This window comes from Panicum virgatum, chromosome 9K (assembly GCF_016808335.1).
Source record: "Panicum virgatum strain AP13 chromosome 9K, P.virgatum_v5, whole genome shotgun sequence".
NCBI lineage: Eukaryota > Viridiplantae > Streptophyta > Magnoliopsida > Poales > Poaceae > Panicum > Panicum virgatum.
Window position 1 is genome coordinate 3,541,832 of NC_053144.1, and position 102,714 is coordinate 3,644,545.

General features: G+C 48.5%; 8 protein-coding genes and 4 long non-coding RNA genes across 14 annotated transcripts; 8 read left to right on the forward strand and 4 right to left on the reverse strand.

Annotated features, from left to right (window-relative positions):
• The first annotated feature begins 37,539 nt into the window (after positions 1-37,539).
• LOC120649407 (probable prolyl 4-hydroxylase 6) lies at positions 37,540-39,869 on the forward strand. Its single transcript, XM_039926199.1, has 7 exons — positions 37,540-37,869; positions 37,980-38,037; positions 38,161-38,265; positions 38,578-38,635; positions 38,714-38,889; positions 39,025-39,085; positions 39,209-39,869. The coding sequence occupies exons 1-7, from the start codon at positions 37,730-37,732 to the stop codon at positions 39,514-39,516; spliced, it is 906 nt and encodes a 301-aa protein (XP_039782133.1). The 5' UTR covers positions 37,540-37,729; the 3' UTR covers positions 39,517-39,869.
• Positions 39,870-42,278: 2,409 nt separating this feature from the next.
• LOC120649408 lies at positions 42,279-45,041 on the reverse strand. Its single transcript, XR_005665250.1, has 2 exons — positions 44,812-45,041; positions 42,279-42,762 (listed from the first exon to the last, which is right to left on the reverse strand). It is a non-coding gene; the product is annotated as an uncharacterized LOC120649408 (long non-coding RNA).
• LOC120649409 lies at positions 42,762-45,234 on the forward strand. The gene is made up of 2 exons (XR_005665251.1): positions 42,762-44,002; positions 44,841-45,234. It is a non-coding gene; the product is annotated as an uncharacterized LOC120649409 (long non-coding RNA).
• A 2,163-nt stretch (positions 45,235-47,397) lies between these two features.
• LOC120649411 (glycine-rich cell wall structural protein-like) lies at positions 47,398-48,456 on the forward strand. Its single transcript, XM_039926200.1, has one exon. It carries the CDS (start codon positions 47,539-47,541, stop codon positions 48,043-48,045), a length of 507 nt encoding a protein of 168 aa, XP_039782134.1. The 5' UTR covers positions 47,398-47,538; the 3' UTR covers positions 48,046-48,456.
• A 13,691-nt stretch (positions 48,457-62,147) lies between these two features.
• On the forward strand, positions 62,148-65,351 carry LOC120649413 (transcription factor BHLH089-like). The gene is made up of 6 exons (XM_039926203.1): positions 62,148-62,562; positions 63,843-64,046; positions 64,203-64,268; positions 64,378-64,446; positions 64,532-64,603; positions 64,916-65,351. The coding sequence occupies exons 1-6, from the start codon at positions 62,341-62,343 to the stop codon at positions 65,048-65,050; spliced, it is 768 nt and encodes a 255-aa protein (XP_039782137.1). The 5' UTR covers positions 62,148-62,340; the 3' UTR covers positions 65,051-65,351.
• Positions 65,352-65,656: 305 nt separating this feature from the next.
• Positions 65,657-72,116, forward strand: LOC120649412 (DDT domain-containing protein DDR4-like). Of its 2 annotated transcripts, none has more exons than XM_039926202.1 (12): positions 65,657-66,196; positions 66,331-66,441; positions 67,207-67,293; positions 67,380-67,417; positions 67,508-67,589; positions 68,413-68,519; positions 68,611-68,782; positions 69,505-69,597; positions 69,691-69,814; positions 70,559-70,601; positions 70,699-70,824; positions 70,911-72,116. In XM_039926202.1, the coding sequence occupies exons 1-12, from the start codon at positions 65,882-65,884 to the stop codon at positions 71,599-71,601; spliced, it is 1,989 nt and encodes a 662-aa protein (XP_039782136.1). In that variant the 5' UTR covers positions 65,657-65,881; the 3' UTR covers positions 71,602-72,116. The 2 variants fall into 2 exon arrangements, with proteins under 2 accessions (XP_039782136.1, XP_039782135.1); XM_039926201.1 differs by having other exon boundaries at positions 65,659-66,196; positions 70,905-72,116.
• Positions 72,117-76,611: 4,495 nt separating this feature from the next.
• On the forward strand, positions 76,612-81,176 carry LOC120649414 (DEAD-box ATP-dependent RNA helicase 27-like). 2 transcript variants are annotated; one of them, XM_039926205.1, is made up of 13 exons: positions 76,612-77,182; positions 77,419-77,604; positions 77,894-78,079; positions 78,895-78,978; positions 79,083-79,124; positions 79,212-79,301; positions 79,380-79,679; positions 79,760-79,798; positions 79,875-79,979; positions 80,067-80,135; positions 80,221-80,346; positions 80,602-80,638; positions 80,745-81,176. In XM_039926205.1, exons 1-13 carry the CDS (start codon positions 76,706-76,708, stop codon positions 80,933-80,935), a joined length of 1,932 nt encoding a protein of 643 aa, XP_039782139.1. In that variant the 5' UTR covers positions 76,612-76,705; the 3' UTR covers positions 80,936-81,176. The 2 variants fall into 2 exon arrangements, with proteins under 2 accessions (XP_039782139.1, XP_039782140.1); XM_039926206.1 differs by lacking the exon at positions 80,602-80,638 and having other exon boundaries at positions 76,614-77,182.
• Positions 81,177-82,115: 939 nt separating this feature from the next.
• On the reverse strand, positions 82,116-84,005 carry LOC120649415 (AAA-ATPase ASD, mitochondrial-like). The gene has a single exon (XM_039926207.1). It carries the CDS (start codon positions 83,890-83,892, stop codon positions 82,390-82,392), a length of 1,503 nt encoding a protein of 500 aa, XP_039782141.1. The 5' UTR covers positions 83,893-84,005; the 3' UTR covers positions 82,116-82,389.
• A 1,545-nt stretch (positions 84,006-85,550) lies between these two features.
• On the forward strand, positions 85,551-91,804 carry LOC120649416. The gene is made up of 6 exons (XM_039926208.1): positions 85,551-86,030; positions 87,022-87,092; positions 87,842-88,623; positions 89,468-89,588; positions 90,775-91,355; positions 91,437-91,804. The coding sequence occupies exons 1-6, from the start codon at positions 85,715-85,717 to the stop codon at positions 91,558-91,560; spliced, it is 1,995 nt and encodes a 664-aa protein (XP_039782142.1). The 5' UTR covers positions 85,551-85,714; the 3' UTR covers positions 91,561-91,804.
• A 1,382-nt stretch (positions 91,805-93,186) lies between these two features.
• Positions 93,187-93,969, reverse strand: LOC120649417. Its single transcript, XR_005665252.1, has 3 exons — positions 93,906-93,969; positions 93,687-93,787; positions 93,187-93,566 (listed from the first exon to the last, which is right to left on the reverse strand). It is a non-coding gene; the product is annotated as an uncharacterized LOC120649417 (long non-coding RNA).
• Positions 93,970-95,088: 1,119 nt separating this feature from the next.
• On the reverse strand, positions 95,089-97,164 carry LOC120649418 (putative nuclease HARBI1). The gene is made up of 2 exons (XM_039926209.1): positions 95,634-97,164; positions 95,089-95,531 (listed from the first exon to the last, which is right to left on the reverse strand). The coding sequence occupies exons 1-2, from the start codon at positions 96,370-96,372 to the stop codon at positions 95,131-95,133; spliced, it is 1,140 nt and encodes a 379-aa protein (XP_039782143.1). The 5' UTR covers positions 96,373-97,164; the 3' UTR covers positions 95,089-95,130.
• A 3,556-nt stretch (positions 97,165-100,720) lies between these two features.
• LOC120648469 lies at positions 100,721-102,509 on the forward strand. Its single transcript, XR_005664959.1, has 2 exons — positions 100,721-100,777; positions 102,392-102,509. It is a non-coding gene; the product is annotated as an uncharacterized LOC120648469 (long non-coding RNA).
• The last annotated feature ends 205 nt before the right edge of the window (positions 102,510-102,714 follow it).

Genomic DNA, 102,714 nt, shown 5'->3' on the forward strand with positions numbered 1-102,714 from the left:
TCTCCAGGGATGGCGAGCAGATCCGACCCATTTCCCATGGGCGCCTCGAATCCGCTCCCAGCGGGATACGTGATTTGGTTCAGGAGTCTTGAGTTCAGGGCAACCGGCAACAGTTACCTCATGGAGCTCCTCTCGCCTAGACACAACCCTGACGCTCCGACTTCACCAGCCCGGTACAACAGGCGTTCGGGCCAGCGCTCGCGACAAGCGCGCATGGAGCGGCGCAGGGCGGCACGCCTCAGCTCCCCCACGTGGGTTGACGTTGGCATGTCGCAGCTCAGCGTCGCGGCCGACGGAGCCACCACTTCGTCATCACGTGCTCCGGCGTCATCTGCGCCGGCACCATCATCGACTGCAGCCCCAGTGCCTCCCAGGGAGGGCGTGACTGCGCCGTCGCCCTTTCCCTTCAGGATGTGCAACGCTGCCACTTATGCTTCTTCATCCAGCACCAACTTCACCAAGTATGAGGATCTGCCGGGTCATCACCTCCTCTCGATCCGCAACCTCATCGTGTCATCTCCTGACAACTCCTACCCCGAGACGGCGGGTTCGATCGCCGACGACATCAGCTTCTTCATGGAAAACTTCACGGCCGAGGAGGCCGAGGACTACTCCGGGGTCCGCGACCCCGACGCTTTCTGCTCGTTTCGGCTCGCAGCGGCTTACTGCCTCACCTACTCCGAGGACTCCAGCGAGGGGGATTACGATCCCACTCGGGAGTGCTTCATGGTCCAGCTCGCGAACGGGCAAAACGACAGCGCTTCGGGCAATGACGGGAACGGCGGGGCAGACGCGCAGGCAAACCAAGTAGTGGTGCTTGTCGCAACCCCTTCTTCTTCGTCAAGCTCGGCGGCGCGGCAGGCACAGCTGGCGCAACTTAAGGAGCTTCAAGCCAGGCTCGACGAACAGCACCGGCAGATGCAGGAGCTGCGCACTGCCCTCGAACAGCAGCGCACCGCGCGGACCCAGGCGGCGGCACGCGTTGCCCGAGAGCGGATCCTAGCCGACAGCAACGTCGACAGACCACCGGAACTGAAAACGACCGGCGAGAAACTCGTCGTTGCGGCCTATCTTACTCCAAGCAATGCCCGAGCCATCAATGACTTCGGGTCGCAACCTGCGCCACGAGGCACAGGTGCTCATCGAGCAGGCTGCTGTGCAGCAGGCCGAGAGCTCTGCGTCTCGCATGCGCTCGATAGTCCCGAAGACCGGAGGTGCAGCACACCAGGGCCGCGAGGCCACGGCACACTCTCCCCCGGAAGGAAAGGGCAAGGCAACCGTAGCAGACGGTGCGAAGGCACCGTCGGTGCACGACCGCATCGGAAGGACTCCCACAAGGGAGCGACTCCACGACACGCGCGGACACGCCGGCGACGGCGACGCCCGCAACATCATCAACAACAGGAAGTACACCCCTCGATGGGGTGGTCGCTTCCACCCCGAGCACGATAGGGGTGAGTCTCCGGAGCCTCTAGGCACCCGGGTGTTCAGCTGGGAGATTCGTACCGCTCCCTTTTCCCCGCGCTTTCGACAGCCCACCACCCTCGTCAAGTACTCGGGAGAGACCGATCCCGCGGTCTGGCTCAACGACTATCGCCTAGCATGCCAGCTGGGCAGTGCGACGGACGGCGCGGTCATCATCCGCAACCTCCCCTTTCACCTCGCTGATGCCATACGAACGTGGCTCGAGCACTTGCCCGCGGACCAGATCCACGACTGGGCCGACCTAGTCAAGATCTTCGTGGGCAACTTCCAGGGAACTTACGTGCGCCCTGGGAACTCCTGGGACCTCAAAGGGTGTCGGCAGAAGCCCAAGGAGTCCCTACGCGACTACGTGCGGCGCTTCTCCAAGCAATGCACCGAGCTCCCCAGCGTCACCCACGTCAAGGTCATCAACGCCTTCCCCGATGGCACGACGTGCAGGAACCTGGTGCACGAGCTTGCGCGAAGCCGTCCCGCCAGCACCAACGAGTTGTTCGATGCTGCCACCAACTACGCCGCAGGCGAGGAGGCAGTTGGTGCCATCTTTGACGACAAGGCGAACAAGCGCAAGAAAGATGCGCCCGCAGAGGGCGGCAGCGCCAAGACCAACGCCCCCGCCAAGAAACAAAAGCGGGGGAAGAAAGGAAAGAAGCTGGCCCCACCGAACTAGCGCGGACAGGGACAGGTGGAGGACTCTGACGAAGCCTTCGACGCTGCCCCGGACCGCAAACGACCTCGAGTAGTGTGAGATGCTCCGGAAGTACTACAATCGCATCGCGCATCGCGACGAGGACTAGAAGAATGATGCTGGCGACAAAGGTGGAGACGACGAGTTCACCCCGGTGGAGAACGCCTTCTTCATCTTCGGGGGGCCGACGACAAACATGACCTCTCGGCAGCGCAAGCATGAGCGCCGGGAAGTCTTCTCCGTCACCAATGCCATGCCATCCTACCTTGACTGGTCGGAGGACACCATTTCCTTCGGCCGCGAGGACCACCCTGACTACGTCCCGCACTCGGGACGGTACCCGCTTGTTGTCGACCCCATCATCGGCAACACCCGCTTCTCCAAGGTGCTCATGGACGGAGGCAGCAACCTCAACATTATGTACGCCCACACCTTGGAGCTCATGGGGATCGGATTGAACAAGCTCCACCGTAGCAATTCGCCATTCCATGGCGTTGCACCGGGGAAGCGAGTCCAACCCCTCGGCCATATCGACCTACCCGTCTGCTTCGGCACGGCAGCCAACTTCCGCAAGAAAGTGCTCATCTTCGAGGTGGTGGGGTTTCGGGGAGCCTGCCACGCCATCCTTGGTCGTCCCTGCTACGCCAAGTTCATGACCATCCCCAACTACACCTACCTCAAGCTGAAGATGCCGGGTCCAAAGGGTGTCATCACCGTCGGCTCCTCGTTCGAGCACGCCTACGAGTGAGACGTCGAGTGCGTCGTGCACGCGGAGGCTCAAGCAGAGGACGAGGCCCTCGCAGCCACCCTCAACAAGATGGCAAGCGAGGCCTTGGACTCCACACACCGGCACGCGGGCAGCTTCGAACCCGCCGAAGGTATCAAGAAGGTGCCCCTCAACCTGAATCACCCCGACAACAAGGTGTTGCAGGTCAGCGCCAGCCTCGACAGCAAATAGGAAGTGGTGCTCATCGACTTTCTCCGCGCCAACACAGACATCTTTGCGTGGAGCCCCTCAGACATGCCTGGCATACCGAGGGAGGTCGCCGAGCACTCCCTTGACATCCGACCCAACTCCAAGCCGGTGAAGCAGCGCCTGCGACGCTTCGACGAGCTCAAGCGCCGGGCGATCAGCGAGGAGCTGCAGAAACTTCTGGTGGCCAGATTCATCAAGGAGGTATTCCATCCCGAGTGGCTAGCTAATCCTGTATTAGTAAAGAAAAAGAATAGAAATTGGAGGATGTGCGTAGACTACACTAGTTTAAATAAAGCAAGTCCGAAGGTTCCCTTTCCTTTGCCGCATATTGATCAAATCGTTGATTCAACTGCGGGATGCGAACTTTTATCCTTTCTTGATGCTTATTCCGGTTACCACCAAATCAAAATGAAAGAGTCCGACCAGCTCGCGACCTCTTTTATCACACCTTTCGGCATGTACTGCTACGTCACGATGACTTTTGGCCTCAGAAACACCGAAGCTACATATCAGCGGTGTATGCTCCACGTATTCGGGGACCATATCGGGCGGAACCTAGAGGCATATGTCGACGACATCATTGTAAAATCCAGGAAGGCGGACGACCTGGTCGCCGATCTCAGGATCGCGTTCGATTGCCTAAGGGCTAAGGGGGTAAAACTCAACCCCGAGAAGTGCGTGTTCGGAGTCCCTCGAGGCATGCTCTTGGGTTTCATTGTCTCCCAGCGGGGCATTGAACCCAACCCTAAGAAAGTCTCAGCCATCACTCGGATGGGACCGATCCAGGACCTAAAGGGGGTACAGAGGGTCATAGGATGCCTAGCGTCCCTTAGCCGATTGATCTCGCACCTCGGCGAGAAAGGCTTCCCTCTGTATCGGCTCCTAAGGAAGTCTGAACGCTTCTCGTGGACCCCCGAGGCTCAAGAAGCCCTCGACAGGCTGAAGGCATCGCTCACTCATGCCCCCATTCTCACACCACCCATAGACGGTGAGCCCCTCTACCTGTACGTAGCTGCGACGACCCAAGTGGTCAGCGCGGTGATCGTTGTCGAAAGACAAGAGGAGGGCCATGCTCTACCTGTCCAACGGCCGGTGTACTACATCAGCGAAGTGTTGTCCGAATCCAAGACATGCTATCTGCAGATCCAGAAGCTGCGATACGCGGTGGTCTTGGCTCGGCGCAAGCTGCGCCACTACTTCGAGGCCCATCTCGTCACCGTGGTCTCGTCTTTCCCTCTAGGAGAGATAGTCCGCAACAAGGAAACCGAGGGTAGGATTGCCAAGTGGTCCGTGGAGCTGATGGGAGAAACTCTCACCTATGCCCCTCGCAAGGCGATCAAGTCCCAAATCTTGGTCGACTTCGTCGCTGAGTAGACGGACACTCAGCTGCCCCCACCACAAATCCAAGCTGAATGCTGGATCATGTACTTCGACGGGTCGGTGATGAAAAACGGCGCCGACGCCGGCCTCCTCTTCATCTCACCCCTCGGAGAGCACATGCGCTACGTAATACGCCTACACTTCCCTGCGTCCAACAACATGGCGGAGTACGAGGCCCTCCTGAGTGGCCTCCGCATCGCCATCGAGCTCGGCGTCAAGCGCCTCGACGTACGGGGTGATTCTCAGCTCGTCATCGACCAAGTGATGAAAGAGTCTAGCTATCATGACCCAAAGATGGAGGCATACTACAGTGCAGTACGCTGCCTCGAAGACAAATTCGACGGCCTAGAACTCAACCACGTCCCGCGCAAGTACAACGATGATGCCAATGAATTAGCCAAGATCGCGTCTGGGCGGACCACCGTCCCCCCGAACATCTTTGCTCGCGACAACGCCAAGCCCTCCGTCGATTTCAAGGATCCGGCGAAACCAGGCCCCTCGAACGCCGAGCCCCCCGGCGGGAACCCTCGGCGGACGAGGCCGATCCCATGGACATTGACTTCGAGACCTCCTCCATGGACGAGGCCAAAGCAATGGATATCGACGAGGCTCCACTTTCGCATGACTGGCGTGACCAGTACCTCGACTGGATTAACCGAGGAGTGCTACCCTCGGACCGAGCACAGGCGTGACGCGTCTCTAGGCGAGCCAAGTCTTTCGTCGTGATCGACAGAGAACTGCACAAGTGCAGTCCCTCGGGCGTCTTGCAACGCTGCATCTCGACCCCCGAGGGCAAGGAGCTGATCTGGGACATCCACGCTAGCATCTGCGGTCACCACGCCGCGCCACGCACCCTCGTGGGTAACGCATTTCGGCAAGGCTTTTACTGGCCCACCGCGGTCGCTGACGCCACCGACGTCGTGCGGACCTGTGAAGGTTGCCAGTTCTACGCTCGAAAGACGCACCTCCCAGCCCACGCTCTACAGACCATCCCCATCATGTGGCCGTTTGCAGTGTGGAGATTGGACCTTGTTGGCCCGCTGCAGAAGGCGCCCGGGGGCTTCACCCACTTGTTGGTGGCAATCGACAAATTCTCCAAGTGGATCGAGGCTCGACCCATCGGCAAGATCAGATCCGAGCAGGTTGTTCTGTTCTTTACTGACATTGTCTTCAGGTTCGGGGTCCCGAACTCGATCATCACCGACAACGGCACCCAGTTCATGGGCAAGAAATGTGGCAGAACCACCTGAATTGTCCTGGCTCAAGTGCGCCGGCCATCACCATAAAGGTAACACCGACTCGAACGCAGTTTAAACGGAACAATTCTTGGTCTGTCGGGTAATGTCCCGATACAACCACCGGATCTCGGATCGAACAAGCATACCCCGCACGAAGGCGAGTCCAGAGATATTAAAACCATATATTTTACAACACAGGCACCGTAGTTATTACAACAAGTTCAAAGTATTATTACGGGTCCAAACTCAGTAAAACGTTATACAAAACATAAGTTTAAAGTTCAGAGTTAAGCAGCGGAAAGAAAACACGACGGCTACAACACGTCGCAAAAGTATACCAAGCTAGCCCAAGCAAGGTATCACTCGTCGAGGTCATTGCCGGCCGGAGGCGAATCCCACTCTACGGACCAGCCAGGGGGCAAACAGCAGGGCTAAGTGTAAGGATCGATGGACCAAGAGGGGGTGAATTGGACCTTTTTCAAATTTCTAAAACAAAATAAAGCAACCTTAACCTATGCAATGTTAGTAAGGCTCAATTCACCAACCGGCTAACTAAGCAACCTACACAAGCTATAAAGGAAACAACAAGATATAAAGCTAAGCAAGGTAGAGCTAAGTTATGATCTCTAGGGTCAAGCACATGAATAAATTGCATGAAAGTAAGTGTTTGAAAGTAAAGAGTTGGCAAGAGACGATCGGATTTTTTCCCGTGCTGTCGATGTGTTGGCACACACCCCTAATCCACGTTGTGACACTCAAAGTCTTGTCACCTCCCATGTCAGCAAGACAAGGGTGCTCACTAAGAGTCTCTGTTCACCATCCCGGCGTGGTGGAGCTCAAGCCACGTACAATCTTCTTCGGGCTCCCACAATCTACTTGGCAAGCTCCGCAAGAAGCACCTCAATCACCAAGATCGCTTAGGTGATGCCAATCACTAAGAGTAACAAGCTAGGGAATCACTTGAGCAAGAACCGATCACAAAGAATGGATGCACACAAGCTTCTCTCTACTCAAGTCCTTAGCCTTGCTTCTTGGATGATTGAATGATCAAATGAGTGGAATGTGAAGCTCAAGGTGGCTCTCAACAAGAGAATGAGTGTATGAGTGTTGCCTGGTGTCAAGAGACTTCAAAATGACCCATCGGAGGGGTATATATAGGCAGCTCACGCGAATAGAGCCGTTGGAGAAAAGCTGCCAGAAAAAGTACTCAACGCCGGTTAATCCGACGGCCCTCCAAAAGTCATCGTCGGTTCAACCGATGAATGTAAACTGCCCATTTGAAATACTAGCCGTTATAGCTCGGACAATTTAACCGACGTATCATCGGTTTAACCGGTGAGTGTAGTTGTCCACTGATCAACTGAAAAACCAACTCTCTGGACAACTGCACCGACGCTAACTCAAATCCTTCGTCGGTTTAACCGGTGAGTGTAAGCCTGAAAACCCCTGAAAAACGACTCTCTGGACAACTGAACCGACGTTAATATTAAACATCGTCGGTTAATCCGGTGAACACTGTGTCCAGACTTCAGCAACTGTGTTTAACCGACGTATAAAAAATTGATGTCGTCGGTTAAACCGGTGATAAGACATTTTCTTGATTTTGCTTTTTCTAATCTGAGTCCTGAATGAAATCCAAATATTCTTGAGATATGAGCTGAATAGCACTTGTTTGAGCTTCCAAGAACCTGAGTGACCAATGTGTGCATCCATTTTTTTTGATTGACCATGTCCATGCTCAAGTTACTTGGCCTTAACCCCTCTTAATAGTGCGACCTCTACAAAACTATAAAACCTATACTAACCTAAGTGTCCTTCTCAACCTTGCGACACTTAGGACTAGAAGGATCCTTAGTCTTGTTATATACTTGAGTTGAATACCGAGATCGTCTTTTTGAATAAAGAAATTTAGGGGCCTATTTAACATATGATCCAATGAGCGATAAGATTTCATTAAGCTGCACAAACTCATTAGTCATAATAATGGTTGTCATTAATCACCGAAACATACCTTGAGGGCCTAGATGCTTTCACCAAGTCAGACTAGCGGTCTGGTCCTCAAAACTCATACCTGAAACAGGATTCAATAGCAAGGCTGAGTATGCTAATACTCAGCAAGACTTAACCGTCAATGGATATACTTAGCCCACTTAGCTAGACTATGCAGGGTTCTGTAAGGCTCTGGTTTTTCTTTTGCTGAAAAGCAATAAAGAGTAGGTCCTTAATTTCACATTTTAGCTTTCAATATTCTAGTTGATTAACCATTCTAAGTAAGCAACTATTTCTAATTAACCATGGTAGAACTTTAGTCAAACATCAAGATTGATCATAATAACATTGCTCTTATTACTCTGTGTGGTAAAGGGATCAAATAGTCTCAATATCCGTGAGAGACAGACGATTCGAATCGGATTTCCAACCTTGCAAGGTAAACCTAACACACACGTTTGGAACATCGTCGGGTCGTTCCCAAACAACCGTTGACCTTTCATTCCGGCTTGTGGATAGGGTCACTCTCCCCGACTACATGGCACCAACTTCCTCCCTGTACCTGTGGTGTTGCGCAACATAAACATAAATAAAACCTATCTCTAAGAGAGAGTGAAAGGTATATCCACTCACCGGTCCGATCAACTACTAGGCTTACCGCGTACCATATTTACGGCATGTGGCTAGTACGTTCAAACACTTAACCACCGCTACCACACACCGCGACCTTAGCAGAATTCATTAATACAGACGGGGTCTCACCCAAGGTCATGATATCGAACATGACCCCATCCGACATCCTTATAGTGATTGCAGAAAGTAAACAAGCAACTCCTATTAAGCTCGCGAATGACAGTCAATCACTCGACTTTTACCGGTCCTATAAGCATAGCAATTACTCGAACTCAAGTCTAGTGTTTAGTACATAGGTTCCTAGGATCATGCATATAGGGTTTCAATTCAAATCCTAAGAACTGTAACTGCACAAGTAAGTAGTATATAAAGTGTATAATTTGAAATACTGGGTTTATGTCCGGGGCTTGCCTTCGCGGTAGTCACTAGCTAACTCAGCCTTGGGCTCTTCCGGACTTTGGTCCGGGTCTTCAATCAGTGTAGTGGCGTTCAACTGGGCTTCTTGATTACCTCCTTCGGACTCCGGGATCAGCTCGTACGTCCCGTCCGCTAGAACAGTCGTATCTATATGTGATGCAAGAAACGATATTACAATCATACACACTTCACAATAAAGGTGCAGTCTACGAATTAGCAAGCATAACTTAGCATATGGGCAATCGTTTATAGAGTAGTTAATTAACATGTCTTACTACACGAAACAACATGACTAACCTCACAAGACAACTTAATTATCTTCCCAAAGTAAGTTTTAGTTAATACACATAGCATGTAAATCATAGTTTGCTAAAAAAATAAGTAACTCAGCACACAAACAACATTTAAACTCAGAAAAATTACTTCAAACAGGAATTACAGAGAGAAATCTATCCTGTAAATTTCATGCCATTTCATGCAGCCAATTATTCAGAATAAAACATTTACTCTGACAACACCTAGAACAAGATTAAATTCTACACAACAAACTATAAACCTTATGAAGCTCAAAATATCTCAGAACAGGATTAATATTATTATGAATGTCCTATAAATTTTTGAAAATTTATCTAGGCATAAAACAGAAGTAATAAGTTTGAAAATAAATTAAACCACATATGGCAAAACTAATTAGTACAGAAAGTTCTATAATATTTCTGGATTCTAAATTTTACAGACATGAACATATGACCAAAATAGAGTTCCACAAAAATTCTCAGATTTTTCTAAACAAAGAAACTATTTATCACAATTAAAGCCTACTTAACAAGCATTAAATCAAATATGAAGCTAAACAGATCTAAAATTTCCCAAACTTACGCAACAGCAAGGTTTTAGTAACCAGTATGTATGGAAAAAATTTCACACTCAGAACTTTAATAATTCTACCAACAACAATATATTAGCAAAACTAGTAGATTTAGGAATCTTGAAACTTTAACCTAGTTAATAATGTCAAAAAGAGTTCAAATTTTTACCATACATTAATAACACTGCAACACACATTCTAGCCAAAAACCACATGAATTTACTAAGTAAAACTCCTAGAACAATTAAAGCCTATTTATTATATTCTTTTTCTTTGATTAACATGCAGACCAAAACTGAAGATGTGTATGTAATAAAACTAGTAGGTCTTGTAACAAGGATTCCAAAACATTTGTATTTGTATTTTTTTGATTTTTCTACAAATTTCTAGGCATTTTTAAAGTTCATCCTAGAAACAAAAGGAAAAGGATTAAAAACTTGCAGATAGGCCCCTAGAAGTTTTTGAATCCTAGCAGATAGGCCCTTGGCCACAGTCAGAGCAGAGGGGGGTGTTGACTGGCCGATTCCGGCGAGGCTCGTCACCGGCGGCGTGGGTGAAGGGTCCAGAGAGGTTCACCAGGTCAGGGTGCACCTGTGAGTGGGCTTGGGAGGCCGCGGGGATGGTCGGAACAGTGTTGTCGGCGGTGGAGCAGTTCGCGGCGGCGAGGGTGCTCCGGCGGTCGAGGGTGGGAGAGGAGTGGCCGGGGAGCTGCGCGAGAGCGATGCGGAGTTAGGGGTGGGGTCTGCGCGGGCGGAGGAGGTCTGGAATGGCGGGTCAACGGTGAGCTCGAGCTCGCCAGCGTTCGGGTGGCCGGTGGCGGCGTTCTGGCGTTCTGGGGTTTTGGGTTGCGGGGCTGCCACTGGTGCTGAAGAGCGCGAGAGATGGGGAGCCTGGTCTCTTCCCCGATCTGGCCACGGCGACGGTGAGGTGGCGGCCGCGAAGCTCGACTGGGGTGGCGTGGCGAGGGGAAGAGGGATCCAGCGCGGGGTGGAGTGGGGCGAGGAGGTTGCGGGGGTGCCGCGTGTGGCGGTGGAGCAGCAGGAGGTGGCCTGCGGCCCTCCTCAGCGGCGGGCGGCGCCGCTCTGCGCCGGCGGCAGAGGAAGCAGAGAGGGAGAGAGGTGGAAGAAGAGAGCTGGACTATTTTGCAATTTCTGAAAAGTTCAGGGGTCCTACTATAAAATAAAAATAACTCCTAAACTAGGGCTCAAATGAAAAAGTGTCCAACACGGAATTTATTCAAATTTTTAGGATCTACAACTTTGGTGTTGTGCAAAAATTGATTTGACCAAAGGTTAAAGAGTTATTTTGAAAACATAAAAAGGATTTTGAATTTAATGGACTTTTGTCTTTTCCAAAGCAAATTCACCTTAAATTCAGACTGAAAAGTAAAATTCCCTGCCAAGCAATGATTATACTAAATTTTACAAATAAACCCTCCACAAAAGTAATATTTGTCCATCCTATTCAAATTAAACTATAGGAAGGTCCTTGCATTAAATCATATTTACACATTTAGCCTTATATTTTTAAAATAAGACCCTTGTTCAAGCAAAGTAAGCACATGATGCATAGAATAATTGCAGTTCTACTGTGCAAACACCTAGGGTGTCATAAGAAATTCTTGGCGTTCTTTGACAGCTACCACATACGCGTGGACTGGTCGGCTGTGGCGCACCCACAAACGAATGGGCAAGTGGAGCGTGCCAATGGCATGATCATCCAAGGCCTTAAGCCAAGGATCTTCAACAAGCTGAACAAGTTTGGCCGGAGGTGGCTCACAGAGCTGCCCTCGGTTATCTGGAGCCTGAGGACGACCCCAAGCAGAGCCACGGGCTTTACCCCATTCTTCCTCGTCTATGGCGCCGAGGCCATGCTCCCCACGGACTTGGAGTACGGGTCACCGAGGCTCAAGGCCTATCAAGAGCAGCAGAACCAGCAAGCCCGCGAGGACTCGCTGGATCAAGTGGACGAGGCTCGAGACGTGGCGCTCCTACACTCTGCGTGTTATCAGCAGTCCCTGCGAAGATACCAAGCGCAAAGAGTTCGACGCCGAGACCTCAACAAGGGCGACCTGGTGCTGAGGTTTCCACAGGACAACAGGGGACGCCACAAACTTTCACCACCGAGGGAAGGCCCATATATCATCGCCGAGGTGCTCAAGCCCGGCACTTACAAGCTGGCGAACGAAAACGGCAAAGTCTTCACCAATGCTTGGAACATATAGCAGCTACGTCGCTTCTATCCTTAGAATTCCAATCTATTTGCACATAGTTTGTACTCGTATTTAAGATTTACCAAAACAATAATGGAGTATGCTTTATTTGTTTATTTTTTGGGAACCTCCCGGACCCTCGGGGGCTCGGATACGCACGAACACTGAGGTACGCCTGGCTTTACCCTCGGCAAAGCCAAGCCTCCCTCGAGGGCTACTACGGGGGAACCCCTGAACGTTCCCAAAAATCGCCAACGTTTTTTCGAAACATTTCCATATCTAAGCTTCTCGTATACTTAGAAAGCTAAACGCAAGGCGTAAATGACTAAGGAATAGGATCGGCCGAGCCGCGGGACCGCCTACGCCTCCGGGATACGGCATCCCCACTCACCTCCCTACGCCTAAGTCATTTGTGAACGCGAACTTCCTCGTTGAAAGCTATCTAAGACGCATACGAGAACACGAAAGTCAAGTAGGAGAAAGCGAAGGCTCGAGCGCACAAGGCCTCGATGGGCCACACTGTCGATTTACGATAACGAATTACTTAATCCAGAAGTACAATTACGACGAGTACTAACTTATTACAAGGGCTCTGAGGCCCAAACTTCTTACAGGTTATCATCCCCCCTTTGCGGGTCTTCAACAGCATCGAATTCGGCTATGGGGGGATGTCAGCTTCAAGCTTCGCGGCCAGGAAGGTGGCAAACCCCGCGACGGTGGCGTCGGCGTCGTTCATGATGGCCGACGCAGTGTCCGGGCTAGTGTCGTTTGGGACCACGTACCCCGACGACACTCTCTGGAGGTCCAGGATGTAGTGCGTCGAGGCCACGGCGAGGGCTCACAGGACACCGAGGCGGAAGGTGCTTTTGGCGTGCTCGGCAATCCGGCCACCTAACGCTCACAGGCGGCTGATCAATGAGCTACCAGACACGGCGCCGTCCCCTCGAGCTCCTGGCACACGATCACAGCGGTCCGCTCCAGTTCAGCGTATTCAGCCAGCGCCGCCATGAGCGCGGTGTTGACAGCCTCCTTCGACGCAGTCTCGTTCGCCACTTTCCGCCTCAGCTCTAAACAGAGGAACCAAGATACGGTGTGATAAATTAGAATCAAACAACAGTGAAAACTCGAGTACTTACCCGTGATTAACCTTTGCACCTCTTCCTGCTGGATCCGTGCGGCTTCCTGGTGCGCGGACAGGGAGTCTCCCTTCTTCGTGAGGGCGGTCTCGGCGTTACGCACTACCGTTTCCTTCTCCTCGAGGGCTTTGTTCTTCTCCTCGAGGGTCCCGGTCAGCGTAGCGACAGTCGCCTTCTTGCGTTGGAGCTCGGCCTCCTTGCCTTGGATCTCGGCCTCCTTGCGCTGGAGTGCGGCCTCCTTCTGCTCGTGCGCCGTCCTAACACGCTGCAGCTCGGTAGTCTGTGCCTCGGCCTCCTGAGCTTTCAGCTCCGTTGCAGCCCTCTGGATTTTGCGCTCGCCGGCGGTCCGCGCCAGCTCCTCCTCTAGCGCCCCCGGCGTGGACGACCTTTGCCCCGTCGTGGGCGTGGACGACCTCCCGCCGGCCGTCGGTGTGGGCGACCTCCGCCCCGCCCCTGCGGGGGGCGGATCCATCAATGACACTGATGTGAGCCTCGCCTCACCCATCATCACCGGCACATCCCTGTCACCAGCCCCTCGATAGACCGACGCGCCTGTCGCCACCTCGTCGGCGTCCGAGGATTCCTCCTCCTCGGTGGACTCGGGCGTCGCAGGCCGCGGCTTTCCCTCCGCTCGTGCGATCTTGCACTCCTTCTCATGCTTTTCCTTCCTCTTCCTCTTCCTGGCGGCGGCCGCCTCCGCCGCATCCTTCTGCTTCTTCATCGCCTCTCCGTGCAGGCAGTTGACTTCGCGTTCCTCTGGGACCGGAGGCTTCGAGGTGTAGCCCTTGCGGCTCACCCCCTGCAAACGCATCCAAGTCAGGATCAAGGGGTGGGGAGAGGAGTAGCACAAATCGACAACGAATTTAATCTTGAACTCACCACAGAAAGGTACCCCGTCTCGGGGCGCATCTTGATCTCCCAGAGATCGTTTGGGTTGTCGGGGAACTCCGCCACCGCATTCTTCGCCCTCCGGGCAGTGACGTCATGGGGGAGCAACACGTACAACGTCCTCGAGCCCGCGCTCGGGGCCTCGGGGGTGAGGTCGAAAATCGGCCGGCTCCACTCCGTGAGAGGGATCACCCTCTGCCGATGAAAGTTTGCGATGATGGCCGCCGCTGTCAACCCCTTCCTCGCCAGATGCCGAATTGCGTTGGTAAGCACCTCGAGCCTGGTCTGATGCGGTGGGGGCGATACCCCCAGTCCCACTTCTCCGGCCTCTCCCGGAGCACCTTGTTGGTGAACGCCGGGAGCCGGTTGCCGAAGTTGCGCAGGTAAAACCACCCTCGGGTCCAACCGGCGTTGTTCGTCGTCATCCTGTTGGGGATGTACAAATTCTTCCGGCTTGGGCGCAAGTGGAGCATCAGACCACCGGCGCGGGTGAACCTCTTCGGCTGGCCCCGCACGTTCTCGATATAGAGCTCGCCGCGGAACAAATGGATCCACAGATCCCAGTGCGCTTCGATCCCTAGATACCCCTCGCAGACGGCGACGAAGACCGCCGCCTGCGAGATGGAGTTGGGGCTGAAGTTGTGCAGCTCTACTCCGTAGTATTCGCACAACGCCCGCATGAATCTACCGACGGGGACGCCAAATCCTCGCTCGTGGAGCCGCACGAGGCTCACGACGTAGCCGTCGGGGGGATTCGGCTCGGTCACCTCCGGCCGCGGGGGAATCCACGCCGGACGCTCCGAGTTGATGTTCACCGGCAGCAGCCTGTCGGCGACCAGCTGCTCCAAGACCGCCGCGGTGGCGGTGGACCTCCCCCACAACAACGGCTCCTGGACATCCGACATCGCTTCGAACTGCCGGGGGACGCGAGGAAGCAAGCTCTACGATGGCTAAGGTGCGCTCTCGCTCTCTCCTTCTTCCTCCTCTCGCTCTCGGCTCTGGGCTCAGGATGCAGGGGAGGCGGAGAAGGCAGGGGAGATGAAGGCAAAGTGGCCAGGTGAGCCCAAACAATCCCCTTTTCCCGCTTTTATCCATCAAGACGGGCGGATTCGCCGCCGCAGCCCGAATCCACTGCATTGAATGCAGTAGATTCTGCTGTCACCGACAACTGGGCCCCACGACCGCGGAGTCTCCCACGTAGCACTATTCCATCCGTCAGTCGTCGCCCACGCCTCTTTGCCTACCCGAGGCAGCCGCCTGAAAAGGCGCGCCCCGCACCGCGCTACGCGTACTGGGCCACATAGCCCACGACTAGTGGGAGACTGGCGCACGCAACCAGCGACTCCACACCGTTTAGACAAACCGTTACAGAATATTCCCCTCGGGGATTCCTTACCGTCGAAGGAAATCAATTTTGAGGCCTTACTGATCAGGGGTTCGAAGCCTGGCCCGTCGAGGGTTCGACAGGTGCCCCAGGTCACCAGAGTCAGGGAATGCATGGATGTGTCGTACAAGCTACCCTCGAACGCAGAGTTCGAGACATCCTATGCAGTGTTCGAGGCCGGTCGAGGGTGCTTAGCAGGGAGATCCCATCGAAGGAGAGCATTGAGCCCTCGGACCCTATCGAACGGGTCCGAGCCCCGCTTAGCGAACCTTTACGAGCGCTTTATGTGACGTGTCCACGGACCACGAGCTGACCCTTATCGAATGGGGCACGGACGTCCACTTGAACCACCCGATAACAGCTCACTGAAGCAATCATAGCTCGCGGCCCTGGCATGGGTAGCATGGTGCGCTTCACCCCTCCTCCCTGCGGAAGGGCGACGAGGGTCGTAATAAAAGTTGAGGGTCCCCTGAACGCCTTCATGCAGGCCAGGGCTCGGGGGCTCCTCGCACACCGCGGCTCAGGCCGCACCCTCGAATGGATCGACAATCGTCGATTGTAAAGCTCCACGTGTTTAGTCAAAACCCCCAATCTTAACGCGCGCCCGCCAGATGGTTCAACAGGACCCCGAGTCGCTGCGCCAGCACGAAAAACGCCGAGGCCGGCTGAAAGGAACGCCGATGCCGGCTGAAAAGGAAGCTGAGCAGCCTCCCAAGTAAAGCAACCACGCAGGACGACGTCTATAGCCCTTGGACGAGTGCAAACACTCCTCCAAGGCATCGAGGGCTACACCCGCGGGTGCGCTGATGCGTCCCCACGGAGAAAACTTCACACATTCGAGGATCAAAATCCTCTGCAGGCCTGCTCGAACGCCCTCAGCAGCACGACGTCGACGTGCCCAGCGGCGGCACCATGGTGCTCGAGGCGACTATGATTTGCATGGGCAACTCGAAAGCAAGATGGGCTTAAAGCAGAAGATTGAGGAAGGCTTGTAAATCGGCTCCTGCGTGAGCATATGTGCCACATTGGCCGTGTATCCTTAGATTTAGTTTAAATTTAGAGATAGAGTCCAATCGGGACAAGATTAGTTTAGATTGTTTCCCAAGTCTCCGGACTATAAATATGTATCCTTTGTTATTCATGAAGGAGAGCGTCATCATGTCTCACAAACAACAACAATTCTCGGCGCATCGCCACCCCTGATCCTAGGGTTTCATCCAAGTAAGTGCCATGCTGCCCTGATCGCTTCCTGCGATCAGGGCAGCGTAGTTCTTGCTCTTACCTTGGTATTACTCGTACTGAAGCGTTTTTGATGGCGAGTAATACTAGTTATCCTGATGTTCGTAGCATGGCTTTTTGTAGATCTTTTATGCCTTATTGCTTATCATCTACGAATATCACGTTGTTTCTGTGCTGTCACGTTCCAATCTCATGCTAGTTGTGGCAGAACCGCTTAAATTATCCCGGCTCAAGTGCGTAAACCATCACCATAAAGGCAACATTAGCTTAAACGCACTTGAAACGGAACAATTTTTGGTCTGTCGGGTAACGTCCCGATACAACCACCGATTCTCGGATCGAACAAGCATATCTCGCACGAAGGCGAGTCCAGAGATATTACAACCACAATTTTACAACACAGGCATATTAAAGATTACAAACCGGTTCAAAAGATTATTACAAAACCAACTTAAGTAAAACAGTTATACAAAACAAAAGTGTAGACTCAGAGTTTAAACAGCGGAAGATAAAACACGATAACTACAACACGTCGCAAAAGTATACCAAGCTAGCCCAAGCATGGTATTACTCGTCACAGTCATTGCCGGCCGAAGACGTATCCCATTCTACGGACCAGCCAGGAGGCAAAGCGCAAGGATAGGTCAAGCTAGCGATCTGATCCTCAAAACTCATACCTGAAAAAGGATTTCAACAGCAAGGCTGAGTATTCTAATACTCAGCAAGACTTAACCGACAACGGGTATAAGTAGCCCACCTTAGCTAGACTATGCAGGGCTTTGTAAGACTCTGGTTTTTCCTTTGCTGAAAAGCAATAAAGAGTAGGTCCTTACTTTCAAGTTTTAGCTTCAAGATTCTAGTTGATTAACCATTCTATGTAAGCATCTACTAACCAAACATGGTGGAACTTCTAAGCAAGCATCAAGATTAATAAGAATATTGTTGCTCTTATTACTCTGTGTGGCAAAGAGATCAAGCAGTCTCATTTCATCGTGAGAGGCGGACGATTCTGAATCGAAATTCAACCTTGCAAGGGTAACCTAGCACACACGTCTGGAATACCGTCGGGTCATTCCCAAACAACCGTTAACCTTTCTTTCCGGCTTGTGGATAGTGCCACTCTCCCCGACTACAGGGCTCCAAGGCCGAACCTTGTCCCTAGAAGTCGTAGTGTTGCGCAACATAAAATAAAACCTATCCCTACTGAGAGAGTGGGAGGTATATCCACTCCCCGGTCCAATCGGCTACTAGGCTTGCCGCGTACCATATTTACGGCATGTGACTAGTACTTTCAAAAACTTAACCAGCACTACCACACACCGCGACCTTAGCAAGTTCATCAACACAGACGGGGTCTCACATAGGACATGATATCGAACACAACCCCGTCCGTCGTCCTTATATTGTTAACAGAAAGTAAACAAGCAATTCCTATAAAGCTCGCGAGTGACAGGCAATCACTCGACTTTTACCGCTCCTATAAGCTTAGCAGATAGTCGAACTCAGGTCTAGTGTTCAGTACATAGGTTCCTAGGATCATGCATCTAGGGTTTCAATTCAAATCCTAAGAACTGTAAATGCACAAGTAAGTAATAACAGTAAATGATAATAATTTGAAATATAGGTTATGTCCGGGGCTTGCCTTCTCGGTAATTGCTAACTATTTCAGCGCTAGGCTCTTCCGAACTTTGGTTCGGGGCTTCAGTTAGTTCCGCAGTGTTCACTTGAGCTTCGAGATCACCTCCGTCAGACTCCGGAATCAACTCGTACGTCCCGTCTGACAAAGTAGTCGTATCTATATGTAATGCAAGAACAACATTATAAACAAACATGGGCAATCGTTTATAGAGTAGTTAAATAACAAATTTAACTACACAAGGCATCATGATCAAAAGCACAAAAGAAGTTAACTAACTTCATAAAAAGAGTGGTGGCGATTTCCTATACAAATAAGTCATAGTTTGTAAATAAATCAACAAATCAAAGTACAAACAGTAATAAAATCTACCAAAATTACTCTAAACAGAACATGAATAAAATAATCTACCCTACAAAAATCATGTCAAGAAATGTAATCATTTAATCACAGTAAATCATTTACTCAGATAACATCTAGAACAAGCAAGAATTACACAGGTCAAACTAAAGAAGATCAGAAGCTCAAAATTTAACATGAGATCTAAACAGGGATGATCTAGCTGCTGTGAATTTTTCATGATTTTATCTGCACGGAATTAATTCAGAAAAATTAAACTAAACAGACATCAGTTTAGCAAGATTTAATTTTTGCTCCTGTTCTAGACATGAACTAAAGCTCAAACTTCCTGGACAAGCTAACATACTCCAGAAGAACACTCATGAATATTTTCATGATTTATTAAGAACAGAAACTATTTACCATGAATAAAGTCTATTAAACAAAGATTAAATCAAATAAATAGCTACAACAAAGAACTGATCATGAAATTTTTATAGCAAAGCTAGTGTAACATGAGTAAACTACCACCAAAATTTCAAAGCAAAACAAGCTTTCAAGCATCAGATAAGAAAAAGATTAAAGAACAAGTAGTTATACACCTAGTAACACAAAACAACATCTACAGCAAAAACTTGCAACTAAGGCCTAACATATTATGGTTCTACTGCATAGAGCTCTTCAAGAGGACTCTAAAACATCCAGATTTGCTATTTTACAAATTTTCTACGAATTTATACTGAATTTCAAAGTTTACAGCAAATCCTAGCAAACAAGTCCCTGAAGGCACTATTCATATGTGTCTTGGGTTTGCAGACAGCCCCCTGGGCTTCTTCGAATTCAAAACCGAAGGCCCTTGGCTGGGTCAGAGAGAAGGGCGACGGTTGACCGGCCAAAACCGGCGAAGGGAGGCGTCGGCGGCGTAAAGGGAGAGGTCAGGGAGCTAGAGGGGACCACGGCGCACCAGTAGATGCCCGAAATCGAGGTCGGGGTGGCCTGGGGTGGCGGCGCGACGCGAGCAGGCGGTCGGCGGCGGAGGAGAACAGCGGAGGCGGCGCTCTGGTGAGGGATTGGCGGGAAGAAAGGGTGGGCGAGCTGCGCGGGGGCGAGGCGGTGCTAGCTAGGGGGTCAGAGAGGGCGGAGGAGCGGCGGTGAGGCGGCTCCGCGGCGGCGTCAAGCTTGCCGGAGTACGGGATGGAGCGGCGGCGGCGTTCTATAGCGTGGTAGCGAGGAGAGAGCAAAAGAAGGAGAGGAATAGGTCGCTGGGGTCTTTAAGGTGCCCGTGCGCGCGCTGGAAAAGGTCCTGGGGCTCGGCGGTGAGCTCGCCACGGCGGCGTCGCGGTGGCGGCCGCGAGGAGGTTCTGGGCGCGTGGCACGGGCTGGAGAGGGCCAGCGCGAAGCCAAAGAGCGGTGGAGAAGGTCCGCGCGACGCGTGGGCGACGGAGCACGACGACTTAATGGCCGGGAAGGCCGGGAAGCCTCTCCACGGCGCCGGCGTCGGCGCCGTCGGTGGGCGGCGGCGAAACAGAGCAGGGGTGGGGAAGAAGGGGATAAGGGCGATTTTGCAATTTCCAAAAGTTCCAGGGACTAAATTGTAAACCAGTGATAACTTTTAAACCAAAGCTCAAATGGAAAAGTGCCCAACATGAAAGTTGTTCAAAATCTCAAGATCTACAACTTTGATGTTGTGCAAAAATTTATTTGACCAAAGATTCAAGAGCTAAAATTAAAATCATTGAAGGGATTTTGAAATCTAGGAAATTTGTCTTTTTCAACGTAAATTCACTTACAAACATAGACTTACAAGCAAAAATTGATGCCATGCAATAAATGCACTGAAATTTTGCACAAACACCCTCCACAAAAGCTATAATCAGAAATAACTATATAAAGGACCTTGCATAAAATCATAATTACACATATACCCTTTCATAATTACAAAAAGATCCTTTTTAAGTAATTCTAGCACATGATGCATAGCAAACCTACCCAATTACTGTGCAGACACTTAATTAATTACTGTGTAAACACCCGGGGTGTTACACGCGAATTGTAACAGATCAGCCCATTGGGCCAGTGGGCCAAAAATGAATAGTGCTGGGCCGAGGTTACTGTAGCAGACGGGGGTACTGTAGCTCGGGCACTGTAGCTGGATTGGGCCGGACCCAACCTCGGGTACTGTAGCTCGGGTACTGTAGCACGCCTGGTACTGTAGCCCCGGGGTACTGTTCATCGCGGAACACTGTAGCTCGGAACGATGATCCCATACTGAAAGTTGAGAACGGAACAGACCAGCTTAAATAGCCGGTCGCGGGAAGCTAATTAATTCTGGATCGATCCTTTTTGCGCGAAGCGAGGACGAAAGCGCAAGTGGATTAATTAGTAGGTGTGGTTTACTCAACTTGAAGAGTAGATCTTAGCCGTTATCCCGGGCCGGGTCGTTACAGTGGTATCAGAGCCGACTCTCGCGGTTTCACGGGTAGGTGTGGGTCACGGGCCCAGCATGTACACGGGCGTGTGCGGGTCAGTGCGCGCGGGCATCGAGGATGCGCCGTTAGCACTGGACGCACAGACGTGTACATGTGTTGATTGGCACTAGGACATACAGTCGTGAGCCAAGAGAGGAGATCCTGTTCCTGTCCCGTATGGGTAAGCTGGTTCGATGATTCGACGAGGACGTCGAATCCTAAAGGGTGGGTGATTGTAACAGATCAGCCCATTGGGCCAGTGGGCCAAAAATGAATAGTGCTGGGCCGAGGTTACTGTAGCAGACGGGGGTACTGTAGCTCGGGCACTGTAGCTGGATTGGGCCGGACCCAACCTCGGGTACTGTAGCTCGGGTACTGTAGCACGCCTGGTACTGTAGCCCCGGGGTACTGTTCATCGCGGAACACTGTAGCTCGGAACGATGATCCCATACTGAAAGTTGAGAACGGAACAGACCAGCTTAAATAGCCGGTCGCGGGAAGCTAATTAATTCCGGATCGATCCTTTTTGCGCGAAGCGAGGACGAAAGCGCAAGTGGATTAATTAGTAGGTGTGGTTTACTCAACTTGAAGAGTAGATCTTAGCCGTTATCCCGGGCCGGGTCGTTACACTAGTTCTTGTCGCATAGAATTAGTCGCACAGAAGCAACACTCTGCTTCTTTTATGTTTAGTGGATCTGATCTGTTATGGTTTGCTCTTATCTTAGGAGTTGGCGTAATACCTGCTAGGTTAGGCCTTGCAAACGGATTGGACGATCCGGTGGTGTAGTAGATGCTTTATCTTGACCTTGATAGGGATTGTTCCGGGAATCGGCTCTTGCTAGTTCTTAGGCCTCTGTTTTGGGTTATGGTCTAGTTGTCTGTTATGTTCATTAGGCCTAGTCACGTGTAGGATGTTCCGATCTAGCAGTGAAGCTTTTACCATCGTGGATTAGATTAGCTAGATTTAACTAAAGCAGCTTTACAATTATTCGCTTTATTCATCGACATCTGGATGGTTACAGATCCAATCTAACACCGGGACTCGATCGGCTCTTTAAAGCCGATGCAAGAGTCGTCCCGGGGAGCCGACCACAGCTCGGACTTACGTTTACACGTGTCTTTGTATGCAGGAAACTGTTCGGAGCACGTCTACACCCTCCTGATCGGGTATAGGTCAGGTGGCACGCCCGGTTTTCCACAAAACCTCCGGGCGCGTGACGGAATTGCGGGCCGTCGGCGAGGGAGCAGTGCCTGCCAGCGCCCCAGCAACCTCCCGGCTCTTCGTGTTGCCCGTCGCTGCTCGCCGGTGGGTTTCGACTGACAACACATTCTGGCACGCCCGGTGGGACAACTCTTCTCGACAACAACGTCCGCTGCAACAATGACCGGAGCTCAAGATCAAGAACCTGCCCCCAAGCCTGTCACGTATGAAGAGCTCTCTCCTGAACACAAGAAGAAGTATGATGAGATCAAAGCTCTGCTGGAAGCCGATCTCATCGGCTCTTTTGAGAGGACCCGCAACCATGGCATCAGGTGGAAGGGGTTCTCGCCTGAAGGCGCTCTCGACAACGTGGACCTGTCTGTGCCATCAGAGGAGCGCACCAGGGCCCTGCGTCAGGAGATGAACTACATGGTGGCCCATGCACTTCATCGGCACTCTCAGAGCTTGATGAACGAGCTTGAGCGCATGGCGCACCGCGTCATCCAGGAGATAATCAAGAACCAGTACTCTCCATCGGGGCCAACCCTGGGGAGTCACACAGAGGAAGCTACGCTGCATTCTAGACCGGTGCTGCCGTTCTCATTCGCAGCTCCCAGACCACAGAGCTCACCGATCTACGTCGTCCACAAGATCGGCGGTGATCCTGGAGAAGGCCAATTCCTCACCGAGCCACCCAAGGAGATCCCGCACGGCTACACGTGCGCCTACATCCCAGACTGTGTCAGTCCAGCACGCTCGGTGCAGATGGTGAACCCAGGAGCTTCTGGAGCAGACGTAGAGAAACAAGCGTGGCTGGCAAAGTACGCTACTGGGCCGAGTGCTGAGCCATCGGCCCCAGGAGTTCTTAGTGTGGAGCAGGTCAGTGCAATACTGAGAGACCAGTTCGGCATCCTGCCCAAGAGGAAAGCGATCGGCTATTCCAAGCCGTATCCAAGCGACTATGACTTGATCCCACTGCCACCCAAATATCGGCTTCCTGAGTTCACCAAGTTCAACGGGTCAGAAGGAGCCAGCTCCATCGATCATGTGAGCCGATACTTAACGCAGCTTGGGATGATTTCAGTGTCGGATCCATTGAGGGTCCGGTTCTTCGGCCAATCCCTTACAGGCCCAGCTTTTGGATGGTATGCATCACTGGCTCCAGATTCGATCCGAACTTGGAGGCAGCTCGAAGATCAATTTCATACCCAGTACCACTCGGAGGCTGCTGAAGCTGGAATTGCCGACCTCGCTCAAGTCAGGCAGAAGTGAGGAAAGACTGTGTCAGAATACATACAGCGCTTCAGGGAGGTCAAGAACCGATGCTATTCGTCGCGCATCACAGAAAAGGAGGCAGTCGATCTGGCTGTCCTGGGACTCGCTAAACCGATCAAGGATGCGGCTTTTCAGTTGGAGTTCACGTCTCTGACGCACCTGGTGCAGAAGCTTACAGCATACGAGCATTACCATCCTGAGCTGTACCAGGACAAGTTCAAGCGCCATGTAAACATGGCACAAGCTGAAGAATCTGACGACTCTGGCGAGGAGCAAGAAGTAGCCGTGGCAGAGTGGACCCGGGGGGCAAACCCTGTCCCGTGTAAGTGGGTCAAACAGCAGGGACTTGTGAAGGGCTTCGACTTCGATGTGACGAAAGCAGAGCAGATATTTGATTTGCTCCTCAAGGAAAAGCAGCTGAAGCTCCCAGAGAACCACAAGCTACTGACGCCACAAGAGTTGCAGGGGAGGCTGTACTGCAAATGGCACCACTCGTTCACTCATGCCACGGGTGAATGCAAGGAGCTGCGTCGACAGATCCAATCGGCTATCGAACAAGGCCGATTAATCCTGGCTCAACACACAATGAAGGTTGACATGAAGCCCTTCCCACAGGTTAATGTTGTGGAGCTATCAGACTTTGGATCCGAGGGCCATGATCTAGCATTCCAGATCAACATGGTGGGACCTGTGCGCCGCCATGACAAGCAGAAGAGAGAGGCCGCTTCTGGCAAACGGCCGCAGGATGAACGCGAGTTGGAGCAGCAACATGTGACTGAAGAGCAAATATGTCATATCCGCAACCAGCTCCCAGCTTCTAATCGGCTCCTGGAGAAATACCAGTACCAGTACACGCTGCGCCGCCGACGCGAATCGGAAGAAGACGAGTACGAGCACCGCACGGGAAGGACGTTGGGAAGGCGCCAGGCTATAAGCGACCATTGGCATTGCCCGTTCTTCAGGTATTGCTGGAACTCCGGCATGAGCCGATTGCCTACTATAGATGATTGCTTGGAGTTCAGGCCTCGAGGGCGCCACCAGGATGAGACATCGGTGTTCTGGCGCTTGGGACCCAGAACACCTCAAGACAATCATGTGAGGTGACCATCCAGGGGTGATTCTGAGCCAGAAGAAGAAGACAGGTGCCATCGCCCATGGTGGTGTCCTGACGGGCTGAATCGCGCGCAGAAACGCAGAGTACAGCGTTTGCGCAACCTGGAAGAGGCAGAAGCCAAGTACCTCGACGTGCTGAGGAAGGCGCGTCCGGATCTCGCGGAGCAAATCAGGCGACCGCGAAGGGAGGAGAGGCGCTCTCCAAGGAAGGAGTGGCGCCCCAAGCAGGCAAAAGCCGATGAGAGGCCATCGGCTGACGTGAATATGGTGTTCGTGCTCCCATCGGAGTTTCGGGCACCCCAACCGGAAGAATTGGCTATCGCGCAGCTGGATCTCGGCCCACGGCCAATCATCTTCGAGAAGCCCAAGGAGAAAAGCTACAAGCACCTGAAGGGATTGTATCTCAAGGGCCTCATCAACGGCAAGCCTATGAACAGGATGTTGGTCGACACTGGCGCTGCAGTTAACTTGATGTCGTACTCTGTGCTGCGCCGATTGGGTCGTTCTTCTGCAGATCTGATCAAGACCAACGTGATGCTCAATGACTTCAACGGACAACCATCAGAAGCAATGGGGGTTCTTAACATGGAGCTGACAGTTGGCCGCAAGACGATCCCGACTTCGTTCTTCATCGTCAACAGCAAGAGTACATATACGGTATTGCTTGGGAGGGATTGGATCCACGCCAACTGCTGTATCCCTTCCACAATGCATCAGTATCTCGTTCAATGGGATGGCGATGAAGAGGAGGTAGTCCAGGTAGATGATTCCAGCGAGGTTTCCCTCGCAGACATGAACGCGTGGGATGCGGAAGGACAAGAGCCGATCTCAGGGATCGCCCTGGAAGACTGTGATCGGATCGAGGCGACAAAAAATGGACTGAGGCTGGTCTTATCCACTGGCCTCACAGAGTAAATGCATTCTGGCATGCCACGGGATGTAATAGAAATAGAGAGGCCGGTCCCGGCGACCGGCCCCAAAAAATAGGAAAATCCTGTTTAGGTTCGGAATTGGTACATCATGTACACACAATGGCCTGCTCTGGCAGTTGGCCACTCATCGACTATTTGATTTCGAATGATAATGGAAGTGTAGAAGCGGCCAGCCCACGCGGTTGGCCAAATAATTTTTCTTGTCATCTCCCTGTGTTTGCCGCTGATCTTGTAGACAATGAAGACTCACCTGCGTTCGCAGCTGGTTTTTCAGACGACGGTAAACTAGGATACGGGTTCACGTCAGCTGACGATTTGGAAGAAGTTGACATTGGTCCTGGGGATAAGCCACGGCCGACATTTATCAGTAAGAAGTTGGATCCGGTCTTGCGTGAGGAGATGATTGCATTACTGAAAGAGTATCGGGACTGTTTTGCATGGGACTACACTAAAATGCCCGGTCTGGATAGAAGCATCGTCGAGAATCGGCTCCCGCTCAAGAAGGGATTTCGGACATTTCAGCAACCAGCACGTCAGATGAAGGCCGAAGTCCTAGAGGAAGTCAAGAAAGAAATAGAGAAGATGTTGGATGCTGGGTTCATCAGGCCGTGCTGGTATGCAGAATGGATCTCCAGTGTGGTGCCGGTGCAAAAGAAGGATGACCGATGGCGTGTCTGCGTCGATTTTAGAGATCTCAACAGAGCAACTCCGAAGGATGAATACCCGATGCCTGTTGTAGAGACATTGATCAACGCCGCTGCTGGCCACAAAATGATGAGTTTCATGGACGGTAATGCCGGTTACAACCAGATCTTCATGGCCCCGGAAGACGTGAACAAGACCGCGTTTAGAGTGCCAGGCGCAGTTGGCTTGTTCAAGTACTTGGTTATGACCTTTGGACTGAAGAATGCCGGTGCAACGTACCAACGTGCCATGAATTATATTTTTCATGATCTCATCGGCAGATTGGTAGAAATCTACATTGACGATGTTGTGGTCAAGTCCAAATCGGCTGGGGGGCATCTAGAAGATCTGCGCCAAGTTTTAGAATGGACTCAAAGGTTTGGGCTCAAAATGAACCCAAAGAAGTGTGCCTTCGGCGTATCGGCCGGTCAATTTTTGGGATTCCTGGTGTATGAACGGGGAATCGAGATCGGCCTAAAGAGTCAAGAAGCTGTGAAGATGATGAAACCACCTACTACGAAGAAAGAATTGCAGAAGCTCATCGGTAAAATTATCTTTGTCAGACGGTTTATCTCCAATCTTTCTGGGCGTATCGAGCCGTTCATGGGTTTGGTGAAAATCAAATCCGATGATGAGTTTTGCTGGGGGGCAGAACAGCAGCAAGCTTTTGACGAAATCAAAGAGTATTTGTCAAAGCCTCCAGTGTTGGTTCCTCCTCAGCATGATAGGTCGTTTTATGCGTACCTATCCGTGGGTGACACTTCTATTGCTTCGGTGTTGGTTCAGAAGCATGACGACCAGGAGAGGGTGGTTTTCTACCTCAGCAGACGCAGGTTAGACGCCGAGACCAGGTACCCTGAAATCGAGAAGCTTTGCCTTTGCTTATATTTTACATGTACAAAGTTTCGTCATATTTTGCTCTCGGCGAAAACAATTGTTATATGCAAATCGGATGTCATAAAGCACATGTTGTCGGCTCCTGTCCTGAAAGGCCGACTTGGAAAATGGATATTTGCATTGTCAGAATTCGATATCCGATATCAGCCTGCAAAATCAGTCAAGGGACAAGCACTGGTGGATCTTGTTGCGGACAGGATCAGCACTGATATTGCTGCGGTATTTATTTGTGCTTGGGCTATGTTCTTTGATGGATCTGCTTGTGATGATGGGTGCAGTGTGGGAATTCTGTTGGTCTCGCCTCGTGGGGCGACATATTCCTTTTCCATCAGAATGACTGCCCCATGCATCAATAATTTGGTGGAATATGAAGCCGTTCGCAAAGGGATGGAACTACTCCTTGAAGCTGGAGCAGAAGCGGTGGAAATTTTTGGGGATTCAAAGTTGGTGATTTCTCAGCTCACGGAGGAATATAGATGTGAGAGCGAGGCTCTTTTCCCAATATGGGTGCAATGCCGTGAGTTGATGCCACGATTTAGGTACATCAATTTCCACTGGATATGCAGGACTCTGAACAATGAAGTCAATGATTTGGCACAGATGGCTTCCGGGTACAGAGAAGCAGCCGATGGAGTCGACGTGGAGGTTCAGTTTCTTGAACCCGGAGACTGGAGAGTCGATATCTTCAATTACTTGAAGGATTCGGCACGGGGGGCACTTAGAAGGATAAGACTCAAGGCCATGAAGTATGTTCTGATAGGGGATGACATGTTCTATAGGACCTTGGAAGGACTACTGCTCAAATGTCTGGGGCCTTCAGAGTCAAATCGGCTCTTGCATGAGGTTCATGAGGGAGCCTGCGGTACACACCAATCGGCTCATAAGATGAAATGGCTGATTAGGCGATCGGGTTATTACTGGCCCACTATGCTTGAAGATTGTTTCAAATATTACAAGGGATGTCAAGCATGTCAGAGGTTTGGCAAAATTCAGATAGTGCCAGCATGAATGATGAATCATATCATCAAACCCTGGCCATTCAGAGGTTGAGGCATGGACATGATTGGACAGATCAACCCGTCGTCTAGCAAGGGTCACCAATGGGTCTTAGCTGCCATAGATTATTTCACAAAGTGGGTTGAAGCAGTGCCCATGAGATCAGTAACATCGAGAGATGTGATCAGCTTTGTCAAAGAACACATCATCCACAGATTTGGGATCCCTCAGACCATTACGACCGATGGAGGATCGGTCTTTATATCAGAGGAGTTCAGAAAGTTTGCCGATGACATGGGGATTAAGCTGATCAGATTATCCCCATATTATGCCCAAGCCAATGGACAGGCTGAAGCATCCAACCAGAGCCTTATCAAGCTCATAAAGAAAAAGATCGATGAATATCCTAGGCGTTGGCATGAGGTGTTATCAGAAGCTTTGTGGGCATATCGTATTTCGTGTCATGGGTCCACCAAGACGTCGCCGTACCATCTAGTCTACGGCCAGGACGCTGTGCTACCATGGGAAATCACGGCTGGATCAAGGCGTGTTGAGTTTCATAATGATCTATCTGCCGAACAGTATGCAGCCTTGATGAACGATAATGTGGAGGACCTGACAGAGCTAAGGCTTTGGTCGCTGGAAAAAATCAAAGAGAACAAAGCTAAAGTTGCCCGTGCATACAACAAGAAGGTCAAGCCTAAGGATTTCCGAGTTGGAGATTTGGTTTGGGAGGCAGTATTGCCATTGGGAACTAAAGACAAAAAGTTTGGTAAATGGTCTCCAACTTGGCATGGGCCGTACAAGGTTGATCAGGTTTTGCCTGGGAACGCATACATGCTCGAGGAGTTGGACGGTGTCAAGTTTCCTGTTGCTGTCAATGGTCAGCATCTCAAGAGGTATTTCCCGAGCATGTGGGAAGGCGAGTAATGAAAGCCGATGACATCCATCTGGCTATATCACGATAGGCCAACACGTTGAGTTGGCCGCACAAAAAAAAAGAATCATGAAAGGCCAACACGTTGAGTTGGCCAGGAATAAAAAATCATGACAGGCCAACACTTTGAGTTGGCTAGTGAAATATATGAAAAGCGAACAGCCGATGTGTGACCATCGACTTAAGATGTTTTTAAAGAACAGTTACAAGTCTCAAGTTAACAGGCAGTACTAATTCTCTCTTGAGCCTATCTACTAGTTCAGGAGCTCTTCTATGGCATGGATGGCTTCAGTTCGGACAGTGTCTGCTCGTGCTATAATTGCTTTGTCATCCTTGTCATCGCCTGTGACTATCTGCCGACTCAAGGTGCTGATTTCTGCAAACTCTGCTTGTATCTGCTTGGCTATTTCCTGGGTTTCTTGCTTGGAGTTTGCGATGGAGGTTTCCTCGGCCTGGATGAGTTCTTTGGTGGTGCGGACCTTTTCTTCGAGTTCCGCCAGTTCTTTCTTCAGGAGGTCGAGTCGGTTCATGTTGGCAGACACGTCAGCTTTGATATCTAGAGTTGCCTTCTTCTGGTTGAGGGCCTTTCACTTTTGGGTAATGTCAGCTTTCAGAGAAGCTTGAGAGCGACGTGCTTCCATCCTTTGTTGTGCTTTACTGACTTCTATCCGAAAGAATGGGAGGTTGCTGGCTGACCAGAGCTTGATTTGCAACGGTTCTGGAAGTTGAGGTTCTATTTGCTCAAAGATGTTCTTTATTTTGCTGGAATCGTCAACCAGAGCGGTGATTGGAGCAGATAGGAGATCCCTGATGAGTCGAAGCTGATGTGTCAAGTTAGCCGATTGCTGTAGAGATGATGTTTCTGCTCCAGGGACAATCAGACCTATTGATGCTGGGTCGAAGGAAAGCAAACCTGAAATGTCAAAGCTCTACGGACATCTCTGGAATTAGTACAATATGCATTTATGAAGTTATCGGCTGGTTCAGAATTGGTTTTGTAATGTCACCTGTTCTGGAGAAGAAGTGTTGGTCGGTTCGGGAGCAATCGTCCTATCAGAGCTGGTGTTAGCGTCAAGAGCATCGACTGTATCTGCTTGTTCTTCGTTTGTATCCATCAGTGCATCAGGAGTTGTAGCCGTCTCATGTTGATTCAGGCCTTCTGCATTGGAGGTTTCTTCAGCTGCATCCTGGAAATAGAATTATAATCAACCAAGGTACATATGTATGATATAAGTTCTTGAATGATGAGTTACCTGGTTGGTGTTGGACTCTGATGGACTTGGAGGGGATAGTACTGGTTTCTTGATGACACGCCTTGTGATCATCTTCCTTTTCTTGGTCAAGACTCGGGGGGCAATGTTTGCAGAAGTTTGTCTTCGCTTGGAAGCCGACTGGAGTAAGTCTGGCTGAACAGTCATTATCACTTTCTTCATTGGTGGTGATCCTTTGCAAAAGAGTACATTAGGAGCAGTTGGAAGGAAGTGAAATGGCTCCCCAGTGCTGGTCATGGGTTCTGGACCATCTTGTTGCTGCTGACAGGATGAGCAGGTTCAGCCAAGAAAAGGGAATAGAGGACTTAGGAGAAATGAAGTGCATAAATTCAGTACCTCTTCCTCGAGGATTACATATTCAGGATCGATTTGCTGCAGTCGAGGACTTAGAGCCTTTCTGAAGACATGAGTTTTCCACATGTTCCACCAAGTATCAAAGCCGATTGATGAGGAGGTGAAAGACAAATCGGCTGGTATTGGAATGTGGAGATTGTCAAACATGCTGTAGCATCTCGAGCTGGTGAGACCATCAGGCAGATCGGCTCTGCTCTCCACCAAGTGGTGAATATGGAAGTGGGGAGGGACCTGTCCTAGGCCAAACTGCCAAGCTGCTATGACTGGTTGGTAAAATTCATAGCCTGGCTTGATAGTTCTGTTAGAAGTGCTGATGCCAACAGGAAGGAGGCTAGGTCGGATCATCAAAGAATATAGATGCCGAGTGCTGTCGTCATCGGCAAAGCTATCTAATCTGAAGGCAGTTGGGTTTTCGAAGGATTCAGATTCAGTAAATGGGAAATATAGGGGATTATCTAGTCCTTTGTAGAAGACTTTTAACCAGTTTGCTGCATCTGCTGAATTTAGTTTACTGCCAGGAAGACTGAATAAAGCTTGGCCATAACTAGTACATCTAATTGGTTTGCCATTCTCATCGGGAAAGGAGTTCTTGGTCAGGTGTTGGAAGTTGGGAATATGATGTTGAAAGTACAGTTGTGCCCACAATTGAATAAACCACCAAGGGCCTCCGGTTCTCAGTTTCTTATGGTTGAGCAAGTTAGATGTCATCAGATGGAGATATCTGTATGTTTCTCCGAGGAAGAGTTTGCCTAGGCCAGTGTGATTACCATGGGCCAAGTGATAGGCCAAAGGGAGATAGTTCTTAGTTGGAGCTAAAGAAGGGCCACAGAAGATGAAGTGCTCTAGCCAAAGATTTAAGAAGGCTGTGTGTTCCTTCTCAGTCACTGGACCTTTTATTTTCATGTGCTGAATCATATAAGTACCCCAGTTTGTGCAGTTAACCTTGGAAGAAAGCTTGAAGGGGACTTCTGCCATTTTGTGAGCAGCAGGATTAGGAGAGCTAATGTCTAGTCCAGTGATCATGGTAACATCCAGCAAAGTAGGGGTCATGGGTCCATGACCAAAGAGGAAACAATTCAGAGCATCAGACCAGAAATAGCCGATGGTTTTCAGAAGATTTTCATCTTTGTCAAGGGGTGACAGTGATAGACTAAGTGCATCGGCTATGTTCAAATCCTGCCATAAGGGCATGTGAGCTTTTGCTACTCTGCTGTACCATGTAATCCAGCTCTCAGGTGAATTATGCCAGGCTCTTAAGCAGTCGGCCCAGAGGTTCAGATCGATGTTTTGACTCACAAAAGGAATCCTATTTGCTTCACAAGAGATCAAATCTATGGGGTTTTCATGGGTTTGTGGGCCAAGACAGAAAGATTTTGGATTTGAGGGATGCGGCAAAAGGATGTCTGACACCTGAAGTTCAGAAGTTCAGAAATATGCGTATGGTGTCATGTTTCAGAGTTTCAGTTTCAGAAACTTGGTAAGCTAAAGAAAACTAAAGGATTAGGCCGAATATTACCTTCAGGCCGTGGATTGCCGCATCATTGATTGCAGAGTTTGTCGTCCGAGCTGCAGAATCTGCCATAATACAGATATGTCGACTTAGGATTTGCTTGCTGTGGGTTCTGATTCGAATTCTGGCTACTTGAAGAGTTCTTGCTCGGATTTGTAGAGCTTGGTTTTCGGATTGCACTCGAATTTGAGGGTTCGTCGAGTTCGGTTCAGACTGGAAGTATTATTCTTCCGCAGATTGCTTCTAGTTTGAATTTCGTCGGCTCTTGGATATTTATGGAAGCCTAATGCGTTGCCATCGGCTTTTTTGGAAGGTAAACAAAGACGCGAAATCAGGGAAACTCGATTTCATTAAAGGAAAGTTCATTACAAGGAAAGCCGATTTTACAAAGGAATCAATCCTTCGGCTTTGGGATCCTACTCCTACGATACTACTACTACTGTTCGTAGGTACCTAGTACCTACGACGCTTGGGGCTTCGGGCGCATCGCCACCCCTGATCCTAGGGTTTCATCCAAGTAAGTGCCATGCTGCCCTGATCGCTTCCTGCGATCAGGGCAGCGTAGTTCTTGCTCTTACCTTGGTATTACTCGTACTGAAGCGTTTTTTATGGCGAGTAATACTAGTTATCCTGATGTTTGTAGCATGGCTTTTTGTAGATCTTTTATGCCTTATTGCTTGTCATCTACGAATATCACGTTGTTTCTGTGCTGTCTCGTTCCAATCTCATGCTAGTTCTTGTCGCATAGAATTAGTCGCACAGAAGCAACACTCTGCTTCTTTTATGTTTAGTGGATCTGATCTGTTATGGTTTGCTCTTATCTTAGGAGTTAGCGTAATATCTGCTAGGTTAGGCCTTGCAAACGGATTGGATGATCCGGTGGTGTAGTAGATGCTTTATCTTGACCTTGATAGGGATTGTTCCGGGAATCGGCTCTTGCTAGTTCTTAGGCCTCTGTTTTGGGTTATGGTCTAGTTGTTTGTTATGTTCATTAGGCCTAGTCACGTGTAGGATGTTCCGATCTAGCAGTGAAGCTTTTACCATCGTGGATTAGATTAGCTAGATTTAACTGAAGCAGCTTTACAATTATTTGCTTTATTCATCGACATCTGGATGGTTACAGATCCAATCTGACACCGGGACTCGATCGGCTCTTTAAAGCCGATGCAAGAGTCGTCCCGGGGAGCCGACCACGGGTCGGACTTATGTTTACACGTGTCTTTGTATGCAGGAAACTGTTCGGAGCACGTCTACACCCTCCTGATCGGGTATAGGTCAGGTGGCACACCCGGTTTTCCACAAAACCTCCGGGCGCGTGACGGAATTGCGGGCTGTCGACGAGGGAGCAGTGCCTGCCAGCGCCCCAGCAACCTCCCGGCTCTTCGTGTTGCCCGTCGCTGCTCGCTGGTGGGTTTCGACTGACAACACCACCTCACTGCTTCTCCAGCGACAAACCCCGACCCTGGATCAGGCTCCTCCAACAATGCTCCCCGGAGCACCGTTGCGCCCCCGCCGGGCAAACCGAGACCACGCGGTCAGTACCCGAGTCACACCCTCGGAGGGTTAAGCCTCTGCAGGGCTGATGCTCACCTTTACACCCTCGGTCATCCTCTCCGCAAAGAAGAGGGAGACTTCATTGCTCTTTACAAACAAAGATTACAAAGGGTTACCGGCTCGAAGCCGTCGAAAAGTACAAACGCATTGCCACCTATGTGGCAATTTTCCCTGTCTTGGGGAGGAGCGAGCGCCGATGAAAAGCACCAAGTCCTTGGCCGACATTACGACCAGGCTGCTCAGGATTGCGAGGAACAGCCCCTAGACCGCATGAGTCCGAAGGGATGCCCTTCTCGCAAACTTTATTCTAGCTTCTCCTCCACCGAAAACCTTGAGGGGGGCCAAGCTGGTGGACAACACCCTCTGCACCACCTCCCCGAGAGCGACATTGTCGCCAAGGGGCACGATGTGAAGAACTGCCACCAAACCTGGCGCCGACGCCATGGTCAGGCGTCTCAACGACCCTTCAGGCTGAGGGACATCGCAGAAGCAGGGCCCCACAGGCCCAATGTTCTTCCGCTAATCCCACTGAAGCCGAGGAACGGTGAGCACGCCCTCTCCAGCTTTCCCCTACCGCTCGCAAACATTCTTCTAGCATCAAATGCTAAAGAAGCCAGGCCACCCCGCCCGAGGAACGGCCGTGAAAGGCAAAGTGACACATTACGAGACTTAGACGAAGCCAGAAGTAAGAGCAGGGAAGTTGGAGAGGAAATGGAGTCCCACGACCCCTATTTATAGCTGCGTCGGGCGTCAAGCCTTAAGCCTGTCGCAGGGGGAAGGCTTGGACCGCTCATGATGGTGCGGCACCCCACGAGCGAAAGATGTCCTCGGTTACCGTGCCGAGATGTGACCAGACAGGGCAAAGCCGAGCCCCTGGACGCTGAGCAGCGCAGCATCGGCGCTGGCCGACTGCCCTCGACCAACGTGTCGCAAGGCAACCAGGGAAAGCAGGGCTGAGGCCCTGAACGCGGGACAGCGCGGCATTAGCACCGGCCGCAGAGCAGCAGGCGCCATCATGACCCTGGCCTGCTCAGCACACTGACGCGTCTCATCACCAAAACAAGACAAGAAGGGGCATGCGCCTCGGAGTACTTTTTCTACAGGCGCACTACCCCGACCGACGAGTTGTCATGTCCACCAGGCAAGCGACCGGACGTGCCCGGCGGGAACGCGACAAGGGGAAAATTGCCAAATACCCTTTGGCCGAATCCCCTGACTCGACCAAAAGCTCGGGGGCTATTATCGGGTACCATGATTAGGGGCACTCTAATCAGGGGACTAAAATTACACTAAAAACGCAAACACATGTTAGGCAACCGGGCCCACAAAGGCCTACAGCCTCCTTCCAATCTGGAAGAAAGGAAAGGACTCAAAGAAGCCCAATATGCGGCCCACATACATAGTACGGCCCATCCGCACCCCCCTCGAACCCGCGGGGCAATCTCTGTCTCGCTCGAGGACTCCCCGTCGAGGCCCTCGACCGCGCCCCGCGTCTCCGCCTCGCTCGAGGGTAGCGAGCCTACCCTCGGGGGAGCAGAGCGTCTCCGCCTCGCTCGAGGGTAGCGAGCCTGCCCTCGAGAGAGCAGATCGACTCCGGCTCTCTCGAGGCCACCCCTCGACGGGAAGGACAAACGGCCCTTCCGATCACCCGCCCGCCGTACGGAGGCATTAAATGCCAATCACTCCTCCACAGCGCCCGGGTCAGACGGTGTCAGGCCGCCATTCCCCACAGTGGCTGTGACCGGAGTCCCGTCCGCCAACTCCGGTCACTGCTCCGCCATTCCGGACGCTGTGGCGATACTGTGGGAACCTGCGACGCAGTGCAAGACATGCTCGGCACTGCTCCAACCACTGTGCTGCCAACTCCCCATACCTCTTTCAAACTTTCCCCTCCGTGGAGCCCTCGAACGGCATGGGCACAACCCTCGGAAGCGGCTCCGGCCTTGATCAGGACAAGACCCTGGCCTGCAGGACCCTCGGAACGTCGCCACACCACGCCTGGAGGACGTTACCCTCTACAGCAACGACCACGCCGCCCGCTGGAGCTACAAGGAAGCCAGCGTGATCTCCGCAAGGCCAATAACGACGCCCAGGACGACTGCCACGTCAGACGCCATACCCCACAGTATAATTTCCACAGTGCTCGACCACTGCGCCCCCGCGATTTGGGGAGAAGATGACGACTTTCACGATCTCCTGTGCATGTACACCGCCGCTCCTTGTGTTTATAAAAGAAGGAGGCAGGCTTTACCTTGGGGGTCGGTCCATCCGGTAGAAAACAACACTCAGCACTGCTCACAGAACCCAAACGCTCTTCTCAGCCCCGATATCGGCACTCGCCTCAATCAACTCCTCCTCTAGCAGAGACCTAGGAGCTTCCCTCCCTCTCTCGCCTCGCTTGTACCCCCTACTACAGACACCCCCGGTGTAAGACACTACAGTGCCCCCGCACACCCCTTTGCTGGATGTACGGCCCCACGGCCGGAACCAGGATAAACCCGTGCGTGACTGTGTTGCATCTTGCATCAACATTTGGGACGAGGAACACACAGCATCATCACTAGTCGGGTCCGGACCGCCGGGTCAGGATGCCGACACTCCCTATGAAACTATTCAAGAAGATGTGCTAAAAGGGTTTAAGAAAACTCTATTGTAAGCCCATTGCGAAGAAACTGGGGATGTTTGGTTTTCTATGGCTTATTTTAAGCTCTATCACATTAAATATTTCGATGATAATTGAAAAGATTAAACATAAGCTAATTGTAAAACTAATTGTATGAGTCTAGAGCAGGTTATTCACGAGACGAATATATTAAACCTAACTAATCTATAATTACCGAAAAGGTCTTTTTAGATTCGCAAAAAAAATCTAGAGATTATGGAATTTATTTTATCATTAGTTTCTATTTAGTACTTCTAGTTAGCATCAAATATTCGATATAAGTGACTGAGCTTAAAATAAATCTTAGGGAACCAAACACCCCCAAATCACATGCGGGCCTGCTTTGCGCCTTGCCTTTGGAACGAGATGGGACAAGCTTAGTTTTTTATTTTTTGAAATGGGGACAAGCTTGGTTTTCAAGCTCGAAACGTTGGTTCGAGAAGAATCGCATTCCGCTCCGTACCCTATTCTGTATGTCTGTCGTGTGCCGATCCGTGTCACCTTGTACTCAGTGGCTCGGCACGGCACCCTCCACGCGACGCGGCCCCCGCAGGTGGAGTCCACCACCCCCAAGTCGGTCAGCACGTGCCGCGCGCCTGCTCGCACGCACTCCGGCTCCGGCGCGGCGCGGCGCGGCGCGGGGTCGGCACGCGGCCCTCGTGACGCGCCGGGCCAGAGGCGAAATCCGAACCCAACCGGACCCCAACAGACGAGGCAGCCGCGAGGACCGACCGAAACCACCACCCGCTCCTTTCCACGCGTCACGAGCTCAGGGCCGCAGCCACCGTGGCAGGGGGCCCGCGGCGGCGCGCGCCCACAGAAACCTCCCCTCCGTCTCCACGGCAGGCCTGGGTTTCCACCCTCAAATTCTTTAAAAAAAATAAATATATGCATGGAGTACAAATCAAATTTATTTGCGAAATTTTTTAATGAATATGTGTAATTTTTTGAGACGAATTTAATGAGACAAGTTCCATCATGATTGGCTACAGTGATGCTACAGCAACCACCTCTAATCATCTTCTAATCATCCGGTCAAATGACTTATTAGCTACAGCACATGCCATAGTACAATGATTGTGAAAATTATTTTATAATTAAACTTTATTTAATACCTCTAATTAGTGTTTAAAGAAATAAAAAAATAAAATTTTAACCCCTAACCAAACAAGGGCGCAGCAGCGGTTGAATTCCACTCCACTCTCGGCCCAGGCCCCCGCGCGCGTCCACGCCATTCCCGTGGGCGCCGCGGGCGTCCCGGCGCCGCCCGAATCCCGCGCAGACCGTGCCCGCTGTCGCCGGCTGTTAAAATACTACCGGGAAACTGACAACGCGGCCGCGTCCGCCGTGCTCCTCCCGCTCCCGTCCCCATGGCGCCGCCGCCCGCCCTGCTCCTGCTCCTTGTCGCCCTCGCGCTCTGCCCGAGCCCGGCCCTCTCCGACGCCCACGGCATCGGCGGCGGCGGCTTCTACGACCCGGCGCGCGTCACCCAGCTCTCCTGGCGGCCCAGGTGAGGCGCCTTTTTTTTTTCTTCCTTCCTCTGCGCTGCTTGGCTGCGGCGGCCAGTGGTTTTGCGATCCCCGCGTCTGACTGGCAGGCGGGGCTTGTCCGATCTCGCAGGGCGTTCCTCTACAGCGGCTTCCTCTCCGACGGCGAGTGCGACCACCTCGTCAATCTGGTGAGTTGCCCGCACCCTGCCACTTCGTGGATTCTCTTCTAGGTAGCGCCATTTGTTCGGAGGCGAGGCGCTCACGGAGTTTTTCAACTTTTTTCCCCCTCATGTTGCGTTGTGGGGGTTTAGGCGAAGGGGAACATGGAGAAGTCGATGGTGGCGGACAACGACTCCGGGAAGAGCGTCATGAGCCAGGTGCGCACCAGCTCCGGCACCTTCTTGGTCAAGCACGAGGTAAAAGCTTGTGACTACTCCTTTTACTCTGAGAAGAACAGAGTAACTATATCTGAATGAAAAGATTATTCTGGCATCCGTATGGTCATATGTCTTTCTAGTTTCTAATGCGATCTATGGAATGGCCATTTAAACATCGTGTGTACGGCTAGAACTGCAGTTTGGCTCTATTCCCTTCTGTCTAGTACTCCTTTTCTCGAATGCCTTCTGACTATTCCCTTGATGGGTGATTCATGCCATTTTGCATACTGTTTGAGCCAAACAGCTTGTAATGAGAATGCTGATGCACTTCTTTTCTTTGACCCATTGAAGGATGAAATTGTATCTGCAATTGAGAAGCGTGTAGCTGCTTGGACATTTCTTCCTGAAGGTGATTCCGCATTGGCTTCATTGGCCTGTCAGAACTAGATGGACATTCTCTTAACATCTACTTTGTTTCTGATTTCAGAAAATGCTGAATCAATTCAAGTTCTGCGTTACGAAATTGGCCAAAAGTATGATGCCCACTTCGATTATTTTCATGACAAAAACAACCTGAAGCGTGGTGGTCATCGAATTGCCACTGTACTTATGTACCTGACAGATGTCAAGAAGGGTGGAGAGACTGTATTTCCAAATGCTGAGGTATGCACTTAGTTATGAGATCACTCCTGTCTTTTGAAAATAGAGTTCTGACTTCTGCGATTGCTTCAATTAGTTATTTTTGCAATTAGAGCGTCTTCAACAGGAACTTATAATCATCTGGCACGTTGCTTTCAGGGAGGCCATTTACAGTACAAGGATGAAACTTGGTCAGATTGTGCAAGATCTGGTCTGGCAGGTATCCTTCAGACTCTTACACGCCATAAGTGGTGTTTTTCCTTGCTGGCCTGATTTTGAAGTAGCCACAAACACGTTTTGCATCTGCATTGTCCTAAAACAAGATTGTGCTCTGCTCCTGCAGTGAAGCCGAAAAAAGGAGACGCGCTACTGTTCTTCAGTCTTCATGTCAATGCAACAACTGATACAAGTAGTCTTCATGGGAGCTGTCCAGTAATTGAGGGTGAGAAATGGTCTGCCACGAAATGGATTCACGTCCGATCATTCGATAATCCTCCAGATGTAAGGACAGATGTGCCATGTTCCGATGACAACGAGCTCTGCCGTAAATGGGCTGCTATTGGGGAGTGTTACAAGAACCCAACATACATGGTGGGCACCAAGGATACTCTCGGATTTTGCCGCAAAAGCTGTGGACTCTGTGATGCTTGAACCGCCAACAATCTGAACGTGCTGTGGGGTGTTAGATCGGCCGCTATTGTTTGCATCCCTACTCGGTTTTTTCTGGTACTGACTTGTAAATAACAAGTGAAGCAGGTCGGTTGAGTAGTATAAGAGTTACGTTTACACCTTTGCATGGTACCTGCAAATTGACCTCACAAATCACAACATCTTGACATAGAAGCAACGGAATTTTTTGTTTTTGTCAGGTTTAAGGCTGCGTGATCTCGTTGTGCTACTTAGTAAGTGTTGTGTTAACGGTATTACTGGCCATATGGCCTGATGGATCCTCCAAATGCTACTTGATCAATGTTCTGTATGAGTTGGTCTGAATTCTTCTTCTACTTCTTCTTCTTTTGAACTAGGCGTATGGCGATGCGCGGGTTAGTATTGAAAATTCAAAAATTTGCATGTCGTTGTATCCTTACTTAAAGGTTATACTATTTTGTTTACCATACATCATCCTATTCATTATCGTAAATTGTGTCTTATTGTTGATTAAAACAATTCAACTATGATCTACCTATAATAATAATTTGATTTGTTGAGCTTTAATAATATTATGCAGATAATTATTCTTATTTTCATTTTATTTTGATTGATTGTTGTTAGCTTTAGTTTTTATTAATAGTATATATTTGTAATTGATACATAGCTAAATGATATTTTATATTTAATTTTTCATAATGGCATTGGTGGGTGATTTTTAATTAGCCATATGGGTATTTTAGGCTAATTTTTATCGTAATGGCAGTGATGGGTAATTTTTATTTTTCTATTTTCTGTGATTAATGTGGAAATTTTTAGGTCTTAAGAGCGAACGTGGAGACTATTTATTGATCAAATAATAAGATAATAGATCGCTGAATTCTAAACTTTTGGCTCTCCAAAGTTCAGGCACCAGATGAAGATTCTCTCATTGCACTGAACTGCGTCCCGGCGCAGTAGAGCTCGCCGGCCATGGGCCGAGCCGCATTCTCGGCCACGGGGCCGGCGGCGAAGCCGAGCCACGAGTCCCACAAAGTAATTCGAGGCCACCTCGATCTCGGCCGCCTAATCTGGACCGTACAGTCATTCGTGGCGTGGCCTAAAATTGGATATCGAGTTAAACGACAATAATTATTGGACTTGTTTGATGCGCGCTAGAATCCTAATGCTAGAAGAGAATTTTTCCCGCATGAAGGACTGAATGAAGTCTATTTGCAAAAAAATTTTAGGGATGGGTGTAACTTTTCGCGACGAATCTAATGACGGTAATTAATCGATGATTTGCTACAGTGATGCTATAGTAACCATCCTCTAATCGCGCGGTCAAAGTCCTCATTAGATTCTTCAGGGTCACTAGCGCGGGGGTTCTGGAGTTGGTTTTTTAAACTGACTTTGTTTGACACCGTAATAAGCGGTCAAAATGTTACTATTCACTAGCGCGCTACAAAAACAAATGGGGCCATTACTTCAGGACCCCGGGCCGTGTTTAGTTAAAAAATCAAAATTCCAAAAAAAAATTCCGGCACCTGCATGGAGACTTAAATCTATACGAAATAAAAAACACATTGCGACTGTTGTCTGTAAATGGTGAGACGAATCTAATGAACCTAATTATACTGTAATTAGATGCTAAATTGCTACAGAAATATTACAGTAAATAACCTCTAATGCCGGATTAATTATGCTCATTAGATTCGTCTCGTGATTTACAGACGAGTTTTGTAATTATTTTTGTGATTAATTTATATTTAATACTTCAAATGTAGAACTCGCAACACGGCACCGAACGCAAATATACATCGCAGCGACGTAGCCCACGGAGCGTGGGCCCTACCTTTAGGAGTGCAGGCCCAATGGCAGGACCGCAGGAAACGGCTCTGCCGGTCCGCCCCTCCGCCTCGCCGCCGCCGCCGTCGTTCGCGGGAGCTCTCTCGCGGAGGCGACGCGTCGGCCGCTACGCCACTCCAACCTAGTACGAATGCCCCTCCTGATCGAACGCATTGACCCTAATCACATTTCTGTTTGATTTCCTGATCGTGGGAGGGCTGCATCAGGAGGGGGCTAGGGGCTTTTCTGTTTGATTTCCTGATCGAACGCATTGACCCTAATCACATTCGTTCCCTTTTTTTCTGCAGAATCTAGGCGCCGCCGGTGCGGTCCTCCGGATTCCGGCGTCACGGAGCAGAGGAGCTCAGTGTGACGCCGTGGGAGGCCGAACTGCTCATCATTTCAACCGTTTTGTGTAATTGTGAACAAACGATGCTTGAGGGATGGCTGCGAAATCAAAATGAAAAGTATTATCTTGGAGGCGCCAGTTACTTCACGAGTTCGCAGCAATGGAGACCCCTGTCCTGCTTGCCATCTGTTCTCATATCCGCCACCACTGACATGTGACATCCGGGTTGCTCATGCTCTCCTCCAAGGACAAGGATATATATCCAATTCTGCATACTAACCTGCGACCCAAATTGGATGCTAGAGCGGTGTCTGAAGACAAGGACCATTCTTTTTTTCTGAATGTTCAAACGCAGCTGGACAATGGAATCCATGTCTCTTTGCTTGCAGTGAAAGCAATGTAGGGTTGCAGACCTACAGAGCGTGAAAGAAATGGTCTGCGCCGAAGTGGGTTCATGTGGCAATGCATCAAGCACGATGCAAAGCGAAGGATGTTCTGACAAGAGCGCGATTTGCGTGTCCTGGGCTGCATCAGGCGTATGCGAGAATAGCCCGGTCTGCATGGTTTGGAAGAATACTAGCCAGGTCAGTACAGGAAGGGCTGTAACCTTTGTATATTGCAGCTCGTAGAACATTCCAATCAGGTAGATGCTAACAATGCAGTTTCACCTTCTTGGACATTGACATTGACCTTTAGTTGTATATACAGATTTGATTAATATGGGATGGAATGAAGTGATAACCATAATGTTCAGAGAATTTGGATCCACTTCATGTTTTTCCCTGTGGCATCTAGGTGGTTACATCCTGACTTCACTGCAATCGGGGATGCTGTAATTTGTGATTTACTGCTACAGTAGGATCTAGTGACATTGTGGCATGCGAGTATGCGACTCCCTGTTCCAGTGTTCCTGCTTTACTATTTTGTTGTCTAGCTTCACAGTGGATTTAAGGACAGCGACTGTGTCAGCCTGTCTCAAAAATAACCAACTTCTTTGGCCCTTTCCACAATATAGAAGCTCTTTGGTCTCAGTCTCCTGCCTCAAGCTTGCTCCGCCAAAGAAACCCTGCCTCCTACACAAGAGTAAGGAGAGAGAGAAATAATTATATACAACTCTTTGGCCAGTCACTTGATTCCATGTGTAGGGGTGCCACCGCGCTAGCATGAAGCAACAATCCAACAAAATCTGGTTACACTGATACAGATGATATTCCAAATGAATGGGCTTCGCTGAGTATTCTCAGAATATGATTTCAAAAGGAATTCAGCAGAGAATCAGAATATTATTTTGGTTTAAGAATGAGCATTTCAATGCAACATCACACCAACACCAGATCAAAAGGACAAATAAAAGGATTGTGACAGATCACATGAAAGTGAAGTTTATTTCTTCAGGGTGCTGCTCACTTTGGAGCTGCTGCTTTTGAACCTCACTTTGCCGGTGCAATGTCTCATGCGTCATGCAGTTCTCTCCTAGAATCACTCGAAGATGAATTCTTTCTATTTCTTTTTCACATATGACCTGAATTATCTTCCGAGAGGAATGTACTTGAGGGGAGAACAGGGGCAGCCTTAAGAATCAGATGGCAGTGCCTCTCAAAACTTTTCTTTTTTTCACTGTCTTTTACCCCTCTCTTCACAGGAACAAACAAGGGATTAAAAGGGAAAGGTAGGAAAACAACATAACTCAAAAAGCAAAGTGCAAAAGCAAGCATGGCTCAGCTTGCTTTGATTCTACTCTCCCCCTCCATTAGGTCCTTCAAAAGCACAGCAGAATCAGCCAAAGCAAAAGAAGCGCCAGAACAGAACAAGAAGCAAGAATACCGCAACAGCGACTGACACAAATCCTGCTGCTACTTCCCCACATTATAATATGCGGTCACGTTGCCCAGCCGCAGCGTGGCATCGCATTTGCGCCACCCCATCCCCATGAGAAGAAGCTCTTAGAAGATCAGCAGCAGTGCAAGTGTTGTGAAGTGAGGCGGCAGGAGAGAGGAAGGAGGAGGAGGCCGCGGAAGACGACGACGCTGCGCGGCGGCGGCCAGCGGTTGTCATGAGAAGGCCGGCGGGGTCCGTGAGGCGGGCGGCGGCGGCGGCATTGGCCATCTTGTTTGGAGCGCTTGTGTTGATGGCGTTGGTCATGGACGACGGCGAGAAAGCGACTCTGCCGGCGAGCGACGCGGCAATCGGCGGGAGGAGGATGATGCTCAGAGCCGATGGAGAGCAGAGGACTCTACAGGATTTCAGAGCTGACGATCCCTTCCAGGACAGCAAGAGGAGGGTGCCTAATGGCCCTGATCCCATCCACAACAGGTACTTTGATTTACTGATTACTGCACAGCAAGCTTGATTTGGTGTTTCGGTTGTTGTTGTTTTCTTGCCATGAGCATTTGCTATCTTTGAGCAATGCACAGGTTTCTTGAAATTTGACATTAGGCTTAAAAATGGCAGTTCAGGGCTTCTTTTACTATATAGAGTGGCAACATGTACTGTGACCCTTCATCCAACTTGAAATAGTAGAAATCCAGCACTCACTTTATCAGTATTTCTTTGTTTAAGCTACATCTTGGGAAGGAAACGTTCTTGTTTGGCCTGCTTCTGCTACTTGTAGTCCAAGGTCTATGTTTATACAGTGTGTTCAATATGTCGTGTGATAGCCACAAAGTGCCATTTTTTTGCACTCCATTTGCCTCGGTGTATGCTACCATTTACCGTGATTTCTTCAAGATTTTTATGTACAATAGGGAAGGAAAGAAAGACAAAGCTACTACTTCACATAAAAAATGCATGAGCCCTACACTGGTGGGGAAACAAAAAGAGGTGCAATTCTGCATATGAGCAAAAGATGCAAAGCACTCCTTTTCCTCATCCCTCCCACATTCCCCTATGATGATATGCTAATCTTTCAGCAAAAGCAGGTAGATAAGTCCTATTCCCCTAATGAGTAACATAGATGCGCATATCATTCCTGAAATGATTAGTCTACATGCATGAAAGCAGTCAAACAAAGTGCACCACCGTGGTTCATCATGATAAACAACAGAAAGTCTTAACGGTTTCAGTGCATCACCTGCTGAAACACGAACTCCCACATTCCTGCTCCAAGTTTCTCCCCAACTAACCTGATTATTTGTCCTTCTGCGTTCTCTAGGGGAACCGGCAAGTCCGGGCGATCGCCAGGCCGAGCATGACGGTGATGGCACGCATGTCGAGGCACGGAAGCTTCCAAAGAGGCAGACATGTGTGGAGCATCAAACAGATGGTGCATTGCATTGCAAGGAGGAAGAGGAACAGACAAGAGGTGCATTGTGGTGGGTCTGGCTGGAATGTGGGGTGTAACTAGGGGGAGGTGGCCTATCTTCTTCTAAGCACTGCTATTTAAGACAGTTTTAAGCATGATGATAACTTTAACTTTTGGGGGGGGGGGGGGGGGGACAAAGGCTATTCTATTCTACCAGTGGGAGTTTTTTTTTTGTAAAGAGAGCAGTAAGTATCAAGCTTCCCTCTCACATGGAAACAAGCAAGCATCAAAGATTCTTGGCAAAGGGATGTGGGCAAGAGCACCTCCTCTCTCTCTTTTTTTGGCCGCAGCTGCTTTATACATCTCAGTAGCAGTACCCTGTTTTCTTTGAGGTGTTCATTCTTTTGCATGGCCACTGTGGCATTTGCAGCAGCACATCACAAGTTTGCTAAAGGAGTCATGGGTCTAGAAAGAAGCACCAGCACAAACAATTTTGGGGAAACTTTATCCTATTTCAAAATAAAGTCCCTGATTATTTTGCCAAAAAATTCAAACATACTGCTCTTGTGCCTGACTCTAGTTTTGTCCCAAAACATGAATCTCTTTTTTTTCTTTGAAACGAAAACATGAATCTCTTGCAACAAACATGCCACAAACAAACAAACCAAGGAGCAATGTTAAAAGCAAAGGGAGAGAAGGGGTAAAAAAAAGATAGGGGAAGCACTAGCCAGCCTGCCAAAGCAGCAAGCACGCCTTTTTCTCTTCTTTTGTTTCCTCCCTCCCTCCCTCCATTGTCCCTCGTTTCTTTAACTTCTTTTCTTGTGAGCTTTGAACAGCCAAAGTGGCCTTGCTTGAGTTCTAAAGCAGACAGGGATGCTAGAGAGGGGGACTTTGTGATCAGAGCTGCTGTTTCTCTGTCCAAAAGATGAAGGCTCCTGGTCCTGGGGGCTAACCTATTGACTAGTCATCTTGTCTTAGAACTGGAGATGTACTGCCTTGTGTGGACTGCTCTGTTCACTGCAGCTCCATCAGATGCAGAGCAAAGGGGAGACAGAGATGTATCCTATTCCTGCATCTGCATCCATCCAGAGGCCCCTGGGTCCAAGCGCAGGCCCGTCGCTCGTACTCTTTCTGAACGCAAGAACAGTGCGTACATCCCAGCTGCCAATGTACTGTCCCATTTGTATACCTTTTTTTTTTGAAAATTTCCCATTTGTATACTGCATTTCACTTCCTCAGTTCCTTGTAATAATCAACTGAAAGCTCAAGTGTCCACATGCTAGGGCTAAAACATGAAAGTACATGTAGATCCAGTTAAGAGGGATTTCAAGCAACACGTCTCAAGGCACCCTGTAATTGTAGGCAGCTCTACTTGAGCTCATTGATTAAAGATTTACAGAGAGATGGGATGCCCAAGAGCGACGGTGAGTGGTGTGTTCGTCTTCCTCTGACCGGATGCAACTTTGCCAGGATCGGCGGACGTAACGTACGTACCCCCTAGATAGATTCTTGCAAGCAGAGACCTCTGCCATCAATGGCGTCTGCACCAAAGCGCTCAGCAGATGCGTATCTCGTGTTGAAAGAGACGAGCAGCGGAATCGCGCATAGATGCTCGTCTGGCCAACCAAAGCTCCTCTAGTCTATAGTCTACTTGGTCAGAGGAGCTGAGGTATGGTCGCCTCATAAGATCGTGAGTTCGAATTTCAGGTGGGGCGAATTTTCATCTGTGGGTAAAAAAAATTCCCTCGCTGTGCTCACTGCAAGATTAGGCCCTCTCGGGCATGGGCCAGGGTTCGGGAGTTTTTCTGCGGTCGGGAGAAGCCGTGTTGATTTCTTTTAATGAAAAACGGTAGGGTTCGACCGCGTTTTTATGAAAACGGGGATTTTTTAAAAAAGCACAAACTATTATATGCATTTTAAAATAATTTTTATTGGACGGTCCGTCGCAACGTTAATAAATAATAGTTACAACATCAGAAATATAAGAAAATAATAATTGCAAAATCTGCACTTGACTCTTTCAACATAGACCGTCCGATTTTTTCTGCACACCGGACGTCCTAGTCCTAGCATTATCGTTTTTTCTATATGATCGCATAATGTTTTTATTTCAGGAGCCCATAGAGATGAAAGACGGAACGGCTCTAATCTGCCCCGAACAAATGCAGCCCAGCAGAGACGCTGCCACGAAAACAAAGGGCCCTGGGCCAGGCTGAGGCCGGACACACGAAAACAAGTTGGGTCACGGCCCAACTCTCCCCCGGCTGGCAACAACCCAGCCCAGGCCATCGAGTTGAACAGGTCCCGCGCGATCTCTCGCCACGTCGCCGGCAGCTCAACCACCGGCGAGGACGAACACAACACGTCACGTCCTAGCTCGACGCCGCCTTCGCAGTTACTACACCCTACCCCAGTTACTCTCATTTACCACCCCCCCCCCCAGCCCCTCGCTCTCCCCCCCAGCTCCTCCCCCCGCCTCTATTTAAACGCGCGCACCGGCCATAATCCCGCCGCCGCTCCACTTCACAGCGCCGCTCCACACTGCCTCCACAGGAACGCACGCAGCTGAACTGAACACGCGCCGTCCACAGAGATCCACCGGTGAGGCATGGCCACCAAGCGCCGTTTCGCCTTCGCAGTGCTCTGCCTCGCGGTGGCGCTGCACGCCGCGGCGGCGGCCAGGACGGCGCCGGCGGGTGGCTCCGGCGGCGCGCCCGCCGCCACGGCTGCCACGCTCCCGGCGGCCGCTGCCGCTGCCGCGGCCGGCAACATGAACGGCGGCGCCACTGATGCCGCCGGCGTGGCTGACAAGAAGAACTTGTTCGTGGGCGTGGGCGGCATGGGCGACCTCCCGGGCTTCCCCGCCGTCGGCGGCGGGTACGGCGGCGGATTCGGCAACAACGGCGGGGGCGTCTTCAGCGGCGTCACGGGCCCGCTCGGCGGCGTCGGGGGCGGCGTCGGAGGCGTCGGCCCGCTCGGCGGGGTCGGTGGCTTCGGGCCCCTGGGCGGCGGCGGCATCCCGTTCGGCGGCTTCGGCGGCGGCGGCGGCGGCGCCCCGGCGTTCGGAGGCTACGGCGGAGGCGCAGGTGGGGGTGCTGGCGGCGTCACGCCTTGAGAGCTGCTGCACGAGCCATGGCGACGCCGGGTCGTGCGGGGCAGGATGCGCGCCCGGAGGGTGCATGGCGTTCGCGTGCGCGCCGCGCACGTCCTGGCGCAGGTGGTCCATGCATCATGCATGTGTAATGTGTTTGTGGCTCGGCGAGCGTGGCATGTAACGTGTCGAGTTCCCTTTTCTTCGTTGCGTAGCTGTGTGTGACTCGAAGCATCTCTGTGTGACCGCGTGTGGCTGCAGGGCAGAGAGGTCGGAGTCTGTAAAAAAGTTTGGGCTTGCTGTTTGACTGTCTGTGTGGCATGCTCGAGTAGGGTGTGCCCGTGTCGTGTGTTGTTGATCGGATCCAGTGACGTGTGTGCTCGTGTACCAGTTGCATGCTTAGCTGGTTAGTTCAATGTTATGTGCATTTGAGCCTGTTTAGTTACTAAAAATTTTCACCCAAAAATTTTCACCTCCCCTTTGAACACATGTATGAAGCACTAAATGTAATTAAATAACAAAACTAATTACACAGTTTGGATGTACACGGCGAGACGAATTTTTTGAGCCTAATTAGTACATGATTAGCTATAAGTGCTACAGTAACCCGCATGTGCTAATGCTGCGGTTAAAGGCCTCAAAAGATTCGTCTCGCGGTTTCCAAGTGAGTTCTGAAATTAGTTTTTTAATTAGTGTTCGAAAAGTCCTCCCGACATCTGGTCAAACTTTGACGTGACACCCCAAATTTTCTCTGTTTGGAAACTAAACGGCCCCTTTGTGGTGTGCCACAGATGCTTTGCCAGCCTTCTTAGTTCCTACATCCTGCATGTTTGCTGCACGTACTTTATATCATGCTCCAGCTTTTGGATTGCTGCACTTCTAATGAGCTCCGTTTCGAAGTAAAATCTTGCAAACTCCGTGAAGCTGCCGGCCAGCTGCAACCAACCACTTTCAGTCACTGCATTCGGCTTGTTGCTCCAGCTCCAGCCCAATAGTACTTTTCTCTCACACCACTCCAGCCACCAGCTCCAGCTCCAGCCAGCCCAATAGTATTTTTCTCTCACACCACTCCAACTCCAACCTCCAGCTCCAGCCTGCCGAACGCAGTGAGTGTCCAGCTGCAACCAACCCATTCAGAAACCTGTTGTACGCTCATGGTCCATGATGCGAGGTTTCTGGACCACCACTTCCAACCTTTCGAGCAAGTACATTCCGCTCCAGTGAGCTTGGATCCAACACAATCCCATCGTATCCCCATGCTCGCAGTGCATTTCGAAGGACGCCTTCAATTCGACCCCAAAGCTAGGCCCAGTCAGTTATCAGGGCAGCTCATCCAGAATCTGCTCGTCGCGCCATCAAGGCAAGGAAACCCTACCCAGGACGAGGCGCCATCACATTCACGGGTCGCATCTCCCGCCTGCCTCGCGAGACGCAGCAACGAAGCAGAGCTAACCGCATAAATAGTATAGAACTAGTAGAATAAATAATATTCAATAAAAAATAAATAGAAACAAGCCGAGAACGCAAGCCGAACAGCCTCAGAGCTCGCGCACGGATGGGGCACCGCCCTGCCGATCTCGGTCGATCATGTCCAGGTCGCAGTTACTCCCCCCTCCCTGCGCTGCGCCCCCACGAGGCCACGACCCTAGACGGGTAGACATCGGCATCACGGGGGAAATCTTTCGCCCACCACGCTACGCCGGGCAGGGCTCATCAACGCTCGGCGACACGGCATTGATGTTGACGGGTTGCCAGGCCGGCGGAGGGTTCGGTGGAGAGAGCTCCCCGTTTCACGGCCGTCCGTTCCGCCGACGGCCGGTCCACCCATGCTACCGCGCAGCCAAGGGCCCGGCTTGTGCCCGGCCGCCGGCCCCGCGCGCGCGCGTCGTGCTCGCACCCTGACCAGACACCAGTGGCCAATGCGCGTACTCTCAGGCTCACGAGCTGCGCCATGGATCGGCCGTCGTCCTCCGGTCGACCGGCTGGGCGTTCCGGTCCTGACACAGCAAGGTGCGCCATTTAAGAACGAGGAGTCGAGGAGTACTCTACTAGCTTGCAGCCCCCCGCGCCCCGGGACGTCCGTACGAGCAGAACATTAGGACGACACTGGCGAGAGAGGGAGAGGACGGTAAATGCTTGGCCAACCGTACGTCCGGCACCAGCGCGTCGCCGGTGGCCACTGGCCAGGCGGCTCGGAACCGGATGGCGTGGCGCGGCTTGCTAGCTGCTGCTCCCGTCGTACATGCTCCGCCGGCAGAACACGCGCGGCTCCATCCGCCGCTCGGCGCGCCTAGAATGTTGTAGCGGATTGCCACGACGGACGGCCGCCGGCAAGGGCAAGGCCAGAGTCACAGAGGTGCGGTGAACCGCATGGCCCTTGCCCACCGCGAGCTCACACGTGGCGGCATCGTACCTGCGGCGGAGCCATCAGCCTGCCCATCACCACAGCGTCTGGGTTCGGGGAATCGGGGTATGTACATCGGTCAGGGATGCATATGCCGGCATGTGCCGAGGCGCTGCGAGCGGCAGGGCGCACCTACTGAAGAAGGCAACACGTTAATAATCTCGAATCAATTTAGAGAGTTCTCTGAAAATGTTGCGGCCGCCACTTTCCTTCCTCCTCCTGGGTTCAGATCAGATCGCCGCACGTCGCTTTTCTCCGCCTTGAAATGGTGCCGCCGCTGTGCACGCAGGCTCGGCAATGGAGGCGGCAAGTCTGCAAAGAGCTAAACCTGTACGCTTCGAATCGCAAAATTGGCTTAATCCAGGCGTCTCCTGGAAGTCTGGAACTATTCCCTGCGGAAGCAATGGCGGCGGTGCCGCGGTGGGCGAGAACGCGCCGGCGCCGCCAGGCCCTCGGCATTTGCGACCGTGGGCTGCGCGTCCGTAAAATCCCAACCGGATGCTGGTAGAGCTGCATCGCTCGTAGGCCCCTGCTTTCCGCGCGGCAAGGAACAACCGCGCGTTCCGCGGTTACCGGCACCTGTCGACTGCCGGCGAACGGCGGTGGGAGGGACTGTGTTTGCGGCGACCACCGGCGGCCGGCGGGAGGGACTGTGTCCGGGGCGGCCGGGAACGGGGTGGACGGTATTTCCTACCGACGGGGGTGGACGTATTTCATTTACCGTCCACCCTGGGGCAACTTAAGCCGTCGGATTAGGAGCGGGCGGTATGGCAGCAGCGTCGCGTGGGCCGGTGTGCGGGGAAATCAGCTCGGCCCAGCTTACCGCCAAGGCCCAGAAAACGAAGCCAGTCAGTTATCGCAGTCGCAGGCAGCTCAGACGGCCAGCCCGCGCGCGGCGGCCGTGGCGCGCCCGCCGTCCGAGTGCTCCAGCAACATGGAGGCGAGTAAGGGCGCTTGAGAAGACGGAGGAGATTCCATGGAGTAGCCGTGCATCTGACCTGCACTGCTGATGCTCGCGGTGTTGGCCTGTTGGCAAGTCTAACAGTTTTCATTTTATGACATGAACTCTGAATTTGTTACTCCACTTGTGCAAGCAATTCACCCGGGACAATTCCCGCTACACATACCGGTACAAAGCGATCCCCAAACAGATGGACAGTTACAGATGCATTCGCACTTAATTTTGCTAGCTCGTTCGCAGCAGATCAGAGTCGCAAAAGCGATTTGCAGCCTGCGGAAGCCAGCAGTCATCAGGTTCTTGTTCTACAGTTATACAGATGACTGCATCAGGCGAAACATCAAGCTATTCGCACTCGTGGTACTCTATTTTCATCACCTAAAAGAAATATTTTGTCCTGACCATCAAAATTCTCTACTCTACATTCAGTTTCTCCGCGCTCATTCATACTCCATATCATCCTCTATACCAACTACCAGCCGCGGGACCCACACTTTCGATTTTTTTATCACTTTCTCTCTACCCCGCACCCTCATTTCCATTCTCTCTCTCCTCTCCCCGACGCCCCCTGGACCTTGCCCCCCCCCCCCCCCCCCGGAACAAGCAACGGAGCTCCTGGTGGCGAGCTCCTGGCGCAGGGACGCGCGGCGGCGAGCTCGTCCTCCCTCGCTCCCCTGGAACACGCACCACCGCGCCCTGGAACACGCACCGGAGCTCCATGGCGGCGCGCCTCGCGGCGGAGCGGGGGGCCCGCCCCCCGGCTGCGGGCTCCCTCGGGCCGCGCCTCCTCCTCCGCGGAGGGGCATGGCGGCGTGTCTCGGCAGCGCGCGCGGCGGTGCAGGGTGGCGGGGCACGGCGGCGCGCGCGGCGGGGCCGGGCGGCCGGCGGCAGGGCGGGCGACCTGCTCTCCTCTCCTCCCCTGCTCTCTTCTCTCTCCCTCTCTACCCAGACCACATCCTGCCGGCGGCGACCTCCCATGGCGGCCTCGAGTGCGTGGCACGCGGCGTGGCCCCGTCCCCGACGGCGGCCTCGCGGCGGCGCGGCGGAAGGGCCGCGGCCAGGAGCGCGTGGTGGTTGGTGACGGCGCGCGCAGGTGGGACCAGCATGGGTTGCGGACGGCCTCTACCTCCGCTGCATATCGGGGATCCGGAAGCGTCCGCTTTTTTACCGGAGCATATCCAGTACCCTGCTGCAGCTCATTTTAGTGGAAAGCGGTACTGAATATGTGGTTGCGGATGGGGTGGCGTACCCACTGCGGCCAGCCTCAGCATGGGAGGACGGGCTACGGTGGCGAGCGCCATGCCATTTTCAGCCGTCGCTGCAGCCAGCGTCAATTGCTTCCTACTACTGTTGTTCACGTCTACACCAAACCGATTGACTTCGCTGACTGCAGATGGAAATGCTCTTCAACTGAGCTGCAGTATGTCCGAGCCATGACAGCGATCGGAACAACGAGAAACTGCAATAAACCTTCCAGCATAAAGCATATAACAAATTTCACCAAAAGCAGCAAGGCAACACTCTTACGAATGCCCACAGGGGCAAATAATAAACACACTAATTGTCTAACTTGATGGTTCCACTCAAAAGCTGCACGATATGGAGAGTAAACTGAAACAGTGTCTCTTGTGGAGTACTCCACAATGGCCTTGTTTGGTTTCCTTGAGCAGAAACCTTGAGACGGCCCTCGATCAGTTTATACTGTTGTAAAACAAATCAACTTTGGAAACAAGAATCCTAGAAGGAAAGGAAAAGACTGAAAGTCCTATTCCTAGTCCGGTTTGTTTGTGGGCTCTTACCGAAACTCTAGACTTTGATTGGAATATATATATGAGAGATATGTTCATTGTAAAAGAAAGAATTTGAGGAATAAAGATTTGTCTCTCGTACTTGTGTTCTTGTGTCTCCGTGTGTCCGTGTGATTGTTGAGAGAGAGAGTCGATCCGACGTTGACGACGTGTTTCACAATACGTTATCAGCACGCTGCTCTACATCGACATCGACGGAGTTGACGCATCAAGAAGCTGTACATCGACACCGACGTCCAGTTCATCTACGTCGACTTCGACGGCGCCGAGAACCTCGACGTCGTCTACGTTTGATCGGCATCAACTCAGACATCGCGCCGGCATCACGCCAGCAGGTCCCCTCGGCTCAGCCGAACTGTCCTACGCGACAGCTTCGTTTTTCCTCTACGTGAGAAACCGAGGTACATACATGATTGATAGTAGATTAGATTGGTTCTAATCTGCTGCGTAGATATGTGTTTGTATCTGTTCTATGCACTTTAATCTACGCAAAGAACTCGCTCATAAGAATTTAGCCGTGATTGGAAAAGAAAAGGGGCAGAATAGATAGGATTCTCGCTGGTACTGCATGCCGACGATTCTTGATGTACGTAGTATACCACCGGCTTGAAGACCGTGGTCAGAACCAGCTTGAACTGTTATACATCTAATCCTAAGTCTTGAAGATTGAGATTTAGATTACACGGAAGTAATCGTAGCACTAGCCTGCTAGTAGTAAGCACGAACACTAACAGTCCTGCAACGCATGCTATGTATTTGGCCTGTCACCTGAAGTAAAGCCGCTTCATCGCACGCTGCCGGCGAACAGGGTAAGCCGCCTGAACGCGACGTTCTGCCACTGATATGTGCGCGCTAGCCGTGCGGCACCCCTCGGCTAAATTCGAAAACTTGAAGTTAACCATAGAACTAGCAGTTCAGATCATGAACATCTTTGCGGTAGATTATTTTTTTACATGCCTGTTTACCAACTGGACATTAGATATTGTTTTTTTTGTTTATGTTGCAGGCATATGAGTTCTCTAAACCCCCCATGAGGCTCATATTTTAATTTTTCTAGCATGGTTTATTGTTTTTGTTATTCTGCTAGAAAAATATAACTAAGATTATTTAAGCTTCCAAACCAATTTACTTTCTGTATACTACATGTTTACTAGCAGTAAACTTACTTGCATTTTTTTTTCATCATGTAGAAAATGTCTGATCTTGTGAAAAGAGAGATCACAGAACTCGCCCCAAATGGCAGCAACTATCTGTCTTGGTCCTTAGATGCTGAGATTGTCTTGGATGGGAAAAATCTCTTGCATGCGATTAAACCCACCAATGACAAAATTGCAACAAGTGCTGAAAGAGCGCAAGCTCTACACTTTCTCAGGCATCACATAAGCTCATCACTGAAGAATGAGTATATGACTGAACGTGACCCTATAGTCTTGTGGAATGCATTGCATGAACGCTTTGAAAAGATGGAGACTGTACTACTTCCTCGAGTAAAACGCGAATGGCAGAATCTTCGCTATCAAGACTACAAGACTATGGAGGAATACAATGCCAAACTCTATGCAATTGTTACACGCATGAAGTTGTGTGGACTTAAACTGACTGAATCAGATCTCATAGAGAAAACATTGTCCACTTTCCATCCTAAACAGACATATTTAAGCCGCCATTATAAGAAAGAAAAATACAAGAAGTATATTGACCTTAGTAATGCTTTACAGCAAGACCAAGGTGAAGATGAAGAGTTGATGCAGAATCATCTAACTCGCCCTACTAGCAGCTTAAGTAAGCCTGAAGCAAATGCTGTTTCTTCATCACAGAAGAATGAAGGAAAAGAAAAGGAGTCACAGAAGGCACCTTGGAAAGGAAAAAACCAGAAGTTTAATAACTTCAAAAAGAAGGGACAGTGGAAATCAAAGAAAATTCCACCAGGGGGAGAATATGGCAAACAGGACCAAGAATGCTATAGGTGTGGAATGAAAGGCCATTGGTCTAGAATATGTCGCACTCCTAAGGATATAGTGAAACTCTATCAAGAACTCAATGGTCAGCTCAAGAAAAGGAAGACTGAACATGAAGCTCACTTTGTCTCTAGCCGGAAGTTTGAACAAGGTGAATCTTCCAAGTCAAAGGAAATGGAGATTGACTCTTCAAAGCATGAAGAGAAGAATGAAGCTCCAGCTGCTGAAGAAAATCCTGAAGATATGTTAGTAGATATCAAACCTACTGACACTATGGATGAAATCATGAAGAATCTAGAGAATAAAATTCAGCAAGATGATGATGATCTTCTAGGAGAAGAGCTTGAAGATATGCATGGGGACTCTGTCTAAGTCTTCCAAATTGTTCCCAACTATCTAATAGTATAGTGGTCTTAATATTACATTAAGTATTTTAAAATTCCTGCATGAATTTTGTGGTTTGGAGTCAGCTCATGTAGAGTTTATTTATGTAATAAGAGTCTTGCAGACAATTTTTTTGCTTAAATAAATTTTAGTATATGAGTAATATTTTCGTGTATTCTATTTTTTAAGCATATATCTATTATCTGCATAATCTGAACGAATTATATTGCTTTATTATAGAATTTGTGGAGTACAAATGGCTATGGAAGAGGAATTATGTCTCGTAGACAGTTGCACAACTGACACAATTCTTAGGGATACAAGATATTTTCAGACTCTTAGAAAGAATGATGAAAATATTACTACTATCACTGGCAGTGGTATGCATATAGTTGGCACTGGTAGAGCCACTATAATCCTCCCTAATGGAACTGAATTAGTAATCCAAGAAGCATTACTTTATCCTGAATCAACCAGAACGTTGCTTTCATTCAAGGATATACGTGCAAATGATTTACATGTGGAAACAAATGATGATAATGGTAAAGAATGCCTAATCATGACTAAGAAAATAGGAGACAACAAGAAGATTGTCGAAACCTTTCCTTCCATGCGCCAAGCATTGTACTACACTTACATTAAGCCTATTCACAAACATGTTACTATGCAAACAATAATTAGAAAAAAATGAGTCATACAGAATATGGCATGATCGATTAGGACATCCTGGTCTAAGTATGATGAAAAGAATTACTAACAATTCCAATGGTCATAGATTAATAAAAATGATTTTCCTAATCATGAAGATTTTGTGTGCATCGCATGCGCCAAAGGGAAACTAATAACTCGACCCTCGAAATTAAAAGTGAGATGAATCACCAGCATTCCTGAACCGAATTCAGGGTGACATTTGCGGTCCGATCAGTCCCCTGTCAGGGCCATTTCGGTACTTTATGGTGCTAATTGATGCTTCTACGAAGTGGAGCCATGTATGTCTTCTCTCTACTAGAAATCATGCATTTGCACGATTAATTTCCCAAATAATTCAATTACGAGCTAACTTCCCAAATTCAAGAATTCAATCCATCAGAATGGATAATGCTGGGGAATTTACCTCGAAGGTATTTAATGATTATTGCATGGCTTTGGGAATTAAAGTTGAGCACTCTGTGCCACACGTGCATACGCAAAACGGTCTAGCAGAATCATTAATTAAGAGGATCAAGTTTATAGCAAGGCCATTGATACAGAATTGTCAGCTACCTTCCACTTGTTGGGGGCATGCTGTACTGCACGCAGCAGCACTAATACAACTTAGACCATCTGCATATCATGAAGTATCACCGATCCAATTAGTGCGAAAAATTGAACCGAATATTTCCCATCTGCGTAAATTTGGATGTGCTGTATACATTCCAATACCACCACCTCAGCGAACCACGATGGGGCCTCAGCGTAAGCTGGGAATCTATGTCGGATTTGAAAGCCCATCAATAATTAAATATTTAGAGCCATTAACTGGAGATCTGCATACAGCTCGGTTCGCTGACAGTATTTTTAACGAAGATCATTTCCCGGCATTAGGGGGAGGAAAGTATCTCGCTAGGGACGAATGCCGAGAAATAACATGGGAAAGCATAGGGATCCTAGGAATGGATCCTCGCACTAAAGAAACTGAACATGAAGTTCAGAGTATCATCGATTTGCAAAGAATTGCAAACGAGCTGCCTGAAGCCTTCACTAATAATAAAGGGATTATGAAATCTCACATACCTGCAGTAAACGCACCAGAAAGAATAGAAATACCACATGAAGTGGATGAAATGGAATTCCAAGTAAAATCTACATTGACTCCTCATACCCTGAAGAGGGGGAGACAGAGTAGAAATACTAATAATGGTGCATCTACTCAGACTATAGCTTCAGGGAGACGTCCTAAGAAGCTTAAGACTGGGCAGAATGAAAATAATAATAAAAATGAAGGTACACATGTAGTGACACCCAGTGAGAATGTGCGCACTGAAAATACTCACGTTGGGAAACCGGAAATTCCTGATTTAAATATAATAATTGATCAGGATGAATGTGAAAGAATATTGGAAATTTCAACAAATTATGTTGAAACAGAAGAAATATATGATAGAAAGACTACTAATGTCGATATATATTTTGCTGAGAAGATTGCAAAAATTGATCTAGATCCGGAGCCGAAGTCATTAATAGAATGCAAGAAGCGTTCTGACTGGCCCAAATGGAAAGAAGCAATCGCAGCTGAATTGTTCTCGCTTAATAAAAGAAAAGTATTCGGCCCAGTAGATCGAATCCCTGAAGGGATATTCCCTGTAGGACATAAATGGGTTTTCGTTCGAAAAAGAAACGAAAATAACCAGGTGGTAAGATATAAAGCGAGACTACTAGCACAAGGGTTTACGCAGAGACCCGGTATCGATTTCGATGAAACTTATTCTCCTGTGATGGATGGAATCACATTCCGGTACTTAATATCTATGGCAGCAAGTATGAACTTGCAGATGAAATTAATGGATGTCGTGACAGCATATTTATATGGGTCACTTGATGCAAATATTTATATGAAAGTCCCTGAAGGAATTACTGTCCCTAACCCAACAAAACGTAACATGTATTGTGTGAAATTACAAAGATCACTTTATGGTTTAAAACAATCTGGAAGAATGTGGTATAATCGTCTTAGCGATTTTCTCGAAGAAAAGGGATTCCTGAAGAATGATGATTGTCCTTGTGTGTTCATACAAAAATCTAACAAAGGTTTTTGTATAATATCAGTTTATGTTGATGACCTGAATGTCATAGGAACCACAGAGGATATTGAAGAAGCTAGTTCATACCTAAAATCTGAATTTGAAATGAAGGATTTAGGTAAAACTACATTTTGTTTAGGCCTGCAGCTAGAACATAACCAAGAAGGGATTTTAGTGCACCAGTTTGCTTATACCAAGAAGGTATTAGAGAAATTTCATCATGAAAATGCACACCCAGAACATACACCCATGATGGGGCGATCTCTCGACATAGAGAAAGACCCTTTTAGACCAAGGGAAGATGGAGAGGAATTGTTGGGATCAGGATATCCCTACTTAAGTGCCATTGGAGCTTTAATGTATTTAGCGAATGGTACTAGACCTGATATTGCATTTGCTGTCAACCTACTTGCAAGGTTCAGCTCAGCTCCAACCAAAAAGCATTGGAATGGCATTAAAAGAATCCTTAGATACCTAAGAGGCACGATTGATCTTGGATTATATTTCCAGAAGAAACAAGATCTCAACATAATTGGATATACGGATGCATGGTATCTTTCTGATCCCCATAATGCACTATCACAGACTGGATATGTATTTCTTAGTGGTGGAACAGCTATTTCTTGGAAATCAGCAAAGCAAACTATGGTAGCGACATCTACTAACCATTCTGAAATTATAGCACTTTATGAAGCAGCCAAGGAATGCACCTGGCTTCGGCGTATTCATCAGCATGTACAGAATGCATGCGGAATAATGATAGCGCCTACCCCCACTATTATCTATGAAGATAACTCAGCTTGTATTGCACAAGTACAATCAGGGTATATAAAGTCAAATATCACGAAGCATATTTCACCTAAATTCTTCTACACACATAACTTGCAAAAGAATGGAGAAATAAAAGTGACTCGTGTCAAATCGTGTGATAATCTTGCAGATGTATTCACAAAAGTAGTAGCTCCACCAATTTTTGAAAAATGTGTTCGTGGACTTGGCATGAGGAGACTGAGAGAAATACAAGAATCAGGGGGAGAACTCCTTGAGTAATCCTGATAAACTTATCTAGAAGACATAATGATTATTCCAGAAGAATATTCAATAAATATCTTGAATATTATATAATTATTGTACTCTTTTCCTACTATGAGTTTTTCTGAAGTTTCTCATAAAGATTTTTAATGAGGCAATAAAGTGCAATTAACAAGTACGGTATATATGTACTCTTTTCTCCAATGAACCGTTTTTCCCACTGGGTTTTCGGATGGAGTTTTTGATGAGGCATAAAATATCATTGGTAATCGCCCAAGGGGGAGTGTTGTAAAACAAATCAACTTTGGAAACAAGAATCCTAGAAGGAAAGGAAAAGACTGAAAGTCCTATTCCTAGTCCGGTTTGTTTGTGGGCTCTTACCGAAACTCTAGACTTTGATTGGAATATATATATGAGAGATATGTTCATTGTAAAAGAAAGAATTTGAGGAATAAAGATTTGTCTCTCGTACTTGTGTTCTTGTGTCTCCGTGTGTCCGTGTGATTGTTGAGAGAGAGAGTCGATCCGACGTTGACGACGTGTTTCACAACAATACCAGTCTACCACGCACCAGAGTGCAAATTATAACCACCTATCTTCTCTTATATACATACATACTTACTTACAACTAAAAAAACGAAGAGGGCGACGGTGAAGCCCGTGCGTGCGACCGTCATCCTCCACCCCGTGTCGTCCTGCCGCCTGCGAATTTTAGCCGTCTGATCCTCGGGCTTACCGCTCGCTCAAACCGTCTGACCCGGCTCCCACGTTCCCACGCCCCGCACGCACCGACGCACGCAATCTCCGCACCTTTCCACGCGGCCGCCGACTCGGCGGCGCCGTTCTCGCCACGTCCAACTCGCATCGCCCGCCACTGCCGCCCTCACCCCGCGCCGCACCGCGCGGCCGCCGACTTCGCGACGTCGAGTTGCCCCCTCCCCCGCGCTGCTGGTCCGACGCGCCGCCATGGCGCAGCAGCAGGAGCAGCTGGTCATCACGCGCCTCGACGACTGGCACCTCCACATTCGTGAAGGCGGCGTCCTCGAGGCTGTGCTGCCACACAGGTTCGTCCGATCGTCTCCACAGCTTGGTTCTCGGTGGTGCTTGCCGGGTGTTCGATGTAGAGGTAGTCGCGTGGTTGTGTTCTCCCTGGCAGCGCGAGGCATTTTGAGAGAGGGCTATCATCATGCCCAACTTGAAGCCGCCGGTGACCACGACAGCGCGCGTGGCTATCATCTGTAGATCTAAAGCTGTATCTTTACCTTGTGGTATGTAGATGAACTTCACGTGTCATGGTTGTCTGGTTGTTTTGCGTTCGCATCCATGCGCTCCTAACTTGTCAATTTTTTTTTTCCAAAAGACAGTCAGCGCTAACATTGGTTTCACTGTCCCTTTGTGGCAGCATAGTGCATAACTACATTTGTGCAATGAGTTCATTGCCACATAACATCTGATGAAAACTTGAGCAAATTTGACTAATGTCATTGAAAGACCAAGTGTTGTGTGCATTTATCAATCTATGGATTGTCTAGATGGTGATATTTATGTTGCATGCCATGTGGTTTTAGGAAAGAGTGGTGTAGTCTTTGCTGTGAAGCTGTATGAGCAACTACCAATTCCCAAGATGGTGTCACTGATATTGGGAAATGCGAACCTGCCCTCGAGGAGATGTTCAGGCAGGAAATGCCTTTGCTTGTAAGTAGCTTTGGTCATGGACCACATCATCTCTATGCAAGTGAAATGCTATTGAATAGGATGGAGAAGGTATACTGTTCATCCATGCATCTACATCCCTATTTCCATTGTGATTTTAGCTCGACACTTGTGGTTCAGTTTTTTATTTCAAGAATAAGTAATTTGGTTATAGGGTTATGAATGTGAAGTATTTAGAATCATCATTCTCTGTTTATTTCTCCTCCAAGACCTACTGCCTTCTCGCTGTGGACGCTTCTCAATGGCCCAGTGCTAGGTCGGGAGCGGAGGTGCAGGTCCAGGTGCCCAGTGCTGTGTCTGAAATCTTTTCACATATGTCTCCTTCAATAATGCATGGTATCACTAGACAAGCTTTTTCACATAATAGTAGGACTATTTTCACAGGATTCAACTATAGGATCTTCATTTGTTGGTTGATCTTTATAATTTCTGGTTGTGCCTACTAAAAAATAATTGGAAGCATATTGTATTACTGTGAATCTGACTGTAACAAGACTGCATTTGATCTTTATAATTTGCTTGCATGTTTTATATGCTAAAATAGGTCGGCATGATTAGCTAGGTTGTTTTACCCCTCAATATTGCATTTGCAGTGCTGATGAACATGATAATCATGCTGCAGTAAAATGCCCAAATATAATTATGAGAATCTGTTTATAATATTTTTCAAACCGCAGATAACAGATGGCTCCATTGTTGCAGTGACTCAATGATCAAGATATTTAGAATTCCTGCTGTCAATGCATCTCGATACCTCGTACGTTTTTTCTTCATTTTATGAACTCTCGTATGCCCATGTGGCTATGTATTTAACTTTTTCCATTTTGTGAGAATAAAAGTGTATCTCATTCTATGTTTGATTATATAAATGTATATTGCTTCATGGTTGTTTTTACTTTCATGCTCTTTTATTCCATCAAAAAACTTCTAAGTCTGTAGCAACGCACGGACACGATGCTAATAGGAGTAAATAAATTACTCGTGCTTAGCGGTGAAAGCGCGTTTACTTTACCCTCATCCTGTCAGGGTCAGCCCTACACCCCCAATCACCGCGAGGCGAAATCCCGAGGCCCCATTTCTTTACTCCTCTACGCCACCCTTTTCCAGCCTTCTCTGAGCTCTCTCCTCCGCAAGTGGGCACAGTGCCACTGCGAGCTCTCCCTCTCCCCCCACCTCCCTGATCTGGTCGCACCAGTCTCCACCAGCAGCCCTTCCCTTCGCACGCACCTCCGAAACCCTAGACCCGCCCCGCGAGTCGGGAGTTGCTTCGCCGCCAGCCGCCATGGACCCGGCCCCGGCGGTCGCTGCGGAGCTCTGGCGCCCGCCGCACCTCGCCGCGGGCGGCGGCCGAGCTGTGGAGGCCACCTCCGCCGTCACGGAGAAGAGCAGCGGCGGCCGCGGGGGAGGCGGCGCCGGTCGGAGGAGGCAGAGGGAGACCCCAGCGTCCGAGGACGACTCGTCCCGGATCGTCTCCACTTCCGGCGGCGGCGGCGGTCAGGATTTGGTAGGTTCTCTCTCTCATTGGTCCTGATCCGTGTGGCATTGGGGTTGCTGGGGCCAATGGGACTTCAGGGTGGGAATTGGAAGGTTTCCAGGGCAAATTGTAGCATCATAATTTAGTGCATGACGGAGCATGCTGGTGTGATCTCATCATCTGCACTACTGAGCTCGGTGTTCGTGGTGCTACTCTTGGCAGTATTACTCTGGATTTATATCTTAATTTACTTTGTTTAGTTTGATTTGGTAATGTGTGCCCTGAATGAGCCAATTGCAGCTGCTGCTAGTGGTGTAGCTGACTGTAGACATTATGTAATTGATGTACTTTGGATGCATAAGATTAATTAATTTTGTTTCCGAAGGGTCATGAACTGCTTAGAAAGTCCTGAAAAAGTATGGGAATGCTAACTAGAAGCAAGTGAAACTATGTAAATTAAAGGTTACTCCATAGTTCATACAACTAGCAAAAGTACCTGATGTGGTTGAACTTTATGTATTCTGTCATACTCATGTTATATAATTTCATTTTCAGATACTAGGGTTTGATCGGAAAGCACAATTTCTCTGTACACACTTCCATTTTTAGTGTGGTATCATAGTGTTTAAGGGTGCCAGATTTTTTCTGTTCAATCTAACATGATGGCTTGAGTGCATGACACCTTCAGGAGGCAATTGCTTAAACTGGCTAGAATGGTATATGTGCAGATGTGCTTGGTAGTTGATACATCCACTTTCAGTGCCATTGTTGTTGTTGGATTTGTGCATACTGTGGTGGTCTAATAAATTAAAGCTGCTTCTACTTGCTAGACAAACAATTAAGTACAATCAACTTCAAAATTTACTACCGACAAACTATTGTTGGTCCACAAAGGTTTTCGCTGGAATTCAGATTCTCAGCAATGCTAGGCATGGTTCACTCCACAGTCCCATATAATTTCGCCATTGTGCATCAGTATAAAGATTTACAAATGTTTGGAACTAGAATGAATGCGAACCGATGTTTCAGCATTTATCCTTGCATTTCGTATCAACAAATTGTTAAAAGGCATATCTAATCATATTGGTGGGTGAATCATTATTGGTCAATATGATCTGTGATTTTATCGGCATGTTGCAATGACAGTTGATCCTTATGTTCACAAATCCTGTTCTGAATGATGGCAATTTATATAACTTTTTTTTTTACTTTTGAGATGATAAGATGTTAGTTTCATCTTAATAGAAAATTATCTAGTTGAAGTTGTGATTGTTCCTTCCCTCGCTTATCCTGATCTTTTTCATGAGCAGACAGATTCAGGAGCAAAACGTTTCAAAACAAATAAATCCAATGATAATAATGGCAACGTTAGAACGGAGGCTGAAACTGACTCAAGAAGTGCTGCCAAGGCTGTTAGTAAAAACCCTCCAGCACCAGAGCCACCGAAACAAGATTACATTCATGTCAGGGCAAGAAGGGGCCAAGCAACTGACAGTCATAGTCTTGCAGAAAGGGTAAGTGATTGCAGCATTTTTTGTTTTGACTATTCCCATATGTGCTACAGTGTCGACATCAGTTTGTAAAAATGGATTGTAGAAATATTGTTGCTATAGGTAATTGAATGCATACAACACCAACTTGACCTCCAAAAGATCATGTTCATTTTACAGGCGCGGCGTGAGAAAATAAGCGAACGGATGAAAGTTCTCCAAGATCTTGTCCCTGGATGCAACAAGGTGCACTTTGATCTCAACAGGCATTCAGCATTGTTTGTGTTGCCTCATGTGCCATTCCTGAGGTTCACTCCCAGTAAATGCCTTAATGATTTTTTGTTTGCTGGGTCAGGTTATTGGGAAAGCATCAGTACTTGACGAGATAATTAATTACATCCAGTCTTTGCAATGCCAAGTTGAGGTATGCCAGTTTTGGACAGACTTTGCTCCTATGGAATTGCATTACCCTTCATATTTAAGCTAAAGGTATAATTTTCGTGTTGCAGTTCTTGTCAATGAAGCTTGAGGCGGTTAATGCCCATGCGAGCAATGGAGTTGAAGCATTTTCAACCAAAGATGTAAGTCAACTTTTAAATTGCTGTGAAGTACCAAGATCTGCCTATCGATTTTTCATATGCTTTTTTCTGCGCCACGGCAAGCATTACTTAACTTTTGACAAATCTACACCTCTGAATTGAATAATCATTCATTGTTATAGGGCTTTAGTTCAAATTTCCAGAAAATACACCATTGAAATATCTTACTCAAATGCTCTCAGCCTTCTCTATATGATTTGCCCTTCCTTTTTTCAGTATTCCCACAAGCAATGTGCTGCCCCCCCCCCCTCTCTAATTTTTTGTTATGTTTACTTAAGGCCTTCTTGTTTGCAGTTTGCTTCACAGACTTATAGCACAGCTCCTGGGCTTACATTTGATACCCAAACCCCAAGAGAATATGGGCATGGCACATCGACCTCGGAATGGCTTCACATGCAGATCGGCGGTGCCTATGAAAGGGTATCATGAACAAGATGAATCCAGAGTAGCATTCTAATAAAGTGAACCATGATCAATCGAACCCATGGTTCTAGATAATTTTTTTTTGAAACCGTCATGTTCCAAACGCAGTTTTATTCATGCTTGGAGCTGTAATGCAGTGGGGGACATGTATTTTGAGGACTACAATTTTCGTTTTCCCATCTGAATCTCGACGAAGTTTCTCCTATTCATGTGTTCCATGGAATTTCTATAGATCGGCGTAAGTTTGTAAGACGGATGAATAATTCAGTCTTTTCTCCTCTTCTGGGAGCACCAGTTTCCTATGTAAGATGCTGTGATTTTCACTGCGTTCGGCTGGTCTCCAGCCCTCCAGCGCTACAGTTTTTTTCTCTCACATCGCTCCAGCTACTAGTCAGGTAACAGTGTTTTTCTCTCACACCACTCCAGTCTGCCGAACGCAGTGTTTGTGTTTGTGTCCTGTGTAAGTGTACAGCCCGATCCTTCCGATCTTCCAGTGCACCCTGATGACCATGCCCAACCAAAACCTCCCGAAAACCCATCACAGCTTGCGAAATCTCCCTCTTGCCCCTGTCCTACGAACGCGGTAACGGTTCTGTTGATCTATTCCCCAACACCCCTGGTTTCACCCCCGGCCTTCTTCCCCGTTCCTCAGTCCTCACTCCTTTCCCTTCCCTCTCGCTTGGTCCTCCAATGGCTTCCACTGCCTCGGCGCCACCTACCCAGGCTGCCCGCCTCCTGTGAGTCGGAGACATCCTCCCCCCTCGAGCCCGAACCCTACCCTGACCCCGACCCCCGATCCATCCCCGATCCGTCTCTTCCAAACGGGGGTCTCCGGCGATGGCGGCCGCCTCCCCGCCGCTGGATCAGCAGCAGCGGGCGGCTGCGTGGGAGGATCCCGCGGCGCTGACCCCGAGGAGGGCGCGGTTTCCACGCGCGTGCCACTACCGTCCGAACGCGCCCCCGCCGCCCGCGCCCGCGCCAGCGCCAGCGCCTCCGCCGCCGAGGCCGAGGCGGAGCGGGAATGCGGGGGACGAGACGCCGGAGTATCGCGTGGTGACGCCGCTCGTGGTGGAGCCGGAGTCGCCCGCTGAGCTGCCGCGGTGGAGGCTACGCTGCATGTGGGAGCTCGCCACCGTCCTCAATTTCCTCCACGTAAGCGCTCTCGCTCTCCTCTTCGGTACCGTTAAACCTTCCGCTGCATCGGGCCTCAGTTTGGAGCGGGTTTAGTGCTTTGCTTTGTGTGTTGATTGTTTGGGTAACATGGCTGATCTGCTTCGGAGCTGTAGGTGTTCCGGCCATTGCTAAACATTGCCGTGGAGTTCACTGCAGAAGAGCTGGAGGACGCGATCATAGCGCCCAATGGCACACTGGATGACGTGCATATGCCTCTGTTAAAGGTGAGTCGGTGCCTGTTTAAGTCACTTTGGTTTTCATCATGAACTTTAACTATGCTGCTGCCCTGCTGCCTTTAGGCGTTTTTTTAGGGGTAGTGGTCTTTGCATTATGCTTTCTATTCTGTTGTTTTGCAATGTTATAGGAGGAATGTATACTGCTACTATAACTCCATCAAGCAATGCCTCATTGCTCTTTGAGATCTTCTGGTGTTAAATACTAAGTTCTCATGGTTACCTTATTCTGGAGTGATGCTTAACAATTTTTACATATTTAGTTTGTTTATTGTGTTCATGACTAATATTTTCAAATACATGAAATAAGGATCATGGCGTCTACTTGCTATGTGATGATCTTCTTTGCAGGACTCTGCCAGTAATTTTGGTTATTTTTGTTGCTATGTGTTAGTGCATTATCAATTATAGGAACCTAGAAATTTTGGTTATTTCAAATGAGAATGCAGTGTTGCTACAGCTGTCAACCACATGCACCTCATAATACAGGATGAACATTTCACTGCTCCATTGCCCCTACTATATACTGCTAGTGACTATGCTGTTCAGGTAATTTCGCTAAAGATATACCTGTGTGGAATGGAACAGAAGAAATAATAACAAGAGGCATAAATGACAATACCATGCTTTAGAACATTTACATCATATTAATTGAAAGTCTGTCTGGCTTGTCCATCATTGCTACTACTGATTCGATTACAAATCATAGTAACCAATTTTTCAAGTATCCTACATAATTTTTATGCATCTTTGCAGTCAATTCCTCCAGTGACTCGGATGGCCATGGGACGTGGAACATGGGTAACAGTGTTATGTAAAAAATTGAAGAACTGGTGGCATTGGGTATATGATGTTCCTCAGCAAGTTCAATTTTACATGACGGATGAAACTGCATTTGGTTGATGAGCTAATAATGGTTAGAACTGCAGGTTGCAGAAGGCGATCTTCCGATTGTTGCCTCACATGGGTGAGTTCTTATCCCAGTAGTCCCTTAACTGAATATCTAGTTGTTATCTCATATTTGATAACTTCAGCTCAATTGTTTTGCTTTGTTCAGAGCGGAAATTGAACTGTACAGGACACTTGATCCAGCAACTCGATTAGTGATCCTGAAAGCTATATGTGATATACGTTGTGAGGTGTGTGCCCTTATTATTCTGCGAAATGTTTAAAGAAAACGATTGAACCCGTGTCTTCTGCCTTTTGGAATTATACTAATTGTAGTTTAGTTGACCAGAGTCTACTCTCTTTAATCCTGTTATCACATTCAGCATCTTTGCAGATTCTGCTAAATATTCTATTGGGCTATTGATTAATCAGTACAATATATATGCTGTCTCCAGCAATTTTTTTCTTTTTCTGTTTGTGTACCATCCTAAAATTGACATCATAAGAGCATAACTTTAGTTTATTGAAGATGTTCTGTTAGTTAATATTTGAAAACAAGGCTGTTGCTAAAACATGTAAGGGTAAGACTTAATCATTAATCAAGGTTGCTTCATATGCTAGACAGCAATTTATAACAGAGCTTTTTTGATACAAATCATGATTGCGAAGGGACAAATCAGCCTCTCAGGTAAAATAAACAAAAAAAAGGAAAAGAAAACTTGTCAGAACAAATGTTGAAGTGGGGATATGATAATTGAGTAGTGAGTGGTTGCAAAGCTGACCCTCAGTTTGCTTTAAAATTGTGTCCCCCGCTTTTCAGGAGAGCACATAAGCACCTCTTGTCATGTATTCCTGTGTGAAGCGTTTTATTTGATCCTCCAGACTCCAATTAAAATTCATGTAACACCCCTTGGGAGCTGGTAGTTGCTCTTAATATCCCCACATTGTCACTGTTTATATATAGCTGCTTGCAAATAGCCCCAAATTTAATGATAAAGTAATCTAGCCGTGAACATGTTTATATGCATGCTTTAGTTTGAAATATGTGCTGAATCTTCTTGCATCTATTTACAGCAAGAGGATATTCGGAACTTCATTGACAGTTCTTTGAGGCATGGTTATCAGCTCCCCATCTTCCGTAAAGAACGAATTGGTGGAGATTCACATGGAATTTCATACTGGTGGGCAAACAGCAACTTCAACAGAAATATGAAACATACTTTAAAGCATATTTTGTGGACTTGGCATTTCTACTCATCTGTTGCTCTGCAGGTATGAAGATGACCCAATTCTTGGTCATCGGTTGTATCGTGAAATTAGGCGAGTGGAGTATGCGAAGGAGTCATCAAAAAGAACTAAAGGAAAGGGAGCCTCAAGCGTTCCAGTTATATCCTATCAATGGGAGGCTGTGGCATCCAACTTTGATGAGTTCAATACAGCTGCGGTAAGTTTGGAGCTCATCATATACATTTCTTTAGGTTCTCTGTTAATAAATGGAGCCATGATTAGTTCATCTTTCCCTGTACCTAATCACTTGCAATTATTATTATGTTGTGATAATAAAAGTTAATGGCCATTGTTGTTACAAGACCTTTCAACAGTCATGGCCATCTTGTAAAAACATGGTGGACCTTGCTTGAGTATTGTGAATCGGTGAACTTCCATGGCTTTGTATCATGGTTAGTTAGTCATTAAGTGTAAAAATTAGCACTTCACTCTTCGGTCTGTGTAGAGAAGGGATGCTCCTTTTCTGATTCCTGGCTGTTTTTTGTTGTTAAGTATCACTAGGTTTTATGCTGATGCTACAAGCCTACAATTATTCCAAGGTGAAGAAATGAATTCATGACAGTTAAATCCAATATATAGCTTGGGGTGTGCTAGCAAAAAATTTGAATAAACATGCAGTGTTGTATTGGCCCACATGATACCACACTTTGGGGGCAACTTTGATTTAAATGTGTCTTTCCATCCATTTGCAATCAAGTTCCAAGATACTTCCAAGCACCCTGTCACAGTTTACACTGGAAGAGCTTATCAAAAGCAAACTGCAAACTTGTGATGTCAATGAATCAAATAAGAATATGACAGAAAATCTGTATATGCTTTGCTCCTGATAAAACTTCTAAAGTTTAATGATATTAGTTCTTTTATGCCGATCTTATTCAGGAAAAACTCTTTTCAAGTAGGAACCGGACAGAAGTGTCGCTTGGCAAGAAGCTGAAGTTCAATTATCTTCCAGAGATAGAAAAGATTCATAAGGTATTTCACTGCAGCTAGTTAAAATTGTTGGCAAATAATAGAGTGCCTTGCTATTCTCGTTTTATAACGAGTTACCATTGTTTTGTCTTGCAGAAGAAAGAGAAGCTGCTCAAAAAGCAACAAAGAGAAGCACTCCTCCTTGACAGCTACTTGACAGTGAATGGATTCACATCTGGCCGCTCTCGTCGTGAAAGGAAGCGTGTCACTTATACTTTTGGTAATTTCAAGTCTGAATCTAACATTGCTGATTAAAGGGAAATACTTCCATACAACCTACAACTCAATTACGGCCAGGTGTTGAGAGCCATTTGATTCATCATTAAATAGCCACCCAAGCAATTTGAGCCATTTTATTTTCTGGTTGAGCTGTTCAAATGGCTAGATTGGTTTTTCTCTGTTTTGTGCTGATTAGTTGTTATAGCTTTATTGTTCATGTACTCCTTCATATTAGATGTTTGATTATCATTTCCGGCATTAATATTGCCATGTCACTACTGTCTCCTAATCATCCTGTGATTTGAACTCGCAAAGCTAACTCGTTAACCTAAGTGTAGTTGTGCAGCTGTAAATCTGCTTCTCATTGCTGGTTTGTGTTTTCACCACCTGAATAGTAGCTAATTATTGTGTTTGTTATACCTAGCTGGTCTAACTTGTATGTTAATAAAGCTACCAGAAATCTAATTATTTCATTATTTGATACTTAGTAAATGTCAGCAAGTGCTAACCATTTCCTAGTAACCTGTTAAAACTTGTACTGGGATCATGAAGGTATTGCAGTTATTCATCAAAGGGTTTCCTCGTTTAGGTCAAATTTTACATGTACATACCATGTTTGTGAATGTGTAATACTAGTCATACTATCTATGTGTTCATTTGATGTATCATACGGTGTATGGGAACAAGGCCAGTGTGTATACTGCTTTCTTGTTGTCCTGATGCTTTTTCTTAATTTTTCATGCAGATGATTATGAACGTTCAATAAATGAAGCCATAAAAACAACAAAGTATGTGTATCTTTCTGTTCTTGATAGCTTCATCTATTAAGGGATTTATAGAAACAACACAAACATGAAACAACTTTCTGGGCTATATTATTGACAGGAAAAGTAAGAATGTTGCTGAGATTGGTCCCTCGCCATTATGTAAAGGATTCTATGGAGAATCTGCAGCAAAGTCATATCACCAAGCAAACAATCGTGAAGGGAAGGCAGTAACTCTTCATCGTAGGTAAGGCCTTTAACTAGTGGTGTTTATCTGTTTCTCTTGTAGATTTTATTAGCCAGTTAAAACTTGTTGGTCTGTTATAGTTACAGGCAGAGAAAAAGATCTCAAAGGTACACAAAAGACTTTGTGGAGGCCATATCAGACATTGACCTGAACATTGACAGTGATGATGATATCATGGGTGAAGCAGTGTATGATGAGGAATATCTTAGAAGTAAAAAACAGCAAAAGGCGGGTCTTTCTGAAAACGACGAAGAGTTTCAGTTGGAACAAGTTACCAGTGATGGTGGCAATAGAGTGGTTCATTCTTTGAGTGAAGATGCAGATGAGCTCCAATGGTACAAAAGATTTCCACTTCACAATCCCCAAGGGACCAAGTTGAGATCTGCTGATGAAATCCAAATTGGCATCAGACGCAGTAAGCACTCCACTCGTCCGCGTATTAACTATCAACAATATGATATTTCTGGCAGAGAGACAGAATTTGGAAAGCAAGAGAAATGCAGCGCATCCGATCCAGATGTTGGCTCTGATGCACAAAATGATATGGAGGTCTCAACAACAAGCCAAGACCGGGAGGAAGAAGACGATGAAGTGAATAAAGCACGACAACGGCGCATAGAGAAGCCACTTGTTCCTAGCAGGGAGAGTGAAAGTGTACGGAGAAAATTCCTCGACCTAAATGAGCAAGTGCATGTAGGTGGTCTTGATGATGCGCCGGTCTTGCTGAAAGATGAGCACCCAAATAATGGTCATGAGAAATGTTCTGCGGCACATTAGAGGTGCTGGGAACCCCTTTTTTGTCACCTGAGTATGAAATACTCGGTGAAATTGCTTGCTTTAGCATGGATGGACAAGAGTCCAATGAGATGGTGATACAACATTGGTCTTGTAAGGGCATATTTCTGCTACAAACTACCGCCAGTGTCGTGCCAACGAGGAGTTTGAGCTGGTCCATGAGCGCAGTGGCTGAATTTCCTGCCGATAAGCCAGGCCCAATCTGATACTTGGAGTGATGGATAAGTCTTTGTGCTGGATGGATAAGGCATAGGGTCCTTGCAAGGACCAGAGCATCTATTCCTTTAGCATATTTTTTAGTTTGCTAGGACAGCATCTAGCTTTAGTTCTTTTGACTAGCATCTTAGACTACCACTCAGCATCTTTTGCTTGACTGCTGCTTCGCTGCAGCAATCTTTGGCTATCTGCCCTGGCTGCCTATAAGTATGTATCCCCAGCCCCTTGGGTTGGTATGGCTTTGAGTTTGTGAATATGAGAAAACCAGAAAATTGCCCCAAGTTCATTGTCATCCCCTCAGCTCAATGAGAGTTAGAATTGAGCTTTTAACATGGAGGTCATGCTGAGATGTACACTAGGCACACATCACGCGTCGATTGGCGCTGTACAATTGTCACACCTGCATTTGTATCTCCTCCATGTATAAACAGTGATCGGGAGCAATTGCGCCTGGTTACAGGCTGCGTGCTCAGGCTGCTGCGGAGGTGGAGAGTGGCCGCAAGTTGCGCGTGCTGCGCACCGACAACGGCGGCGAGTTCACGGCGGCAGAGTTCGCGGCGTACTGTGCGGATGAGGGCATCCAGTGCCACTATTCTGCACCGTACAGCCCACAGCAGAACGACGTCGTCGAGCGGCGCAACCAGACGGTTGTGGGGATGGCTCGGGCCCTCCTCAAGCAGAGGGGGGTGCCGGCCTTGTACTGGGGAGAGGCGGTGGTGACGGCCGTCTACATCCTCAACTGCTCGCCCACCAAGGCGCTCTATGGCATGACGCCGTATGAGGCTTGGCACGGGCGCAAGCCAGCGGTCTCCCACCTGAGGGTCTTCGGCTGCCTCGCGTTCGCCAAGGAGCTTGGCCACATCGGCAAGCTCGACGACAGGAGCACTCCGGGAGTGTTCATCGGCTACGTGGAGGGCTCGAAGGCCTACCGCATTCTCGACCCGGAGACACAGCGTGTGCGCACGGCGCGCGACGTTGTGTTCGACGAAGGGCGAGGATGGGCGTGGGACAAGGCGGTGGACAATGGCTCGGCTCCGACGTACGACGACTTCACCGCCGAGTACGTTCACTTCGAGGGAGCTGGGGGAGTAGGCAGCTCCTCTTCGACGAGCGTGCCTACCCCAGTCCCCGAGCCTCCACCGACTCCGGCGCCCGCTACACCGACATCACCACGCTCTCCAGCCGCGACTCCAGCTGCGACGAGTTCCTCGCCTGCACCACCACAGCCGGTGACGCCACGCACTCCAGTACCGATAGCCACTCCTCCGGGCACGTCTACTCCGACACCTGCTCATGCTGAGCACAGCCCAGTAGAGTTCGCTACTCCGCTCTCTCACGACGAGGAGCGCGTCGACGTGTACCACGACGGCGAGCCGTTGCGGTACCGTACGATGGAGGACCTTCTCGGCCATCAGCCGGTGCCGGGACTGGTGCCTCACGACCTGGAGGCGCAGTTGCACCTCGCGTGCGACGACGGCGAGCCTCGGTCTTTCGCAGAGGCCGAGGGACACGCGGCATGGCGTGCCGCGATGCAGTCGGAGATGGACGCGGTTGAGAAGAACTGCACTTGGGAGCTTGCTGATCTCCCTCGGGGTCACCGCGCGATCACCCTTAAGTGGGTGTTCAAGCTGAAGAGGGATGAGGCCGGCACCGTCGTCAAGCACAAGGCTCGCCTGGTGGCACGAGGTTTCGTGCAGCAAGAAGGAGTCGACTTCGACGATGCCTTCGCTCTCGTGGCACGGATGGAGTCCGTGCGACTCCTCCTTGCACTGGCTGCCCAGGAGGGCTGGCGCGTCCATCACATGGATGTCAAGTTGGCGTTTCTCAACGGCGACTTGAAGGAGGAGGTCTACGTGCACCAGCCGTGGGATTCGCGATCCCCGGCAAGGAGGGCAAGATGCTACGCCTGCGCAAGTCCCTCTATGGCTTGCGGCAGGCACCGCGGGCGTGGAATGCCAAGTTGGATTCCACGCTCAAGGGGATGGGCTTCGAGCAAAGCCCGCACGAGGCGGCCATCTACCGGTGGGGCAATGGAGCAAATGCCCTGCTGGTGGGTGTCTACGTCGACGACTTGGTGATCACCGGCACCAAGGATGCGGAGGTGGCGGCGTTCAAGGAAGAGATGAAGGCCACCTTCCAGATGAGCGACCTGGGGCCTCTCTCCTTCTACCTGGGGATCGAGGTGAACCAGGACGACTCCGGGATCACGCTTCGATAGACCGCCTACGCCAAGCGCGTCGTTGAGCTAGCTGGGCTCACCGATTGCAACCCATCTCTCACTCCGATGGAGGAGAGGCTGAAGCTGAGCCGTGAGAGCACGGCGGAGGAGGTGGACGCCACCCAGTGTGACAGCCCGTGGCCAGTTGGGCCGGGCTGAATTCGAGTTACTGTAGCACGGCTACTCTAGCTCCGGCACAGTATTCCCAGTTTAGTCCCATACGGGAAACCGAACATGAGACAGACCGACTTAAATAGCCGGTCGCGAGAAGCTGTTAACTTCGGATCGATCCTTTTGCGCGAAGCGAGGATGAAAGCGTAAGAGAGTTAATTAGCATGTGTGGTCTACTCAACGTGTAGAGTAGATCTTACTACTGTAGCTCCGGCACAGTATTCCCAGTTTAGTCCCATACGGGAAACCGAACATGAGACAGACCGACTTAAATAGCCGGTCGTGAGAAGCTGTTAACTCCGGATCGATCCTTTTGCGCGAAGCGAGGACGAAAGCGCAATAGAGTTAATTAGCAGGTGTGGTCTACTCAACGTGTAGAGTAGATCTTAGCCGTTATCTCGGGCCGGGTCGTTACACCCAGTACCGGCGCCTTGTGGGGAGCCTTCGCTATCTCGCCCGCACACGGCCGGACTTGGCGTTCTCCGTCGGCTACGTTAGTCGGTTCATGCAGCGACCGACGACGGAGCACCAGCAGGCTGTGAAGAGGATCGTCCGCTATGTTGCGGGGACTCTCGACCACGGCCTCCACTACCCGAGGTGCCCTGGGGCGGCACACTTCATCGGGTACAGCGACAGCGACCACGCCGGCGACATCGACACCAGCAAGAGCACAAGCGGGATCCTCTTCTTCCTCGGCGAGTGCCTTGTTAGCTGGCAGTCGGTCAAGCAGCAGGTGGTGGCTCTGTCCAGCTGCGAGGCTGAGTACATAGCGGCCTCCACCGCTTCGACTCAGGCGCTCTGGCTCGCTTGACTGCATGGTGATCTCCTCGGCAGAGACACTGAAACGGTGGAGCTCAGGATGGATAGCAAGTCCTCTCTGGCCCTGGTAAAGAACCCCGTTTTCCATGAACGGAGCAAGCACATCCGGGTGAGGTACCACTTCATCCGATGCTGTTTGGAGGACGAGAGCATCAAGGCAAGCTACATCAACACCAAGGACCAGCTTGCAGACTTGCTCACCAAACCCTTTGGGAGGATCAAGTTCTGTGAGCTCTGCTCCAGGACCGGGATGGTCCAATCTTCCCACAAGACGACCCACGAGACTTAGGGGGAGAATGATGGATAAGTCTTTGTGCTGGATGGATAAGGCATACGGTCCTTGCAAGGACTAGAGCATCTATTTCTTTAGTATATTTTTTAGTTTGCTAGGACAGTCAGTTTGCTAGGACAGTCAGTTTGCTAGGACAACATCTAGCTTTAGTTCTTTTGACTAGCATTTTAGACTAGCACTCAGCATCTTTTGCTTGTCTGCTGCCTCGCTGCAGCAATCTTTGGCTGCTTGCTCTGGCTGTCTATAAGTATGTATCCCCAGCCCCTTGGGTTGGTATGGCTTTGAGTTTGTGAATATGAGAAAATCAGAAAATTGCTCTAAGTTCATTGTCATCCTCTCGGCTCAACGAGAATTTAGAATTGAGCTTCTAACATGGAGGTCATGGTGAGATGTACACTAGGCACACAGCACGTGTCGATTGGCGCTGTACAATTGTGACACCTGCATTTGTATCTCCTCCATGTATAAACAGTGATCGGGAGCAATTGCGCCTGGTTACAGAATGCCTACGCTGTCTATCGGCTGTCGCCATCAGTTTTGTCCCTTTTCTACTTGATTCGCTGCAAAACATTTCGCTTTCCCCTTCTGTGCATCTGCATTAGGCTTAATTTCACTGTAGCCTCTGTTTCTATATGCGGTAATTTGCTAGTGCTCAACCTCGTCAGTAGTTTTCGGGTTTGTTTACTTGGAATTGGAAGTTGAACTTTGATGCCTGGTTCTCCAATATTACAGCTGCACTGAGTGAAATTTGTTCATGCGACAGATTGTGAATCGGAAGCCCGTTAGTAGCGACTGGCAGACAATGGTATTTCCTAATTTAAAATTTGGATGAATTGGTGTTAACTGCACGTGCCTGAATGGAACCGTATTTGAATTTAGCATCTTATATAGTTACAAGCATATATGCACGGTTGACAAGCACGTGATTTTAAAAACTAATTAAATTTTAATTCGAAAATATATTAGATATTAACTAAATTAATATTCAAATTAAATTTTAAAAACATGTACCATGATAAAAGTATCCCAACGCTTAAGTCGAACCTAGTTACACGGAGTACCTTGGAATTGGAAACCCTAAACCCTCAAGATGGCAGTTCCCTTTTATACTCCTATAATAAATATTTATAAAGTAAAAATAAAAAAGGAAGTCTCCAGAAACTGAAAGTGGCCTGGCCCATATAGACTTACAGCTGTATTGTTGGGCGGGCCGCGTTCCTATTTTAGCGGACCGGGAGGCCGAGAGCCATAGAGGCCGAGACCCCTGCCGGCTGCCGTTAATACCAACCCCCTCTCGCCGTTACGCTCCTAAAACCCTAGCGAAGGCGTGCCGTTCCCTTACTGCCCGCCCGCCCGCCGCCGCCTCCGCCATGTGCCCCGCAGCGGCGACCATGAGCTCGGCCAGGCCGTCGAAGAAGCGGAAGCAGCCCGTCGTCTCCCAGCCGGAATCGGACTCTGAGGAGGAGGAGGCGGTGTACGACACCACCTCCGACGGCGACGAGGAGGAAGAGGAGAGGCAGGAGGAGGCAGAAAGCGAGGAGGAGGAGGAGGAGGGGAGCGATGAGGATGTGGAGGATGAGGACGAGAGCGAAGAGGAGGAGGAGGTGAAAGAGACGGTGAAGGAGGAGGAAAAAAAGGAAAAGAAGAAGAAAAGGGAGCAGGTGAAGGAGGAGGAAAAGACGAAGGAAAAGGAGGAGGAGAAAGAGGAAAAGAAGGTGAAGAAGAAAGATCCGAAGAAGAAGGGGGAGGGGAGCGGGATTCTCTCAAACAAGCTCTTCTCGGAGCTCCCCATCTCTGAGCTCACTGCCAAGGCCATCAGAGAGATGAACTACACCCACCTCACTCAGGTACCGCCTAGCACTGTTTAAATTGTGCCATTGCATAGGCGTACTCTTTATGAGAATTGCTTTTGTGCTCGTCGCAAGTCTGCAATTGTTTACCTTCTTTGTGTTGTTTTTGACAGAGATAGATTGACTGCATAAAAGTTAAACTATTTCTATTAAAGTTTGTGTTAGGTGGGTCGGTCTGTTTGATTTTAGTATTAATAAGTGACATGGGGGTGTGGTTATTTTCATGCCTGCAGATTCAAGCTAGATCAATACCACATCTGTTGGAAGGAAAGGATGTGATGGGCGCAGCCAAAACTGGATCAGGGAAGACTCTTGCGTTCCTTATACCAGCAATTGAGCTGCTCTTTCATCTGCGCTTCTCACCGAGGAACGGGACTGGAGTTATTGTGGTTTGCCCGACAAGGGAGCTTGCTATCCAGGTATATGGTTTGTCGATGCTGATTTCTGTCAATGCTGATTTCCTGTATTCCTTTCGAGTTCACATATTTGAATGCTGTAAATGAGAAACAGAGATGTGTCAACTGAGATATTAATTACACTGTGTAAGACAATGTTTCTCAAAAATGGAAAAATTGTGGAACTTGAAAATGTAAATGTAGAAGTATCTAATTTTTCTATGGTTCCAGTTCCGATATTCTGAAAAAAATTGTTAACGAATCGAGCTTATGTATGTCACTTTCTTAATCATTGTTGATTCATTTTCTCTAGACACACAATGTCGCTAAGGAGTTAATGAAGCATCATTCGCAAACTCTTGGATATGTCATTGGTGGTAATAACCGGAGAAGTGAGGCTGATCATCTTGCGAAGGGGGTCAATTTATTAGTTGCTACCCCAGGCAGGCTTTTGGACCATCTACAAAATACCAAGAGTTTCATATACAAAAGGCTAAAGGTAATGGAACTTCTTTCTGGCACTTTCATTCCAAAGTTTGTGGAAAATCTGTCTGTTGAAGTGGCACTTCGTTTTTAAGTTGCCGCATTAAGCAAACAAACGCAAACTTGCAATTGCATACCTCTAGTGTAGTAGTGTGCTATACACGTACTTTTTTACATCAGTCCTGCTTATCCACTACATTACAAACACATTCTTTTGGTTTATACCATCTGCTGTTATTGTCCATGACTGCATGCTTAGGTGTGAAAATTAAACTAGAATCTAGATAAATTTGTTTCTGATTATAATTATATGAGTTATATGTAAACATCAGTAATACTGCTTTCTTCTTGGTTCATTATTCATTCTACCAAATCCTTGCCGATTTTCTATCTTCATTAAGCCATTTTCATCTCTAATATGTTTCTGTGGGGTTTGTAAGTCCCACCATGTTTGTTGATTTAGTTTTGTTTCTAATGTGAAAAATTGTTGGTGGAATAGCTGATAAATATTTTAGGTAGCTAAAACTTGTATTGCATGTATTGGTTATTGTACTCTAACAGCAGCACCCCAAAAATCAATTTATTCTATTATCTGATTGGAGACTGTGTTCTACACATACTGTTTGTCTGGGATGGGCCCAGCATGTAAGATTTGGCGGGCTGGGCTGGGATGCCTTCTAGCATCATTAGCTTCCTGGGTTTTCACGCGCCATTTGTTTTTGTTTACATGGAAATGTTAAACCTTATTCATGACCGTGAATTCCAATATGCTATGACTGACCATCCCATTTGCTTTGTATATCTTTGACAGTCACTTTATTAATTTTGCAGTGCCTTGTAATTGATGAAGCTGATCGCATACTTGAGCAAAACTTTGAGGAAGATATGAAACAAATATTTAAACGCCTACCTCAGGTATATGAGCTCTTGTTACTCTCATTTTATATGCACAATGTAGCTCATAACTTTGCACTGACATAATGTTTTATTTCTTTCTTTGCATTATGAATGATATGCAGAATAGGCAGACTGTTCTTTTTTCTGCTACACAGACTCCAGAGGTTGGTAAATCTGTTATCCAGATTATTCACACTTCTCATTCTTGATCTCTATAAGTTTCTCTTCTTATGCTTTGATGTATCTGGCAGGTTGAAAATTTTGCTAAATTATCATTTGAGAAGAATGAAGAAAGTAAGGAAAAACCAGTTTATGTTGGAGTTGATGATGATAAGTCAAAGGTAAGGAACTCCGCCAGCAGGCTATTCTATGTTTTTAAGAGTATTTTGTTGGAAAAGTAACCTTTGATTCTTCGGCAGGCTACTGTTGAAGGCTTGCAGCAGGGGTATTGTATCATTTCTAGTGAGAAGAGGTTCTTGGTTCTATATGCTTTCCTCAAAAAGAAACAGAATAAGAAGGTCATGGTGTTCTTTTCATCATGTAATTCAGTCAAGTTCCACTGGGAACTTCTGAATTTCCTTGGGATAGAGTGTTCTGATATCCATGGGAAACAGAAGCAACAGAAACGAACTACAACATTCTTTGACTTCTGCAAGGCAGAAAAGGGCATTTTATTGTGCACCAATGTAGCTGCACGTGGACTTGATATCCCTGATGTGGTGAGGTTTTGACCTGTTATTTTTTAGCATTGGACCTGTTTTTATACCCTGCTAACTGAAGCATCTGATGCCTTCTTTAGGATTATATCGTGCAATATGATCCTCCAGATGAACCAAAGGTTGGTGATTCTAAAGAGCTTGATTGAAATTTACTACTCTCTTCCTCTTAACTGCAATATGGAATTTCACTTTCAGGATTACATTCACAGAGTGGGTCGTACTGCCCGTGGTGACAAAGGAAAGGGAAGTGCATTGCTGTTCTTACTACCAGAAGAATTGAAATTTCTCATTTACTTGAAGGCATGTGTGAACAACATAATATATGCCCCCCCCCCCTCCGACACCGCCCAAATTATGAGAATTCACATATGTATTGGTTGTCTGCAGGCAGCCAGGGTTACCCTTACAGAATATGAGTTCAATCAAAAGAATGTGCCGAATTTGCAATCACACCTTGTAAGTATATTCTTTCATAATAACCATCCAGTTTCCCTTCCTTTTTCATGTAGTTGTTATAATTATAACTTTTATTGTTGAGCAGGAGAAAATTGTTAGCGACAATTACTTTTTGAACCAGTCTGCAAAAGAAGCCTACAGATCCTACGTTTTGGCTTATGACTCTCACTCTATGAAAGACATTTTTAACGTCCATCAACTTGATCTGCAGGTAAATGTTCTGTAAAGTTATCATTTATTGCACATTGGATATTTCCTAAAGTGCAGTTTATCCCTTGAAACATTCAAGCTAGTAGAGAATGTAAATATCAGTTGTCCCAGTGGTATAAGATAAATGATTCTATTTCATATATACTCTGTATTGCATCAACGGCATGAAAATGAGCATGACTTAATGGCATATGGATAGGTTGTCACCTTACAGAAAACTCAATAATCTTATGTTAAATTCCTTGCTGTCTTGCAGAAAGTAGCTGCATCATTCTGTTTCAGAAACCCTCCAGGTTTTATGGATTTTAATGGCATGACCTAATGGCATATGGATTGCCAGGTTTTGTTACCATACAGAAAACTCAATAATCTTATGTCGAATTCCTTGCTGTCTTGCAGAAAGTAGCTGCATCATTCTGTTTCAGAAACCCTCCAAAGGTGAATCTGGACCTGGAGAGCAGTGCTGCAAAACATCGGAAGAAGATGAGGAGATTAGATGGTGGGAAGAGGCATGGTATCAGCCCTTCAAATCCTTATGGAAGAAAGGACAGAGATGGTGGAAGAAAGGACAGAGATGGTGGTGTTGGTAAAAGACAGGTTGCGAGGTTTTAGAAAGAAGAGCCTTTCATGGTTCGTGTAATCCCACTATACCAAGGCTTAATGTTTCCTGGCTTTGGAAAATTTTGACAGATCACTTGATGCTAGAGTGGGTGAGATATTATCTTTTGTCTTAGTGGATGATTGCTCGATGTGTTGCCTCTTTAGAGTGTAAAATGCAATTGCCCATACAGTGGATTCTTTATTTCATAGTGCTGTCACTAGTTTTTGCCCGTGAGACTGCACACTAGTTTTTGCCGGATTTTACTGTGGTATAGCAGCATAGTTTGGGTTCAACTAGGAAAAGCTGGGCTGCAAATGAGCAAACACTCGTCAGCAGTGCCAACTCATGTTGTCGTTGCCAAGCAGTGCGCGGTAGCGATGGTGAATCTTGCCTGGCTATGATTTTCAGGCTGCACGAACGCCAGCCTGTGCTGCCGCCGACGCGTTTGATTTGCCGCAGCCTCCAGCCTGCAGATTTGTTTAGGTTCAGGGTCCTCACTACGAGCTGCTGCTGGATCGTCCAACGCTTTCAGTATCAGCCTCTGCTCGCAGATCTCTCCGGGTAGGTTACCTTACGGGTGGCCCCGATGCCCACGCCGCGGTCGGGGTTCGCGTAAACGCGAGGTCTGCGGCGGGCGGCGGCCGGCGGGGCACGATCCCATCCGCGCATCGCCTCTCGCTGTTCTTGCAAAGACCAAACTGAACTTTGCTTTGCGCCATGCCGTCATCCCACAGTGGTCGGCGATATTTCTCCACTACTGGGAAAAGTTCAGCATTCAACATCCAAGGTTTTCGTTTCAGAAACTTCTTGTCACGTTTTTTTTTGTTTGCGACAAAGAGTTCATTACACGTTGACCTTGAGTTGACTTATTTATCCCTTCCATAGTAATACTCCTTTTGGTCATGAAAGCATACCATTGCAGACAATGGTACCGGATAGAATATAGTGGAATAGAAAAAGGGTAAAGTTCGATCGAGGATGTGTTTAAATTCGTAAAACGGTGGTAAAAAGGGTCGCACCGGATACTGTAGCGTACTGTAGCACTTTTCGTTTGTTTGTGGTAATTGTTGTCCTATCGTGACCTAACTAGGCTCAAAAGATTCGTCTCGTCGTGTACATCAAAATTATACAATTAGTTTTTTATTTACTTACATTTAATACTTCATGTATGAGGCAAAAGATTTGATCTGATAAGTGAATAGGAAAGTTTGGAGAGAGAAATTTTGAATCTAAACATAGCCCAAGTCTAGTACTGTCTACAGGAGTTCTCGTAACTGAAGGCGAGTGTTCTAAAAAACAAACCCCTATTTTATTCTACGGGTTACAGCTGAAGATGAGTGGCTACTGGCTACTAGAACCCTGAAGATTGAAGAACCACGAGAAATCATCACAACTGCGGACGACAGATTGCCAGATTGGTAACCGTCAACTGAAATTCTGAAACTACTGCTCCTCCTCATCATCTTCTTGTTGGTCAGGGTCATTTCCTCCACTGGCCGCCTTCTTCTCCTTGGCCTCCTCCAATGCCTTCACCAAGGCCGCGAGGCAGGTGTCCGGGTTGTCCTCCAGGCTCTTGGGCGTCAGGTTCTCGGCGACGTCGGCCGGCGTCATCTCCACCTCGCGCAGCAGCTCGCCGACGGCGCCGAAGAGCGCGTGCGCGTCGACGTCGAGGTACGTCTTGGCCAGGAACTTGAAGGCCTCGAAGCCGCAGTAGGACATCTCGATGTGCTTGTCCATGCGGCCCCTCCTGATGAGCGCCGGGTCCAGCTTCCGCACGTGGTTGGTGGTGAAGACGATGATCCGCTCGCCGCCGCACGCCGACCACAGCCCGTCGATGAAGTTGAGCAGGCCCGACAGCGTCACCTTGCTGCTGGTGTCCTTATTCTTGTCGCCGGCGGCCTTGGCTGCGGCCGCCGCCGCGCCGCCCTTCTTGTCGTCCTCCGCCGCGGGGGCTTTCTTCTTGTTGCGCGCGCCGGTGAGGTCGAGCGAGCAGTCGATGTCCTCGATGACGATGATGGACTTGCTGGTCGTCTCGATGAAGAGCTTGCGGAGGTCCGTGTTGGAGTGCACGGACGTGAGCTCGATGTCGTAGATGTCGTAGTCGAGGTAGTTGGCCATGGCGGCGATCATGGCCGACTTGCCCGTCCCCGGCGGGCCGTAGAGGAGGTACCCACGCTTCCACGCCTTGCCGACGCGCGCGTAGTAGTCCTTGCCGTTCTTGAACATGTCGAGGTCGTCCGTGATCTCCTTCTTCTTGGCCGGGTCCATGGCGAGGGTGTCGAACGTCTTGGGGTGCTCGAACACCACGTGGCTCCACGCCGACCGCATGTACCCGCCGTCGCTCCACTGGTGCGTGGAGATGTTGGTGAAGAGCTTCCGCTGGCGGTTCTTGACCATGACGGCGCGGCCCTGCTGCCGGACGCGCGGGAGGTAGGTGTCGAGCACGAGCTCGCGGTGGCGCTCGAGGAAGAAGAGCCGGTAGAAGCGGCGCTCCTCCTGCGCGCCGCCGCCGCCCCACCAGGCCGCGGCGGCGTCGGCGCGAGGCGGCGACTTGGAGTAGGCCCACCACCAGACCGTGGCGCCCTCGAACTCGTCGGCCACCTCCTCGCCGTCGACCATGCTGAGCACGAGCTTGTCGGCGTCCTTGGCGCCCTCGGCGCGGAGGTGGCGCACGCCGCGAGAGCAGGCCGCGCTGAGGTAGGCCTTGACCTCCTCGTACGCGTCGCTGCGCTTCATCCGGCCGCCCTCGTACTCGGCGATGGTCACCGACAGGTAGGGGTCCACCATCGCCGCCAGCCGCCGCGCGTGGCGGCTCAGGTGGCGCCCGAAGAACTGCTGCAGCTGGAGGTGCTGCAGATTCTGCCACACCACCGTCCACAGCACGGCGATCAGGCTCAGCACCACGCCGGAGTTGAGCCCGCCGCTCAGCAGCGACGACGCCTCCATACTGCTACCTCCTCCTCGATCCCAAGGACGAGGGGATCGATCGTGCAGTGGTTGGTTGGTTTCCTCCTGGCCCGTGCGTGCCAATAAATCACAGCAAGCACCAATCCAACCAACCCGCTGCACCTCTACTTATAAAACTTTCTCGGGGCCCACCCGCAGCGGCGGTGGTGGCGTGGTGCTGCATGCGTCACGGCGGCGATCATCACCGACGCCGACGTGGGCCCGTCAGTTTCGTTGCGTCCTCTGGATGGCTTCCCCGTGAAGGGCCAAACAAACGGGCAGGGGCAGCGGATCGGACGCGACGCGACCCGTACAATATTTGCTTCCTTGTCGCCCTCTTGTTTTCTTAGCTTGTGGGGGGAGTTGGTGGGGTTGGGAGCTGAGCTGTGCCGTGGCCACGTTTCCTTGGGCCCGAAGCGCCGCCCGGGCTGACGACGGCGACGACGACTCCAACCACGGCGACATTTTTGGTCGGTTTCCTTGGCTCCTTTCGTCGGGATTCGGGTGTTTCGCTCTGGACGAGTGGGCGTCGCGCTGGCTTGCAACCGAAGAAAGGCAAGGCACGGTCACATCGACTCGGAAGGCTTGCTCGTCTGGCAATCCTCCAATGGGCGTACGTGAGATACTTTTCAAATTTACAAGTCAACACTTACTTTTACATCACAGAGTTATATTACCTTATCAGCAGCTTATCTCTCTAGGCTCCACACTGTAAAAAAACTGCGCGCGTGATAAAAAAAATAGTTAGCTTCTTCACCCGTCTGGATTGTTTGAAAACAAACTGTTCGTTCGTTCATAACAAATTTAGTACTGGAACTTCATTTTCAGAGTATTTTCGGGGAGAACTCAGTGTTCAAATAAAGAGCACGGGTAGGTAATCGCTACGAGAAAAAAAAGAGCACGTTAAACGCGCAATCAGGGAGGGAACGTGCGGCCCCCATCCCTAGGCTGTGTTGACGTGCACGTGATCCGGTGACTTGTTCCTTCTCTCTGCAGTTTACCCCTCTACATGACATATATATTTTAGTGACAACTTATGGTACCAAGTTATATATACACAATAAAACAAACTTGTGACAGTGATAAGGTTGTGTCTAGTTATCTGCCGACAGATTTTATTATATAGTAAAATTTGTCAGATTTTTTATACACACAATCTAGTACATAGTTATAGCACAAATCCTAAAGCACAATCAAACAAACGCATAGGAATGCGACAGATTTGGTACTAAAGAAATCTGTCAACAAATAAATAAAAAAAGTCTAGTGATAACTTATGCAGGGACTCTAATACAACTTCTGTCATATGTCTCAACACCTCTAGTAGTAGTTTATATTGGTATTGGGTATCATCTTATTCTTATACCAGGAACTCGTGTACCTGACAACTCATGTGGATACTTACCTTTTATACCTAAGTGATAAAGCTGTCTGGATTTTTAAAATTTAACTGTTTGTTCGTTCATAACAACTTTTGCATTATTTTAATAGATTTGAATATACTGAAACTTCATTTTTCTTATTATTTTCAGGGCGAACTCAGTGTTCAGATAAAAGAGCAAGGTAATCGCTAAGAAAAAAAAGATAAGACCATAGAATGATTGGGCCTAGTTAGGCCTGGTGGGCTTAAAACCTCACACGCTGATCCAGTCGGAAGCAGGTGACCCCACGACTTGCGCCTGCCTTCTCCGGCTGCCCGGCGTCCAAGCTCCGAGCACTAGAGTCCGGGCCCCCGAACCCACCGCAGGGGAGTGACGCGGGCTGACGACTGAGATCCCGGCGTGCGGAACCGGCCCGAGCAGGCGACCAGACCGCCGCGCGGATGGCGGCGGCCGCGGCGCAGCTGCTGGGCGAGGACGGGCGCGGCTACGAGCTCGCGCGGCGGCTGGAAGCGTGCGGCGCGTGGCGCGCGTGGCTGGGCGACGACGCCGCGCACGCCGCGCTCGCGCAGCACCTCACGTCCCCGGCCACCTGGGACGCCTTCCTCTCCCCCGCCGCCTCCCCGTCGCCGCCCCCGCGCCCGCTCCTCCTCCTCCAGCTCCGCGTCCGCGCGCTCCTCTTCGACAAGGCCTCCGCTGCGCTCCAGCTTGCCCCCCGCGGCGCGGGCTCTGCAGGCCTTCACTCCATCAACGCCAACTGTGAGTGCATTTCACACGCTGCTCTCGCCATTGGGTTGCTGGGATTTAGGGATCTGCTGCTCGAATCTCCAGGGCCCGAGGAATTTTGCGCTTGAATTTCGTGAAAAATTCGGTGCTGGGTTTCAGTGGTATCATCCGGGGATGGCTGGCTACCTGTTTAGTGGCGTGAAGTAAGCGTTGTGCACATTGTAGCTTGAAATGGTAATGTGAATTTGTTTAGAAATTAGTAGACACTGAATTTCGGGATTTACTTTAAAATTGAGCTTAAAACTTTGCCTAGTTTTGTACCAGTTGTTGGCAAAACGTGGTAACTTCTAGAATTGTAATTCGATATAAAGTTGTGGTAACTTCTAGGATGTGGAAATTAGTAGACACTGAATTTCAGAATCTACTTTAAAATTTAGCTTTAAAACTGTCCCTGGTTTAGGATGTACTAGTTGTGGTAACTTCTAGGCAATGTTCCACTGGCATCTAGGAAATGTCAGCTTCCATAGACAGTAAGGCATTATATTTTGTCTTATATTGCAATTCTTTTTTCCTTTTCCTTTTGTACCCATTCTAGATAACACTAATTGGATTTAGGTTCAATTGGACAGGAAGTGGCAAGACTTTTGAAAATCCATTCACGTAATTTTAAAACTGCACAGCATTACTAAGTAGCATGTGATTTGCATGATAATTAGATATAGCGATATACATAGCTTCCTGTACAAGGTTCTTTCTGCAATTAATACCGTCGTTCGTATTATTTAAAATGTCATCTCTATGCATTGCTAAATTTTCCTACCATGGCAATTTAGCTATTTCCGGATCTTCTGTCTAGATTTACATTTTAATACGCAGCTTTAGGAAGCTGGAAACTTGCATGCTCAATAATAAAAAACATCTATGAAGTCATTTTGAGAAGTAAATAAGTGTTTATTTTTAAAGAAGAAAGCAGTAAAGGATGTTTTTTACGACTGATTGATATTTTCTGGTTTGTTATCTCCAGATCTTGAGCTTCATGGAGATGATATTTATTTCTCTTTGGAAGATGAGCATGAAGATAATGCTCAACATCAAGTATGTTAGACCTTTCCCATTTCGTGCTCGTTTTTGTTATTACTGGCTGATGTATATGAAAGAAACATTTTTTTTCCTTTTTGGCATTTTTGTCCCTTATTTCTTGAATAATGTGCTTCTTCTATGCAACATTTCAAGCCACACTCCATTTGGCATGTAGTTCATGTTGTACTTTGTAGTCTTATTTGATTTCAGATGTATTACATTATTTTCGTAGTTAAAACATTTCACATGTTCTTTGTGGTACATTCATTGTTACATGAATCAGCTTTCTCCATGATATGCTATTGTTATTAGTTTTTATATAGATTCCATCATTCCAAATCCACCCATTAACTAAAAAACTCCTGGACATATTGCTGCCGGGCTGGTTAATCTAATTATTTATGAAATGGGAAAATTGCAAAAAAAAAAACTGTTAGGCTGCAAGTTAGGTTCTTTATTGCATAATGAAATGTTGGCACTTGTCTTGCTATGGACTGCAGCCTTCTGAGTTCATCAATGTATGCTGCCGCTGTATCAATTCTCATTTCATTTTTTAGATGAACTGTTGTAATTCATGCCATGCACCTTAAGTTACGTGAATCAAATCCCTGACTGTTGAGTACTTGAATGTGGCCCTTAACTGTTTACTATGCATCTTATGAACTGTTGTTATATGGCATAGTTGCAATCCTGGTATGCTAACCAAAGATGGCATCAATTCATCTGCTATATTCTGATTCTTTAAGACTTCCCATGCCCTGCAGGTGCATTCTAGAACCGCATTTAGTCCAAGCAGGGATGGTTCAATGTTGTCTCAAAGGCATAACCGATATGACGAATTACCTGACTCGTGGTACAAACAATATGCTAACAAATTCAGGACATGGCACAGTACGCTTCGGGCAGGTGACAAAGAAATACCAAAGAGAACACCAGAGGGAATGTCTGACTATCTTAAGGTTTGCAGTGCACATAAAAGGAAGAGAGCAGTGTTTATGGATGATCCCAGCATATCTGCTCCCATGGTGGAAAATGGCCCTTCCCTGCACTCAAAGAATGCTGGGGAGCACAGCAATTCAGCTGAAGAAACTTTAATTCCAGAAATTAGATTTCCATCTGACTGTGTTCCAGAAAGTGCAATTCCGAAAACAAGTGGGATATCTATGACCAAAATAGATGTTCATGGGGTTCTTGATAACTTACCAGCACCAGTTAGCCGCAACACTGCAATGCTTGAAAGGTTTGGAATGGTACCTGAATATTACAAGACAGGAAACAAATATAGAGGAAAAGATGGATCTAGAGTAGAAGGGAAATCTTTAAGTCAAGAGCAAGCCTTGCTCATGACAAGGAAATTGGTTGCTCGTTACTTAGCAAATTCAGGCTTTCATAGTGGAACTGCGGTCTCTATTGATGTTCTTTCAGAGATAATTATTAAGCACATATGTAAATTGGGACGCAACTTGAAGCTTCTAACTGATAGCTACAGGAAGCAATTTTCATCGGTTGAACTCCTTAAGATGTTCCTACAGACTGTTGGCTACAGGTATGTCGATCCTGTCATGTATAAGTTTGTATCTGTCTAGTTTGTATTCCTTTTGCCTCATTTGGTGTTTCTGGTTGGGACTCTAGAGAGTGTATATTGGTTGTTGTCAGAGAGTTTATACCTTGATTCATATGACTGCTGTTACGACCATTTTGCTAGATTTGTCAGTCTATTGTAATGTCTGCCCCTTCCATTTATCAGTAGAAAATACTTTCCCCAATTTTTAAAATGTAACGCACTGTAGGCATGTATTTATAACTAAAAGTTGAAGTTGAATTGAAGAAATCAGATGCACCGCTACACCAAACTTTTTATATCCATTTAGTCTGAATTTCATCCTTGCATATATCCATCCACCAATTCGATTCATGCGGTCACATTCCAAACAACTAAAAAAAAAACTCGACCAGGGGGAGAGACATCCCCCTGATTTTCATCTTAAGAAGCTTGTGCCGTGACTCGAACCTGGGCTGGCTCAGCAAACCGCTTCTCTGGCGTGTTCGGCTGACCAGTTGCACCATGAGAGTGTTGGCACATTCCAAACAACTGACTGGTATCTGGACCTGTACTGTCAAGTTCAAGATTTGTATGGTCGGTTACATCTTTTCTAGTATTAGATTCTTGCTCTTCACTGCCAATCTGCTGGATCATGGTTGGGGTTCAATAACATGTTACCTTGCCCAGACATCTTCCTTAATTCATGGCTAAAATAACCAGTCATAACATATCTGGACATCTTGATATAGGTTCGATCTATACCAGTCATAACATATCTATACTTGTCATAACACACTATTTAGAAAATAGCTGCCGGAATCTTGATTGGTTTTTATGTGATATGTAGTAACATTGGGCCCTTGATGGAGATCACAAAGATGGGAAATAGAGTGGCCAACTACCCCGTTCATCAAGATGCACAAGTTCTTCAGTCACAACATCCAAACTCCCTTCTTCATGCACAGCAGGTACATAATTACTGCTAATTGGCCATACTTTGTAGTTTGGTTTGTGTTCAGTAAATTTATTTTCTATTGCATATGTAGATTTCTTCTTGAGAAGAATAGTTTTAAAAAAAGGACGTACCTAGTGCCGTAGGCTCCCGCACTGTGCGGGGTCTGGGGGAGGTTATTAGCGGGAGGTCTTTCCCACACACCGTGCAATATGTAGAGACCACCGCTCGAACCTGTGACCTCTCGGTTCACAGGCGGCAAGCACTACCACTTGCACCAGGCCGCCCTTTTGAGAAGAATAGTTTTATTAGATTAAAAAAAGAAAAATGCCCGTGCTGCATCTATCCATAGCAAGGCAAGTGTGAGTGGATTTACCCAACTAAACAGACCCTTTTGGTGATCTAGGCTGCCTGCCACTTTGAGTCAGTTGGTGAAAGTATATATTGCTTGATCGTCAATTCGTTAGCAGGGACAAGATACCACATTCTTCAAACTGGATTTCAGAGGAATTCTGTTTTTCATTCTCAGTTTGGTTTGGACCCTATGGTGGTTATCACTTACCAGTGAAAACTAATAGGCTTGTTTGACATTATTGTTAATTTTTGTTAAGGAACTAATCAGGTAGTGGCTTCAAAGAGTACTCTGAATTCTGAAATAGATCCATTAACTTGCTAGAATGGTGCATAATGACATTGGTAGCTACTAAGACTGACATTTGTCGACCCTTTCTCAGTTAAAGCCTCTTTTGATATCTGATATGTTTGAGGTAGCGAATGTGATTATGCCCTAGTATTTGCCTGTTGAATCATATGAGTTCTATGAAACCAGCTTGATTTTGAGTCAGCAATTGATCAGTCAGCACTATGATGAGAAACTTTTCAAGTATATTTGTAGCAGACCCGCCTAAATTAAACCGCATAAATTAAGATGATAGTTAGCGCACTTAAGCCGGTTTAATTTAGGCGGGTCTGCTACAATATTTGTTCTATGGAATCCGTTGTTTCTTTCAGTTACCTAAGCTGTTTGAAACAAATGACTCCTGAAATTTGTGTTGTCAGGCATGATGATATAACTATTTTTCTGCGTATATACATAGTAATATAGGTATCCTTGTTCAAGACTGTAATCAGTTGCTCAAATATCTTTGAGAGCATGATAATGCCCTATTCGACATGACATTGTTACATATCCACAATCGCAGCTTACAAGGCAGTTTCCTCTGCAACTGCTTCAGAATTTGACACCACAGCAACAGCAACAGCTTCAGAATTTGACACCACAGCAGCAGCAGCTTCTGCAGCAGCATCATTGGCTGAGGCGGAGCCAATTGAGCAGCCCCCGTGGTCCTCTTACGATGGCAGACAAGAACCAGCCTATGGTGAATGTGAAGATCGAGAACACTACGGATTCTCAAATAGATGGCCCATATGGATCTTTCAGTAGACAACAGCAATTAAACCTAAGGCAGCAGCAGTTGTTGCATCATCAGCAACAGCAACTTCAGCAGCAACACATCCAGCAGCAGCAGCAGCAGCAGCAGCAGCACCTTAATCAGCAGCAGCAGCAATTACAACAGCAGCAGCAACTACAACAACAGCAGCACCTTAATCAGCAGCAGCAGCAGCAGCACCTACAACAACAGCAGCAGCAGCTTAACCAGCAGCAGCACCTGCAACAACAACAGCAACTTAGCCAGCAGCAGCAGCAGCACCACCACCAAATGACCATGTCAGCAAACCAGAATGCACAGCTAGCACAGCAATTCAAGCAAGTGCCAGCAATGTAAGCATCAACTGCTCAAGCCGTTGGTTTGACCCCTTCTTATTAATTGTTGTTCAATCTAAACCATGATTTACCATGCAGGAGTGCATACGGCATGCGGATGCCGATGCAGCCTATGAAAGTAGAAGCCTTCCATGAACTGGTGAGCGGAGACTCCTCGCTGAAGCAGGACAACGACCCTAACAAACTTACTTCTCCGAAGTAGTAGACGCTCTTGCCTGTTGTGTCTACCTGCGGTGTACAAAGGATAGCGCTTATTGCTGTTTCCCATTTTCCTCGCAAAAACCTCATGATTCGCGAGCTTGATTGCATGCAGCAAAAAAAGAAAAAAAAAAGAAAAAAAAGAGACAAGACGTGTACTGTAGATGTAAGGTATCTGGCTAGTTCCTTTACTGAACGTTCTTATACAGCTCAATGCCAAAAGATTATACTAGTTTCGCATCATCGTACATGTCTGTACATATTGTCTATACATTTTGATTCACCAATCACCACTAAGCCGTCCTCGGCCGAGTGAGCTGCACCGAAACGGAGCACCGGAATAGAATGGTTGGGCGACGACGCCTCCCAGACTTCTAGAGCACAGAATTCGGCTGCCGGGAGCAGGATTCTCCCGCCGCCCAGCAGGCAAAGCGTGCGCGAGTTTCTCTTCACGTTTTTTTTTTTGAACGAACAAGCACAGACTGTGCTTATTTCTATTAATAAAGAAGGTAGTACAGGCGAGAACCACGGAAGGTTTCTTTACAAAACAAAAAAGACACAAGAGACTGTACATAAGCCGGCCGCGGCCGGCCGCTAGTCACCAACGAAGCTCGCCAGGTGTCTAGCTCCTGCGAATCCCCACATCCTTGCCTCCTCCTTAATTTTCCCCAACAGTGATAAAGTCGAAACCTCGCGACGGTCAAAAATTTTTGAGTTCCTTTCCTTCCAAATCTCCCAGTTTACCAGCAGTAGGAGTGATTTAATAGCCCTCTTCGGAACGTTCCGAAGCTTTCCCATAAAATGCCACAACTCATTGACCGAGTACGTGCTGTCTCACCCACTTGGGTGCAGTTGCTGGCAGTTTAGCCAATCAGCGATTAGCCTCCACATTCGTTTTGTATAGCGGCACTTGACAAGTAGGTGATGTGTCGATTCTGGTTCAGTACGGCAGAGGGGGCACACATCGCTTCTCGGCCAGCCCCTGATTGCCAGCCGGTCGGACGTCCAAACTCTATTCTTGATAATGAGCCATGCAAAAAATTTGCACTTTGGTGGCGCCCATGATTTCCAAATGAGTAGATGCAGATCCGTTTTAATTGACCCCCGATATGCTGAGGCTGTAGTGTACTCCCCGTTGGCCGTCCACTTCCACTTGATTGTGTCCTCCGCGCCCTCTCTTCACGTTCTGGATCATCCGGCTGATCGAACTGAAGACGGTGGATATGTCTAGACTCTAGACTCTCGAGTCTCGACCTGTCCCTCTCCGGCTCTCCGATCTCGTGACCCGGCGAGACGAAAGGGACAGCTGCGACCTGCATGCCTGCCCGAGCAACTCGATTTCCTCTGGGAGATGCACATGCCAGCCAGCCGCCGGTGATTCGACCTCTCTTTTCAGAGGGGAAATCGTGTCCCGTATCCCGCTGGGGGCATCGGTTGTGGCTTGCGAGTTGCCACTGGAAGGAAGAAGCTAGGGGAACCCGGGCTTTCACTTTTGCTGCTTCTGTGCAAGGTTCTCCATCCCTCGCTCCACTCACCCAGTCGCTTTCACCTTTCGAAAAGCTCCACCGTCCACCCAATTACAAATTTACAATGGCTAAGAATCGATTTCTACCAGCACATCATCATCACGGAATCGAACCAAGGACTCGACGGCAAATTATATAGTAGGCAAATAAAGCAATCTCGTTCGGTAACAAAGACATCACACACGCAGGCAGCTGGCAGAGATGTGAGAAGAGATTACACACACTTGTCTTGGTATCAACTGGATCGAGGGTACATGCAGGGGAAATCACCAGCTGCAGCTGGAAGGAATAAAATCACTACATAGGCGGCGTACATCGTGGTTACAACAAGCTCTTTCTTCCTCGATCCGGAGCTGAAGCTGTTCCTGTACAACGCTGGAAGCACGAGCAACCAGCTCTGGAATCCTCTTCCTAGCTGACGAAGATGATGGAGGGGTCGCAGCAGCACTCGTCGATGAGGCAGCAGCAGCAAAGCGCGGCCAGGCTGCAAATAACACACAGGCACACAAAAAGTGAGCTCGCTAGCAGACTTGTGCCTACACCCGCTAAAACTATTTACAGAACATGAACAAGAACAAGGAATTGATTGATTGGGCGTACATACTTACCAGCCTTCGAGGAAGCTCGGCTCCCTCCTCGGCGGCGGCGCGGCGTACTGCGGCGGCGCCATCACCGGCGGGCCCTGGTACGGCCCCTGGTAGTAGCCTTTTGCCATACGCAAAACAAGAAAGAAACATCCCCTGTCAGAACTCAGAACCACACCCCGTAGCTATTCTCCACAAATCAAGAAGATTGAGCAGCAGCGGATGATGACAAACATTACCTTGTGCCGGGTAGGGGTAGGCGTACTTGGGATCGCTACTCATCTTCGTCCCCTGCTGCGCTCCTCTGTTCCTTTCTTCCTCCGGGGAGGCTTCAATTACCTAGCTCCTGAAAGCTGGAAGAAGCAAGCCGAGCAGCTGCTGGAAGGAAGAACCGAAGAAGCAAAAGCCAAAAGGTGACGCGACGACGCGGACGGCAGGCGGCAGCGGGGAATGGAGCAGGTGGTGGCGACGCGCGCGCCTCCTTTTTGGCCTTGTTTGGTGATGCTAAATTTCTAACACGCACAAATTCCGAAAAAAGAATCTCGCATGCATGAAGCACTAAATGAAGTCAATTTACAAAACCTTTTTAGAGATGGGTGTAACTTTTCACGACGAATCTAATGACAGTAATTAATCGATAATTAGCTACAGTGATGCTGCAGTAACCATCATCTAATCATGCGGTCAAAGACCTCATTAGATTCTTCAGTGTCACTAGCGCGAGGGTTCCGAAGTTAGTTTTATAAACTGACTTTGTTTGACACTATAATTAATGGTCAAAGTTTGTTAGTATTCATTAGCGCTACAATTCTGAACCAAACCAAACAAGGCTAGCCGAGAGCTGACGGTGTGAGGACGTGGCGGCGCGACGTGTCGGGCTCGCGCTTGTGGCCGGCGGGAGGGGGTTGGCACGGGTGGAGAAGCATCTGGAACGCCCGCGGGCGAGGTCGAACTGCGCCCGGGAAAAACAACGGCTTCCGGTTGGGGTTTGGTTGCGTGGGTTGGTTGCTTGGGTGCGAGCCCGTTCGGATGGCCTTATTTTGGCTGGCTGGATGAATAGGATGGCTGGATGAACAGTCACTGCTGGTTTTGGCTGGTTCGTCTGGAAATGGCTGGTTCGGCTGGTTTTTGGCGCCAAAGCCCACTGGACATTCAAATTCAAATTTTTGTGCCAATGCAACACATTACATGAACAAAATGGTACCATTCGTGCATATCCAATTACATTTTTGGCGCCAAAGACCTGACAGTGACATTCAAATAACAGTTATTTACACATAACATTCGGACCAACAAACTACTAATTCGACCATTCAACATTAACAATTAACTGATCAACATTAAGAATTAAAAAAATCCTCAATCAACATCAGTTTCATACATGGCGCCAAACCACAAGTCCGTTTTGGTTGTTCACATAATAATACCACATTCAGAGTCCAGTCACCAGCAACAAATCATAAATCATGCCGGCCACACAGCAGCAGAAACTAACTCCCTCAATTCTGAGGTATTAGTTGCAGTATTCATCGCCACCCACTCCGACGGATCGTAAGTTGAACCATCTCCATATTGACGCAGCCACAGATAATTCTCCATTGCAAAGCATGATATGATAATCCATGCTTGTTTTTCCCTCCTGAAGAATGGAACCCCTTCCAGGATATGCCACCGCTCTTTCAAATGCCCAAACCTCCTTTCAATGATATTGCGCAGCTTGGAGTGAATGTAGTTAAATTTCTCGTGACGATCTAATGTGCGAACATCAACACCCCTAAAATGTGACCTATGGTACCTAGTATCCCGGAAAGGAGTCATGTACCCTTGCTGCTCCATATAACCCGAGTCCGCCAGGTAGTACCGGCCTACAAAAATTGTACAATTTTAAGTCTTCTCACTATGGTCACTTGTTGCAACAAACTGGGTACACTACTGTTGCAACATAAGCTTGAAAAATAAGCACAAACCTGGTGGTGGATGCGGGAATCTTTGATCCGCCTGACAATCTTGGAGAACCGCCATATCATGACATGCACCCGCCTTCCCGGCTCCCACATAGGTGAATCGGCCATGCATGTCCACTATGGCGCAAACATTAATCGAAACTTCTCCGTCCCTATTAATGAAGTCAACTCTGGCTTCTTGATTCACTTCCACCGGTATGTGAGTGCCATCTATAGCACCTATGCATCCATCAAACCATGGTGCATATTCCGCAAGTTCGCTGCTCACTTGTGTATAGTGCCTATCGGCTGGAACTAGTACAGTCTGTGCCCACCTAAACATAATCTCTGCCAGCTTAGAAGTCTTCCTACTAATTGTATCTAAAGACCTTTCGAATCTATCCCTGCATTCTCTAACACCAGCCCCGTGTGCACAAGTCCAGATATATAAACCTAAAGCTTCCATGGAACCACAATCTTTTGTACTTTTCAGCCCATATGAAAGTAAGCGGTCATGCAAGTTCAGAAAAGCATCACGAGACATACGTAAATTATCTATGCATTTAGTAGGGTCATCAAGACTCAATTTCATCCATTGAGCTCCAGTCAGCTTGGTTATGGGACAAGGAGGATTTACCAAAGGTGGCTGCATCCTGAGGATTGCTTTAATCCTTCTCAACACCTCAGCTGCTGCAGCCAAGTTCTTAACGTCGTGGCTGTCGGTAGAAGACCCACTAGGCGACGATTGCTCGCTGCTGTCCATCTGCAACTCAAAATGGCAAGAAAACAGTTAACAACATAGTGAAGGAATAATTTATAACAACATTGTGAAGGAATAATTTATAACACATAGCCAGGTAGTGCAGCTCACATAGTCTGTTCAGCACACAAACATTGATTATGAACCAAAGTTTATAACACAACACAAACATTGAGCAGCAACCAAAGTTCATAAAACGGTCTGTAGTACAACAACCATGACTGGAAGTACGCAACACTGGAATTACGAAAACAGATACACACGACGGCCACGCAACAGCATTGTTTGTTTGGATCACTTGGACTTCATGCTCATCATGTCCAAAGTAACCTTGACATAGTTGTACCGCCCTTCTTTGGTCACCAAACCCAGGAAAGCCCTACGATGCAGCCTGTGGGTGCAAAGACTCAAGGCCTGGGCAAAAAATATATCGCTCTCGTTGTACCCATCCTCTTTCAAAATCTGATTGACTTGGGCTATCTCCTCGGCTTCAGTGATATGACGGGACTTGCGCTCCTTCGCGTCCTTGATGATATTGTCGAGGTCTTCAAGGCAGTCATCAAGGGAGGGCGTCTGGCTACTCTTCATTTTAATTGGGCTGCAAACTGAATGCTCCCTGGTGGATCGTTTGGAGCACTGACCATCACTTCGGGATCTTACAGGCTCATTGGACAAATCCTGAGGAGTCCGAGGGCTGTCACCACTAGAGGTTTGGTCCATACCATGTCCACCAGCTGAATACAACTCGCCCCTATCACGGGGGGTGTGTCCGAAAAGCGAGAACAATTGTTCACAGAATGGCGGGCGTTTGTACTTATCACCAGCTGGTTCATAACTTTCCTGCACGTGCGGCATGGTTCGACATGTTAGTAAGCAGTTAATGGAAACAGGCTCATATTATCGTGGATTGAAGGATAAGGTCCAAGCTAGTACCCCATGGACAGCCGCATACCAAACGGGGTCAACTGCCACCTCACCGGTCTCCGGGTCACGGCCTAAGCCAGTGTGTTTGCACCCGTCGCGCCAGTTGAAGTACAATCTTTTGAGTTTGTTGAACTTGTTTTGGATCTGTTTCTTGCTGTATCCCAATTTAGTGGAATCGTTGAAGGAACGATAAATATTAGTCCAGCCGATGGAGGTAGGGCCTTTCTCTCCCCAATGGCATAGTTGTTTCTGCTTAGCCACAAGGTCAAGCATCAGGGACAACTTACGGTCATCCCAGTTAGCACGATCACGAGACATCTGTACCAAGGTTTGCCATTTGTTTGTTTTATCTACATGGATCTTATGGAAATGAATGTAAGCAGACGGCATATGTACGTAATGGACGTGACACTTGCCTGCTCAGTAGGCTTCGCGCGTCTTGAATGGAGGTTGTACTGCCTGGCTGGAGTGGGGGAGCACGAGGAAGTAGATGACGCTGCCAGTATGGTCAACGTTGGCCAGGCGCTGCCTAAACTCGAAGTAGATCAAATCTGAAAGGAACAAAGGTCATCTGAGATGAACAGTCAGCAAAAAAAGGGTAGCATAACTTCAAAATACTTGCAGTGTCAGTAGCTACAAAATAGAAACTAGCCTGAGACAGAAAGAACCGCTAAACTTTTTTAAGCATATGAACATGTCGTATTCATAGTTTTGTGTGATATTTTTTTAAACAGAACAATATCTCCCAGGGAAATCAAGAAACAGAAAGAGCAGGTATACAGACTAGACAATGCAAAAACATGTCAGCCAAAGCATTCCATGGTGTTCATGCATCTAATTCATGAAACTATTGCTTGCTTGCTTGCAACAGCAACTAAATCTTGATAGGATAAACGACATTGCTAACCTGCTGTTTCACTTTCTTGAAATCCAGCAAACGCAAATGCTCAAGTTTCAACAGTAGGTCACACAACTCGCTGGATACCCTAACTCCCACGGTCCCACCACCCTCTCTCAAGTCATAGCATCTGGCTATACCTTTAGAATTTACAGAATGCATAGCCATGTTCAAGTATTAGAAATTGAGCGATCAGTGGACTAAAGTCTGGGATCAGGTTCTAAGAACAGAGCTAGCAAGCTATCACAGTGGAGAGATCAGAGTTCAGTTTGATATCTCCTTCAACAATCAACAGACCTGATCATAAATCAGGACGAAAATTTTTAACCACTACTAGAAGACTGATAGAAGACCGTTCGAAACTATTTCGTCCTCCAGACCTCCTCTATTCTCTCTATGCCGAACCAGTCGATGAGTCCATGGAAATGGGAGCGCAATGCAACTCCGTAGCGGTTGCTAGAAGGGCGCAGCGCAATGGGTGGCAAGCAAATCACAGAAAATGAACGGATTGGGCCAAAAAAAAAACTATCCGGATTTGACTGCTCCCATCAACGAAATGGAAGACCGAAGAACAGAGCAGAACGAGGAGCTGTCAGAACGGGCGGAAATGGGAACCCATCAATGCAAGCTAGGGCTTCCAGACCAACGGAGGAACCAGTGCGAATCCGGGTGGATGCGCGCTTCCGGCGCCGGCGGAGCGCAGGACCTGAAGGAGAACTTGGAATGAGAAGGCGGGACGAGCGCCTGCCGCCGGTCAGGTTCAGATCCGTGCGATCCGGACTGGAACGGGACAGCGCGTCCGAGGGGCCAGCAGCTCGGAGTTGTGGCCGGGCGGAGCGGCGCGTCGAGGCGAACTCACCCAGCGGCCATGGCAGGCGGCGGTGGCGAGCGGCCGGCTCGGCGGAATTTTAAGCTGAAGGCGGCGCGGCGGTGGTCCGGGACGCGGCGTGGTGGACGCGGCGCGGAGGCGCGGGTGGGGGCGAGCGCGAGTGGGCGGCGGGCCGGACGCGGATGCGGTGGGGGAGGGGCCGACGAGGCGAGCGGCGGCGGATCGGGGCAGCCCCGACGGCGGAGACGCAGCTGCCCCCAACCCTAGCGGTGTCCGTGCGGATGGGAGGGCGGAGGCCGTGCGGTTCGAGTCCAGCGGGCGTGGAAATAAGCCGTTCGCCTTGTCCGTCCCAGCCGAACGGGTGGGCTTATCAGCCCAGCCAGGGCTTTTAGGCCATCCGAACAGGGCTTTTGCTGACAAACGGAACGCGCGTTCCGTTCAGTTGCTTGCTTCTCCGTGTCCTCTCTTCCCTGGGCGGCCGCGGGTCCAAGCTTCCAGCCGGCAGCCGCAGCATGGCGACGGCTTCTAGATTTCAGGACGGCACCTCCCCTGGTCGCCGTGGCGGGTTCCACCGTATGAGCATGAGTCGACGCGGCGAATTTCGGGGGCGCCAACAGCAGCCAGCAGGGTATGATAATGATGGTGAGTTCAACGTCAAGGCAAGGCGGTCAAAGGGTACCGAGGCTCGTCGGGACTTTAGTGTACAGAAGCATGTAGCCATGCATGTTTAGAATATATAATAATCAATTGCAAACTACAAAGGTTGCATACTGCATACCAAACGTTACCAAATCAACCAATGAGAATCTATAACTCAGTTGAGGAACTTTACATTGCTGGATGTCGGAGCTCGTCAAGATGGCGATACAGATAGAAGATAGCTATCAAAATCTATTGACAGCCAAAATTGGCACCAACCGGTCTGACCGGTCTGACTGAGCGGTCTGACCGGTCGAGGCACTGTGGCCTGTCCGGCGTGGGCCGACCGGTCTGACCGGTAGGTCCGACCGGTCTGACCGGTCTAGGTAGAGTCCGAGTACAACTAGAGATTTTTATAGATTTAGATCTGTAAACAGAATTTCTTGCGGGATAAGTCCACCCCACCCTATAAATATAAAGGGTCACGGCCGATTAGAGAAGACAATCGAACAAAATCAATACAAACTCTACTTTTTATCCTTTTCTCCAAACCCTAGCTTTTCCAGCCCCCTCTGCTGTTCTTCCTTCGTCTCCGCGACGTTTGAAGGCATTCTAGGTGGCCTGCCGATCCTAGAACAACCCTACGTGCGCCTATCCTGACGGGGTCCCTCCCGGGTTCGCGTTCGTCGGCCGTCGCCGATTCTCACCGGCGACCGGTCTGACCGGTCCCTTAGACCGGTCTGACCGCTCCACGCAGGAAGAGTTGCATCGAGCTCTTTCTCGCGCCGCACGATCTAGTGCGTTCGTGTGTTGACCGAGATTTGCGTCAACATACTTTTTGGCGACTCCACTGGGGAAGAAAAATCTTGGTTAATAAAACCGATCTAATCTACTCCAAGAAGATGGGCTCTAACACAGAAATCGACAAGGAGAACATCATCCCTTCATATGAGCATCTTCCGGAGGACGTTCGTTTGCTGCTGGAGGAGCGCAAGAAGAAGCGTGATGAAGAAGATCTACAAGTGGCGCTTGCGAGCATCAAGGTCGGTCGAGGTGGCAAGGTCACCAAGATCAAAGAGATCGACTTCACTTCTACCTCCTCGGATGCATCTACTGAGGTAACACCTGCTGCAACTGCTCCATCTTCTGGTGTTACTATGGAACAAATTCAGAAATTGTTAGCTGAGCGTGATGTTTATTGGGTTAATTGGCTTAGCTCTAAGGAAAGGGAATCGGCTGGTAAGAAACCAGAATCAGCCGATGAACCTCCATCTGTTTTTACTTCTGAATTTTATGTTCGTCAACCATCGGCAGCATCTCCTACGAGTCAACCTCAATATGGGATGCCGATAAATTATTTCAGTGGTCAAACTGTTACACCCACATACACTGATCCTATTATGAGTATTCCTGGTTCGGCCAACATTAGCCGAACGAACGAGATTGTTCAGTACACACCACCAGAAATCTCCAGGAATTCAGTGCCACACCCCGGTCCTATCTCCGACGAGATGTTTGACCGATATGTGCAGCGTTGGCAAAACCGGCAGAGACCGGTCAGACCGGTATATCAGCCCGGTCAGACCGGTTCCCCCCAACCGGTTCGACCGGTCGTACTGACTGGTCCGACCGGTCCATCCGGTCAGTTTATTTCAAACCAGTGAGAGGTATCTACATCCACACAGCCAAATTCTTCGAGTCATTTCGATAAAATGCTTACTGATTATAAGAATGATTTGGCTAATCTGCTTAGGGAAAGTTTTGGAGTGGATGTTAGAAGTAAAACCCGCACATACCAAAAGCTGTATCCTACTTTGTTTGATTCGGTTGCATACCCTGCTGGTTTTAGGTTGCCTGAGTTTGTTAAATTCAGTGGGGAAGATACTAGGAGTACATTTGAGCATATTAGTCAGTATCTTGCCCAATTAGGAGAAGCTGGTTCAATAAACGAGTTGAAAGTGCGTTTATTTTCTTTATCTCTAACTGGAACCGCTTTCTCATGGTTTTCATCTTTGGCACCTAATTCTATTGGTTCAGGGGAACAATTAGAGCAGAAGTTCCATGAGCACTTTTTCTGTGGGCATGATGAGCTTAAATTGTCTCACTTAACATCGGTTAGACAATCGCGTGATGAATCTGTCAATGATTATATAAGACGATTCCGCGATACAAAAAACCGATGCTTTAGTGTGAATATTGCAGAAAAGGATTTAGCTGATTTGACTTTTAATGGCTTGCGCTCTCATATTAAAGAAAGATTAGAGGGTTATGATTTCTTTACCGTTACTCAGGTGCATCAAAGAGCTTTGGCTATAGAAAGCCGAAGCAAAGAGCCTCAAGAGTCTCAAAGACATCATCGTTCTAGTGTGCATACTTTAGAATGCAATTCAAATTGTTCGGACGATGAATCTAATGATGTGTATGCTGCTGAGTTTGCTTGGCCATCTCAGAATAAACCATTTACTTGTTCGGCTCTTAAGCCGATTCAGAAAAATCGGCAAGATGAACGATTTACTTTTGATGTGTCCAAGTGCGAGAGAATATTTGATGAGTTATCTAGGATTGGATATGTTAAGATGTCACATATTCTACCGCCGCCTGAAGAGTTGAAGCGGCGAGCATATTGCAAGTTTCATAATACTTTTTCACATGCTACTAATGATTGCAATGTGTTACGTAGACAAATTCAATCGGCCATTAATGAAGGACGATTGATTACTCCTAATATGTAGGTTGATCAGAATCCTTTCCCAGTGCATGTGTTGGAATTGAAAAATCCTAAAGTGCTAGTTCGGCCGAGTCAAGCCGAATCAACCAAGGGGAAGAATGTAGTTATTGGTGATGAAAGACCTGAAAAGAAGCTGACACAGAAGATCCCTCAAGGTGAAAAAACACTCGGGGGGCAAGACAAGAAGAAGGCCGACAACAAGTCGACCGGTCTGACCGGCCACAGCGGCGGTCTGACTGGTTCGACCGGTCTGACCGGTGCGCCCAGTAAATCTGGGAACTCCTCCAAAATTAAGACAAGGCCGAGTTTTAAAGAACTCTTGGCTAA

Bases quoted from the DNA above. Each gene is read 5' to 3' on its own strand.
- LOC120649416 (XM_039926208.1), top strand. From the start codon at position 85,715: ATGGCGGCGGCCGCGGCGCAGCTGCTGGGCGAGGACGGGCGCGGCTAC. The intron at 88,624-89,467 runs GTATGTCGATCC...TGTGATATGTAG, and splicing joins CTACAGACTGTTGGCTACAG to TAACATTGGGCCCTTGATGG. The intron at 89,589-90,774 runs GTACATAATTAC...CCACAATCGCAG, and splicing joins CCCTTCTTCATGCACAGCAG to CTTACAAGGCAGTTTCCTCT.
- LOC120649414 (XM_039926205.1), top strand. From the start codon at position 76,706: ATGTGCCCCGCAGCGGCGACCATGAGCTCGGCCAGGCCGTCGAAGAAG. The intron at 78,979-79,082 runs GTATATGAGCTC...AATGATATGCAG, and splicing joins TATTTAAACGCCTACCTCAG to AATAGGCAGACTGTTCTTTT. The intron at 80,136-80,220 runs GTAAGTATATTC...ATTGTTGAGCAG, and splicing joins CGAATTTGCAATCACACCTT to GAGAAAATTGTTAGCGACAA.
- LOC120649412 (XM_039926201.1), top strand. From the start codon at position 65,882: ATGGCGGCCGCCTCCCCGCCGCTGGATCAGCAGCAGCGGGCGGCTGCG. The intron at 67,590-68,412 runs GTGTGTGCCCTT...ATCTATTTACAG, and splicing joins TATGTGATATACGTTGTGAG to CAAGAGGATATTCGGAACTT. The intron at 69,815-70,558 runs GTAATTTCAAGT...TTTTTCATGCAG, and splicing joins GCGTGTCACTTATACTTTTG to ATGATTATGAACGTTCAATA.
- LOC120649413 (XM_039926203.1), top strand. From the start codon at position 62,341: ATGGACCCGGCCCCGGCGGTCGCTGCGGAGCTCTGGCGCCCGCCGCAC. The intron at 64,047-64,202 runs GTAAGTGATTGC...TTCATTTTACAG, and splicing joins GTCATAGTCTTGCAGAAAGG to GCGCGGCGTGAGAAAATAAG. The intron at 64,269-64,377 runs GTGCACTTTGAT...TTGCTGGGTCAG, and splicing joins TTGTCCCTGGATGCAACAAG to GTTATTGGGAAAGCATCAGT.
- LOC120649407 (XM_039926199.1), top strand. From the start codon at position 37,730: ATGGCGCCGCCGCCCGCCCTGCTCCTGCTCCTTGTCGCCCTCGCGCTC. The intron at 38,636-38,713 runs GTGATTCCGCAT...TTCTGATTTCAG, and splicing joins TTGGACATTTCTTCCTGAAG to AAAATGCTGAATCAATTCAA. The intron at 38,890-39,024 runs GTATGCACTTAG...CGTTGCTTTCAG, and splicing joins CTGTATTTCCAAATGCTGAG to GGAGGCCATTTACAGTACAA.
- LOC120649411 (XM_039926200.1), top strand. From the start codon at position 47,539: ATGGCCACCAAGCGCCGTTTCGCCTTCGCAGTGCTCTGCCTCGCGGTG.
- LOC120649415 (XM_039926207.1), bottom strand. From the start codon at position 83,892: ATGGAGGCGTCGTCGCTGCTGAGCGGCGGGCTCAACTCCGGCGTGGTG.
- LOC120649418 (XM_039926209.1), bottom strand. From the start codon at position 96,372: ATGGACAGCAGCGAGCAATCGTCGCCTAGTGGGTCTTCTACCGACAGC. The intron at 95,532-95,633 runs GTTTGTGCTTAT...CAATTTTTGTAG, and splicing joins ATTCCCGCATCCACCACCAG to GCCGGTACTACCTGGCGGAC.